Source organism: Camellia sinensis, chromosome 2 (genome assembly GCF_055761805.1).
Source record: "Camellia sinensis isolate YWXY chromosome 2, ASM5576180v1, whole genome shotgun sequence".
In the NCBI taxonomy this organism is placed as follows: domain Eukaryota; kingdom Viridiplantae; phylum Streptophyta; class Magnoliopsida; order Ericales; family Theaceae; genus Camellia; species Camellia sinensis.
The window spans coordinates 14,490,934-14,634,445 of NC_138962.1; the positions used below are offsets into that span (position 1 = coordinate 14,490,934).

Genomic DNA, 143,512 nt, shown 5'->3' on the forward strand with positions numbered 1-143,512 from the left:
AAAACCCAGAATTTTGATGTCCGCTCGAGCGGGAAAATCGTGCTCCCAGCACTTTTGCAGAGTTGGATGTCCGCTCGAGCGGGGTAATTAACGCTCGAGCGTGGGAGCTATTTTGACAGGCCTTCCATTCGAGCGCCCTATTTAACGCTCGAGTGTATTTTTCATGCAACCAGTACTTTCGCAGGCCTTAAGGGTCCGCTCGAGCGGGGACCCTGTTTTCTGAAATTTTGTTCATGCGTCCTGTGTTCCGTTTTCCGTTCTCTTTCACTTGTAAGCACTCTTAGGCATGTGTTAAGCATTGTAAATGAGTTAATGAGATAGGAATAAAGCCTAAAGAGGAATATGTGAATTAAAGAACGGATTGAACTGTTAGTGACCCTCTTGTGTTCATGCAATGTGTAGGGTCAAGCTCCAGGGCAAATCCGCAAGCCGATCACTGTGAGTAATATCAATATTTGAAAGCTTATCAATGTCCAATTGTTATTCCCTTATAAACTTTATGAGTTGTTAATTGGGATTGTGGACAAAAGTCTGACAGGAATCAATGAATGGACCAAAGGTCGTTTTGATGTAAGTGAATGGACCAAAGGTCGTTTTGATGTAAATGAATGGACCAAAGGTCGTTTTGATGTAAGTGAATGGACCGAAGGTCGTTTTGATGTAAATGAATGGACCAAAGGTCGTTTTGATGAAAATGAGCGGACCGAAGGTCGTTTTTGACCTATATGAATGGACCGAAGGTCGTTCTGACATGAATGAGTGGGCCGAAGGCCGTTTTGACGTAAATGAATGGGCTAAAGGCCATTTTGACATAAATGGATGGGCCGAAGGCCGTTTTGACATAAATGAATGGGCTGAAGGCCGTTTTGACAAGAATGGAAACCTGAATGGGCCAAAGGCCAGTATGTTGGAACTACAGTCACTTGATCTAAATTTTGTATAAGTATATATATATGTTAAGTAGAAATGTGAATTGGGCCAAAGGCCGTTTGGAACATGTTGTTCTACATTGTTACGTAATTTCTGCATTTGATATTATTCACTGGGCTATCGCTCACGCTCATTCATGTGTTTGTAGGTGAGCCAAGGGAAGTCCAAACCCAGCCCCAGTGAAGTCTGCTAGGAAAAATCCGAGTTTTGAGGAAGTCAGCCTTGCGTCTCACTCTTGAGACCTACCCTTGCCTTTTTGCTATGTAATTATATTTTGTCTTGCTGGCAAGGACTTTATGTATATCTGTAAATAGTCTGTCATAGGTTGACTCGTTTTGGATGATCCTGTCTGTAATGAATTTTGTGAAACTGTACTTTTGACGTGGGTTATTAACGTAACTGAATATGGTCTGTTGATGTGCATATAAGCACGGCTCTATGGACAAAGTTTTTATTTATTGCTTCCGTTTGGCCCCTTACTCTGACAAGTTATGTCTATTTTGGTCTGAGGCCGTAGGTAATCCCAAGATTACTGGCCGGTTATGTCCTTAACCCATAGGGGCGGGTTCGGGTCATGACATTGTATGTTAGTCGTATTGTGTATGCCATCTCATTTGCATTGTGTTTGGGATTGGAGTTAGCCCAAGCACGGGAAACGAGGGATGTTTCGTACTCCGAGTGACGGATCGTGTCTCAATTCCCGGTCGCCGACACTCTGGATTACCCATGATGGAGTTTAGGTCTTGTTGTGTTTTCATGTGCATTCATTTCACATTGAGTCATGCAATTCGACTCCTCGGTCATCATGCATTAAGATGTGTGATTGGTGGCACGAGGATCGAGGACTACACTCCCTGAAGAGTAGTCATGCATACATATGTGAAAATACTTTGCCATGCCCCTTTGTTGCTCTCTGTTACAGCAAATCAGAAATCAGCAGCCTTCTGGAGCTTTGCACAATATTCCGAGAACAATCGCAAACAGAGGCAAACCGGGGCATCGCAATGGATTTCCGCGCAAGGCAACTCAAGCATGCATCATTCATCATTCAGAACAGAGCTAAGGCGGTCCATGGATTTGCGTGCTAATTTACCTACTTTCCTAGATTAATTTGTTAATTAATTAGGATTTTGTATTTATTCGGACTGTACTATTTGTTCAGACTGTATATTATTTATTCAGACCCTCTGAGCGAGGGCGCAATTGTAATAAGTGTGCGTACGTGTGATGTATGTCTTCCAACCCCACATCTTTCTTCCTTTTATTTACTAGTTTATGATGGTTAGATTAGGGCATGTTTCAATTAGCATACAGTATGATAGCATGTTTGCATTCATTCATCTGCCTTGCATGCACCGGGCTCGGCGCATCATACTAACTGCATTTGTATTTCGATTCAAAGTTGAATACATGTTATCCGTCGCATTTCATATGCCATGTTTAGAATAGCCGAGCCTATTGTAGTAGATTTTTGCATGTGTTGCATTAGGCATTTTTGTATAGTTAGGATCATGCATGGATTTCTAACAGAGCTTTTGTTTTAGCTTGGAGTACTCGGTAAGCGTTTATGCTTTAGCATCCTTGCATGTGTGTAAGTGACTGCCATGATAACATGCTTACCGTGAGGTTATGTGCTCATATGATATAACTGCCTGAATGCCTGTGGGTGAATGTTTGATTATTTGAATTGGAACAATTCATTAATTGTGAGTTTTAAGCCCACTAGATAGTGGCAAAATCATATTTTCTAAGTCCACCTGAGGGTGGCAAATCCACGTCTTAGCCTACTTGCGGGTAGCACCATCAAACCATTTTCAAATAAACAAACATGAAATATTTTGTTCCAATTCAGGCGACCCAGTCTATACTTGTATGCTGTGCGCATCACATAGTAATTCTAGGCTAATAAACCGGAATAAGAACGCATAATGTTTTCAAAACTAGATATCATGGTTAGTAGAGGCCAATCTTTGATCGGGCGAGCGGGGGTGCTCACGAAGTGACCTTCCCCAATCGTACCCAAGTTCCCGAGCCGAGGCAACTTTGGTGATGACGGACACGTGGCCTTAGGTAACGAGTCAGGGTTTTCTAAATTTCCCAAAATAAAATATTTAGGTGGCGACTCTGTATCTGGCAAAGCAGTCCATGTTTGGCACTTCTTTCAAAAAAATCTGTTTTCAAAAACGATTTGCCGGATTTGGACTCTTTGATGATTCATCGGTCTTGCATTGCACTCTGCGAGATTAGATACAGGACCATGACTTTGAGTCCTGAACTGTAGTGAGCCCTAAATGAACAAAACGAGATTCCCTCCCGGAATGTTCGGGGACGTCTACACTGACATAGTTGTTAAGACGTTTGTTTTAGTTATTTTTATTTCATTAGTTATATTTATCTATTGTGCTAGTCATAATTTTTATTAGGGTATTATTAATTTTAATTGTAAAAACTAAATTCACCCTCCTTTTAGGTTGTCTTTTGGGTAACACTAAATATGACAAAACTCACACTCATACAAGTATACTAAAGCGTAAAACTCACCTAATACTACAAGCTAGGAAATAAAACAAAGTTAGAAAAATGCAAGATTCCTAACTATGTTAAATAACTAATGCAACGCATGCAATAATGCAACTAAATAGGCTCAGCTATCTAATCATGGTATTTGCAACAGTTTGATAGCATGTTTTGAAACACGTATTCAAAGAAGTATTAAAACAACAATGCAGTTTGAATGATGCGCCGAGCCTTTGGTGCATGCAAGACAAATGAATAGATGCAAACATGCGAGCATAAGGTATGCTAATTGAAAATGTCCCTAGTCTAACCATCAAAAACAGGTAAATAAAAGGGAGAAATACGCGGGGTTGGAAGACACGCATGCACGCACGCATACTTATTACAACATTGTGCCCTCACGAAGGAGGGTCCGAATGAATAAGAGCTAAGCCGATCTAAGCTAAGCTAATTAAACTGATCTAATTAGACTAATTATTACAAAACAAAATAAAGAAATAGCTAAGCTAAGCTACTTAATTATTACAACAACCAATGCACATTAACTAAGTAATTAACATATTAAACTATGTTGCTACTACTCTGCTTCGGGAAGTAGAAGATGTATGCACGCGATTCTCGCCCCGAAAAGCCATCCGTTTTGCTCTTAAGAGGCTCTGTTTGCAGAGTTTGAACATATTCCATAACCTTTCTGCTCCACCTTACCAAACATTGGCTCAGGGTTGCACCAGTGGCCTACTAGCCATGAATGGCTGTTTTCGGCCCCTTGCCAGCCAAAAGAGTGCCTTGCTGGCCAAAAATGAGGCACTGCTGGCCATGGATAGGGCTTTGTCGGCCATTGATGCTCTTAGTCCCCACACTGCAACAGAACACAAATAGAGCAAAATGAAGGTTTTGCCAAGGGTATGTTTGTATTGTACCCCTCATTGTCATCTCAAAACCTCAAAGGAGTGGCATACTTAGATCTAAAACTACCAATTAAACAATTTCATTACATGATGGCCAAAGATCTAAGTTGTACAATTTCAATAAATGCACAAATATGACTCGAAGGACCACAACCTTATCATGCATGATCAGGGGCAATGGAGACCAAGGAGATTGACTCATTTCATCACTGAGTATGAAATGCTCCAATCTTCCTTGTGTTCAATATAACGTCTGATTGAACACATGTAATACAACACAATATGCTTATCTTGCTCAAGTTTTACTTATCACTTTTGTTTACCTATTTTAAATTACCAACTCATTCTTTAATTGGTTTAGTCCCTTGGTGAGAGTCCTCTAATGAGAGAGGTGTCAACTAAGGGATGACATAAGACAAGAGAGAGGTTATGCATTTGGTTAGTAGAAATCTCCAAAAGAGGATTAAAACCATTAAGCACAAGTCTTAATCTCAAGCTTAAACACAACCCGAAGGTTAGCCAACCCTCAAAGTAAATGAAAAAGTGATGAAATAAGGGAGGTTGCAGAGATTGTATGTGCTGAAATTAAGATGCAAAAAGCACTAAAACATGATTTCAACTCATAAGAATGATGATCAAAGCATTAAACATTAAACTAATGAAGGAAATTACACTACAACCATGCAAGGCAAAGCTCAAGGGACTTAACTAGCTCCAAACAGAGGTAAAACAGGTCAAAACAGTAGCAAAAACATGTTGAGATCAAGTCACAAAATGCTAGAAAAACATGGTCACATGTTAAGTTATCTACGCATGCAAACAAGACACAAGAAGGGGAGGCTAACCCCTCTAATTTTGGACTTCAAAATGAAGTTTTTGTCATTAAAATAATTTTGATTTTCAATGGTTAAGAGGACCAAAAAGTTTGATTTAAAAACTTTGAAAGATGGCACAACAACTTAACAATCAAGCAACAAGAATGGTGGACCACCCCTAACTCTAAATAAACCTCAAACCACCATTTTAAACCATAAAAACAGAGATTTTAGGAGGTCAAAACCAGCATGTAAAGATGGCAAAACAAGTATTTAAATAAAGCTCAAAATACAAGTGTTCTACCTCTTGAAGACAAGATACAATTTAGACACCAAAGTCAAACCAAATCAAGCCAAAATCCACTTCTAGAGCTCAAGAAGGACCTCAAGAGACCTTATCTCCAAGGTGAGAGTGTTTGGTTTAGGGTTGATGTGCAAAAGTGTAGAGAAACTAGACTTAAGACACAAAATGAGAAGAGAGAGAGAGAATTTTTTTGTCTTCAAAATTTTCTAACCCTTCTACATGCAAGAGACGGCTCCTATATACAGAAAATACAAAATCCCCTCACAAAGATCCAGCCACACGCATATTGGAAGATGCTTTAATCTGTGCAAACAGCTGTCACAAAATATCACAAAATATCTGTTGAAACACTATTGGCCGGCAAGGGTTCATTGGTAGGAATGGCAACGGGGCGAGGCGGAGCCGGGGATGACCCTCCCCGTCCCCAATCCCCGACAGTAACAAAATTCCCGGCCCCGTCCCCGATCCCTGGCGGGGAACCCTTCATCTCCCCCGTCCCCGTCCCTTAACGGGGATCGGGTTTCCCCGGCCCCGAAAACTCTCTGAAAAATCTGTTCAACACACATACAACCACAAGAACAAAAATAAAATAAAATAATCTGTATGTATACATTACAGATCTGTTCAGCGCGCGCACACACACACACACAACAGATATATTGTTCATCAATAACAGACAATAACAGATATAATATAAATAATAACTTGGAAGAAAAAATTGTGCATCAATCAACAACAGATATGTATATATATATATGTATGGAGAGAGAAAGAGAGGGGGGACTTCATCACGATCTGTCTTGGTCATGGTCGTGGCTTCAGATCGGTGACAACGGAGGGATCAATGGTGGTGGTTGCTTCAGATCGGTGGTGACGGAGGAGCAGTAACGCCGTTCGTTGTGTGAGAGAGAGAGAGCGGTAGTGAGGGAGGATGATCAATGGCGAGGTACGAGCAGCGGTGACGGAGGAGTGGCGCCGTCGATCGTTGTGTGAGAGAGGGAGAGGCGAAACCCTAGCTCTTGGCAACGACGTGGAGAGAGAGAGAGAGAGAGAGCAGCGTGTTTTGTGTGTGAGGGCACTGAGCAGAGTGTTTCAACACCAAATATATAAGGAAGGGCAAAATAGTAATTTCACATCGGGGTTTATACGGGGCGGGATCTGGATCGAGGTCGGGCCGGGTCCGGGACTGAAACATGTATCCCTATCCCCTGTCCAAACATCACCGGGGATACATTTTTGAATACTGTCCTCGGCCCGTCGGGGGTATTTTTCGGGAAATAACCGCTCATTTCGGGGTCAGGGGGTCGGGTCCCCGTCGGGCCGGGTTTCGATTGCCATCTCTATTCATTGGTAGCCGGCTAGGCATATCAGTGGCCGACAGGCCAAAAGTCATGGCCGGCAGCCCTCAAAACTAGCCGACAGGCCATCACCAATCTCAATCTGAAAGGACTTAAGCATGGTCCAAAGATGAGGCAAAAATGATGCAGGGCTTGGAAAACTCAAACCTGTGACGTTCCGCTGTGGACTTCAAGCACTCAGTGAGCAATCAGCCTCGCCACTAGTTGTACCTGCAAGATTATCCAAGTCTTAAAAGGCCGTAAAAAATGGGGTGTCTACACAAGTCGGGTTACAATATTACATTTGTTAGTGTTGTTTTTTCTCCTCTGCTTTTGTCTTAAATTTTTTTTAATTCATTTAAAAAAAAAAAATTGTTACATTGAGGCACTGCAAGTGGCATGTTGGTTTGTTCTATGTTTAATTATGGATTTACATAAGTTATTAAATTTTGTTTATTATATATTCATCAAAATTTTAGTCTCAACCCTTACTTTGAAGACACAAAGCTCATGAAGGTTTTTACCTTTCTAGACGAAGGAACAACAAAAATTACCGCCACTTCAATTAAGTGGAAAGAGGGTATGGCAAGAGGTCTTTGTTTATGTATTTCCATCCAAAAGCAATTGAAGCACCATGTGAGTTCCAATATACCCAGTACCACCAGTCACAAGTATGTTATGCGCCATAACTACATAAACCCAAGAGAGAGACAAAGGAGGAGATGGCGATTATACGGTAAAGAAGATATAGCAGAGTTGATGGTGGCGCTGGCAATAGCGATGGGCAGTAGCTAGGGTTAAGGTTAAGAAATTAGGATTTTCGTGGAGAAGATAAGAACACTTTAGTAATTTTATTTTAGGACAAAATTATAATAAAAAATAAATCATTAAGTGTGTGCACAGAAGTAAATAAGTGTGTGAAAATAGAATTTCCCTATCATTTACCTTTAGAAAAATTTATTTGAATAAAAATTGAGAACTCTTATTTTGGAGCTCTAAAGAGAGCTCTAGTGATGTGACAAGGAGTAGAACCCACATGTGATGTAATGTGTGTGTCTATATTTTTATTTGAGTGGTGTTATTAGCACCTTATAAATTATTTTGTACCCCCATTTTTTTGGACCCTTACTTATAAATTTTGAAACCCTTAAAATTTCTTTTCTTCCTCCAAATAATACCAAAATTATCTTTGTGAAAACATTCCACCCATTGAATGCACACCCCCACAAAAAAAAAAAAAAAAACCCTAGTTCCAAAGAAAAAGAAGTGATTACTGTCTCTGCTACATCATCTACCATTGTCACAGTTTGCATGCTCTCTTTCTCTCTATCTCTTTCTCTATATATATACACACACACACATAATTTCTTAGTTTTCTCATAATAATTTCTTCTCTTGCAGAAAAAATTATAATAATTGGTTTAGTTTTCTCAGTAAAATAGGTCTGAACCTATGAATAATGTTCGATTACCTGTTTCCGAACAAATAATAAATGTTCGGTTATCGATTCCTGAACAAATAAACAATGTTCGGGACCGTGTTTCCGAATTTCAGTCATATGTTCGAGAGTTCAATCTCGAAAAAATAACGAACAAATTTTATTATTTTTGTCATTTTTTTTCTAGAAACTTATCCTTACAAGGTCAATCTCTTGTACGCTAAGAAGAACATTAAAACTATGAACATCCTCTAAGTTTTTATTGTTGTACTCCTCTCATCTTATGGAGTTGTGGTTGCCAAATAAACTTTCACTCATTTTCATTGTCGAAGAAGTGTAGGTAATCAAATGGTTATCACCGTTACCGCCAGAATATTACTATCAAAGGATTTTCAAGGTTTTGAGGATATATAGGTTTTGAATGTGAGATTTGAAAAAGATGGATGGGTGGTGATAGAAGTGATTGCTCTCATAAATCCTAATTCATGATGTAGTAGGTGTGTAGGTTTAATTGTGAAATGGGATATCTTAAAATTAATGATGTCCTTTGTAATAATTTTATTTGAGATTATTATTGTAATAAAAAAAAGTTAAAAATTAGGAGATCCAAAATAATTTATGAAGTACTAATAGTAATACTTTTTTTTCTTTTTTTTTTTCTTCTTTTCTTTTTAGGGGAAAGCACCAATAAATCCCAAATTTGAAAATGTTAATCTACTTAGTCCCGAATGTTTTTTGTTGGACTAATAGGTCCTATTTCTTTAAAAGCTTACTATAAGCCTTTTTATGTCAAACATTATTCAGCAAACATCAAACATTAGTAACGTCAGAAGTATTTATCAAACATCAAACATTACCAACGACAGAATTATTCGTATAATTTCGGTGAAAACGTTATCAACGTTAGAATTATTCATCCAACATCAAACATTATAATCAAACATCAAACACAACTATTAAACATTAAGATTATTCATCAAGCATCAAACATTATTCATCAAACATTAAAACATCAAATTTATTTTTTAAAAAATTGAAACTAAACATCATAACATTATCATCAAAACAACATCAAAAATAATGATTAAACAATTTTTTTAACAACGATTAAACATCAAAATAACGATTAAAATAACCCTAATGTTTAACGGTGTTCATCCGGTTATCATCAACATCAGACATTATAATCATCAAACAAACATCAGATTATATACCTTTTTTATGATGTTTCAAACACCCACAAACACAGATGCTAAAACATCGAACACCAAAACAAAAAATTTAATCATCAAACATTTTTGATGATGTTAGGACCTATTGGGTGTTCTTGATTTGATGATGTTTTGATAATCTGATCATCGTGAAACACCCACAAACATCATCAAAATATCAGCATTAACATCATCAAACAAACACTAAAAATCATCCGTCAAACTAAACAATTTTTCCTAATCAAACATCACTGTTCTATAAAGAAGAACAAGTCAAGTCACAACATTGTTATCCATTTCCCCTGTCACCCACTACGAACCAAACACCAAATAAGAAAATAGCTTGAAAAAAAAATATGATTTTGGAATGAAAAATATAAACAAAAGAGACGTTTCTGTGAAGTTTCACTATGCCGTAATGCCTCACGCTTCTATCGGGCAAATGACATTCAAAAAACAGAGACTACTCTGCAACTTCAAAAACCCATGAACCCCACAAAAAAGTACGGCTTCACCAATAAACCCAGCAGAGTTTCATAGCCAGCAAGAAACATTATGGACTCTGCAAACGATTCGGACAACAGGGCAACAACAATGTCGATTTCGCGAAACCCTAGGCGGCGATCCATTGTAATATACAAAACCATCACCATCATCCCGATTTGGCAAATCGCTTCACATAACCGTAGGATCGTTTGAGGATTTTGCGAATCCATATTGTTCGATTTCGTTTAGTATATATATATATACATAGGTTCGCTTACTTTTTACGATCCTAAAATATAAAATAATAGGGATTGATTATATATATACATAATGTTGATGGATGGATAAAACAGAGGCGATGGTGTCGATGTTCGATTGATGAATCTGATCGATCTGATGTTGTAATGAATTTGATGATGGATCTCGAGCAATAGTTTCAATTTTTTTTTTTTTTAAACTAAATCTGATGTTTGATGAATAATGTTTGATGTTTGATGAATCATTCTAACGTTTAATGATTGTGTTTGATGTTTGATGAATAATGTTTGATGTTTTATGAATAATCCTAATGTTTAATGGTTGATGTTTGATGAATAATCCTGACGTTAATAATGTTTTATGTTTGATGAATAATTCTAACGTTGTTAATGTTTTCACCCACATTATACGAATAATCCTCGCGTTGCTAATGTTTGATGTTTGATAAATAATTTTGACGTTGCTAATGTTTGATGTTTGATGAATAATGTTTGACATAAAAAGGCCTATAGTAAGCTTTTAGAGAAATAGGACCTATTAGTCCAACAAAAAACCTTCAGAACTAAATGATTTAACATTCTCAAATTTAGGATTTATTGGTAATTTCTCCTTCTTTTTACCACATTACTAGAGTTTTTTTTAAAATTTCAAAATTAGGATCCCCTATTATTATTGTTGTTGATTTTATTCACAGTAACCGCCTCTAGACACTAGTGTAGTGTAGACCGAATGGCAGAGGATTAAAACCCTGGGGGCTTGGGGTTGTGTGCTTGACTCATTTTGTCTGCAACCAACTACTCTATTCAATTCAATTCTACTAATGACCCTATTATGTTCGAGTTCAATCATTATTTTTGGCTTTGTTATCATCAATGATCGGATCGGAAACGCGATGATGGCTTTCTCCTACCGGAAATCGGCGCTCTCTTTCGCTCTTCTCTTTGTTTCTTCAATTCTCTTCTTTCAGGCAAAGCGTTTCATTTTACCAATTTTTTTTTTTACATTCCTGATCGCAATTTCAATCAATTTTTTCCCTAATTTACATACATCCATATCTGGGGTTGAATTGTAATTTGAGGGTTTCATACCCAGCAGCTACTTTCTTCTCTTCAAAATTCTGCTTCACACTTTCTTTTTCTTCTCGTGTAGTAGTTTATTGGAAACCATACGGGTCAATGATGCGATTGAATTAATTAAAAGTGCCTCATTCTTATGTTTTATCTTACTCTTGACTGATTATTTATTATTTTTGTTTTTGTTTTTGTTTTTGTTTTTTTGTTGCAGGTGTCTGTATTCGCTTCTCTACTCCCTCCTCCAGAGAATGGTGATCAGCAATTTCTTTCTATTTTTAGTGGGTATGGTTGGTTGCTTTGGTCCCATCTCCACTCAATCAATGCTTATTAGTGCCCAGTGTGATATAATCATTGTTTTGTTTTCTTGGTTTTCCTTGGGCTCAGTTGTCGCATGATTTGTATACATGATAGCTGAATTTAGTGCAAACATTTTTATATATTCACCCAGTTTTGTTGTTGTATTTGAGGAATCACTACTACGCTTGATCTTCTGATCAGGGAAAGGCATTCTGAAGAATACTGTGCAATGTATGATATTTGTGGAGCACGAACTGATGGGAAAGTTTTGAACTGTCCTTATGCTTCTCCATCTGTGAAGGTAAAACGGGATATGCTTCAATTTCCACTTCCACGACCATTTACTTCTCTGCAGCTTCTTCTGTTTTCTACTTCCTTTTCCTACCCGTAAAATTCAAATTTTAAAACTATGCATACACGATGGGATGGGATGGGACTTATAACATGATTTAATATTCTTTGCAGCCTGATGAATTGTTTTCCGCGAGAATCCAAAGCCTGTGTCCAACAATAAGTGGAAATGTTTGTTGTACAGAGGCCCAATTCGAGACGTTGCGGGCACAAGTTCAACAAGTAAGTACATTCTTTTGCTGCTTGAATCAATTATTATGTGAATAATAAATTAAACACAAATTAATTTATAGAATTTTCATATAGAATGATGTAGCTCATTTTGCTACACTCGCTTCAAAATAACATACGCATCACTACATATCATAATATCATTAATACGGCTGTGTCATTATTCTGGTTGTGATTTTGTATAACAAACTATGTTTCTAAAACATTTTCTTTCTGTATTAGCCACCATTTCAAGCACAATAATTTCTTCTCCCTTTTTCTTTCCGAATATCTGGAATACAACACAAGTGCAGTTGCCCGTAATGTTATCACTATTGTATAAAAAATCTTTCACACACTGGTGTTTGGATGTTTTGAGCCCACTATGTTAGTGATGTTTCCACAACTTCATTCCACACTCTTGAGTCCTTTTCTTTTGTGCCATATCTTTGTAAGCTATCGGATAAACTTAAAATTGTACTGGAGTTAAAATGTCATGTTTATCTAGTTCACTAAAGTTCCAATTTTAAGGATGAGGCAACTATATTTGTTTAGGGGACTGGCGTATGTGTGCATATTGAGGAAGGTGCTATAAACAATCTTGCCATTCATACTCCATGAATTAAATTTTAAACAAATCCACATTTGCTCAATCTATAAAATCTTTTTGTGGTAAAACTTGGTGTAGTTTCAATGTACTTTTTCCTTCAACCAAAGGCCTGGAATTCAATGCAGGTTGAAGCATATGGTTGCCTAGTGGGGTAAATACCCTTGATGAGAGTAGTATTTCACTATTCTTGACTATAGGTCCTGAAAGTTATTGCTCTAGGTTTACATACGACTGCATTGGTTTTGGTAGAAGGTGACTCTGGCACATGTGATACCAAGTTAATGCCATATAAAACAGTTATGTTTTCCTTTGGATGGCCTGGGACAAGGTGGTATATGTGACAGTCTTGCTTGGAATGTGTGGTCCTCTTATTTGCGTGATGCTGCATTTTGTCTGGAATTGCTTTTGGTGGACTGTCATGCCATTTTCAGCTATAATGTGTTATAATGGTTGATTATTTCTGAATGAGACAATTTTGGTTTTTAGCTGTGTAGTTTTAATTCATGGTATGGGGCCATACTCTTTCACTCTCTCTCTTCCCCTCCTTCCTAGAAATGTGTGCCCTATTAGGATCTCACGTGAGTCCTGCTCAGCTGAGAATGTTACATATGTGACTTCTATTTGACTAGTATCTCTCCATCTGATGACATTTGCATATTACTGAATTAGTTCAATTTGTTGCAGGCAATTCCTTTCCTTGTGGGCTGCCCAGCATGCTTAAGGAACTTCTTAAATCTTTTCTGTGAGCTTTCTTGCTCCCCAAATCAGAGTCTATTCATCAATGTGACTTCCATTTCCAAGGTCAGGCATACAAATTACAATTTATGGCAACAAGGTGTAATATTTAGTTCTTACCTTGTGGGGGACGGATGCATTTTTGATATGATTTTCCATCACTCCGATTTGACAATTCAATTAATGATGCAATGTGGGTTTACTTTACTGTCATAATTCACGACCACTTGTGCCATGGTGGCCTTGTGCATTGGTATAAATTCTTGCCTTATTTAAGTTAAGTGGCAATGGAGCTGTGGCATTTCCTGTTTGAATTTAGGTTTTACTGTTCATGACATGACATGGTGCGCATGCCTCCTAATCTCACAACTTTGTGGGTGTGCTTCATTTTATAGTGCCAGAAGGCATTATAATGTCGAATAAGTTATATTGAATTTAAGTTATTACACTTTCATGTATATAGCCTGTTTATCCATGATGAAAGGGTGTACTGCTTGCTGTTTACCTATTCTTCACTTTTTAATGGATTTGTCATTAATGTTCTGCTTTTCAGGTTAAAGGCAACCTCACTGTCGACGGCATTGACTTTTTTGTAACTGATACTTTTGGAGAAGGTTTATATAACTCCTGCAAAGATGTGAAGTTTGGGACTATGAATACACGGGCATTAGAATTTGTTGGTGCAGGTGCTCAGAATTTTAAAGGTGACTTCTGGTTTCAGTTTGCAGCTCTCTGTCTCTCTCTGCCCCCTTTCACTCCCACATACGTATGCAATCACAAGTATCGGTTTTGTTGGTTTAACACTATTAATCAGTAGTTGACATAATTTAACAGTTACAGTGGTTTTTTCCTTTTCTCAATGATGGTCCAATTGAGTTTGAAAATATCTTTTTTCTTAAAACACCAAATTTCACCCCCACAACAAATTTTTATGTAATTTTTTAGATGCATAAGCACTAGGATAGAATGTATGATAGAGAATCTTGTACTTTGATCGTAATCCCAATTTTTAATCCATGTTGTACTTTAAATCACTTGGGCTGGATACTAGTATACTACTGTGTAGATGTTTGGAAAGTTGCTATTTTAGTAGGCAATTTTAGTTTTTGGCTATTTTAGGAGGTTAAAATTTTTGCGTTTGGGAAGATAGTTGGATTTTTTTGTAGTTGGATGTGATATTTGTGAGAGAAAAAGTGAAATGATTATAGGTTTGATGTGACATTTTGTCTTATTAGCTATTTTAGCCTATTTTGTCTTTAGTGCTATTTTAGCCAAAAAAGCTAAAAAGCCTTCTTCCCAAACACCCCCTGTATAACGAGTGGAGAAAATTTGTAGATAAGTCTCAGCATCCTTATCAGCAAAAGCAATAAGGTCTTATGGTGCTCTAGTGTGTGTGTGTTTTTTTCCCTTCTTGTTCGTTCCATTCAGCTTGAGCTAGTTACTTGTAGGCTGTAGCTAGTTGTTTACATTCAAGTACAACATGATGTGAAGCGAAGTCCCACATCGCCTGAGTACCAAAGTAATATTAAAGTATATAAGCGTGAGGGCGCCCTTACCTCTTAAGTTACCTTTTGGGGTTGAGTTCTACCCGAGACTATGTAACATGGTATCAGAGGAGTACTCAAGGATAGGTAGGGTGTGTGTCCCTCGCCTGCACGCCGTAGGTGCTGTCAAATGAGCACGTTGGGCGTGAAGCGAAGTCTCACATCGCCCGAGTACCAAAGTAATATTAAGCATATAAGCGTGAGGGCAACCTCACCTCTTTAGCTAGCTTTTGGGGTTGAGTTCTACCCGAGACTGTGTAATACATGGAATGTTTAATTGCTTGGCATAGTTATTAAATCATGAATGTATCGTGAATCATAAGCTTTACTTTATTTTATATTGTTGGATAGCTTGGTATACATTGTTGGGTCTATTTCTTAACAACTTAAGCTTTTGGAATAATGAGTGACTTTACATGGTATCAGAGCTCAAGTTGAGAGGTCTTGGGTTCAAGTTTCTCCGTTGGCATTTAGTATTTGGTCCCATTTCTGTTGTCTGCTTCTCTTTTTGATTGGTTGTCTACTTCTCTTTCTGTTTGGTTCTCTGTTTGCATCTCCAAATGTAAGACATGGTTGCACGTGAGGGAGGGTGTTGGGTATCTTGATATACATTGTTGGGTCCATTTCCTAACAACTTTAAGCTTTTGGGACAATTGGTGGCTTAACAAATATAATATATAATTGGGTTTTGTTGACGTGTGCCCTTAGGGCACATGTTTTGCAAGCTTAAAAAGATTGTACGTTTTTTATTGCACTCACTTTCATATAGAATATACAATCCTTTTAAGCTTCTTAACGAATCCTATATAATTTATATATATGTATATACATAAAAAAACACACATTCCTTTAAAATGATATAAATATCAATATAACTAATTGATCTATTTTTTTATTTCTTGATAGTGAGGTGACAATGATGCCGTTTCATGCATTATGCAAACAAAACCAAAATCAGAATTGAATTGAAATGTATTGCATTGAATCATAGTGGATCATAGTGAAACACAAATTGAATTGTATGATTCATTGAATTTAAGATTCAACAACAGGATTTGAATCATTTTGGTTGAAACTCGTATAAATTGAAGTGTGAATTGCATGATTCTAACCATATTTAAGTGTATGCATGTCTCCATACTAACATGTCATTTTTTTTTGTGGCCAGAATGGTTTGCATTTATTGGTCAGCAAGCTGATTTTGGTTTGCCTGGTTCACCTTATGCTATTAACTTTCAGTCAAGGATTCCTGAATCATCTGGAATGGAACTCATGAACGTGTCTATTTATTCTTGCGGTGACACTTCACTGGGATGCTCTTGTGGGGATTGCCCTGCCTCTCCTGTGTGCTCAGATTTAGAACCTCCTTCTCCTCCAAAAAAGGATCCATGCTCCATCAGAATAGGGTCTCTTAAGGTTTGAGTTGTGAAGCAGATTTTCCACTTTTTTGTTGGATGTTATAGTGATTCATGAATTTGTCTTGGTTGCAATATGTTAATGACTGACTGGGCATTGTAAAAGTAATTGTCTATTAGTGTGTGAATTTTGTCATGAAATGTATTTCATGAACTTGGGTGTAAGACTGTTGATTGATGTTGGCAGGTCAAATGCATTGATTTTTCATTGGGAATCCTGTACATTATTTTGGTTTCTGCACTTTTTGGATGGGCTTTGTTTAATCGGACGAGAGAAAGGAGAATATCTTCATCTAGCATGAAACCATTGTTGAGTTATACAGATGGTGGTGAAATGAATAATGTTCATGTGCAGAAGGATGAGATGAAGGTGCTTGCTTTTATGTACTATATTTCCGTGGTCTAATATCTCTGAATTGATGTGCATGTATGCTAACACACACACACACACACACACAAACAGAGAGAGTGAGAGAGAGGTACAATGCTCTTTATGTGCTGTGTGATTTTAGTTGAGATACTGTTCTTGTCTATTTTCATTTTATACTAATCTTTTTATAGATTTGCTGATCTCATATGCATCTTTCTTTTCTTTTTGTTTGGTAATTATAAGGTGCATGAAATGGATCCTCAAATGACAAGTGAGGTTCAACTATCCGTTCTTCAAGGTTACATGTCAAGGTTTTTCAGGTCAAGACCTATGCCATTATTTATCATATTTTTTTGGTATTCTTTTATTTGGCTGTAAATGTTGAGAGATTTTGGATACTGTGTTCAGGAAATACGGAACATGGGTTGCTAGGAATCCCACACTCGTGCTGTGCTCATCATTGGCAGTTGTTCTTATACTTTGTTTCGGTCTAATCCGTTTTGAGGTGGAGACAAGGCCTGAGAAGGTATCATAGTATTTCTATTGTATAGAGTTTGTGAAATAGATCATTCCTTGCATGCTTATTCCAACTAATTTGTTGTTAGGACTCCAAATGGTCATGTTTACCTAGGCCTTTAGATACAAATAATTGTATAAATGACATTGCCTGTTATACTGAAACTTGGTCACATTTTTGTCATGGACAATATTGCAGCTGTGGGTAGGTCATGGGAGTAAGGCAGCAGAAGAGAAACACTTTTTTGACAGCCACCTAGCTCCTTTTTACAGAATTGAACAGGTGTTATTATTTTGCTTACTGCTGCTATTTTTTCTTGTTTCGTATCTTGTGCAGTTCTTCTAAAATTTGTTTTGTTAACATTTGTGTTAGCTGGGAAAGATCTGTCTTCCCTTTCCATTATTTATGTACCTTCTTTTACCAGTTTCCTATGATTATCATGTTTGAGCATAGCACTCCAGTTAATGAGGTTGTTAATACCTTACTGTTTATTTTTCATACATTTTATTGAACAAGTCCTGTTCAATTCATTGAGGTTGAATGGAGGGTTCTTGTTTAGTTGGTTTCTCATATCTTTCAATTTTCATTTCAGCCAAAATTGGTCTGTTATGACACTCCACTCCAGTGATATTATTGTTTTTTGTTGTTGTCATTGTGACCATCATCAACTAAGTAGAGATGAAACATCTTTAAGAACTTTGAAAAGCCAGACCAAGGGAAGCAATTGATGCAATTTGTGTCATTATCATCATCATCATTGATATCATCACTATGTATATTCATTAGTGACCCCAAAAACAAATTGTGGGTGGTGTGCCAAGTCTCCTTAACAACCCATAGTTTTGGCCAAGTGCGATTGATGTCTAGGTGCAAGATGCTGGCTACACATTATAAGTGGATGAATAGGTGACCAAGTTAAAATTGATGACTAGGGACAATCAGCTCTTTCCACACTCCCCCAAACTCATTTCTTGGTACCATAAGTTGATAATGTTCATCATCCAAGAAGCAAATACACCTCTAAGAAGGTGATGTGTTTGCGTCGAACACCAACACGCTTCGATCACCAGCAGGTGTCAAACACTCCCTAACACGTAAGGACACAAGCTCGAATGTGTCATATTTATATTACTATTTTAATTATTTTTCAATTTGGACACTTGGGATGCGTGTGCCTATCTGTCTTTGTTTTTATTTATTTTTCTTTTATCCCAACTACTACTAGAATCTTAATTAATTAATTTATTGACTTATTTTTGTTGTTGTCTCTTATGATGGAAAACCTCCCTTCCCAATTAGCCCTTTAAACCTTTTCTCTATAAGCTTTTAATATTCATGGACCTGTATTGAAGCATAGTCTTGTTAAATTATCTATTTGTTTTTATTTTTTTTTTTAAATTTAAAAAAAGCAACATTTAACCTTAATTTCCCAAAGGACTTCCCACACCATGGAAAACTTTTGGCCTTTTTTTCTTAATATTGGTAATTTTTTTAAAAAATAATTTTGTAAAATCTAAATTGGCTCAAACCATATGTATGCACATTTAGAATTCTTTGCATTTTTTATTGATGAGATTAATTTGTTTGACATTAATTTAATTATTCTTGGTTCGCATTGAGCTTATTTTCCCATTTTTTTGGGGGATAAGTATAGCTTACTTTCAGATTATACACTTGTTCCTTTTATGCAAAGAGATTATAAACCTCAATATGTTCAATAATTTAATTATTGAGAATGTATAAACATTTATTTAGGCATTATTTTTTGTTTCCAAACATTTTCATATGTTTCCAAATTGTTTTTCCATTTCCCTTATGTTTCCGAAATGTTTCAGTTGCCAAGCTAACTTAAACAACACACTGAAATGAGATTCTGATCCTTGGTCTGGTTACACTTGTCTAAACCCAAACGCAATAAGTATCTCTAGATTGTTGACCAGGCCTAGAGAAACTTGAGTTTGAAACTAGGTCGGTCTATTTTTCTGTGGTCTTCTGATTATTCAAAATCCATAGAAATTGTTAGTAGCTAAGCATGTCTTAATCAGGAATAGTAACAGACAACTACAAAATCAATCTGAATAGGCTGAAAATATTCTGGGAAATTTGAACAACTGTTTCAATTGTTAAGTGTTATCATTTGTGAAGAGTATTATAATAATGTGCAGGATTGCAATGGTGGCTGGGCTGCTGGATCAGCTTGAAAGAAGCATATGAATTGAAATGCTTCGTGTGTGTATTTGTTGAAATGTTAGATGCCTTAGCTTTGTAAAACATTCACCATTAGACGAAAAAGAACCATGAATTGCCATGAATTCGGTTTCCAGGATTATGGAAAATTTGGGGAAGTGAAGGTTTGCTAACTGAATAGCAGTGCGTAAGGTGTAGTCTTGATGTTGCAGCCGCCTTCCAAATTTAATGCCATTCACCAATCCATAACTTAAATACTTGGCTATGTTGATAAAATCTACTTAGACACTTGGGCCAGGAGAAATTTTGCATTCTGAACATTTTACTCTTCAAAGATTAAATATGATCTTGATTTTCTGGCTACCTAATCTTCTTCTTTAGACAATTTTCTCCTTCTTTTACAATGATGGTGTATGCACTATACAGTAACATGAAATTCTTCATTCTGCTGCACTTGCTATGATAACAAATGACATGCTCATGATCTTCTCTCTCTCTCTCTCTCTCTCTCAGCTCATAATAGCAACCACACCAGATCCAGAGCATGGCAAATCAAATAGTATTATAACAGAGGATAATATGCGGTTGCTCTTCGATATACAAGAGAAGGTTTTGAGTCTTGGCTACTATTTAAATGGAGTTTATATGTGTTACTTGCATTGGGCAATGCTATCTATCTGTTTATTTTCTCATTTTGACAGGTAGATGGAATACGTGCAAATTATTCTGGCACTCTGGTATCTCTGACTGATATTTGCTTGAAGCCTCTTGACGAAGATTGTGCCACTCAAATTGTCTTACAGGTTGGGTTGCCTTGTCTTAAATGAGCATATAGTCCTGATGTCGGAATTGGGAATGTTTTATGTTTGTTGTATCATGTATCAAGTAGAGTTGGTGATGTTTGAACGCCATCTGCTTCATTGAATGGGAAGGAGCTTGGCTCTTGGAGATTATTTACTTTTTACAATTTTTTTGAAACTGGTGATTCTGCTGCAGTGCTAACATTATATCTATCTTTCAAGTGTTAACATGGAATCACTTTTGTAACAGTATTTCAAAATGGATCCGGATAATTTTGATGATTACGGGGGAGTTGAACATGCTGTGTATTGCTTTCAGGTGTGCATTTTGACATCCATCTTGTTTTGAGAATTTAATTAGCTTGATTGAAATTTAAAACTAGTTATATACATTGATTAGTTCTAAATTAATATTAAGAGGATTGTCACCTCAGTAATGATGCTCAAATATTACATTCAAATAGCTCACATTTGTGGCTGCTCATGAAGCAGTTGATCAGTTACGTGCATGTGCATTATTCATGGTTGAAATCATTCTTCTAACAATTACTTAGACCCTTTCTAGAAAAGGTTAGTGTTGAAATTATTAAGGAAAAGAAGATAAGTAAACATAGAAAAAGATAATATCAGAGAGCTAATCACTTATCAAAAAAATAAATAAAATCGGGGAGCTAACTAGTTATCAAATAAGTAAATAAAATCAAAGAGCTATCTCTCTTATGAGTATTCTTTTGTTCTTGTATTCACATTTCTTGTTTGTCCCTCAGCGTATACCTTGTACATTTATATCCTTCTCAACTAAAGCTTTACATTCTGGTTGCCTGGGGTCTAACGATGTTATCCTTTCTTAGAACAAAGTATTAAGATTTATCATAAAATGATGTGCGTGTAAAGTATTCTTTCTGAGTTTAAAGTCATTTAGCTTAAAATGCCTATCAAATGATGTAAGCTGAAGGAGACTTAAATGAGTTGATTTTAGGAAAGAGCTTAAGAATAAAGACAGTAGGCATGGGAAAAGATTTGGATACGTTGATCTTTAGGGACTACCAAAAAAATTGTGTTAGCTGTGCGTATTAATTAACCTATATACGTGGGGACTACATAAGTGCCTTTAGCATCCATTTAACTCTTTAACATCCATTTCCTAGTCTTCTTGATGTATCGTCTGTCTAAGGGTTCTCCATTAAGAACCTAAAATACGTTTATTTTCTTGAATGACCTACAGCTGCAACTAGTTGCTGTATGGAGGCTGGAGAAGTCATGTATTGCTCTTGAGAGCAGACTCTCTCTCTTTTTCCACCCTCATAATAATCCATCTCTTCTATGTTCATGTCTGCGATTCTATTAAGTTATTCTATTAACTTTCCAGCATCCAGTGTATGCATTTATAGGAGTTATAGTGACATGGCATCCTTTATCAAGAAATTTGAAGTAGGTCTATTTATTAGAATTTGCCACCAATAATAGGGGATTTTACTGATAAAATGCAGTTGCCATAAGTTACAGTCCAAGTGCGACAATATAGATACCATTCATATATTCATGAATTAAAGAGTTGACATCTATGAAGCACGGACACGGACACGGACATGGGACACGGTTATTTTCAAAAAATGGGGAAACGAACACAGCGATTTTATTTATTTATAAGATATTTTTATGTGTTATGTACATTCATATTACATTCATCCTTAATCAAAATTAACAAACACTAACATAGTAACATTAATTTAATTTGAACTAGACATTTTTCGTATAAATTATAACCATAATAAATTAACATTAACATACTCTTTCTTTTTCCTACTCCCATCTAGAGATTGACTGAATTGCATTGCATTACTCTAATATTTATCCATTGTTCAATACATTAAGTTTTCATTAACTGGCTTTCCCAAATTTCAGCATTACACTTCTTCAGACACATGTATGAGTGCATTTAAGGCCCCGCTTGATCCAAGCACTGTGCTAGGGGGATTTTCAGGGAACAATTACTCTGAGGTAATAGTTCATTCCTTTGCTTAGGTATACATGAGTACATACTGATCACACACAATAGTTGTTTCTTGAGGCTTCTGCATTTATTCCATCCCTTTCTTTAGCTATTGGACGATACAACAATCATATAATGATCTTCAATTTTCAGGCTTCCGCATTTGTTGTAACCTACCCAGTAAATAATGCAGTTGATGAAACGGGCAATGAAAATGGGATGGCAGTGGCTTGGGAAAAGGCTTTCATACAATTAGTGAAGGTCTTGTGTGGTTCATTTCTTTCATGTCAATAATTGTTGTCTTTCTTGTCTTCAGATATTGTAGATTTTATATTTCTAAGTTTTCATTTCTGTATAATTGGCACATTTTTTTTATTGCATTTTGATCTTAATGCTGAATACACACCTGCCAATGTATTATGATGCATCTCCATATCTTCTTCTTATAAAAATACTTCAGGAAGTCGAAAAATGTTCCAGTATTATATTTAGGATTCTTTTTTTAATTTTTTTTATCAAGTAAAATTTATAAATAAAAGAAGCAAAACCTATGCTAAGGTCTCAAAAGATATGTTTACTCTTTAGATCCACACAACTCCCCAACACACCTGAGCCACGAAATCCAGCTGTACAAAATAGGTATGAATGAACTCTTTATGCAGAGGTTCTTCCATTCCACAAAAAGTCCTCTTATTTCATTCATCCCAAATTATTCACACAAGGCACAAAGGGCCATAATCAATGCTTTTTGCCTATGCTTTTTGTATCCAAGATCCAGAAATAGCCAACCCACTTGTGTGAAGATGATTTGAACAACTGTAACTGAGATAGCTATTTAAAAAATAAAATAAAATAAAATTCATTCCCAACCCTGCATCCATTTAGCTCTGCACTGTAATAAGTATGTTGATTTATTGCAATTATACTTTGTCCGCTTTGTCGTGTTCTGTACAATATAATAGTTCTCTCTCTCTCTCTCTCTCTCTCTCTCTCAGTATGATGTTTTGCTCAATCTGTCACTATGAAATTGTTCAGATACTTAGATGTGCATGCTAATGAACAAACTATGATGACAGGATGAGCTGCTTCCAATGGTGCAGTCCAGCAATCTCACTCTGTCATTTTCATCTGAGAGCTCAATTGAGGAAGAATTGAAGAGAGAAAGTACTGCTGATGTTGTAACTATATTAGTAAGTCATGAAAAAATTGATGTGTATATGTATTACCTGTTGATTGGTTCCTCTTTATGTGTCCTGTACTTGAAACTAATTAAATAAATCCTTGTCAATAATTAAGCACTAAGGGCCCAAATTTGCTTCTGACAATTTGTCTTTACTCTGTTTTCCCAATTCTTATCAGATAAGCTATCTTGTAATGTTTGCTTATATATCAGTGACTTTGGGAGATGCACCGCATTTGTCTACATTCTACATTTCGTCCAAGGTAGAACTTCACTTTTTTCAGGTTTCCCTCTCTATTAATATATGTGTGTGTGTGTGTGTGTATAATCATTACTGAGGATAACTTTTTTTTTTCTCTCTTTGAACGTCAGAATGTTCAGTTTTTCCTTTACTAGACCTTCACATCCTACTGATGTTGTTTCACCACTATTATTTCTATCTTTTTTCCTGACATTTTTGGCTTCATACTCAAAGAATTTAACAATTTCTTTGGCCCAGTAAAAGTACCCGTGCATCAGTTTTTAGAAATTAGTCAGGACTTTATCTGGTCTCTGATATAATGTGCGTTCAAGACATAATTCTAGTTTTCATATCTTTGTCCCTGGATAATGAAGTTTATTAAAATATTTGTCCTTGGGGGCACAAAGCTCAATCAAGGTTGTGTTTCTATTAATTGCTGCCATTTCAATAAACCTTGTGGAAAAATTTGGTGGCCTATTACTAGGCATTATGCATTGCTTGAGTTGAGTGGATCAATGAAGTGAGGTAAATGGCCCCAATTATAGGGAGTTGAATTTAACCATCTGGGAAGCCTAATAGACCCGGTATTATGTCACAAATGTTAACAGCCTGTCAGAGCCTGAAAGAGGCCACCAGACCTCGTCTAAGCTCCACAAGGTTTACCTGTGGCTTAAGCTGTTGTCAAGGGTGCAGGGCTTTGTTGTCCTTTGTTCTGCTCATGAGTTGGCTAGGATGGATTTATGTCTGCAGTGGAATGACGTATGGTGCACCTCTGAAAGCTGAAAAATGTTAGAGAGGATCTCTCCAAATCATAACTCAAGGGTGAAAATCAACTCTATTGAATGGATGTTTTCCCCAAAGATGAAAGTACTGCAAATTCAATATCATTTTTCTACAATGAGGGAAGCTCTATATAAAAAGGGGAGAGGGTCTTGTGTGAAAACAGTCACTACTCTCTCTCTCTCTCTGAGAAGTATATCTCATATGTAAGGTCACTTTATAGAGTACCCACAAAATGATGATGACTTAAGGATAGAGATGGCAATTTGAAACCGGCCCAACGGGGATCCCCGATCCCGACCCCGATTTAAGCGGTTTTTCCCCGAAAAATACCCCCGACGGGGAGGGGATGGTATTCAAAAATTAATCCCCGATTAATTTCAGGCCGGGGACGGGGATAGGCTCATCGGCCCCGGCCCGGAATTTCCCCGATTCATCCCGCCTCTGTATCCGTTTGTATTATATAAATATTAGTTATATTATATTTTGTATTATATAAATATTATATCAATATTAGTTGTACATTTGACCACAACTCTCAGATCTCAACTCTCTCGTCTCTCAACTATCTCACTCTCTCTGACTCTTATCTTCTCTCTTCACTCTCTCGTTCTCAACTCTCTCTCTCTCTCTTAACTCTCCCTCCTCCTCTCTCTCCCCGCCGATCTCCCTCCTCTACTCGCAGATCTCTTGCTGATCTCCCTCTTCCTCTTCCTCAGTGAAGAAACAGATCCAAAACCCAACAAATCTCACAGATGATGATGACGATGATGATGGTGGTGGTATTGTATTGTATTGTCGGTCTCTGTTTCTTCACTGTTGCTTCACCAACCTAAATGCAATGTCAAATGTGTATTATATTTTGAATCTCATGAAACAGAGTTGAGTTTTCTTTAGGTATGTAAGTACAAACCCCCCAATAAACTTAAAGATTTCATTAGGTATGTAATCATCAATTTTGATTTTCTTTTTTATTTAATTTTGTATGATTTTAATCATCTGTGAGATTTGTTGGGTTTTGGATCTGTATTAATTTTTCCGATCTGTGAATGTTGTTGTTGATGATGAAAATCTATATTTCATATCTGTGAATGTTTCAGATCTATGTATGGGTGCGATTTGTGTGAATGTTTCAGATCTATGTTGATATTTTTTTTTTTTTTTTTTTGACCGGGGAATCTTCGGGGTCGGGGATCCCCGATCCCCGTTAGGGGGCGGGGGCGGGGGCGGGGGCAATAATAGGCTCCCCGTCGGGGTCGGGACCGGGGACGGGGGGAGTTTCCACCATCGGGGATCGGGGACGGGGAGGGTGATCCCCGGCCCCGCCCCGCCCCGTTGCCATTCCTACTTAAGGAGTAGTGACAAATCGTGCACAACATTTTCATTTTTTTTTTTCCAGTTCTATTTTCGTATCTTTATTGATAAATTGTCAAAGGCGGTGATGCACCTTTTCAAAGAAGCCAGGAACCAAAATGCTTGGGGAATAGTACCCTCAGTAAAGATCGTTAATCCAATTAGCAAGTGCAATAAGCTGTCTTGTTATGATTGAAAGGGAAGCAGTCCCTCAAATTATACAATTAACTCCATTGTATGGTGCAAAAGTGCACATTCCGTTACTTGGGATGATATTCTGTGATGGAATTTGTATGGGTAAAGTACTTGGGTTTTGTGACTTCAATTATTATTATTATTATTTTATTTCTTCTCCTTTGATTTTGTGAATATCTTTGTATTCTGATGACTCAGGTATTTAGTTGCTAGCATTGTGCATGATTCTTTCTGAATTCTTGTTGGTTACTTGGTTATATTTTGTCGTTTTCGACTATGAGTCAGAATTACTGAGTAAGGACATTCCATAGTTCACCATTATAGTTCAGCATGTAAAATACATTTGATGTTCCCTTTTATGTATTTTTGTTCCGAACTGAGTCTTCTGAAGGACTTCAATAGAATTGATTGTCAGAATCCAAAATGAGTATACATCTAGTTGTTCTAAAACCTGCGAGGAAGGCTGTTTCATATTTTGTTGGTCTAAAATTTTTAGGCTTTTGTGAAGTTTTGTATTGCTTGAATGATTGATTTTCAATTTAAGTACTCAATATTTGATATTTTTATTTTTTGTTTTTTATCCTTTGGTATATAGTACTGTGTTGGTCTCTCACCATTGATGTCCTCAAGCTCCTTGGTGTGTTGCCTAATGTAGAAAACAAGTAGAATACATTATAAGGAAATTAATGTGCAAAATCTAGGAGAGCATATGTCCATCAACGCAGTCAAAGCTGCGATCCGCAAGTGAATAATCACATGGAGAGACTGTTATGACGAGAGGTTATTACCAAATAGGCGGATGACCAATGAGACCAAGCTCAGCCAGAATTCCTACATTTGCCATTCGTAGTGATAAATTAATTACCTGACTTCTGTTGGACTCGAATTTGGGCAGATGCCTCCATGATAATTTAAAATCCACCTGACGTTATGAACTCCCATTTAGTTACCTCTGATGATATATTGTCATAGAAACTTTTATTTTTTTGACATTTGCTCTTGAAATATATATTTGAAACTTCTAATCAACGTTAAAACTTATTTGTACTTTTCTGCATTTCCATGCTTAATGGCTTGAATTGCAGGTGTTACTTGCGCTTTCGGGAATTGTGATAGTTCTGCTTTCTGTCTTTGGAGCTGTTGGATTTTTTAGCGCCATTGGAGTAAAGTCTACACTAATAATTATCGAAGTGATCCCGTTCTTGGTTTTGGCTGTAAGTTATTTATCTAGTTGTTTTTAGTTGTTAAAGAAGTGTTTCTAGTTGTCTTGTTTTGGGGTACATATCCCATAACCATCTACAGGTAGCATGGACTCTGAGCCAACTTTTGTTATTTTTGGGTAGTTGATCAAGCTGCAACATTCCTCATAATTTCAAATTTTTTAAGTTTAAAATTAGAAATATTGATAGAAAGATTGTCGAAGAGAATACACCACTAAAATGAAGCCTTAATGGATTATATGCACATGCAGCACATTTATGATGCTGTGCATAATCTTCTAACTAACAACTTGACATAAACTTCTAGTGTATGCTGTGGTTCTTTCTTAAAGCAAGTGGTGTGCATGGAAAATGCTATGCATCTGAAAGTGAAATAACATTAGAGGTGGAGGTACTCAAATAACTCATATAAAGCATCTGGAACATGAAGCCAAAATTTGGCATTGCAGTAGAATGATTGGTTGTTTGAATTCGAATTTGGTTTTGTATAAAACATCTCCCCTGTGGAATTTAACAATGAGCTTTTTCTACACTTTCCTTGTCCTGATTTTTGTTGTACTCGCTTTCAATTGCCATTAGCATTGCCCATGCTTGAAATCATATCAAATTAACCATTATTATTTTTATTATTTTATCATGGGATGTTAACATCTTGCATAAATGAGTTGACATTTATGAAGTTAAATTTTTGCAGCTAGGTTTTTGGATTGGCTATCATGTTTGTGCTGAATTTGGTAGATAAAAACAATGATTACTTATGATATGTTTTTTAGCTGTATCTTGGTTATTTGTTCAGTTATCTCCTTTTCAGATCTATTGTTAGTTTTCTAGTCTTCTTCTTTAATTGGAGGTCTCTTCTTGACATTTTAAAAACATAATCCGTCTCCCCACCACCCCCTGGCCCCAGAGCGGTGTGCAATAGGGAGAGAGAAAGAGGAAAAAATAAAAAGATTAGTCCATGATGTTGTCAATGACTCAATGGTCATCCATGATAGTTTACTCAGGAACTGATGAAATAATGAATGGATGGACAGTTTCTTGAAGTGTATAACCTTGCCAGTGAGGAGAATTTCTCTCTCTCTCTCTCTCTCTTTCTCTCTCTGTGTTAAACTTTCAAGGGTTTTTTTTGATAAATAATCAGAATTTATTAGAAAGCATCAAGACGATGCAAAGAATACAAAGATGCAACCCAAATAGGGACTGAAACAAAACTAACTAATCAAATCTTCTATAAAATCTATGAAGACCAAAACATTGGAATCAACTGTACCCGTAACCCAACTATGCAACACCAACAACAACCTACGCTCTAGCCAAGAGACCGAGTGACACACATCTTGAAACACTCGTCTATTACGTTCTAACCAGACCAACCAAAGCAAACAATGGGAAGCAAGCACCCAAACCTTCCGGCGCCGCTTCCCCACTCTAGCCCCATCCCAACTCTGTAACACGCCCAAAATAGACCCCGGTTGCGCCCACACTAAGCCAAACAAAGCAACAATGTAATTCCACAATCTAGATGCAACCGGGCAACGAAGAAGCAAATGATCTATCGATTCCGCATTCCTGCAACACATACAACACCAATTCACCAACATATGTCGTCGCCGAATCAAATTATCAAGAGTAAGGATACGACCCTAAGCAGCTGTCCAAACAAAGAAAGCAACCTTACAAGAACCCGTTGCCCATATGGCTTTTGAAGGAAACACACCACCAATACCCCCTACAAGAACCCCATAAAATGAGGATACAGAGAAAACACCGTTGGACCTCTGAACATCCCAAACCAAAGAATCCCTCCCTTTTCCCCCAATCTGCAATACAGAGAAAACACCTTGGATCTCCGAACATCCCAAACCAAAGAATCCCTTCCTTTCCCCCCAATCTGCAACCCATACAAGAAGCCTAGAAAATCCACCAAGTAGTCGATCTCCCAATCTTGAACATCACGTTGTCAACAGACATTTCAAACAACTGAATCCCCTTGCTTCACCCTAATCGAAGCAACTAACTCCTCCTTATCAGCAGCAATAGCAAAAATGAGTGGGAACATGACCGCCAAAGACAAAGTAGCACACCATCGATCTCGCTAAAAGCGAACTCGATCTCCAACCCCCACTTGGAACCGAACCTTTTCCCAAAACACCTCCCTTCCCAACCAAATCCCCTTTTACAAATCACGACCATGAGATTGAACCACCCTCTGCGAACACCAACCCCCTTGGGCCTCCCCATACTTAGCCACCACCACCCTTCTCCATAGCCTCTCCCGTTTTCCTACAAAGTGCCACAACCACTTGCCTAATAAAGCCCGATTAAAAGCCACCAATTTCCGCACACCCAAACCCCCCCTCTTTCAAATTACAAACCCGCTCCTAAGGCACCAAATGATAACGAAAACCCTCCCCAACCCCACTTCACAAAAAATCCCGTTGCAACTTCTTCAACCTCGTAGCCACCCCCACATGGAGCACATGTATAGACATAAAATACGTCGGAATACTAGAAAGAACACTCTTGATCAAAGTAATCCGCCCTCCTTTTGACAAGTATTGGCACTTCCACCCTGTCAGCCGTCGCTGAACTCGATCCACCACCCCATCCCACACTTTAGTCTCCTTAAAAGAAGCCCCCAAAAGAAGTCCCAAATAAGAAACTAGCAACTAGGTCACTTTACAACCCAAGATGGCTGCCAACACCGGTAAACGAGCCACCACACCCAAAGGTATTAATTTTGATTTTGATAAATTAACCCGCAACCCTGACACCGCCTAAAAACATAACAGAACACAACGCAAGTAGCCAATCTGAGTCGCATTCACATCGCAAAAAATCAACGCATCATCCGCATAGAATAGGTGAGAAACCAACAAAGAAACAGGCACCTCCCCCACCACAAAGCCCAATAATAAGCCCCCTTAGACCGCCCTAGACAACAAACGTCTCAACGCTTCCATAACCAATATAAACAGTACTAGGGACAAGAGGTCTCCTTGTCGTAAGCCTCTCCAAGTGGGAAAGAAATCCGCCGGTGTCCCATTAACTAGGATAGACATTCGAACAGTAGAAATTCAAAAATGTATCTACCGCCGCCACCGTGCCCCAAAACCCAACCTCTCCAACATGTACATCAAAAACTCCCAATTTATATTGTCATAAGCTTTCTCAATATTCATGTTACAAATAATTCCCTATTTCCCTTGCCGAAGCTGTGAATCCACACACTCATTTGCCACCAACATAGCATTCAAAATTTGTCGCCCACCCACAAAAGCATTCTGACATTCTGAGACGACCCCCTCCAACACCCCTTGAAGCCTGTTAGCCAACACCTTGGCCAATAATTTGTAAACACTACCCAAAAGACTTATAGGCCGAAAGTCACGAATATCCTTCGCCTCCCCCTTCTTGGGAATCAAAGCCATGAAAGTGGCATTCAAACTCCTCTCAAATTGCCCAGGTTGATGAAACTATGCAAACACATCCAACACCTCCCCTTTGACCACTCCCCAGCACTGTCGAAAGAAAGCAATTGAGAAACTATCCAGGCCCGGTGCCTTATCCCCAGGCATACTGCTCAACGCTCCCAAGATCTCCTCCTCAGTGAAAGGCCTCTCTAACAAGACCCCATCCTCCTTAGAAATAGAATCAAAAGCTACATCATCCAAGCCTTGTCTCCAAATCTGGCCCTCATCACATAACAGATGCTGATAGAATGCCACTGTACCATTCTTGACCTCCTCTTCTGACAAAAGCATCACCCCATTCACCCGCATTCGCCCTATTTGGTTCACCTGCTGATGAGCATTAGCCATATGATGAAAAAACTTCGTATTACCGTCCCCATCTTTTAACCACAAGCATCGCGATTTCTGCTAGAAACTAATCTCCTCCATTCGAGCTACCCACGCATAATCTCGCCGAGCCTCATCCCTAACTACCATATTCTCCTCAGTGAGATCTTCATCCAGTTCCTGCTCATCCAAACCCTGCAAAACTGACAAGATATTTGTCTTTCGAACCTTCAAGCGGCCAAAAACCTCTAAATTCCGCCTCTTCAAACCAAACTTAAGAAATTTCAATTTCTGAGTTAATCGATAGCTGGGTGTAACTCTCCTACCAACCACCCACCTTCTCAGCAAAACCATCTGCCCGTAACCACATGTTCTCAAACCGAAAAGGCGAAGGACCACTCTGAACTCCCCCACTGTCCAACAGAACTGGCCAATGGTCAGAAGTTGGTTGATGCAATCGGCACTATAGCGTCAAACAAAAATGCTCCTCCCAAGCCCTAGACACCAAGAATCTGTCAAGCTGAGAACTAGCTCGGCCATTCGACTTGGTAAGGCCTCCCCCCTGTAGTGGCAGATCTACCAGCTCCGTTTTATCAATAAAAGAAGCAAAATCCCGCATAGACCTCCCCATCTGACTTCCCCCAGTCCTTTCCACCGTGCTCCTTACGACATTAAAATCTCCACCAACACACCACGGCAATCCCCATCTGAAAGCAACATGTTGCAACTCCTCTCAGAAGGCGGCCCATTTTGAACCCTGAACTGGACCATAAACCCTAGTAAACACCCACTAAAAATCATTCTCAAGGCATCTGAACAAACAGGATAGTGAAAAACCCCCTACTTCTTCCTCCACCTTCACCACCACTCTACTATCCCAACACATGAGAATACCTCCAACCACCTCAATACATGAGAATACCTCTAGCCACCCCAATAGTTGGTTGGAACGTCCACTCCACATGCCTCCCACTCCATAACCCCTGCACAAACGCCGGCTCAACAACCTCCATTTTAGTCTCCTGAAGACATACAACATCCGCCCTAGCACTCCTTAAAAAGGACTTAACGACCGTTCGTTTATCCCGATCATTTAGACCCCTCACATTCCAAGTCAAAATTTTCAGACGCATGGCAACAAAAGGGGACCACCCTGCTCTCTTCTAACCCGTTGTTCTTCGCCTCTCGTAGGTCGATCATAATTTATTGAGCACTCAGGTCTCCGCAACTCCCGAACCCCTTTTTCTGTTGGACTAGCGGATTGTCTCTTTATGGCCCCCTCCTTCTATGATGTTTCAATTGAGGCGAATAACTTCAAAGCCTTCACCTCATGCCCAACAAAAGAAACTCCCAGAAATTTACTAACCTCGGCAATACGGGTCAACACCCAATCAGACACCTCATCTGAAGACGGTGGGAGATCAGCTGGAAATGCATCTTGTATGTCAATGTCAAACTCTGGATCTGAGTTTGGCAAACCGAGAACCGCATCATCTGTTGCCAACGGTCAGGCCACTATGGCCATGTCGTCACTGGAGAACCCGCATCTCTCCTCATTTTCCTCCATAAGTCCCTCGCCTTCCACTGCCTATTCCGCTACTGCCACAGGTGGGACATCCCCGAACTGTCCATCAGGTGAGCAATGTGTGGCGTCAACCTCTACCGCTGGCTGACCAAGGCGGAGAATCCTTTCCGACAAGCTGGGCTTCTTCGGCGAGGTCCGCGACACCATTCCGCCTGATGGCCAACTCCCAGCATGGCTGGTTGGCGGTGGCAAGCCAACACCCTCACGCAGAGATTCGAAAACCCGTTCCGGAGATGGGTTTGAGCACACCCTAGTCTCCACTCGTGGGCTAGGTACTCCTTTTTCTATGACACCTAGGCCAAAAATGCTAGGGCCCAGCTTACCCCTCACTTGGCCCAATCCCTCCACCATAGACGTGGGTTGGCCTAAACCCCTACTATGATCCACCCACCTTTTATTTAGGGCCACACGTGACTGCCCCATAGCCCAAACCCTTTGCCTAGAATGCTTCAATCTCCCCTGAAACCGAAACCCTACATTCTCTCCCCTAAATCTGCGAACAAACCCACCATATCCTCTGTTACCCAAAAGACAACCTAAGAGGGGGGCGAATTAGGTTTTTATAATTAAAATTAATAATACCCTAATAAAAATTATGATTAGCACAATAGATAAATATAATTAATGAAATAAAAATAATTAAAACAAGTGTCTTAACAACTATGTTAGTTAATGATTTTAGCACAGTAAAAATGTGAAATATAGATGTGGCAATTTAAAATAAAACAAAGAGATAAGGGAGAGAGAGGCAAACAAATTTATAGTGGTTCGGCTTCAACTCGGCCTACGTCCACTCCTCAAACTTCACTTGAGATTTTCCACTATACTCTAGTTTCACAGGGTGCTAGCAACCTTTTCACAGATGGAGCAATCCTCCACAGATTTTACACTGATTTTCTAAGTCAAGAACACTGAGTGTACTATGCTCTTACAAGGTTGAAAAGAAGGTGTTTTTACTTTCACAGAAAGCTACAAGAATTGTCTCTCAAAGATAGATATAAAAATGAAATTCTAATTTTTCTGTAAACCTCACACAGGAAAGATGGGCTTAAAGCTATAAGGTTCGGTGTATAATTTCTGAGAATAAATGTGAGTAATTATAGATTAAAGAATATTTTCAGGTTTTTGTAACTTGTTTACATTAGAAGTTTTGGTATATATAATGAAAATTATAGTCGTTTATCGCCGTTGTAGTTATTTGAATTTATAGCCGTTGTACTCCATCATTACTAATTTGAATATTTTTCACTCTATTATTATAAATTTGAATATCTTTCACTTGAACCTTTTGAACCTCTTGAACTGCTGCTGTGCTGGGATATCTGTTTTCGGGGCTGTTTGAACTCCTGATTTAATCAAATATTAAATACATTCTAACAACATTTAGGATAAAGGTTTAGGTGAGAAATAATGGGACAAAATAAATTTTGATTTTATTAAAACATAAAATCATCAAAATAAATGTTGATTCTATTTTTCTCTTTCAAATAAATCATCAAAATAAATTTTGATTCTATTTTTCTCTTCCAAATAAATTAAAACATAATTAAATAAAACATAATTAAATAAATCATCAAAATAAATAAGTCTAACATCCTCTATTCCCAAAATTCCGCCTATCATCATGTCGTCGCTACTGACTTTCCTTCACCAGCTACAAAGCCCCACGATCTTCCCCCGCCAGCGAGATCGGGGCAACCGTAGGACCAACTTCCTGCCATAGAGGAATCACGTACAGCCAATCCTCCCATCGTAGCGAAATCTTAGTTGGAATGATGCCATGAAGCCGGACTTGCAGTCGAACCATGCCGAGATCTGCCGAAAGCTCATCGGTCTGCATAAAACCACCACAACGGTCACCGATGGCCCTATACGTAGCCAGCCCTCGGAGATGAATGGGTAGGCCCAACACCCGCACCCACATAGTCGCCTCTGACGGCGTTGGGTTGCCCTTATCATACAAAACTGACAGTGACCACCATCGCAGACGAAGGTCGCGGCCATCGACAACCCACCGGCTTCGCAACACATTTTCAGCATCTCAATGAGAGGGGAACACAAAGAGAAAGTCTTGGCCTCCTACTAGCCGGATCTCGACCTTACGTGACGAGCCCCACCATCGACCAACCCACGTTGTCATCACAGAAAACCCCACACCCTTATCCCCCTCCATACCCACTAAGCCCACCAAAGCCCTATTCAGTATGTCAAACCACCCCTCTTCAGCCATTGCCTGAACTGGTTTGTCCGTAACAACCAGAGGTGCCGTTGCTGCTCTCTTCACCACTGATACCCTCGGCCCAGCGCGAGCCTTCGCATTCCAGCTTTCGCCTCTAGCAAAGCCCTCAATAACCAACACCACACTCTCCCAGCCATCCCCAAACTCTGAGGCGGGGATAAAAACCTGATGCCGACGACCTGGTGACCACAATCTAAAACAACTACCTACCAACCTCCTCATCACGAACCTAGATAGCCACACTTCGACTCTTGCCATCCAAACAACCCAAAAAGGATTGGGGTTGTTCGTTACTTGAGGTCAATCGCAGTTTGGTGAGAACCCAACTCACCTCGAAGTCGACCAAAATAACTTCCCGCCAAAGGCCTAATCCACGCTCTACAATACCCAACCACCGATGCCTCCTCTGATCCATTGCTTCCTCCTGGAACTCGAAGGATCGACCACCGAGGAAGAGGATTCGGCATCGTGGGCCAACCTCATCTCTCACTGGAAACATCCTAGGTAAGTCTAAAGCATTTTACCGGAAATTGGCTCTATTTTTGGAAATATTAGAGAGTTAAAATTTCAAGGTTTTTGACCGTATGCATGGAGATTTGTGTCATCTTGCATACTCTCAGTCCCTCTTTTATCTGTTGAAACTCTCGATTTGGATCTCTAAGTTAGGCAGGCATTGTCTGTAGATGTTTGGATTTTAAACTTGATGGTCATTATGTGATGCTTCTAGATGTTCTAAAGCTTTTGATTTAGACATTGGGATTTTGTTAATACTGGTTACTTTCATGAAGTTAGGGTTTAAAATGCTAATGTGTAAGCAAATCTCAAACGTGTCTACCCTAGTAAGGGAGTTTTTAAAAAAATATATATGCATATATATATGGAGTTCATCAACTACCTGTAATTGTTATCAGTATCATTGTTGGCAACTTGATTGGAATTATAACATTAGCACTTCCTAGAGGAACAGGTTTGAGCTTTGATGCTGAATCGTACCACTTGCCTAAAGATGTACTGTTGAGGATATCACTGTTTAGATTTCTTTACTGAGTTGGTAGCAGAAGTCCTTATTTATTGTCTGTTTCCAGCTGTTGAGTTAATGGAATAGATGGAAATTAAAGAAGTTAAATATTTTTATTTATTTTATTTTTTTTGTTGAGGTGGCATTTTTTTTCCCTTTGTAAAGAAAAAATTGCAAAATGTGCCTATAAATTGTTAGAATTTCCCATCTTTATCTTCACCTACTCCACTACACACTCCACTACACCTACTACCACATTTTCTTCTATATATAGATTGTATAGGAATTGTAATCAATCAATCTTGTAATACATCAATCAATAAATACATCTATTTTTACATGGTATCAGAGCGAGGTTAAGCACTTAATATTTTTCGCTTCACCGGCGGGCGGCAACCTCGCCTTGGCCGCCCGCCGGACCTCAACCTATTCCGCTGACATCTCTATCAATACATAAATATACATACCTAATTGTCAGATCGCTGATCGTCCTCTTTCCAACCACCCTTCAGAATAGATCTGGGAGATCCACAGCCAACAATCTTGACAAACTTCTGATACACAATTGAACCACCCATTCCAAGCTCTTCGTAGCTCACATCTTCGAGGCAATAGCCCTTCACACCAAGCAAACACGTCTGCTCCACTAGTGACTTCATCCAAACCAGTCATACACATTTCCACCGTGTAAACAGGTTCACAGCAGTACACCGAGATCTGATTTTCCTCGCCGATCATTTCACCGTCCTCGTCTTCTTCATCGTCCTCCGATTCGAACGCGTAATTCGCAGCCGACTCACTGTTCTGGAACCGAGTCAGATCGAAGGACTCGCAGAAGGTACAATTTTTCCTTCCTTCTTCATGTTCTGAATCATGGTCCCATTTTCAGAACCAGTTTTTATTTCTGCTCGGAGAAGATCACCAGCACTCAGATGGGTGTACCCAAAGTGTTCTCCAATATTTGTCACTCATGTGCCTTGCAAATATCAGTCCGACCCCGTGCACTCTTTGTGCACTCTGGCACAGCACCCTCCCTATCAAAACGATTTGCCCTCCACCGCGAAGTTACTTGTGTGAGATCGTCCTTAGCAACATCAAGTTCTCCAGAAATCTGCACCATCTCATCATCTTCGGCTGCAACTTTCCTTTGAAAGAATGCGCATATTAGCTTTAGTGATTCTCCTCATCTCAGAAATTATAGCTCCTCCTTTCCCAGTAAGGCAGCCAATCCGAGAGGTTGGCACCAGTAGGCGGGGGACCAAGAGGCGAGGTCGGCAGAAGGGTCCAATCAAAACCATTTTCTCTCTCTCCCTTTACTTTTTCCACTCCCACAAAACATAATCATCACCATTTCCTAACCTTGTTCCCATCTTTTCATATAACCCATCATGCATTCCACTCATTGAAATATTAAAACTATATCACACCACCACCGTTTCTTTATTTATTTATTTTTTCTTTCTTTTTTTTATTTAAAAAAAAAAGAAAAAAAAAAAAAGAAAAAATGGTGATAAATCAATAAATAAATAAATAAAAATACAGATTTGCCCACTACACTCATTTTATTCATATCGGGATCAACCCTGATCCACATTTTACACAAAAAAAAAAAAAACAAACAAACAAACACCAACAACACACCCACATCCCCAGTGGGATTTTTCTTCTCTACTCTGCTGCAGGTCTCTTCTTTTTGCCTCCGTCCTGGGCGGCCCTTGACGGTACTGCCTCCGTGCTTCCTCGACCACCAAGCCAGTTGCCTCCTCCCTGCTCCTCCACTCCCGCATCTGGTGGCCCTCCAAATCGGAACATCACGGTGCCCTTCCGCTTCAGCTCCTTATTTTCTGCCCTTAGCACGCTTATCTCTGCTCGCGCATCCTTATACATGCGTTGGAGCAGAGCCAGTTGGGAGTTTAACTGCTGCACCTCATTTGTCCTACTCTGCAGCCGGTTTGACAGGTTTGTGACCGCCGTCATGCTTTCCACACATACCTTCAAAGTATACTGATTGGCCTCCACATCCGACAGCACTGCCATTCTTTGCTCCACAGACCGCATCGGAAAGTTCAACGGAGTATACCCAGCGGTGTTTGGTTGAGGTTCCAGTGCCACCGCCCCAGTTCTCTCTCTCGTTGACTCGTTGAGGTCGGGAAAGAGGGTGAGCAGTCCACGGGAAGACGAGGACGAGGCCATTTTTCTGGGCAACAGAGTGTTACAGCGTATTACAGAGTTTCTCTCTCAGCACAACAGTGTTACAGCCTCTCTCTCTCAGCACAACGAAGAGTTTTACAGAGGCTTTCGCAGTTTTTTTTTTTGCTTCTGCCTCGGCCTCAGGCTCTGTCATGGTTAAATAGCCGAGGCAGCCACGCGCATCGCGCGCCTCTTGCCGCCCGACACACTGGCACGCCTTTTCATGGCACATCTTTTGATAAAATGGACACGCCTTTTGATGGCACACCTTTTGATGAATTGGGCACGCCTTTTGATGGCACGCCTTTTGACAAAATTGGGCACACCTTTTGAGGGTGCCACTTTTACAAGGGTCCGACAAGACTCTGTAAACTGTCCCGACATTGATTCCGGTTAGTTTCTACAAGGGTCCGACAAGACTCTGTAAACTGTCCCGACATTGATTCCGGTTAGCTCCTTTATGGGTCCGACAAGACTCTGTAAACTGTCCCGACATAGATTCCGGTTAGTTTCTACAAGGGTCCGACAAGACTCTGTAAACTGTCCCGACATTGGTTCCGGTTAGTTTCTACAAGGGTCCAGCAAGACTCCGTAAACTGTCACAACATTGTCTTCTACAACGGTCCGACATGACCCCATAAACTGTCTTCTACAACGGTCCGACATGACCCCATAAACTGTCTTCTACAGCGGTCTGACACCGCCATCCAGTGTCCTCTACACCATTATGACACCACCATACCGTGTCCTCTACAACGTTATGACACCCCCATACAGTGTCCTCTACACCGTTATGACACCCCCATACAGTGTCCTCTACAACGTTATGACACCACCATTCAGTGTCTTCACCAACGGTCTGACACGACCATACAGTGTCTCATATCCTTTTTTATTTTTATGTATTTTCTTGTTTTGTTACTCTCTCCAAACTCAAGTTGGTTAGTTTCTCTCCTCCTTGAGTTTGCGGGGGGCTGTTAGAATTTCCCATCTTTATCTTCACCTACTCCACTACACACTCCACTTCACCTACCTCCACTTCACCACACACTCCACTTCACCTAACCCACTATCACCTCCACTACACCTACTACCACATTTTCTTCTATATATAGATTGTATAGGAATTGTAATCAATCAATCTTGTAATACATCAATCAATAAATACATCTATTTTTACATAAATCTTCTCTTAGCTATTTTGTTAAGTTTAGTAAACACATTTTAATTTCTGCTGGACTAAGAGGATGACAAAATCTAATAGAACCATTTAGATCAACGATTACATGCAAAAAAAAAAAATTGATAAATACTGTGTTTAATGCCTGATTATCTGACATATTATTCTTTGCTATTATTTGCATTTGTTTTCTTCCTTATGTGTGTGTATTACAGAAAAGGAAAAAGAAAAGAGAGGAGGAACATGCATATCTGGTGCATATCAGTCGGGATTACAACTTATAAATCACATTTGCTTGTTGGTATTGATATCCATAATTAGATTAGTGTACTCTTTAGGTTCAACATTCTAGTGAATCTTACAAGTTCTGTCTTCTCTCTTTCTCATTTGCCTCAATATATGTTGATTTATGATCTTTTTTCTTTTTCTCTTTTGACTTAACATATGGTTCTCTCTTTCTCATCATTAAAGATGTTTTCTTCTGTGTACTTGTTCTAGTGTTGCATTCTATGATAATAACTTCATTGTTTCAAATATTTTTCTCTTTTTATAGGTAGGAGTGGATAACATGTGTATATTGGTACATGCTGTGAAACGACAACCACAGGAATTGCCTTTAGAAGGGCGAATAAGCAATGCCCTTGTTGAAGTTGGTCCTTCAATAACACTAGCTAGTTTATCTGAGGTTCTTGCATTTGCAGTTGGAAGTTTCATTTCTATGCCGGCATGCCGTGTTTTTTCAATGTTTGCTGGTGTGAAATTTTTATTTTTTATTTTGATGTCCTGGTTGATTAACTGAAAAATAACTGTTTGATAACCCCTTTGTTTTATGTACCTATAGCTTTGGCTGTTCTATTGGACTTCCTTCTGCAAGTTACTGCTTTTGTTGCCTTGATAGTTTTTGATATCTTGAGAGCTGAGGACAACAGGGTTGACTGTTTTCCATGCTTAAAAGTTCCTTCATCTTCTGTAGAATCTGTTGAAGGTACTTCTATAAGCTTTCACTTGCTTTTCCATTTATTTGCTAAGGATCTTCATATAGGGTTAGATGTGCCGTGTGTTTCACAATGTTACATTTGCACTGTATCTTTTCCATTTTGTAAATTGGTGTGTAAATTCTGATTGAAACATATGAACTAGTTGTAGGCAATCGGAGGAGTCCTGGATTGCTGGCTCGATATATGGAGGTAATTTCGGTGGGCTCTTTTTATTTGCTTTATTTAACAAGGTTAAGTTCAAGAGGATTGGCAAAGTTCAATGGAGACTGGGGACAACTTTATAATGCTACCCTAACAGCGCAAGTGCAACTTTAGCCACCATATAATCTATTGTGGAATATATTTCTGGCACTTTGATGTTCTTAGAAACAAAAAAATTGTCCTGCCATCTCTGCTGTTGCATCAATGAATCAGTGATGATGCTGACAACCAGTTGCATGCTGGCACTCCTTTTGAATTGCATAAAGATAATTTACATGGAAAATGATTGTGAATATGTGTCGAACTATTGATGTTTTACAAATTAACGTGGGTCAAAATACAGAAATGTCCAACATGATGATTGACAGATGGTACTTGGAATTCTTTGTATCTCTTTCTTTTCTTATTCAATAATAAATAATAAAAAAATGGTACTTCAAATGTCTGTTGGGAGGCCTAGTGAACAACTGCATTGCTTCCGAATTTTCTTATATTGATAGCTTTGATCTTTCGAATGGTGGAAAATGGCAGTTGGTGTGTCAAATTTTCGAAGTATGGTGTGGGAGTGGAGGACTAGCATATACTAGTGTTTGTGCCTGGCAGAATGCTGTGAGCTATCATTTTAAAGACTATTCAGTATTATAGTGAAAGTATCTAAAATTCCAAGTGCATTACTGACATTAAAATAATTAGCTAGTTTTACTAGCATTTTATCACCTAATCTCATCTATTGGGTGTGTGGATGGTGGTTTTGGGATACTAGTTTTGAGATTGACCTGGTTTCGAGCTGTTTGGGCCTTGGGATTTTTTATTGTGAAGTCAAAAGTGAAAGGAAAGGAAATTGAAAGAGAACCCACAATTTATATGAGGTTATGTAAAACTAGCATGTTGATACGTACGAGTTTTAAGTACGGGTTTTATTGGGCTAAAATGGCTGAGAAATTTGGTTGCAGTGACACTGAAGTTGGGATGAGGCACTGTGCATTTATTGAATGTAGGATGGTTTTATCTTATGCTCTGAATTTTAATCAGGATAATATCCTTTTGAACGGATGTGTTTGGATAACTATATGTGTATAGTGTTGCCTTTGTTATTGTTATAGTTTTTGCAAATAATTTATCTTGTAGGAAGTTCATGCACGCGTCCTTAGCCTCTGGGGAGTCAAAGTTGTTGTTATTGCTGTCTTTACTGCATTTGCTTTGGCAAGCATTGTAAGTCACTGTTTCTTTTATCCTATTTGTTGTGTTTTGTGTTCTGGTTGTCCAATCCTCCGTGTTATATATACATGTTGTCTATCATTTCATTATTAATTTTTTGCTTGCTTTTCTCATTTTTAGGCATTATGTACGAGGATTGAACCTGGTTTAGAGCAACAGATTGCTCTTCCTCGAGACTCCTATCTTCAGGTTTAGTACATTTGATTCCTCTGTTTCATGAGTTTGCTTTGTATTAAGGATTTTCCCTTTTGCCTGGCCTTCTTGGCAGTAATGGTATATTTGCTACAGGGGTATTTCAATGATGTGTCAGAGTATCTCAGAATAGGACCACCATTATATTTTGTTGTTAAGGACTATAATTACAGGTAAAGTTTCATCATCATTTTATTTCCCAATTTGTTTCCATTGATGTTTTTCTAGTTCAATTACAAGGTGAACTGTGGCATATTCCCCAAAAATAGAAGAAAATAAATTATTTTCATTTGTGCAATCTACTATGAAGGAAAGGTTGGGATATGAACCTCTTACAGAATTTGAAACTCCATATTTTCAGTTGTATTTAATGGTGCGAATGCATCTTCCAGAATGGACTCAAAAAAACAAATGGGTGAATCAGATATTAAAAAGTTAGTATACAATGTCAGATGACTAACAGCTCTAATTTTATTTGATATTGAAATATGACTATTATTATGGACAAGGTTGGGTGCATGGTTGCACCCTTCGTTTTATTTGAATTCTGTCAATGCTAGTGTTGGGGGTTGTAGTGATAAAATGATTTGGCTCAAAAGACTGGGGTCAATGGAAAGGGAAATGAAGGAATGATGACAACTCTTGATTTGATTGAAATGGTAATTAATGTTTTCCTTACTTGAGTTTCAAGTTTAGAAGAGTGGAAACTGGAATGTGATTGATGCTTTTTTTGGGTAATTAAAATGTCATTGATGTACTCTGTTTAAAAAGCTTTACTCTCTGCTCAAAGTCTGAAGCAGAGCTAAAAATAGTTCCACTCTCAAACTTAAAAATATCTCCTTCCTTCCTAACCCGGCCCCTTTAGCTGAAGCTGTCTCTTTCTCTGGGAATAGATTCCTCTCCCTTTCTGCATACATACATAGGCCCATCCCTCAGATGCATATATACTGATTCCAATATTAGAGGGACTATAACTGGGGAATAGCCTTAGTTGTAACGTAAACATTTTGTTCATAATATCTGCCTCTTCTGACTTGTCATGCCATCAATCCTTGTCAGCCTAGGGAACAATCACATTCATTTTAAATTTCATTCAGAATACCAGATTTCCAAGGGATTCCTTGCTCAGATTCATATCGTAAATGGGTAACGTTTTCCTGTTTGTTAGATGATTCAGTCAGATATGATTTTAACTGGACTTTTGGAATACATGCATGTAACACACACAGGCCTCTTTCTGCCTTCACCATTTTTTGAAAGAACAAGGGATAAAGAAAACAAACCAAAGCCTCTTCATGGGACAGAGACACTTCAGAAGGGACGGCAATTAATATGTCAAGGAGGGACTGGAATAGTTTCCACCCATCTTTTAGAGTCCAAAATTATATTTGTTACTTATTAACTGCCCTGCCTTATTAAACAAAGTTGTGTTAACTAATATATAGTCCCATGGTCTACTTATGAGAATATCTAATTCCCAAAAAGCAAAGAGGGCTGAAGATTTGCATCTACAGATGGAAATTTATGGTGAGAATTGCAACCATTTTTTGGTTCCTTTTATTTATAGTTTATTTTCTTTCTCCAGGTAGAACATGATATATGATAGTGTTTAGGCTCAGACCCTGCTTGATGTAATTATCGCAACGATTGGTAGGATCCGTTTAAGTATATTTTATACCTTCCTTTATTGGAGCCATTCCACTTTCTATAATGTGGAGATCTCAGGTTCAATGCATGGATGGTAATTTTATACAGAGACTGGAAGTCGAACTCTATTTCTTCTTGATCGATGCAGTCCAGTATTATTTGAAGTGGGATTCTTCTACTTCAGGCTAATGGAAACATCCATTTTGTTTCACTGGAATGTTATATGGTTTTGCATGAGACACAACCTTAACCATGTGGTGCATAATTGTTTTGTCAAAAAAAGGAAAAAAAGAAAAAGAAAAATAAACATGTCTTGCAAAATGTGATGTAGGAAACACATATTTTAGTAGTTGATAAGGGTTACCCTCTCTTAAGCATTGAGTGAGCCTTAATGCAAAGAAAGTATCAAGCTGATTTTCTGACTGTTACAATTGGTGATGGATATTAAATGTTGTCTCTTTCCTATGCAATCAATACAAGTTGAGGTATCACACAGTTGTCTGATCTACTTGTGAATGACTGTTTTCTATAGTTCGGAATCAAGACATACGAACCAGTTATGTTCTATCAGCCAGTGTGATGCAAATTCTCTTTTGAGTGAGGTAATATAATAGGTCATATTGACATTTTTGCTTCAATATCTCGAGTATTACTTAAACATGCCTAGATGTGCATATGATTTTATCCAACATAGAACATGATTTATGTTGGAAGTGGAATAGCCTGGGTCTTGGAGAAGTTGCAAGACTGAAACAAATTTTGTTGTTCTTTGAACTGTATCTTCTGAATCTGAACCCCATTCTGGAACATGCTTATGTCTGTATCATTATATTTCTTCTATTATTTGCTTCCTTTTTTCCTATGATGCCTTCCAAACTTTTTGTAAAACTCATGGTGTATCAACATTAGATGTAACTTGTTCTTTTCTTGTTAGTTCAACACGTAATTCAATGTAACAAACTTTCGACATAACTATTTGCACGACAAGATAGGCATATCACTTTTTCCTCCCAGAACCATAATTTCTTCATATTCATGCACATTGTTAGTGGCCCTCACTCTTTAAAAGTTGTGGGTTTTCAGATTTTTCAATGGAGAAGAAAGAGTTTGGAGATAGGTGGAGGAAATGGATTAGGGACTTTCTTTCTTCTTCGAATCTTTCAGTAGTAGTTAATGGAAGTGGGGATTTGTTTAGAGCCACTAGGGGCTTAGACAAGGGGATACCTTATCCCTATTTATTTTTACGTTAGTGGTTGATGTTTTGAACTGATTGTTTGATAGGGAAAAGGTGGGTTTGGTGGATGGCTTTTTGATATGTAGGGATAATGTTTCCATGTTCCACTTTTAGTTTTCAGATGATAACATTATCTTTTGGTGAGGAAGTTAAAATGGTTTATTTGCCTTCCTTATTAAGAGTGTTTGAGTTGGTTACGGGGCTTAAGGAGAATTTGGATAAAAGTACCATTGTGAGGATTAATTTCCGTAAAGAAAGTTTATAGCGATTGGTTTGCTGGTATGGTTGTCTCATTGAGTCTTTACCCCTGAAGTATTTAAGGCTTCCTTTGGGGGTAATCTTAGGTCAAATGTTTTTCTGGGCTCTAGTGATGGATAAGATTGGCAAGAGACTGTATGGTTGGGTTGGGAATAAAGAAACATAAACTTGCATTTGAATGCATTTATAAAGTGGAACGCCAAAATGAAGATCATTATGCAGTTTTAAAAAAGTCTCCAAGTACCAGAATTAGTGTTGGCCACTATTGCGCTGGCACCAACATTCAGCATATTTGAAATTCCATGAGGGTTTTTTTTCCTCTTTTATAATATCTCATCGATAGTGCAATGATACAATACTTCAAATTTTTCTTTCTTATTTTGGTGCATATAGTGTTAACTTATGATGTATAAGAGACTTCCTACTATTAACAAGTGTATGGTATGTTTGTTGACGTGACAACATGCATCAGAAAATGGTTTCAATGCGTGCAAAATGCTCACTTTTTTTTCACTTTGCTTGGTTCTCATTTTTTAAAAACAGTTTTTTGAAAATTCTACACTCTTATTTTCCGTATTTTTTTGTTTTTACTGAATTTTTTTAATATTTTATGCAAATTTTTTACTTTTTAAACACACCTAACATAAATACACCTAAAAAGTAAAAAAATTGTAAAAAAAATCTTTTAAAAATTTACTAAATACCAAAAATACAAAAAAAATACAAGAATTTAGTACATTTTTTGTATTTTTATGTATTTCTTAATTTTTTAAAATATTTTTTCACAATTTTTTTACTTTTTAGACACATCTAAGTAAGGTGCATCTAAAAAAGTAAAAAAAATGTTTAAAATTTTAAAAATATTCACTAAAAACAAAAAAACACGAAAATCAAAAAACTCGGTTTTCAAAAAACTTAATCCAGAAAACTCAAACCAAACACAGTGATTGGTTCTGTGTTTCCACTACGAAGTCTGTAGTTTTTTTTACTTTTGTTCTTTTATTTTTATTTTTTTTGTGTGTGGTAAATATCATATAAGAGATTGATGACTGAGAACTTGTGTACACATTATATCTCCTTCTCTAAAGGGTAATTTCCACTAGCCTTTCTTGAGGGTCAGTCAGCAACTGTAAATAGTTTCTTTTACATTCATCTTTCAGCAATACAATCAGTTATTGGGACAATTCATTTTTATTTCTGTCTTCTGCAGATTTCAAGGGCATCTTTAATGCCTGAATCAACCCACATTGCTAAGCCAGCTGCCTCGTGGCTTGATGACTTTCTTGTATGGATGTCACCCGAGGCTTTTGGTTGCTGTCGGAAATTTGTAGATGGCAGTTATTGTCCCCCTGATGACCAGGTTGGTGATATACCATGCTTTTCATGTGGATAATTAGTGGGAATGATTGCTGTCTAGATCGATGTCTGGAAATGCTCACTGTTTTTTCTTTTCTTAGTCGAAGTCCTTTGTTGTTGATTAAAGTTTTTATTAATATGCCCTCTCTCTTTGTCTCTCTCAAGTATCATCAGTATTTATGTATGGTCCAATAGTTTATGGTATCTTGTATTTTTGAAAGGGGGAAAAAAAGAAAAGAAAAAAAAAGCTACAATTCTTAATGATTTTTGAGATGCTCATGTGTTGTATTTCTTAAAGAACCAGCTGGTGTGGCGTTCATTTTGATATTGTGAATCCTTGATTTGATGGTTTTGAATGTTTCCAAATGTAAAATGACCTTTGTTTGTCGTTACTCGAGTATGATGCATCATACGATAACTGACTTGGCCATTTTTCTTTCTTTAGCCTCCTTGTTGTTCACCTGATGAAGATTCTTGCGACTTGGATGGCGTTTGCAAGGATTGTACAACTGTAAGATCCCACTGCTTTATGTATTTGAAAACACATCCCAGTGTACTTCTGTCAGTACTTTGTACTTTGTAGGGCTGAATGTACTTATGGGTGGGCTATCTTGCAATTAATTTACAACTTACAACTTATGAAATGCAAAAGGAGTTATCTAAAACTAACATTGTGCAATTGTTCCAGTGCTTCCTTCACTCGGATCTGGATAATGGTCGTCCATCTACAGCTCAGTTCAAGGAGAAGCTGCCATGGTTCCTCAATGCACTGCCCTCTGCTGACTGTGCAAAGGGTGGCCATGGGGCTTACACAAGCAGTGTGGATCTGAATGGTCTGTTCTGCTGCTTACACATATATATCTTGTCGTAACGTAATCAATCCAAAGAAATGTACTATGATGTAGTGCTTAAATATGTCAGAACTTCCCTTTGGCTTGTATCATCAAATGAGTTATTAACAGCTTTTACCCTGTTGTCAGGTTACGAGAGTGGTGTTATACGAGCCTCTGAGTTTCGTACTTACCACACACCACTAAGGAAACAGGTACAGAAGGATCTTTTTAGTGGATTGATACTTCTGCTAATTTGCTTAACTTCACTCAGAGAATATTCCTCCTGATCTGCTTGTCCTTTTGTACAGGATGATTTTGTTAATTCAATGCGTGCTGCACGAGAGTTTAGCTCAAGGGTTTCTGATTCTTTGAAGGTTCACAAATTTGACTTACAGTTTTGTCCTGGAATATTTTTTAGCTGTTATAGTTGCATATGAATATGGTTTGGGGTATTGGCTTTCAGTGAAAGGACTTATTTGACAAGCGTATAAAGTTATGGGTGTTCTTTTCCTCTATGAGATATAGACCATCTGCAATTATATGTCTACAGAACATAGAAAATGACAAATCTACGCTTGCCAAAGATGTTAATTTGTTTGTTGGACTGTATTGGTTTTTCATATCTGAAGTGCTTCTCATTTCTTTGGTTTTTCTCTTCCCTTGTGTGCAGTCTATCCTTAGTATCAAAAGTATTCTCAGCAAATTATTTGAGACTTTCAATCAATACCTTGACTATGATTAATCTTTAACCAAGTTTCTGGAAATACATGTCAAACAAGATTCTAGACTAGGTGTTTGCTCATGTTATTTATTCGGTTGTGGTTAAAGCTTCATCATTATACACTGCATAGAGACAATTTGTATTATTCTCTTGCAAGTCAGGCTTTGATTGAGATCCATTTTTGAGACAGTAACCAATTAATGTCATAACTCACGTAAAACATTTTTTGAAGAATAATTCCGGCTCACTTATGATGCAACATTAATTGCATTTTCCTGGTCAATTAGTTATGCAAGTGGGCTAATATTCCAAAATGTAACAAAATAAGTTGTTTGTAGGAAATCCTAGTAGCTTCTAATAAAATGTGTAATTTATGAACAATTTCTCTTGTTCATCTCTTGTTGCATTGGCAATTTCGCAGTCTAATAATTTGAGCTCTTCTTATCTTCCGAAATCAATGTTCCGTTCTTTCATTCTTGTTTGGAGTTATCTGCAATGCAAGTACTTTATTTTTCTTTTTATGCTTTAAGGCTCACAATGGTGATGAATTCTTTCCATTTTTATTCAATATATTCACGGAAGTTATTTGGAAGTATACCCTTGCACCATGCATTTGGTTGACCCATTCATGGCCTGATCATTTAGATAATTCTTTATTGCATTTCTATTCATGGCCTAGTTGGTTAGATATTCTTTATGGTATTATTGACACATTCAATTTAAGTGGTAGTGCCAAGGAGAAGAGTAAATAAACAATCAACCCTCAAGATTATAGTAATTTGTTTTTCAAATGACTTGGGGCTGAGGCTCTATGCATGGGGCAATGTCTGTGTCTAAACAATTTTTTTTTTTCTGGTGCGTTGCTTATGCTCACTTTATTGAAGCTCAGTGAGGCCCCTTCCAAACCTTTATCCCCCCAAAAAATTGTCTTTTGCTTTGAGTCTACTCCCTTGAACTCTTATCAATAGTTTTTTCTTCTTTTTTACTTGGGATATGGAATCTGACATAGGCAGACAGTATGTTCAGGTCTTTTACATCTTATTCTAAGCCTATGCTCTTGTCATGAGGTTGTGTCTTTAATGCATTGACTGTACTTACCTGATGCAGATCGAGATCTTTCCGTATTCGGTGTTCTATATTTTCTTTGAACAATATCTGGATATATGGGAGACAGCTGTGATCAACATTGCTATAGCACTTGGTTGGTATTCAAACTCTTACACTATAGTGATGTATATTTGCAGAGCCCTTTCACTCCATCTGACAAAGATTGGAGTTTCCAATTATGTGATGTTATTGTCCCGGTGGTTGCTAGTAAAAACAACACTCAATTAGTACACAATAATGTGTGTTTGGGAGGGGAAAGATTGAGTACACACCTAACCTTTGACATAATACACAAAGTGGTGACCCTAAGACTTGAACCCATAACCTCAAGGTTATTAGGCCAAGTCTTAACCATTGAACTGCTATCTCTGCTTGAATTGTTGTTTCATGCTGCTTTCAAGTTGTTCTGTATGATATGATCAAGTCGTCTTTGTGGTGGTTAGAAGCCTCCATTAGTAAAGGCAGTTTCTTCTGTGAAACATAATTGAAAATTTTGTTTGTTTGTTTGTATGCAAGTCTTAGGACTTAGAATGTGTAACTAGTATTCTGATTGAAGGTGCTATTTTTTGCCAGGATTTTCTGTTCATTTATCTAATTCCAGATGTTAGAGATACACGTGTTTTATTACCTTCTAATTGTGACTAACATCATTTAACATATATTATGTATTTGTATTGTTTCATGCCATTGGATGCATTATTTTGAGCAATTATTGACTATCTAATTTCTTGATTTGACAGGTGCTGTATTTCTTGTTTGCCTAGTTATCACCTCCAGGTTTGCTTTCTCTTCTAGCCTTTAGTTCAGTGTTAAGCCATATTTCTGCCTTCATGAGAGAAAAAAAATTTAATGGGTGTGTTTGGTTTGTGTTTGGAGAGTAGTTTTTGAGATAAAAAGTACGAAAACTTGTTTGGTTTGCCTTTTTTCAGAAATAGTTTTCGAAAATTGTTTTTGAGAGAGAGTTTTAAAAAAAGTGATTGATTTGATGTGTATGTGAGAGAGAATGATTTTGTGAAGTAGGTAACCAAACAAAATTTTGAGATTTTTTTTAGAAAAATTTGTTTGGTTTGATTACTCTTGAAAATTTGTTTGTAGAGAATTTTTCCCAAAAAATTTTCTGAAAAACAAACCAAACAAGGCCGTTGAATTTAATGATCTTTACTTCTATTATTTTTCCTTGCCTATTAAATGCAGTTTATGGAGTTCAGCTATCATTGTTCTTGTCCTGGCCATGATTGTTGTGGATCTTTTGGTAAATCTTCTGCCTTGACAAAACATATATTGTGCTTCTTCTAAAACATTTATAACATTCTTGTTATGTATTTAGTTCATATTAATTGTTCATCGTTTAGTATGACTTATGTTAGAATTTACCATCACCTACCACCACTACCACCTCACCTACTCCACTAAACCTAACCCACTACACCACTATCACCATCCACTACACACCATCCACTACACCTACATCTATATAAGGAACCATTTGTAATAGACAGAAAATAACAACAACATTATATCAATCAATAATACATCAATAGATACAATATTCTCTGTATTTCTCTCTTTATACATTGATTTTTACATGGTATCAGAGCGAGGTTGAAAACTTAGTAATTCCGCTTCACCGGCGGGCGGCAGCCTCGCCTTGGCCGCCCGCCGGACCTCTACACACACACACCCACTGTCTACGTTTAATCGGAGATTCTTGGATTCGAAAACTGAGAAGTCCGATCCGATCGCTGCTTTTCCTGCGAAATTCCCAATCGTCGCTCTCTTTCCTTCCCTGTGGACCTTGGAATTGACTTCATTGACGAGGGTGTTGTGAAGCTTTTGGAGGAGCGATGAGTTAGGTTTTCGAAGGATATGAGCGCCAGTACTGCGAGCTTTCTGCCAATTTATCCAGAAAATGTAACTCTGCTGGTCTTCTTCCTGATGGAGAGGAAAAGATGCAAAAGATTTCTGAAATAAAAACTGGAGTGGATGAAGCTGATGTTTTGATAAGAAAAATGGATCTTGAGGCAAGAAGTTTGCAGCCAAGTTTGAAGGCTGTCCTGCTTGCCAAGCTAAGGGAATACAAGGCTGATCTAAATAAGGTTAAAAGGGAAGTTAAGAAAATCTCATCAAATGATGCTAATCAGGTCCGTGAAGAGTTGTTGAAGTCTGGAATTGCAGATGCGCATGTGATTTCTGTGGATCAAAGAGAAAGATTGGCAATGTCAACCGAGAGACTAAATCAGTCAAGCGACAGGATCAAGGAGAGTAGAAGAACTACGCTGGAGACAGAAGAGCTTGGTGTCTCCATCCTTCAAGATTTGCATAATCAACGTGAAACTCTCCTGCATTCCCATAAGAAGCTTCATGGGATTGACGATGCCAGGGAGAAACCTTTTTGCCGGAATTGTCGAGGAAGAAGACTCGGAAGTCTAGGGTTTGAGGTTGGCCTTCTTCTTTGATGTGAATCTCAGGCTTGTAAAGAGCAGTGCAAGTGAAGGACCTCCTCTTAGGAACCAATCTGCTGTTGTTATTGGTGTTGAAGCAGAGACTTAGGCCGTTGGATCTTCGCAATGGACCTCTGAATAGTAAGGCAATGGTGAGGCTACTGTGGCTATCACTCTAGTGCCCCCTTGGTCTTGGACTCTCTCTCTCTCTCTCCTATCATACACAGATAAACACATTGCTTTTACTTCTTTTTTAAATACCCACTCATCATCTCTCTTCTCTCTCCTCTCTCTCCCGAGTGTGATCTTGGTGCTAAACAGTGTTGTGCAACTTGAGCTGTTCAACACCTCTTTACAGGCTGTTCATGATGTGGGTTGGAAAAGGTAAAAGCTATATAACCTTTATATATAGTTATATATATATTTTGGTTTGATTTCTGCTTTGCCAAATTGCCAGCTTAGTTTGGGACTTGAAAATCTATTAGAAAATTCGTTATCCCATGACCCCAGACGCATTATTCTGCTCTCTACTCTCACCTTCTCTCTCTCCACTTTATCACGTGGGTTTGTCCCTCTCTCTCCTCTGTTTGATTTCAAAATCAATTATTTTTATTTATTTTTTCCAAATCACTTTTAATCTTTTTTTAAATACTCACTCTCCAATAATATATCTTTTGTAGGGGCACTAACCCCAATTTTATTTTGAAACAATCACACTGATGTTTTTCATATAATCCATCTACAAATATTTTTTATCTATTTTCTTTATCCCTTGTTTTCTTTCATTTTATTTTTATTCTTAAACAAAACATCACAAAAAAAAAAAAAAAAAAAAAAAAAAAAAAAAACCAATCCATTCCTACTCGGTTTTCTTTTCACAAACTTATCCTTTCTTCATGCCGGGGATCAACCCCGTTCACAATTTTACACCAAAAAACAAAAAAAAAAAAACAAAAAAAAAAACAAAAACCAACCCACAAACCCACATCCACATGCGGGATTTTTCTTCTCTACTCTGCCGCCGGTCTCTTCTTCTTGCCTCCGTCCTGGGCGGCCCTTGACGGTATTGCCTCCGTGTTTCCCACTCCACTGGGCACGATCACTACTCCCTGCTCCTCCACTGCAGCATATGACGGCTCTCCAAATCGGAACATCACGGTGGCCTTCCGCTTCAGCTCCTTATTTTCTGTCTTTAGCACACTTATCTCTGCTCGCGCATCCTTATACATGCGTTGGAGCAGAGCCAGCTGGGAGTTTAACTGTTGCACCTCATTTGTCCTGCTCTGCAGCCGGTGCGACAAGTTTGTGACCGCAGTCATGGTTTCCACACATGACTTCAGAGTATACTGATTGGCCTCAATATCAGTTTGCACCGCCATTTTTTGCTCCACCGACCGCATCGGAAAGTTCAACGGAGCAAAACCAGAGGTGTTTGGTTGAGATTCACTGGCCACCGCACCAGTTATTTCTCTTGTGGACTCGTTCAGTTCTGGAAAGAGCGTGAGCAGACCACGGGAAGAGGAGGCCATGTTCTGGGTAGCTGGACGGGAAGAAGAGGCCATGTTGCTGAGTGTTTCAGAGACGGGTTGGTTACAGAGTATTACAGAGTTTCTCTCTCAGCAAAGGAAGAGTTGTTTTCAAAGGAGTTTCAGAAGTTTTTTGTCTGCCTCAGCCTCAGCATCAACCTTGGTTAAATAGCGAGGCAGCCACGCGTATCGCGCGCCACTTGACGCCAGACGACAAACGGGCGCGCCAGTCAAGGCACTCACGTGCCTCGCCATCATGTCCGGCACATCTTTTTATGACTTGGGCTCGCCTTTTGATGGCACGCCTTTTGAAAGAATGGGCACACCTTTTGAGGGTGCGACTTTTTATGGGTCCGACAAGACTCTATAAACTGTCCCGACATTGATTCCGGTTAGCTCCTTTATGGGTCCGACAAGACTCTGTAAACTGTCCCGACATTGATTCCGGTTAGCTCCTTTATGGGTCCGACAAGACTCTGTAAACTGTCCCGACATTGATTCCGGTTAGCTCCTTCATGGGTCCGACAAGACTCTGTAAACTGTCCCGACATTGATTCCGGTTAGCTCTTTCATGGGTCCGACAAGACTCTGTAAACTGTCCCGACATTGATTCCGGTTAGTTTCTACAAGGGTCCAGCAAGACTCCGTAAACTGTCACAACATTGTCTGCTACAACGGTCCGACATGACCCCATAAACTGTCTTCTACATCGGTCTGACACCACCCTACAGTGTCCTCTACCACGTTATGACACCCCCATACAGTGTCATCTACAACGTTATGACACCACCATACAGTGTCCTCTACAACGTTATGACACCACCATACAGTGTCTTCACCAACGGTCTGACACGACCATACAGTGTCTCCTACCATTTTTTTTTTTTTATGTATTTTCTTGTTTTGTTCCTCTCTTCAAACTCAAGTTGGTTCGTTTCTATCCTCCTTGAGTTTGCGGGGGGCTGTTAGAATTTACCATCACCTACCACCACTACCACCTCACCTACTCCACTAAACCTAACCCACTACACCACTACCACCTCACCTACTCCACTAAACCTAACCCACTACACCACTATCACCATCCACTACACACCATCCACTACACCTACATCTATATAAGGAACCATTTGTAATAGACAGAAAATAACAACAACATTATATCAATCAATAATACATCAATAGATACAATATTCTCTGTATTTCTCTCTTTATACATTGATTTTTACAACTTATATATTGGCTACACAATTTGTCCAAAGAAAAAAAGGGAAACCAAAATTTTCTTGATAAAAACTCTGCAGGGTGTGATGGCAATTCTGGATATCCAACTGAATGCTGTTTCTGTGGTGAACCTCATAATGTCAATAGGGATTGCTGTTGAGTTCTGTGTGCACATATCACATGCCTTCTCTGTCAGTATTCAAATGCAGTTTTTATTTTGTTTCAAGGATTTGTAGTAGTGATTACTTGTCTTATTGAAGGAGGCAGTAGCTGTTGTTTGGCGTAGAGCCAATTCAACAGGACTTGCTAGGAAAACCAATTGTTCTGTTGACAACATTTCTGCTCTAAACACAGGTAAGCCATGGAGATAGGAGCCAACGGGCAAAGGAGGCTCTGCGTACGATGGGATCTTCTGTCTTCAGGTTATTAACCATTAATTACATTGATATGTGAGAGATGTTCTGTAAGCATGTTGGAATTTCTGAGCAATACTCAGCTGAAAAGTGATAATATGAAAGTCAGATGCGAGTATATCTGACAGAATTGCAGAATGCAGAAGTTAGACTGATAAAATGCATAAATGTGTTGTGTTAGGAATTGATATACCTAACTAGGATCGGTGAGACATAGAATACAAACAGGAATAAAAGCAGGAATCTAATCAAGCACATAAGAACACAAAAATTTACATGGTTCACCCCAAATGAGGGCTACATCCACAGTTGTTTCGGTTTTTACTATGATTAGAAATTTTACAAGATATATATATATATAGAGAGAGAGAGAGAGCTGTTCCCCCTTAACTATAAATACATAAAAATTATGGCAACATGCCACAAGTGCGGAAATACCATCATACCCTTACTCTAAAGTACCCTTGATCCACGGTCAAGTTGTTAGTGTCCTGTACTTCTTAGGATCCCACACTACCCCAACTTGTTCTTCTGAGGTGCTAGAGTTCTCTTACCTGTATTATTCCATTGTCTTTGGGATTAATCCTTGTAAATTTGAAGGACAATCCGTTAAGTGTATTTTAATTTTAACAAATGTGAACTTTTGGCTAAGGATGGCAACATGGCTGCCTATTAACTGCATGTGGTTGATTTTTCTTTCGTTTAGGAAGAGTAAATTCATTCCACCTGATTTAGAAAATATGAGGAAGAAGAACTCCAAAAATATGAGGAAGAAGGAATATATTTCTGTTATATTCAAAACTTCTTATCTTATAAGACCAAATGACACTCCTTATATAGGAGATATTACAAACATCATTATAACCCATTATATGCCACTTACATATTATATATTACCACTATCTACCACTATCATATTATATACATTGCCACCAACACCACTATCATATTATATACATGCCACTATCTACCACCAACACCACTATCATATTATATACATGCCACTATCTTATTATATACATTAACACAAATTTCCAGCACTCCCCCTCAAGCTGGTTTGAAGATATCTTCCATAGCCAGCTTGCTAGTCAACTTATCAAATTGCTTCTTGTGTAGTCCCTTCGTTAGCACATCAGCTAATTGTTCACCTGTTGGAAGGTAGGTCATACAGATTATGCCAGCATTGATTTTCTCCTTGATGAAATGTTTATCCACTTCTATATGTTTTGTGCGATCATGTAGAACTGGATTATGAGCTATAGATATAGCTGCTTTGTTGTCACAATAGACCTTCATAGGTGTCGGGTGAGAAAGCTTTAATTCTTCAAGAATTCTTTTAATCCACATTACTTCACAGATTCCATGGGCAACAGCTCTGAACTCTGCTTCTGCACTACTTCTAGCTACCACATTCTGTTTTTTACTCCGCCATGTAACTAGGTTCCCACCTACAAAGGAGCAGTATCCGGATGTTGATCTCCTGTCTGTAACACTTCCTGCCCAGTCTGCATCTGTGTATACTTCAACTTGAAGATGTCCATGTTTCTTGAACAGTAAGCCTCTCCCTGGAGTTCCTTTCAAATATCTTAAGATCTTATAAACGACCTCAAAGTGCTCTGCCCCTGATGAGTGCATGAACTGACTTACCATGCTGACTGTAAAGGCAATATCAGGCCGCGTATGAGACAAGTAAATCAATTTCCCTACAAGTCGCTGATATTGTTCCCTCTCTTTGACTTCTTCAGCCTTAGCAGCTTGTAACTTCAAGTTAGGCTCGATCGGAGTCTCCACCATCTTACAACCAAGCATACCTGTTTCTCTAAGGAGATCAAGAACATATTTTCTCTGATTAACGAATATACCTTCCTTGGATCTTGCAAATTTCATTCCAAGGAAATACTTGAGGGCTCCCAGATCCTTAATGTGAAATTCTTTTGCGAGTTTCTCTTTGAGGGCTGCTAACTCTGCTTCATCATTACCAGTTAAAATGATGTCATCAACATAAACAATCAAAATTGCAATTTTACTGTTTTTTGAATGTTTATAAAATATTGTGTGATCTGCTTGACTCTGCGAGAAGCCACAACTGATAACTGCCTTCCCAAAGCGTTCAAACCACGCTCTTGGTGATTGTTTGAGTCCGTATAATGACTTGTTCAATCTGCATACTCTGTCGCTTCCAAGTCTCTGCTCAAATCCCGGCGGTAGGCTCATGAACACCTCCTCTTCAAGATCACCATTGAGAAATGCATTTTTAATGTCAAGTTGATGTAGAGGCCAATCTGAATTTACTGCAAGAGATAACAGTACTCTGATGGAATTTATTTTAGCAACAGGAGCAAACGTCTCCTGATAGTCGATCCCATAAGTTTGAGTGAAGCCTTTAGCCACCAGTCTCGCCTTGTATCTCTCAACGCTTCCATCTGCGTTACATTTTATCGTAAACACCCATTTACACCCAACTGTTTTCTTGTCTTTGGGTAGATCAACTATCTCCCAAGTACCACTTCTCCTTAAAGCATTCATCTCCTCCATGACTGCTAATTTCCAATTCGGATCATCCAATGCTTCCTGTATATTCCTTGGAACAAACAAGTGTGAAATCCTAGATGTGAAAGCTCTATGGTTTTTAGACAGTCTTTGATAGGAGAGGTAATTTGCAATAGGATGTTTAATGCAATTTCGGACACCTTTCCTAATTGCTATAGGAACATCAAGGTCGGAAATAGAAGGAATAGGATTACCTAAAATTTCGATGCCAGAACTCGGGTGGACATTCGGGTCATTAGGATGGACATTTGGGTCATTATTCCTCAGATGAAATCGCTTCCTAGTATAAACCTGAAGCTCAGGATTTAGATCATTTTGTAGTACTTCTCCCCCTAAACAAGAATCTTCTTGACTAGGCACCATAGAACTTGGTTCTCCTAAGTGATCATTATCAGATAGATGTGGTTTTTGTGTAGGATAAATGACATTGGGGAGCGGGATAGAAATATCCCAAAAACGATCTTCTACTCCACTTTGGGGAAATAGGATTTTGTTTCCACAAATGACACATCCATACTCACATGAAATTTCTTGGTTTGAGGATCGAAACACTTATACCCCTTTTTGTTTGAGGAATAACCCAAAAAAACACATTTTATAGCACGGGGGTCAAGTTTTGAACGAAATTGACTGGGAACATGAACATAGACAGTACATCCAAAAACTTTGGCGGGTAAATCAGAAAACAACCTCGTGTCAGGAAAAAAAGTTTTGAGACAATCAAAAGGTGTTTTGTATGTTAACACCTTTGTAGGCATCCTGTTTATCAAATAAGAGGCTGTTAAAATTGCTTCACCCCATAAATATTTAGGAACATGCATGTAAAACATTATAGCACGTGCTACTTCAAGTAGATGTTTATTTTTTCGTTCTACAATGCCATTTTGTTGAGGGGTATCCCGACATGTAGATTGATGAAAAATCCCCTTTTTTTCCAAAAACTCACCCAACTGCTCATTGAAATATTCTGTTCCATTATCAGAATGTAAAATACCAATTTTGGTTTGAAATTGGTTTTCAATCATATTGTAAAAATTTGTGAATAAATTTTTCACGTCAGATTTTTTATTCATCAAATAAATCCAACATAAGCGGGTATGGTCATCAATAAATGTAACAAACCATCTTTTACCAGAAAGAGTAGTGATTTTAGAAGGGCCCCAAACATCACTATGAATCAAATAAAAAGGTTTGGAAGCCTGGTAAGGTTTTGGCAAATAAGTAGAGCGATGAAATTTTGCAAAAATGCAACTTTCACAATGAAAAGAAGAACAATCAATCCCTTTAAATAATTCTGGAAATAAATGTTTCAGATAAAGAAAACTAGGATGTCCTAGCCTATAGTGCCATAGCATTATTTTTTCTCGAACAGAGATTGAACTAGTACTATTAAAGTTCTGAGCTTTTTTATTACTAACAGGTACTTCATCAAAGTAATAAAGACCTTCAAGCATCCTAGCACGCCCAATCATCATTCCCGAGTTCTGGTCCTGAAATTCACAATGGGATTCAAAAAATGTAACACGACAATTAGAATCCTTAGATAGTTTACTGACAGACAAAAGGTTACAGGCTAAGTTGGGGACGTAAAGAACAGCATTGAGATTAATTTTCTCAGTTAGTTTAATAAATCCTTTTCCTGCAATAGGTGAAAAACTACCATCGGCTATTCTGATTTTGTCATGACCAGAACAAGGGAAATAGGTACTAAATAAATGGGAAAAACTAGTCATGTGATCGGAGGCACCGGAATCTATGATCCACGGAGAGAAGTTTAGGCAAGAGAAGGCTTTAGGATTTCTACCTGTTTGTGCCAACAAAACACTAGGAGTACCGGATGAGGAGTTAGATTTTATCAGCTTTAAGAGTTGATCAATCTGCTCTTTGTTGAAGGGACCTGAATCGGCTTCATTAGCGGTAGGAAAGCCACGATTCTTCTCTCCTTGTTTGCTGCTTTTCCAGTTGACAGGTTTGCCATGGATCTTCCAACACGTTTCGCGTGTATGGCGAGGCTTGTTGCAAAAATCACACCAGACCCGTGGCTTATCATCAAACTTGCGCTGGTAATTTGCAGCCTTGTTGGCCGCAGCATCGCTAATTAAAGCAGAAATTTCAATTGATTCACCAGTACCTTTTTTTTTAAGCATGACGCTCCTTCGGCTCTCTTCCCGTCTGACTTCGGCAAATACTTCGCCAATGGATGGGAGAGGAGGTCTGCCAATAATTCTTCCTCGCACTTCATCGAACTCAATGTTGAGGCCGGCAAGAAACTTGTAAATACAGCTGTCTTCCACAGTTTTCTTGTGGTGGTTGCAGTCGTCAACCGATTTCCATTCGTATGTGTTGAAGATGTCAAGATCCTGCCACAACCTTTTCAACGAATTGAAATATTTGGTGACGGAATCATCTCCTTGATGAATCTCTCCCAACTTCAAAGTTAATTCGAAAACTTGAGATTGATTTCCTAGGTCAGAATACATCTGACTAACATTATCCCACAATTCTTGTGCAGTAGTATAGCACATGTAATTAGAGCTTATATCCTCCTCCATGGAATTGACCAACCATGTCATAACCATGGAGTTTTCAGCGTCCCAACTGTCGAACAGCGGATCATTAATAGCAGGAGCCTTCTTGTCACCAGTGATGTAACCGATCTTTCCTTGCCCACGGATATACATCCGGACAGATTGTGACCAGCGGAGAAAATTATCACCATTTAGGCGGATGGTGGTGATTTGGACAGAGTGAGAGTTGGACGTTTTCACCGGAATGGCAGCGGCAGGGGTTGAAGTGGTTTCGGACGTGACTTCCGACATGGCTATGACGGTTTTAGGGCTGCTGTGTTTTTTGTTGCTCTGATACCAACTTAGAAAATATGAGGAAGAAGGAATATATTTCTGTTATATTCAAAACTTCTTATCTTACAAGACCAAATGACACTCCTTATATAGGAGATATTACAAACATCATTATAACCCATTATATACCACTTACATATTATATATTACTACTATCTACCACTATCATATTATATACATTGCCACCAACACTACTATCATATTTTATACATGCCACTATCTACCACCAACACCACTATCATATTATATACATGCCACTATCTACTACCAACACCACTATCATATTATATACATGCCACTATCTTTTTATATACTGTAGAAATTTAATGTATAAAGAGAAATGATTGTATTATTGATTGTTGAATTGATGATATATGTTATATTTATTACAATGAGAAATTTAATGTATAAAGAGAAATGATTGTATTATTGATTGTTGAATTGATGATATATGTTATATTTATTACAATGATTCATGATTCCTATATATAGAAGAGGGTGAGTGTGTAGTAGGTAAGGAGTAGGTGAAGTGGAGGTGGTAGTGGTGTAGTGGGTTAGGTTTAGTGGAGTAGGTGAGGTGGTAGTGGTGTAGTGGGTTAGGTTTAGTGGATGGTGTAGTGGGTTAGGTTTAGTGGATGAAGTAGGTGATAGGTTTTAACAGCCCCCCGCAAACTCAAGGGGGATAGGAACTAGCCAACTTGAGTTTGAAGAGAGTAACAAAACAAGAAAATAGACGAATACATAAAAGAAAAGAGGAGAGGAGACACGGTATGGTCGTGTCAGACCGATGGTGAAGACACTGTATGGTGGTGTCATAACGTTGTAGAGGACATTGTATGGGGGTGTCATAACGTTGTAGAGGACACTGTATGGTGGTGTCATAACGGTGTGGAGGACACTGGATGGCGGTGTCAGACCGATGTAGAAGACAGTTTATGGGGTCATGTCGGACCGTTGTAGAAGACAGTTTATGGGGTCATGTCGGACCGTTGTAGCAGACAATGTGGTGACAGTTGGTGTGACAGTTTACGGAGTCTTGCTGGACCCTTGTAGAAACTAACCGGAATCAATGTCGGGACAGTTTACAAAGTCTTGTCGGACCCATGAAGGAGCTAACCGGAATCAATGTCGGGACAGTTTACAGAGTCTTGTCGGACCCTTGTAGAAACTAACCGGAATCAATGTCGGGACAGTTTACAGAGTCTTGTCGGACCCTTGTAGAAACTAACCGGGATCTATGTCGGGACAGTTTACAGAGTCTTGTCGGACCCTTAAAAAGTCGCACCCTCAAAAGGTGTGCCCAATCTTTCAAAAGGCGTGCCCAATTCATAAAAAGGCGTGCCATCAAAAGGCGAGCCCAAGTCATAAAAAGATGTGCCGGACATGATGGCGAGGCACGTGAGTGCCTTGGCTGGCGCGCCCGTTTTATCAAAGGATGTGCCATGAAAAGGCGTGCCAGTTTGTCGGGCGTCAAGAGGCGCGCGATGCGCGTGGCTGCCTCGGCTATTTAACCAAGACGAAGGCAGAGGCTGAGGCAGAGAAAAACTGAGAGAAACCTCTGAAAAATCCTTCGTGTTGCTGAGAAAGATAGTTCCGTTTGCGGGGAGAGATAGTCTGTAATACTCTGTTGCCCAGAAAATAGTCTGTAACACTTGGTTGCCCAGAAAATGGCTTCGTCTTCCCGCGGTCTGCTCACCCTCTTTCCCGACCTCAACGAGTCAACAAGAGAGATTACTGGAGCGGTGGCACTGGAACCTCAACCAAGTGCCCCGGAGTTTGCTCCGTTGAACTTTCCGATGCGGTCTGTGGAGCAAAGAATGGCAGTGCTGTCGGATGTGGAGGCCAATCAGTATACGTTGAAGGCATGTGTGGAAAGCATGACGGCGGTCACAAACTTGTCGAACCGGCTGCAGAGTAGGGCAAATGAGGTGCAGCAGTTAAACTCCCAGCTGGCTCTGCTCCAACGCATGTATAAGGATGCGCGAGCAGAGATAAGCGTGCTAAGGGCAGAAAACAAGGAGCTGAAGCGGAAGGCCACCGTTATGTTCCGATTTGGAGGTCCTCCATATGCTGCAGTAGAGGAGTATGGGGGCATGAACGTGCTCGGTGGACAAGGAAACACGGAGACCGGACTGGCACGGGACGCCCAAGATAAAAGTAAGAAGAAGAGACCTGCAGTAGAATAGAGAAGGAAAAGAAAAATCCCACTGTGGGTGTGGTTGTTTTGTTTGTATTTTTTTTTTTTTTTTTTTTTTTTTTTTTTTTTTTTTTTTTTGTAAAATGGTGATCGGGGTGAGGCCCGATATGAATAAAATGAGTTTGCAGTTCGTCTTCTTCCTCCGTGTTTTTTTTTTTTTTTTTTTTTTTTTTTTTTTAATAATAAAATAAATAAATAAATAAATAAAATAAAAGAAAAGAAAGAAAGTGGAGCAACGGGTGAGGTGCAAAAGGTGATGATAATGTTTTGTGAGTGGAGAATAAAGAAAAGAAAAGAAAGGGATGGTGTGGTGTGGGTGGTGGAAAAAGAAAAGTGGGAGAGAGAAAAAAACATGTTCTTGTGAAAGCCCTGTGTTTCTCTCTGAAAAAACCAAACATGCTGCCTTGTTTGTTTTCATGCACCACCGAGAAGAGAGAGCCCAGGTGCAGAGAGAGAGAGAGAGATTGGTGGCCATCATCTTGATCATCCATCTCCTCAAGAATAACATATTTTGCAGCTGGATTGGTTGTCGATGACCTTGCCACATTCTCTTCACCTATTTCACCCTTTTGTAGCTTTTGGTATTTGTACCAATTGAATAAGCTCACGCCAAACAGGATTGTAATAAGGCCAGCCCCTTTCAACCAAGTAAACTGATCATGGAAGTAAAAGACAGCAACCAAGATGGTGACAGCCTCCTTGACAACTCCTGCTATTGTCACAGTTACTGCACTAGTTACTGAAACAAGAATGTATTTTGTCAATACCATAAAAAAGGCGAGAGTTCCACCAAGAAACATGAGAAGGCAACTCCGAGTGATATGCCATGAACTATTGAAGTAATTGCTTGTTCTGAATTCATCCCAAGGATCCATTATCAGAGAGAGCATAGCAGTTGCCACTGCCATCACTGGAGTTACATAGCTCATCAGGGTAAGTGGATTTTTCAGACCATATACTTCTTTCTGAAGAAGAATCTGAGTCATGGTCCAACGAAATCCAGACATAACAGCAGCAGGCATAACAAAAATGAATCCCCAAAATTCAAATTCAGTTTCCTTCGCAACTGTTAACATTATTCCAATGGATATAATAAAAATGATACCGAACTCAGGGGCGCTTGGTTGACGAAGATGCAATCTGTATCTGCAGTAGGCCGAAATGAAACACTGGTTGCGAGAAGAGTTGGCGTCAATTCGAGCTAGCAGTGGTTTGAGTTGCTGCAGTGGTTATTGGCGGTGATTGGAGAGAAGGTATGTGTTGGAGGTTTCAATTGGTTGAGGTCTGGCGGGCGGTTAAGGCAAAGTTGCCGCCCGCCAGAAGGCGAAGAGCACCAAGAGCTTAACCTATAGCTCTGATACCATGTAGAAATTTAATGTATAAAGAGAAATGATTGTATTATTGATTGTTGAATTGATGATATATGTTATATTTATTACAATGATTCATGATTCCTATATATAGAAGAGGGTGAGTGTGTAGTAGGTAAGGAGTAGGTGAAGTGGAGGTGGTAGTGGTGTAGTGGGTTAGGTTTAGTGGAGTAGGTGAGGTGGTAGTGGTGTAGTGGGTTAGGTTTAGTGGATGGTGTAGTGGGTTAGGTTTAGTGGATGAAGTAGGTGATAGGTTTTAACATATACATTAACACAAATTTCCAGCAACCTGCATCGAGGTTCATACTTAATGCTAAAATTCATCATCCTGGGTCTTACTTTGCGGAAACAAAAACTGGTTTCCCTAACATAGCTGATACCTAATGGTCACCATGCCTAGAGAAATTAAACTATTCGTCTTTAGCATTGTTGGAGAATCTTCTTGCTAACTATTTGTCCCGGAATCATTTTTGTTCTTGTTTCCTGTCCACACAACTGTTTCTGAACATTGCCCTCTGTAACTTGGTTGCAACTTGCAAATTTATGAGTTTGGTATGGACAGACACTGCCTAATTCTCCACGTTACAGAAAATAGACAAAAGCTACAGCAGTCAAATTTCCTTTTTTTTCCCCTCACTAGTATTGGGAATTACATTTGGAACCTTTCTCTAGCTTCTGTCGTGGTGTGCTTGTGTATGGTGGGTGGGCTTGGAGTTGATTTATCACGACATTGTTATTTGACTACTACTTTTTCTTCATTTTTCTTTGCTGTTTTATGTCTTGCAGTGGAATTACACTCACAAAGCTAGTTGGAGTCATTGTCCTTTATTTCGCAAAATCAGAGATTTTTGTGGTATAATGATCCATCCCTGACTTTCAGTTTTGTTTGTTTGTCAGTTTAGAGAATTTTAAATGATGCTTTTGCATTTTCAGGTTTATTACTTTCAAATGTACCTGGCATTGGTTATTATTGGATTCTTACATGGGCTTGTGTTTTTGCCGGTAAGTCAATTAAATTCTCCTACTGCCCACACAAATGATGTCACCTGCTTGTATTGTATTAGTACATTTAATATCACTTAGAACAATACGGCAATGTGTCATAGCTTCTTCCCCAAGGCGGCTGTCCAATCATCTATTGGCTTCATTTGGCATTCAATATCTTGCTGTGAGCACATGATGTAGTTGTTTTTCAAAACATGGACAGTTGCCCCCCAAAAAATTAAAGTACGTGATCACATGGGGCTTCAAGTGGCATTTTTCACCACATATGTGCCCTGTCATGTAAATGACCATACTGTAATGCAAAATATTGGACTACTAACCATATATAGGTTTGTGTTTGTGGATTGCAGGTGGTATTGAGTATGTTTGGTCCACCATCGAGAAGTGTGCCCATTGAAAGAGAGCAAGAACTTGAGACTTCCACTTTGTCACACTTGACTGATTGACCAAATGCATTTGAAAGTTGGGTGGTTTTATGATGTAAAATTATGCCAGCAAGAAATGAAAACAAAATGACGGCAAGACGGAAAACAAACAAATAAGGAGAAACAGGGAAAGGAAGAAAGGACATGCATGTACAACGAGTTAAGGACATGTAATTGCTTTCTACCCAAATTAACAGTGCATATATTTTGGTCGATGCTTATGGTGTCAGTTTCTGTTATCTTCACATTTGTTGTCAGGATCTCACCATTTCTTTCCTTGTCATTAAGCTATGTTGTCAATAGTTGACCCAAACATTAGTAGGTTGGTTTTGGGTTTGGATCTATATCTAAATTTGTATAATAATGTATTATTATGTCATGTGATACCATGTAGCTACCAAAGTAGCAATTTTGATGGGCGTAGGTTTTTCGGAGCAAACTAGGAAAAATAAAAACACTGGAGACCAAGTGGTGAAAAAAAAAAATTAAATAAATAAATAATGATGGCCAAAGAGAAAATATTTGAACTTAACGGGTACGAAGTAAAATTTATCCAACAAATAATTCTGACAAACTTTCGTCATACTATTATGTTAAAGCATTTTCAACCAAACTTTCCAATTTAGAGATGTGGATGTTGGTATTTTTATCCCCCAATTCTTTCACATCAAATGCATTATTCATCCATACAAATGCATGCAATATAAGGCACAAAACATGCCTCTTTACAAAATACCAAGATGAGAAGAGATTCAACTACTTCCAGAACCCTAACCGCCCCTTGTATATTGTTTTGTTGAGCTTTGAGCTTTACATAAATCTTCTGTCTTTTTTTTTGATTTTTGATGATGAAAGTATAACCTGTTATGAAAATAGGATGGTTGCCCCTTAATAAATCTTTACACCTGACGAGACGAGAGATGAAATGAAAATTCAATCCACCGGTGCATGTTAGGACTACTGTTGATAGTAATCTGAATTCAATCCACCGGGGCATGTTAGGACTACTGTTGATAGTAATCTGAACTCCAAACAAAAACCATGAACTTCCCAAAACAAATGCTGTTCAACTAAATATCAAAATGGAACAGGGCAAGAATTGCATCACAACATCCTTCAATATCCATAAAATCTGAAAATATTTCACAGAAGAATTACTTAAATGTGTATGTACATCAGCGCACTGGCAGAGAGAGCGAGGGAGGGAGGGAGAGAGAGAGAGGGCATGTAACTGCCTGGTAAAGAAAAAGCCTTTGTCCACCAAGTTCACCTCTTACCATGGAAGTGTGTACTTTCTTATTCACACAGCCCAAAATGGAATTGAAAGTGCCAACACATCTTGTCTTTTATGAGACACTGGTCCAAATCGATAACTTTTACATGCCCAACTGAATCTTTGATTAAATTTCAAAATAGGTGTACTGACTACGGGCCAGGGTTCCCTAAAAGTCGCTCCACAGCAGCATGAACATTTCCTGAGGTGGCCCGTAATGCCCTAATATTCTCTTGGGTATCAAAGAAACCCATTTCTTGAAGCTGTGACAGTTGAGTAGCATAAAGCTCTTCTGGAGGCACTATAAAAAACAAAGGCATATTTGCTTTCAGCAAAAGGCTAAAAGGCAAGCTTATCAGAAAAACTTTACATAGAAATGCGATGAAATTCTTACCATCAGGTGTATTTGGAAGATTTAAGCCCCCAGCTCCGAGTCCACCAAACACATTCATCAACAACTCCAGTCCCATATTGTTTTGTGCTCCTGAAATTTGCAGCAATATTAATGGAAGCTTGCATTGAAAGGAAATATGGACAGATATATCAAAAGAAATCAATTTTCAATAAGTTGCTCAGATACCAGGAGTCCCACCAGTCTGAGCTGTTTCTCTGCAAAAAAAAAGCACAGGATAAGCAACACGGATAACAGAAGATGTCAAAGATTGCAGGAATACCATGCATCACTAGCATTAATGCCAACAAGAACCAGAGTTAATCACAGGACATGTTTGATACAAACTAATCAATCCATTGTTTTTACCTAGTGCTACCCTTTTCATTTAAATCTAAATATTCTCCTGTTTTAAATTAAGCTCAAAGTGGTAAAAAGGTCAAAACAAATGCATGCAAGCGAACACAAAAACAAAAACACAGATATGAACAGATATTGAAATAAAAACGGGATTAGACCTCCTAATAGTTTGTATGTTCATTGCACACCCTGCATATTTAATGCACTTGTAACCCAGCTATGAGAAACCCCGAAGGAAAATAACTGCTCTAGAAACCACCTACATGTGTTGCTAAAAAAAAAATATCATATCCAACACTCCATTGTTCATCTTGAACTGTGGTTTCTGAAGAAATAAACAAAAATCTTCAGTCAAGAGTAGTTAACATTGAACACATGTCATGATCACCCCATAACAACAAAACAATGTGCAGTAAGTATATGCACTCAATGATCCAATAAGGGTTGGTCAGTTGAGTCATTAACACATGATATTTTGCTAAAAATTAAAAAGAAAAAGATAAAGAAAAAAGAACAGAGAAGTGGAAAAAAGAAAAATATGCTACCAACTGAAAGTTGCAAGCCATGATCAATGCCTATATCCATAAATTGTTCTTTATGATGCTTCCTGGGATACCCTACCCTAGTGAGAAACCAATATCTAGCCAGCCAAACTCCCACCATCTGGAGGTATTGACATCAACTTAAATAATCAAAATGTCTAAAACGACCCCATTGGAAGGTCAATCCCTTGTCTTTTCCCCCCCAAGAATCAGGTTCTCAAATCTTCAACTACAATATACAGTCAACGCATGAAATCAGTTACAGAAAAGACCAATCCTTTGATGTGTGTATACATGTTTGTGAATATATATATATATATATATATTTGCTACTTTCAATTATATACACACCACAAAAAAAAAAAAACATCACTCAAACAAGCTTGGAGCCGATGGTTTCATTCAACATATATAAGTATGGTAGAACTACCAACCATGAAGCACATATACAGATACGTGATACAAATATGATACGAATATGGCAATGCAACCAAACATGTGGCACAATGCTTTTTAATCAACACCGTGGCACCTAAAACATGTTTTGTAAAATATCATTGACTTTTATGCTATTTTCAAGGCTAAAAATACAAAAATTTCATTTAGTAAGCAATTATTACAAACATAATTAGAACTGGCACCCTCACTTCTTATCCTAATCACAAACACACCTACACCCACATGATTGTAATTTGTAAATCTATACATATATAATATAAATAATCTACAAAATTACAAATAAAACTACTCAACTACAATTGTTCATATCTTATATATGAATATGAATATGATATATAACATAAAACAACAAAAACACCTAAGCCAAGCATCAATGAGGAAAAAGAAAGAGAGCAACAAACAATGCGTATCAGTACATAAAGGCCAATTTATCAGGAGTACAGTCAATACTTATGTACATCATTACCGATAAAAAAAAATACTTATGTACATCATTTTTATGGAACTTTTGTCTTCTCCTTACTTTGACAAAGGCTTCTACTAATCCAAATAAGTTTGTATGTCCGACTGCATAAACATATAGAAGTGTTTGACTATACATAAGTATCTCTGGCCTATCAGCTGATTACAGAAATGATACTCAATACATAACGTTATATCAGATGATACTTATGTACAGTATCAGACAATACATATTGAGTATCATTTCTGTATCGGCACATACTTATGTACAGTACACTTCTATATATACATAAAAACATATTTAGATAAAAAGAAGCCTTTGTCCAAGTAAAGGAAAGACAAAAAAGTCCCAAAAAAGTTATGTACAAAAAAACCATAAACCACTTCATTTTCAATTGCCATACAAGAGCACCATGAACATCAAGTGTCATGCACAATGGCTTGGTTCTGATCTCATGGAACATTCACACACTCATTGTTCCCTTGAACTAAGATTTAAATGATTTGCCTAGTTTCAGCCAAACAAGAATAATCATAATTCAAGTTTCAGCCACAAGTTAACTGAGTGATGTATCCTCACTTACGGAGTTGATTGTTGCCTATTAAGCTGAGATGAAAGAGCCTGCTGTACAGCCAACATTTGCTGCAAAAATAAAATTTTAGGTTAAAGAAAAGGAACAAGTATAGATCATCACTCTACTACCATCTAAAGCAACTTACCTGCATCGTCTCAGGTGATGTTAACTGCCTAAGAACTTCTGGGTTTTGCAACATTTCTCTTAGCTGAGGGTTCAAGTCGAGCATACTCCGGAGTTGCGGATTCAGGCCAAGAAACTACAGTTCGAGAAATGACATTCAAAATACATCTGACCACCTCTTCAACTAATGTGATCTTTGCTCGTACCTGATTCATGTACTGGGGGTTGGATAGTAGGCTTTGCATCATTTGGGACACAGCTGGATTCTGCAAGAGCTGATTCATTGCAGAGGGGTCTGGCACGCCAAGCATGCGCTCCAAATCTGGAAGACCAAGCCCTCCTAACCCACCAATCCCTGGTGGCCTGGCATCCGCAGTAGGATTTGACCTTGCAGTAGTGTTTGCTTGGGGACCTCCTTAGAATTCACAATTATAGAAGAACAATCACCGAGAAAAGTTTGAAGTAACATTCACAGATAAATTGATGGTAAGGAAAATAGTATAAAAGGGAAGGGAAAAAAAAAAAATCACTACTTCTTCTAAACAAATTACTCACGTGGATTAAAAGAGGAAACTTCAAATGCAATTTTGATTTGACAAATTGCTATGTCAAACTGTACTTCAGAGACTTATTTCCTCAAGTACTTGTTCTTTATGGACTATTGCAATCATGAGTAAAACTCTCGAAGCACATAAAATATTTCAGTCAAAGGCATGAAAGACAAATACAACATTGTAGCACTTGGTTTCCCCGTGTTTGCCAGTGGGTGGGTGTGTATGGGGTTGGGCAACTTCTTTTTATTTATTTTATACTGTACAACAAGCAATACATTTATCAGTTTCAGTATCTACCAAGCTGAACCCATGGAAATGATATTCCAGATCCATTTTTCAAGTATGCATCAACAAAGACTGATAATGTACAGGCACTGTGCATCCTATTGTTGAAATATCGTACGCATTCATTGCCACAAAAAATTCAGTATTTCCCAAGCTAAATCTAATGGGCCTGATATTCGATCTATTTTTCCTAGGTTTGCATGGCCACAAACTGCTAATGTATGGGAATGCCTATAGTTAAAATATCTCAAGAATAATAAGCATATGGTCCTTACTCTCTTTTTTTTCCAAAAAAAAAAAAAAAAATGGAACTGTTACATAATAAAATTACAAAGAGAGAAGAAAAAAACAGTAGAAGCTTACCACCAGTACCACTCCAAGGGTTAGGAAGTGGATTGGCATTTGGAACAGCAGACCCTGTAGTTGCTTCAGACCCAGTGGTTGAAGTATTGTTTGATCCATCTCTGGTTTGGGCTCCAGCACCTTGATTACCCAAAAGAGCCGCAAATGGGTTTGACCCCACATCATTTCCAGTGCTTCCAGCCATTGTTGTAGCATTGAGGAACGGTTCCTGAACATTTTCATACATTCGTCTGAGCATGTTGAATCCCTCAGGAGAAGATTCAATGTTACTCATTGCCCTGTCAGTATTTCGCATCATCTCCCGCATAAGCTCAGGGTTCCTTGCCGCTTCTAATGTCTGCCGAAGGATGCCAGGATCATTGAGAACATGAGCAAGTTCAGGATTTCGGTCAATGATCTCGCGCATTTGAGGGTTGCTCATGATCATGTTGCGCATCAGGTCAGGGTTATTCATTAGGCTCTGAATGGCTGGCATGTTCATTATTTCTCTCATCATGTTGGGATTCTGAGTCAATTGTTGCTGCACTTGTTCAAACTCAGGAAGCCCAGCTCCAAGTACACCAGATGCTCCAGAGCCTCCTAGAGCATTGAAACCAAGCCCAGGAAATAGAGATGGCCCAAGACCAGCAGCTCCAAAGCCACCACCTTCGTTTGAACTAACAGCCTGTGCAACACCTGGAGTGGGATTGGGATTGCCAACATTGGCAGCAGCAGCAGGTGTTGATGCAGCTGGAGCAAAACCACGCACCATATGAACAGTGTGATCTGCCTGTAAACCTTCAGGGCCACAAAAAAATAGAAAAGAAAAGATCAACTTCAGAAAGAAAAAATCACAAAAAGAAAACGATTTAAGCATATTGACATCCAAGATGAGGGCGCTGATATGATTGAACACAGAGATCACACACGGAACCTTTATGAATAGGGTAAATAAGTAACTTAGTAATGATATGTTACAATCATTTTATTAGCTACGTAATTCAGCAATGAAGCATCACAACCATGACAAACTAAGAGTACCCAACCATCAGCTTTAGCATAGTTAACATTTCCGAACAAAAGAGAAAACTCAAACCATTTTCAGGAAGGTTGGTTTTTTACAATCTCTAGAATATGAAGACTGTACAAGGTGGAAAAAGGTTTGAAAGCAAAAAATAATATTCTTAGCCATTTAAAAGCAATTGATTCCAATATAAAATCACCTCAATTACAAAACACAATGTAAGTGGTAATTCACACAACCGAATGTCATCAAAAGTTGTACTTCAACACAACAATGCACAACAATGATTCTATCTTAGTTTATGCCCTTAGTTCAAATGCCTCTCCACCATGTCGTACCCCTTTGTGTGAGGCCCCGTGGATGCATTCATAGGATTCATTTAGGACTCCTTTCCATATTCAGGACACTGTAATGCTCCATTCACTAAACGGAAGCTATTTGTAGTAATTTTTCTATCAAATATATTTCTCTTCTCTTATTTAATGTTTTTGTTTTCTTAGTTACCTAGTGAATTTTAAGTCCTCTTAATTGAGGCATTACAATTGCCAACGCAATTATCTGATGTATGTTTGACATCCTTATTGGCGCGCCTTCTCTCTTCGTTCCCAAGGAATTATTTTTTGTCAAAAGTGACAAATGAATAGTGTATAATGACGAGTAAAAATACACAAACAATTATACGTTGTTCTGTCCGTGCCTTTATTTTTTTAAGATTGCTATACATTGGCATTTTCCTTGTATTTATGTCCCTTGTCCATATCCGACCCATGACTTTATTATGGCTATCCTTTGATTCTGCACTACTTTATTGTTCGATTAAAAAAAATATTGGCCTAGAAATCACATTTGCAGTGTTATTACGTTTAGGAGAATATCAGTTACCTACCATTGGATTTATTTATTGACAAACAACAGGTGTTTCAAATTTAATAATTTCATGTCTCCTGGTTGTTTGGTAACAACATAATGATAAAATTGGTGAAGGAAGAATCCACATTAAATTCACGTGAAACCCTCCAACACATTCAGGAAACATATGACAGCGCAACAGTAACAGTAGGAAGACTTTCATATGCTATGACAAAACTAGCACTTCAAAACATGACAAGCACAGAGTTTTCACTCCTGAAATCTCCTCAACTAAATTGCTATGGATAAGTGACTATAAATTGCCAATCTTAATCAGTAACAAAACCAAGATCAAAATCAAAATATTTCACAACACGACAATTATCACAACCTAAACCCAAAACGACGTAAAAATAAAATTCACCCAAAAAGAAAATCACCATGATAGTCCATAAAAAAATAAAATAAAATAAAAAAACAGAGAGAGAGAGAGAGAGAGAGAAGATAACGAACCATAGCTAGCTAGGATTTGATCGTCCTTCAAGATCCGACCTTTGTAAATCAACCTCTGCTGATCAGCCGGAACGTCGCAGTTCTGAACAAGAAGAGCTTTGAACGCCTCAACAGTCGCCTGGAGGCTTGTCCGAACAGAGAATTTGGATCCATTGGAGCATCGAATGTTAAGAGTGACTACTTCTTCACCACTACCAACGCCCAAGCTCGACTCGGCTGTCTCGCTTTCCGCACCCATTTCCCAGATCAATCAAACAAGCAAAGAAACAGATCTATGAAAAAAGGGATGCAAAAACCCTAACCCTAGAAAGAATCAGAGTCTCTCCTCCTCTTCAATGCTCCTCCTCTTCAATGCACGATTTATCTACTAATATTTCTCCTTCTATTCAAATGAAATTAAAAACCTGTAGAGCGAGAGAGACATATATTAAGCCCATAAAAATTACATTATTATAATAAATATTTCGTCCGTCTTTAAATATTAATTTTTTTATTATTTTAAAATATTAATTTTTTTTAAAAAAAATAAAGACTAAAATAATATAAATTTTTATTTTATTCTTATTTTAAATTTATTAACAATATAAAAAGTATAATTATGATAATTAATATTTTTAAAAAAATATATTATAAAAGAATAATTTTTAAAAATTAATATTTTTAAAATATAATAATTATATTATTAAAAAAAATTACAAAAAAAACTATTATTTTAAGACAAAGGAAATAGATAATTTTTGGAAGAAATGAGCTCAAACTAATGCTAATGATCGTTCAACACTGTTGTCATTAATTTTTATTTTTAAATTTATTATTCATTAAATTTTACTAATAAATTTATTAAGTGATAAATTTATGGGTAAATTATATTTACCTTTCTTGATATTTCTGACAAATATAGGGACTTCTCTTATAGTTTGAATAATTACAGTAATTTCTCTTACTTTACTTGATAATGCCAAGATTTCTCCAAAATTTGATAGCCATTTATAAACCTAACAGACCCTCTTGATGTCATCAAATATAAACACTAAAATGCCCATAATGCCCTCAAGTGCCCAATTCAAGAATTTCTCAGACTGTTCTTTTGTTGTAAAGAAGAAATTATCAAGGGATCTATTTTTCATGAACTCATATACTAGAAAATGTTTTTAAAAAAAATATTTCTTTAGTTTGAATATATAACTTTTATTTAAATATTTTATTTCATTTTGTAAATATTTTAATATTTTAATTTTAATATTTTAAACTCAAATCACAACTTCACACTCAAATCGTAACCAAACGCATAACTCAAAACTCAATTCAAAAATTATTTTCAAACCTCATAACCAAACACATAACTCGAAACTCCACACTATTTTCAAAACTCTACACTCAAATAATAGCAAAACACATAACAGAAAATTTTAAATATTTAAAATATATTTATAAAATAAAATAAAATATTTAAAATTAAAACTATATATTTAAAATAAAAAATAATTTTTTTAATATTTAAAAAATATATTTAACATAAGTTTGTATTTTTTTTTTTTAAGTTTGTGCTTGGTTATGAATTTTAAAAATAATTTTTGAATTGAGTTTTGAGTTGTATATTTGGTTAAGACTGAGTTTTGAAAAGATTTTTGAAAATTTCTAATTGGAATTGTGATTCTAAAAGAGAACCAAACATGTTTCTGAAAAAAAATATTTTTTCGGAACATGTTTGTACTCAAAACTCAATTCAAAAATTACTTTCAAAAACTCATAACTAAACACAAACTCAAAACTCAATTCAAATATTTTTATTTATTTTAATGTGTATTATATTTCATACATTTATGTGTTGTATTTTTTAATATTTTAAATATTAAAAATTTTATTTTTTATTTTAAATGTATAATTTTTATTATAAATATTTTATTTTATTTTATGGTTGTGTTGGTCAGTCACGCGCAGCGATGTTAGCTTCAACAAAGGGCTTTTTCATCTTTTTGCAAGCAAAACACAAAGGGTAATATGGTCATTTCCTATAAGATAATAACGTCGTTTGTGCAAAATAGACAGAATGGGAGAATCTTGTCATTGTCAAGTAAAGTAGGGGAGGTTACTGTAATTATTCAAACCACAAGGGAGGTCCCTGTATTTGTCAAAAACCTCATGGGAGGTAAATGTAATTTACCCTAAATTTATTAGTCTTTTTTATTTTTATGAATAATTTATAATAATAAATTTATCAATACGACATGTAGATAAATAAACCTAATTAATATAACTGATTGGTGAGTGTCTCATACTTTTTTTTTTTATTATTCTGTATATATATACAAAAGAAACTTATAAAAATATCAAATAAAAACTATAGTAAGTAGAAATAAGGGAAAATTATAGTACAATGGAATAGAAAAAAAAATTATAAAAACATGTAAGGTGTAAGTAATTCTATGACAGGGTACAAGTGAAGAGTTGTGGGAGCATTGTACCCCTTCATGTTTGTGTACAAAATAATTTTCTATCCCACTAACATGTAATTCCCCCAAAAAATAATTAAAAATAGGTAAAAGATCAAAACTAATTATTGTAAGATTTAGAGCATCCCCTAGATTACTTATATTTTATCCTAAAATATTATTAAAAAATTCATTCCATATTTTAAGAATCACTTTTTCATTTATTTCTCCCAACAAACTTCCTATTATTTCTCTATTCTATTAACAAATTCTATATTTTTTCTCTATTATATTAAAATATAATTTTTTATTATAAATTAAAAAAATCATAAATGTGTACTACAATTCCTAAACAAAACAAAACAAATAAATAAATAAATATATATATATATATATAAATATATAAGGGTGCTACAGTGACTCCCTAAATTTTATCTTAAAATATTATTAAAAAATTCATTCCCTATTTTTAAGAATTACTTTTTCATTTACTTCTCCCAACAAACTCCTTATTTTTTCTCTATTCTATTAAAATAATATTTTTTATTACTTTTAAATTTAAATATTTTTTTGATAATAAAATAATAAAAACAAAAGCAAGAGCACAACATGCAAGATAGCCTCTCTGCAGTGAAAGGCGACCGGATGACCAGGTGGTCGACCGAGTGGATGTCTGGGGGACGTCCAGGCGTGCCTTCAAAACGAAATAAAATAAGAATTTGCCCTAAAATATTATTAAAATTTTCATTTCCTATTTTAGGAATCATTTTTTCATCTATTTCCCCCAACAAATTTCTTATTCTTTCTCTATTCTAATAAAATATTATTTTTTAATTATTTTATATTTTATATTTTTGGGGATTGAGATACTCAAGGTTGAATAAAAAATAATTTTATATTTTTGGGGGTGAACAATTGCCCCCTACATTTGGGGAGCAATTGTAGCAACACTTTTATTTGAGGGGTGGGTTAAGGGATCTTATGGGGGTGTTTTTTGACAGCAAAATCCCTTATTTTGAGTAAGGAGGTGATATAAGACATCTGTTGAGAATGCTCTTAGGGATGTTCTTAAACGAATTTGATAAATATAAATATTAAAAAGAATGTTTTTTTTTGGTCAAAAAAAGGTAATCATATGAAATAATGAGTGCATTGTATTTATTTTTAACCAAATATATTATTTGAGGAAAAAAAAATGCATTTCAAAAATTCAAACAGATAATTGCAACAAGTCCCTTCTCACCTTCCTCTATTGCCCAACCCCCATATATTTTCTCAAGCACCAAAAAAAATTTAAAAAAAAAAAAATTGAGAGGGAATGATAGAATGAGTGGAGAGTATTTGAGGGTAGCATTGAGGAGTTGGAAATGATTGGAGAGCGTCGCAAGGGATTGGTGATGGTAGTTGGTTATGGTAGGCAAGGTTGAGGTGGGATTATAGTTTAAGAGATTGAGAATAATTTTTATTGTTAGAAAGGTGTCCAAAGAAATTTCTTAAAATTTAATTTTTGACATTGGAATAGGGAGCTAAAGAAAAATGGTGAAAGCTATTAGCAGAACCTAAAAAATAATTATAAAACATTATATATATATATATATATACATATATATTTTGTCCTTCATCTTCTCTCTCTCTCTCTTTTCTCTCTCTCTTTCTCTCTCTTCCGCACTCCTATCTCTTTTTCTTCGCTCACCCACCCTCTCCAAGGTTGTCCCTCTTTCCACAGCCAACTAGTCCACCCTTACCTTATGTAGTCCACCCTTACCTTATGTTGGTATTTTTTTCATAACAAAACATGAAAAATATATAAAATAAATTAAATATAAATGACAAAATATTTTTTTTTTTATTTTTAAAGAATGAAATACAAAATAAAATACACGACTAAAAATATAGAAATAAATTAGATTACATTACTAATAGAACAAATTATTACACATAGATAACTAAGGATTAGAACTCATCTTTGTAAACTAAATTTTTGAAAAAATAAGAACAAATGATAAGAAAAGAATCAAACTGAAACTTGCACTAGACAATTTTTTTAAAACAAATTCACCGCCTTCTAATGGATACTGAAGGTACGTCAACGTTTGTTTCTCAAGATACGACGGTCGAAACCAATTAATACAGAAACACCTTCTGAATAGTTTCGATGAACTTAACAATAGTTGCACTCTCTGTAACAAGAACCAAAAAAGGGGCTAGCAAAAGAAGATAGAAAAATTTTATTTGGTAAAAAAAAAACATCTCTAACTGTTTATCTCAAAACACTATCTCCATTTTTTATTAAAATCTCTCCAAAATTATCCGACTAAGTTGGAGAGAAAAAGTCTCCATTTATACAAGTAAGGGAATCCCTAGCCATGAAGGTTATACATTAATAGATCCATCAAATGCTATTAACCAAGGTTATCAACTCTTAACCATTAGGGCTAGACTTACAAAGATTGAAAACCTATGGTCACTAATATGGCCATCAACTCCATCATCAAAAAATGAGAGTTACAAAAGTCTAAACTTTTCATGTTCTTAAAATATACAAATAAATATGTATATAATGATAGTTGAACAAACCAACTAGATGGGTTACAAAATGAATACTAATGTTAAATCACAACCTGATTTATGCCCAATTCTTAAACACATGTTCATGCTAAGCCCAACACAATATAACTTATCTCAAACTCAAAAGTAAGTCCAAATCTAGGTCCAAATTCACAAGCGTAGGTCCAGTCCAATCCAAGATTACATCCAAATTTAAGCCCAATTTTATTGATATTTACTTTATGAGACAATTTTCATTTACAATCCAATAGTTTCGACTCATTATTTTTATATTACAATCTTCTCACTTAAAAAAATACAAAATCACTAAAACCCACCTCAACCGATAGTTAGATCTTACTTTAATTTTGAATTAATTGTTTTCCAACACCTTCCTCTACCCTCTCTAATCCCCTCCTCCTGCTTACCTCCAGTCGCTTTCACTACCAACTACAACTTTTAACACATTACTAAACATGATTTTATTTTATTTTTATGTGTTTTAAAATATAAAATACACACCGCAAACATGTTTCTATTTTTCATTTTATAAAAATATAATATAAAATAAGAAATTCAGTTTGTTATCAAACAACACCTAAACGAACAGGTTTAGATAGGATAGATTGAACTGCCTTATTTGACCAATTTTGTGATGATGCTAGTGTGGGGTGACTGGTTAGTTTGCCATGACAGCTCAAAACATGATCTTCTTGGTCGGGCAATGTGATCTTCTGTCATCAATGCCCCCCCACGTTATGCCAACTGATGATTATGAAATCGGTGACAAATTTGAGAGGTCCACTTTCGCATCATCCATTGAAGACCCTCCACTTCTTAGGACCACTACCAGCTATCCACCAACTGACTAATCAATATCTTGATTTAAGAGAACATTATTATTGTTACTATCGTTATTTTATTTTTTGGGCAAAGGAGAAGGTGGAGGGGATAGGAAAAGAGTTCGGACTGCAAAAGGAAACAAACTAGTCGAGTTTGCCTCTTATTTTGCTCGTTAAAATCTTGTTTAAGATAGACTTTGTTATGTAAACAAATTAAGTTTGAGTCTATTTTGAAACTCATTAAGTTTTGCCAACGAAGCTTGAACAACATACTACATGACTCATTTATAGCCCTAGAAAGAGGATCCCGAGGCTCAAATGTGAGTGTTGCCCTTGACTGACCCCTTGCCCCTACAAGTTTGGTGCTAATGAAGATTCCAATATAAGAAGTGTCACTACTACAACTGATGAATCAAAATATGACACAACCCACATACCAATAGTTTCTCTACAATTTCAGAACATGTACATGAAGAAAATTCAACAATCCAATACTCAAAGCTCCATTGGGCAGTATCTGCACTTCTAGAACTGTACTGAACATTGATGTGAAATTTTGCTAAATGGATTATAATGACTTATTTATTTATTATTTTTTGTTTGCAAACCTGGGAATATGTTCACACTTACTCATGTGTTGTAACAAGGAGTTCGCTTTCCTCTGGGCTCTACTTGTCCCACATCTTGCAATCTCCGCCAAATGGTCATACACACCATACTGAAGCGCAGCCAACACGAAAGATGAATTCTTCAATCCCAACTCAAGAAGAACCGCCGTAGCACATTCCTTGTTCTTGGGGGTCCCAACTCTTATAATTTCAACTAGAGTTTCAATAAGCGCTAGCTTTCCAATTTCATTTCGTCCTTCAGGATGCGATGCCAGGAGTAGCAAAATCGAGAGTGCTTCATCCACCATACCCAAGTTCTTATCTTCAAGTAAATGAAGTAATGGTGGTACGATACCCGCCTTAATGGCTCTGGACTTGTTAAGCATGTTGAGTGACAAGTTAAAAAGTGCAGTAGCAGCGTCCTTTTTACCTCTGATTGTCCCAGTCCTCAAGAGATCCACTAGAGGAGGAATCCCATTTAAGCAACCGATCATCACCTTGTTCTCATCGAGCATTGACAGGCTAAAGAGTGTCGCAGCAGAGTTCTCCCTAGCCTCATCTGTCCCGTTCTGCAAGATTTCAATGATAGTGGGAATGGCTCCTTCTCTGGCTATGAGTCTTTTGTTCACCTCATCAAGCGACAAGTTTAACAAAGTTGTTACTGTGTGTTCCTGGATCTTGGAATCTGGGTACAACAGGAATTTAATCAAAGGCGGTATTGCTCCCATGTTGGCTAGCAAAATTCTATTATCGGGATTTTCCTTGGAGAGCATGCGGATCTTCACAATGGCTTCTCTCTGGATGTCTAGCTCACGCGAGGATAGATTTTGGACCAAGGACGATATTTCCTCTGTGAGTGCAATCGATGAGTTGTCACAACCATCATAAATATCCTTTCTGGGCAGTTCAAAGTTGTTATTTTCACACCATTGCAGAATAAGGTTGCGGAGAGCGAAGTTTGGTGCTAGAGACATGTGTGCTAAGCTTTGTCCGGTCTTTGGGCAGGTCCGGTGATTTGAATTTAGCCACTTCTGTATGCTCTCTCTTTCGTATGTCTACGAAATTGGCAGCAAAAGTGTATTAGCTCCACACCACAAACATAAACAACAATGTCCTAAATATACTTAAAATATTAAAAGAAGTTTAATATTTTTGGTCAACTTAGTTCCTTGAAGAAATTTTCTTCATTTAATCATTTTGATTGTTGGGTTTTTATGATGACCATGATAAGAAATGAAATTGATACTCAGAACCAAAATTTTAGATCAACGAAGTGCCAAATTTAAAGAAAAATAAATCAATTTTTACCTGTCCAGTTGCAACAATAACAGGATCTGTCATTATCTCCAGAGTTATTGGACAGAGAAATTCATTTGGGATTAACAAGGACCGACACTTTTCTAAACTTCTTGACACAGGATTATCAAGCACAGATATTTCCTCTATCCCAGCAATGTGTATGAATTTTTCCAAAAGATCTACAATTTTCTTGGTGCTATCTACAGTATGGGCACCCTTCTTGTTAACTAATTTTCTAACAGCTATGGTTTCTGTCTTTAAGTCTGTGTAAAAATTTATGTATTATTGATTGTTGTGTTGATACATATTCTGTCTATTACAAATGGTTCCTTATATAGATGTAGGTGTAGTGGATGGTGTGTAGTGGATGGTGATAGTGGTGTAGTGGGTTAGGTTTAGTGGAGTAGGTGAAGTGGTAGTGTTGTAGTGGGTTAGGTTTAGTGGAGTAGGTGAGGTGGTAGTGGTGGTAGGTGATGGTAAATTCTAACAGCCCCCCGCAAACTCAAGGAGGATAGAAACTAACCAACTTGAGTTTGAAGAGAGGAACAAAACAAGAAAATACAGAAAAAAAAGGATAGGAGACACTGTATGGTGGTGTCATAACGTTGTAGAGGACACTGTATGGTGGTGTCATAACGTTGTAGAGGACACTGTATGGGGGTGTCATAACGTGGTAGAGGACACTGGATGGTGGTGTCAGACCGATGTAGAAGACAGTTTATGGGGTCATGTCGGACCGTTGTAGAAGACAGTTTACGGGGTCATGTCGGACCGTTGTAGAAACAGTTTATGGGGTCATGTCGGACCGTTGTAGCAGACAATGTTGTGACAGTTTACGGAGTCTTGTTGGACCCTTGTAGAAACTAACCGGAATCAATGTCGGGACAGTTTACAGAGTCTTGTCGGACCCTTGAAGGAGCTAACCGGAATCAATGTCGGGACAGTTTACAGAGTCTTGTCGGACCCTTGTAGAAACTAACCGGAATCTATGTCGGGACAGTTTACAGAGTCTTGTCGGACCCTTGTAGAAACTAACCGGAATTAATGTCGGGACAGTTTACAGAGTCTTGTCGGACCCATAAAAAATCGCACCCATAAAAAATCGCACCCTCAAAAGGTGTGCCCAATTTTTCAAAAAGGCGTGCCATCAAAAGGCGTGCCCAATCCATAAAAAGGCGTTCCATCAAAAGGCGCGCCCACTTCATCAAAAGACGTGCCGGACATGATGGCGAGGCACGTGAGTGTCTTGGTTGGCGTGCCCGTTTGTCGTCTGGCGTCAAGTGGCGCGCGATACGCGTGGCTGCCTTGGCTATTTAACCAAGACGAAGGCTGAGGCTGAGGCATACCATTCTGAAACCTCTGAAACCAACCCTTCTCTGAAAAACTCTGCCTCTTCGGAGAGAGAAACTGTGGAACACTTTGTAGCCCAGAAAAATGGCTTCGTCTTCCCGCGGGCTGCTCACCCTCTTTCCCGACCTCAACGAGTCAACGAGAGAGAGAACTGGTGCGGTGGCACTGGAACCTCAACCAAGCGCTCCGGAGTTTGCTCCGTTGAACTTTCCGATGCGGTCTGTGGAGCAAAGAATGGCAGTGCAGTCGGATGTGGAAGCCAATCAGTATACATTGAAGTCATGTGTGGAAACCATGACTGCGGTGACAAACTTGTCGAACCGGCTGCAGAGTAGGGCAAATGAGGTGCAGCATTTAAACGCCCAACTGGCTCTGCTCCAACGCATGTATAAGGATGCGCGAGCAGAGATAAGTGTGCTGAAGGCGGAAAATAAGGAGCTGAAGCGGAAGGCCACCGTGATGTTCCGATTTGGAGGGCCGCCATATGCTGCAGTGGAGGAGCAGGCAGGAGGCAACTTGCTGGGTGGCCGAGGAAGCACGGAGGCAGCACCGTCAAGGACCGCCCAGGACGGAGGCAAGAAGAAAAGACCGGCGGAATAGGCGTAGAAGTGAGGTCGGTTGGTGGCCGGCTGCAGAAAAGAAAACAAAGCTGTTGTGGTTGTGATGTTTTGTGTATTTTTTTTTTTTTTTTTTTTTTTTTTTTTTGTGTAAAATGTGGATCGAGGTTGATCCCGATATGAATAAAATGAGTGTATTGTGCTTTGTTGTTTTATGGTATTTTATTTTATTTATTTATTTATTTATTTAATTTTTTTTGTTTGGGGAAGTGAAAACCGTGTGAATGGTTCACATGGGGCTGTCTCCCTTGTGTGATAAAATAATAAAAAGAAAGGTGGGTGTGTGACATATAGGCCTCTGTGGGAGTTCTGTGGAAGAATTATTTTATTGGAGAAGGGAAGGAATTAAAAATTAAAAGAAATAGATAAAAGAAAATCACATGGGTGCAAGTGTGAAAGCTGGTTTGGTGAGGAAAGGAAAAGGAAGTGGAGTGTCAGATCCACTCACACTTGTTTTTGTGTTTTTTGCTTTTAAACAAACATGGCTCTCATAGAGAGAGAGAGAAATCGGTCAAGTGAGATTTGAGATTCACCAACTTGATCAAAGAATGTGAAGAGCGCATTGCAGGGGAAAATGGTGAGGTACCCAGTCAATCGCTGGATCAAACTTCAACTAGTGCTACAGCCGGTGAAGCCGGGTGTTGGCGGAGATGTGATTGTGTCGGAGGCGTCGCTGGCGGCCTCCGCCTCTGTTGGTGGTTCTTTTGGCGGTGGCCGTGGAGTTCCGGCGACGGCATTGTTGGTTGTTCAGACCGAGAGAGAGAGAGAGAGAAAAGAGAGAGAGAGCAGCCTGTGGGTTGGAAATAATGGAGGTAGCATGCTTTCCTTGTCATGGAACATTTTTGCAGAGAGGTGCCTGTTGAGGAAATCCAACTCAAGAACAAAGTTGCCATTGCGAGGTCCTTCAACAAGTTCTTCTTTGAAATGAAGATACTCCGGGACGCTCAACTCCTCAACAACAAGGGCATTAATATTCACTCGGATGTATTCCCAGACACCGGGCCTCAACCGAATAGCAAGAGCAACCCATGGAGGCAAAACTATTGCTTCCTGGGCAGATTTCAGAACCTCTCCGAAGGGTCCATCATGCAGTTTTTGTTGGGCATTGAGAAATTCAAGGAGTGGGTGAGGCTGAAGGTGATGATTGAAACTGGCAAGGTTGATCTGAACAGGGCTTGTGCCTTCACTGTGATGGAAGTCATGCAGAAAGAGTTGGAAGATGAGAGGTCCGGCGGGCGGCCAAGGCGAGGCTGCCGCCCGCCGGTGAAGTGAAAATACCAGGTTCTTAACCTTGCTCTGATACCATGTAAAAATTTATGTATTATTGATTGTTGTGTTGATACATATTCTGTCTATTACAAATGGTTCCTTATATAGATGTAGGTGTAGTGGATGGTGTGTAGTGGATGGTGATAGTGGTGTAGTGGGTTAGGTTTAGTGGAGTAGGTGAAGTGGTAGTGTTGTAGTGGGTTAGGTTTAGTGGAGTAGGTGAGGTGGTAGTGGTGGTAGGTGATGGTAAATTCTAACAGTCTGCAATAGTATGAAGCTCCAATTTTATAGCACGCCTTTCTAGTATTGCATTGTCTGCATTCCGGTCATCGTTTTCAGAAAATACAACCATCATATCCATTGCTAGTTCTATGTCCTGGGTATCAGTCCTCCTCTTTGCTCTTTTGAGTTGCATGCACATTAGCTCAACCTGAGAAAATGGGCAATATAGAATCAAGAAAGTATTTTAGAACTTTTTATGACAAACATCTAGAATAAGAAGAACCAACAACCTTCTACAGGAAACACCCAATTCTTTGAAAAGCTTTTGCCTGAAGAAAACCATCTTCATTTAACTGTTTGAAGTTCCAAAAAACAGATAAGTTGTGTCTGGTAATTTTCTAAGATTATTGTACGGGTGAAAAATAAAAATGAAAACCATCTCAAACAAAGCAAATATTTTGGGTTAATTACACAACATTCCAGTGTATACCATCTGTCACACTTTAATTCTCAATCTTTAATTTACTATTATTTTTTTTTATCATTTTAATCTCCAAAGTGTGCGATCCGTTATACTCTAATCGTTGACGTTAGCAAGGAGGGCATTTTTCCTCCACCCTGATTAGCATTTCTGTGTGAACCCTTATGCTTGGTTGAGGATTTGAGAAAGGATTTGAAAAGGAAAATAGAAAAGGTTGGTGAAATGTGAAAAAAATATACACACATCTCACATAGTTTCACACACTTTTTTCCTTTCCCTTTTTAAATCCCCCAAATTCCACAACCAAACACAAACATAATGATTATCTTTCAAGGCCAAGTTAATTCCATGAAGTTGAGCACATAATATGAAAACTAACAATAGTGGAATAAAATTGAAATTGGTGGTTATGAACTCACAAAGACAAAAGAAACTACTTTACTATCTGTGAAGGTGCAAATCCCAATAACTATGAAATACAGATACAATTAAGAACAAAAGGAGAAAACATTACTTGCTCTTTCACTTCTTCTGAGATCCCAAGCTTCTCATAAGGCATGTCATCCAATGCCTGGTTTAATTTGTCATAAACACCATGAAATCTACTCATCACTGCCTCACTCTCAAATGTCTACAACATGCATTTCATAATTGAAAAAAAAAAACAAAAGATGGGTATTATGAGATCTCAATGAAAACCAACACACACACACACATATATATATATATATATAGAGAGAGAGAGAGAGAGAAGATAACGAACCATGGCTAGCTAGGATTTGATCGTCCTTCAAGATCCGACCTTTGCAAATCAACCTCTGCTGATCAGTCGGAACGTCGCAATTCTGAACGAGAAGAGCTTTGAACGCCTCAACAGTCGCCTGGAGGCTTGTCCGAACAGAGAATTTGGATCCATTGGAGCATCGAATGTTAAGAGTGACTACCTCTTCACCACTACCAACGCCCAAACTCGACTCGGTTGTCTCGCTTTCCGCACCCATTTCCCAGATCAATCAAACAAGCAAAGAAACAGATCTATGAAAAAAGGGACGCAAAAACCCTAACCCTAGAAAGAATCAGAGTCTCTCCTCCTCTTCAATGCTCCTCCTCTTCAATGTACGATTTATCTACTAATATTTCTCCTTCTATTCAAATGAAATTAAAAACCTGTAGAGCGAGAGAGACATATATTAAGCCCGATTAAAAATTACATTATTATAATAAATATTTCGTCCGTCTTTAAATGTTAATTTTTTATTTTATTTTTTATTATTTTAAAAAATATATTTTTTTTAAATAAGGACTAAAATAATATAAATTTTTATTATATTCTTATTTTAAATTTATTACCAACACAAAAGTATAATTATGACAATTAATATTTTTAAAAATATATATTATCAAAGAATAATTTTTAAAAATTATATTTTTAAAATACAACAATTATGTTATTAAAAAAAATAAAATTTACAAAAAAAAACTATTATTTTAAAAGAAAGGAAATAGATAATTTTTGTAAGAAATGAGCTCAAACTAATGCTAATGATCGCTCAACACGGTTGTCATTAATTTTTATTTTTAAATTTATTATTCATTAAATTTTATTAATAAATTTATTAAGTGATAAATTTATGGGTAAATCACATTTACCTCTCCTGAGATTTCTGACAAATATATGATCTCTCTTGTGGTTTGAATAATTACAGTAATCTCCCCTACTTCACCTGACAATATCAAGATTCTCCCAAAATTTGATAGCCGTTTATACACCTAACAAACTCCGCTGATGTCATCAAATATAAGCACTAAAATGCCTATAATGCCCTCAAGGGCCCAGTTCAAGAATTTCCCAGACTGTTGTTCTGTTGTAGAGAGGAAATTATCGAGGGATCCATTTTTCATTAACTCACATACCAGAAAATATTTAAAAAAATATATTTTTTACTTTAAAAATATAATTTTTATTTAAATATTTTATTTCATTTTGTAAATATTTTAATTTTTTAATTTTAATATTTTAAACTCAAAACACAACTTCAAACTCAAATCGTAACTAAACGCATAACTCAAAACTCAATTAAAAAATTATTTTCAAACCTTATAACCAAACACATAACTCGAAACTCCACACTATTTTCAAAACTCTACACTCAAATCATAACAAAACACATAACAGAAAAATTAAAATATTTAAAAATATATTTATAAAATAAAATAAAATATTTAAAATAAAACTATATATTTAAAATAAAAATTATATATTTAAAATTAAAATAATTTTTTAATATTTAAAAAATATATTTAACATAAGTTTGTATTTTTTTTAAAGTTTGTGTTTAGTTATGAGTTTTAAAAATAATTTTTGAATTGAGTTTTGAGTTGTATATTTGGTTAAGACTATGAATTTTGAAAAGATTTTTGAAAATTTCTAATTAGAATTGTGATTCTAAAAGAGAACCAAACATGTTTCTAAAAAAATATATTTTTTCGGAACATGTTTTTACTCAAAACTCAATTTAAAAATTATTTTCAAAAACTCATAACCAAACACAAACTCAAAACTCAATTCAAAATTCTTTTCAAAACTCAAAACCAAATTTTTTCCAAAACTCTATTTTAAAAGAAAAAATTTAAAAAAAAAATTATTTTTTAAAATTATTTTTAGAATCACGTTTGAGTGTGGAGTCGTATTTTGAGTTATGAGTTTTGAAAAGAAAAAGTTTGATTAGTTATAAATTTTGAAATTTTTTGAATTAATTTTTTTAGGGTAAATATTAATATTTTAAATAGTTTTATTTATTTTAATGTGGATTATATATTATACATTTATGTGTTGTATTTTTTATTATTTTTAATATTAAAATTTTTTAAAAAAATTATTTTATTTTAAATATATAGTTTTTATTATAAATATTTTAAAATATTTTATTTTATTTTATGGTTGTGTTGGTCAGTCATGGGCAGCGATGTTAGCTTCAACAAAGGGCTTTTTCTTCTTTTTGCAGGCAAAAACAAAGGTAATATGGTCATTTCTTATAGGATACTAACATCGTTAGTGCAAAATAGACAGAACAGGAGAATCTTGTCATTGTCAGGTAAAGTAGGGGAGGCTACTATAATTATTTAAAACACAAGGGAGGTCCCTGTATTTGTCAGAAATCTCAGGGGAGGTAAATGTAATTTACCCTAAATTTATTAGTCTTTTTTATTTTTATGAATAATTTATAATAATAAATTTATCAATACAACATGTAGATAAATAAACCTAATTAATATGACTGATTGGTGAGTGTCTCATACTTTATTATTATTATTATTATGTATATATATACAAAAGAAACTTATAAAAATATCAAATAAAAACTATAGTAAGTAGAAGAAATAAGGGAAAATTATAGTACAATAGAATAGAAATTTTTTTTTTATAAAAACATGTAAGATGTAAGTAATTCTATGATAGGGTACAAGCGAAAAGTTGTAGAAGCATTGCACCCCTTCATGTTTGTGTACAAAATAATTTTCTGTCCCACTAACATGTAATTCCCCCAAAATATAATTAAAAATAGATGAAAGATCAAAACTAATTACTGTAAGATTTAGAGCATCCCCACTAGATTACTTATATTTTACCCTAAAATATTATTAAAAAATTTATTTCCTATTTTAAGAATCACTTTTTCATCTACTTCTCTCAACAGACTCCCTATTATTTCTTTATTCTATTAACAAATTTTATATTTTTCTCTATTATATTAAAATATAATTTTTCATTATAAATTTTAAAAAAAAATAAAAATCATAAATGTGTACTACAATCCCTAAACAAAGCAAAGCAAAATATATATATATATATATATATGGGTGCTACAGTGAATCCTTGCAAATAGGGAGGCACTGCAGCAATTCCTATTTTAGAGGAGTGTTTAAGGGAGCTACTGCAAGTGTATAAGGGCCATCAAACCCCTTAAAATAGATAAGAATGAGATATAAGGGTTCTATTAGGGATGCTCTTAAACGAATTTGATAAATATAAATATTAAAAAGAATGTTTTTTTTGGTCAAAAAAAAGGTAATCATATGAAATAATGAGTGCATTTTATTTATTTTTAACCAAATATATCATTTGAGGAAAAAAAAATGCATTTCAAAAATTCAAACAGATAATTGCAACAAGTCCCTTCTCACCTTCCTCTATTGCCCAACCCCAATATATTTTCTCAAGCGCCAAAAAAAATAAAAATTAAAAATTAAAAATTGAGAGGGAATGATAGAATGAGTGGAGAGTATTTGAGGGTAGCATTGATTGGAGAGCGTCGCAAGGGATTGGTGATGGTAGTCGGTTATGGTAGGTAAGGTAGAGGTGGGATTATAGTTTAGGCCCCGTTTGTTTGAGATTATAGAGAGGGGATTGAGACTACTAATACCTTGGTATTATTAATACCTTATGGTCATGTTTGTTTGGGTGGACATGAGCTTGGGATTGGACTAATAGTCCAATAAAATTATTAATCCGATATTTGGTTAAACAATTGAACTACGGACTAATTATTTTAAACTTAACTATTAGTTAAGATAGGATATATAATCCAATGGATTTGTAGTCCTAGGACTATTAGTCATGGGAATGCTAATCCAGTCCGCCCAAACAAACATGGCCTATTTGTTTTTGAGAGATGGTCTTGGGACTACTAATACCTTGGTATTACTAATCCCTTGGAAGAGGGATTCATAGTGAGGAGGTAGAGATGGTATTAGAAAAATAGAGAGGGGATTATATATTTTTTTATTTTTTATATATTGGGATTTTTTTTAAATATTAATATTTAATTTTTATATTTTTTTATTTGTTTTATTATTTTATATAAAAATAATTTAACAATTTCTCACTATTAATCCCCTCACTATCAATCCCCTCACTAACAATCTCCTCACTATTAATCTCATCACTATCACTTCGCTCCATTCTATCTCTGAAAGCAAACAGAGCCTTAAGAGATTGAGAATAATTTTTATTGTTAGAAAGGTGTCCAAAGAAATTTCTTAAAATTTAATTTTTGAGATTGGAATAGGGAGCTAAAGAAAAATGGTGAAAGCTATTAGCAGAACCTAAAAATAATTATAAAAACATTATATATATATATATATATATATATTTTTCTTTCATTTTCTCTCTTTCTCTTCCGCGCTCCTATCTCTTTTTCTTCCCTCACCCAGCCTCTCTAAGGTTGTCCCTCTTTCTACAACCAACTAGTCCACCCTTACCTTATGTTGGTATTTTTTAATAATAAAACATGAAAAATATATAAAATAACTTAAATATAAATGACAAAATATATTTTTTTATATTTAAAGAATGAAATACAAAATAAAATACACGACTAAAAATACAGAAATAAATTAGATATCATTACTAATAGAACAAAATATTACACATAGATAACTAAATATTAGAACTCATCTTTGTAAATTAAATTTTTGAAAAAATAAGAACAAATGATAAGAAAAGAATCAAATTGAAATCTACACTAAATAATTTTTTTAAAACAAATTTACCGCCTCCTGATAGATATTGGAGGTACGCCAACGTTTGTTTCTCAGGATACGACGGTCGAAACCAACTAATATAGAAACACTTTCTGAATAGTTTCGACAAACTTGATAATAGTTGCATTCTCTCTAACAAGAACCAAAGAAATGACTAGCAAAAGAAGATAGGAAAAATTTTATTTGGTAAAAAAAAAACATCTCTAACTGTTTATCTCGAAACACTATCTCCATTTTTTATTAAAATCTCTCCAAAATTATCCGATTAAGTTGGAGAGGAAAAGTATCTATTTATACAAGTAGGATAATCCTTAACCATGAAGGCTGTACATCAATAGAGCCATCAAATGCTATTAACCAATGTTATCGACTCTTAGCCATTAGGACTAGAGTTACAAAGATTGAAAACCTATAGTCACTAATATGGTCATCAACTCCATTATCAAAAAATGAAAGTTACAAAAGTCTAAACCTCTCTTGTGCTTAAAATATACAAATAAATATGTATATAATGATGGTTGAATAAACCAACTAAATGGATTACAAAATGAATACTAATGTTAAGTCACAACTTGATCTAAGCTCAATTCTCAAACACATGTTCATGCTAAGCCCAACACAATATAACTTAGCTCAAACTCAAGAGTAAGTCTAAGTCCAAGTCTAAGTTCAAGTCCAAACTCAGCATATGCACAAGTACAAGTGTAGGTCCAGTCCAAACCAAGATTACATCTAAATTTAAACCCAATTTGATATTTATTTTATGAGACAATTCTCATTTACCTAATAGTTTCGGCTCATTATTTTTATATTACAACCTTCTCACTTAAGAGAATACAAAACCACTTCGACTCACCTCAACCGACAGTTAGATCCTACTTTAATTTTGAATTAATTGTTTTCCAACACCTTCCTCTACCCTCTCTAATCCCCTCCTCCCCCTACTCCTGCTTACCTCCAGTCGCTTTCACTGCCAACTATAACTTTTAACAAATTACTAAACATGATTTTATTTTATTTTTATATGTTTTAAAATATAAAATACACATAGCAAACATGTTTTTATTTTTTATTTTATAAAAATATAATATAAAATAAGAAATTCAGTTTGTTATCAAACAACACCTAAACGAATAGGTTTAGATAGGATAGATTGAATTGCCTTATTCGACCAATTTTGTGATGATGCTAGTGTGGGGTGACTGGTTAGTTTGCCATGACAGCACAAAACATGATCTTCTTGGTCGGGCAATGTGATCTTCTGTCATCAATTCCCCCCCACGTTATGCCAGCTGATGATTGAAATCGGTGACAAATTTGAGAGGTCCACTTTCGCATCATCCATTGAAGACCCTCCACTTCTTAGGACCACTACCAGCTATCCACCAACTGACTAATCAATATCCTGATTTAAGAGAACATTATTATTATTACTATCGTTATTTTATTTTTTGGGCAAAGGAGAAGGGGGAGGGGATAGGAAAAGAGTTTGGACTGCAAAAGGAAACAAACTAGTCGAGTTTGCCTCTTGTTTTGCTCGTTAAAATCTTGTTTGAGATGAACTTTATTATGTAAACAAATTAAGTTTGAGTCTATTTTGAAACTCATTAAGTTTTGCCAACGAAGCTTGAACAACTTACTACTTGACTCATTTACAGCCCTAGAAAGAGGATCCTGAGCCTCAAATGTGAGTGTTGCGCTTGGCTGACCCCTTGCCCCTACAAGTTTGGTGCTAATGAAGATTCCAATATAAGAAGTGTCACTACCACAACTGATGAATCAAAATATGACACAACCCACATACCAGTAGTTTCTCTACAATTTCAGAACATGTACATGAAGAAAATTCAACAATACAATACTCAAAGCTCCATTGGGCAGTATCTGCACTTCTAGAACTGTACTGAACTTTGATGTGAAATTTTACTAAATGGATTATAGTGACTTATTTGTTTATTATTTTTTGTTTGCAAACCTGGGAATATGTTCACAGTTACTCATATGTTGTAACAAGGAGTTTGCTTTCCTCTGGGCTCTACTTGTCCCACATCTTGCAATCTCTGCCAAATGGTCATACACACCATACTGAAGCGCAGCCAACACGAAAGATGAATTCTTCAATCCCAACTCAAGAAGAACCGCCGTAGCACATTCCTTGTTCTTGGGGGTCCCAACTCTTATAATTTCAACTAGAGTTTCAATAAGCGCTAGCTTTCCAATTTCATTTCGTCCTTCAGGATGCGATGCCAGGAGTAGCAAAATCGAGAGTGCTTCATCCACCATACCCAAGTTCTTATCTTCAAGTAAATGAAGTAATGGTGGTACGATACCCGCCTTAATGGCTCTGGACTTGTTAAGCATGTTGAGTGACAAGTTAAAAAGTGCAGTAGCAGCGTCCTTTTTACCTCTGATTGTCCCAGTCCTCAAGAGATCCACTAGAGGAGGAATCCCATTTAAGCAACCGATCATCACCTTGTTCTCATCGAGCATTGACAGGCTAAAGAGTGTCGCAGCAGAGTTCTCCCTAGCCTCATCTGTCCCGTTCTGCAAGATTTCAATGATAGTGGGAATGGCTCCTTCTCTGGCTATGAGTCTTTTGTTCACCTCATCAAGCGACAAGTTTAACAAAGTTGTGACTGTGTGTTCCTGGATCTTGGAATCTGGGTACAACAGGAATTTAATCAAAGGCGGTATTGCTCCCATGTTGGCTAGCAAAATTCTATTATCGGGATTTTCCTTGGAGAGCATGCGGATCTTCACAATGGCTTCTCTCTGGATGTCTAGCTCACGCGAGGATAGATTTTGGACCAAGGACGATATTTCCTCTGTGAGTGCAATCGATGAGTTGTCACAACCATCATAAATATCCTTTCTGGGCAGTTCAAAGTTGTTATTTTCACACCATTGCAGAATAAGGTTGCGGAGAGCGAAGTTTGGTGCTAGAGACATGTGTGCTAAGCTTTGTCCGGTCTTTGGGCAGGTCCGGTGATTTGAATTTAGCCACTTCTGTATGCTCTCTCTTTCGTATGTCTACGAAATTGGCAGCAAAAGTGTATTAGCTCCACACCACAAACACAAACAACAATGTCCTAAATATACTTAAAATATTAAAAGAAGTTTAATATTTTTGGTCAACTTAGTTCCTTGAAGAAATTTTCTTCATTTAATCATTTTGATTGTTGGGTTTTTATGATGACCATGATAAGAAATGAAATTGATACTCAGAACCAAAATTTTAGATCAATGAAGTGCCAAATTTAAAGAAAAATAAATCAATTTTTACCTGTCCAGTTGCGACAATAACAGGATCTGTCATTATCTCCAGAGTTATTGGACAGAGAAATTCATTTGGGATTAACAAGGACCGACACTTTTCTAAACTTCTTGACACAGGATTATCAAGCACAGATATTTCCTCTATCCCAGCAATGTGTATGAATTTTTCCAAAAGATCTACAATTTTCTTGTTGCTTTCTACAGTATGGGCTCCCTTCTTGTTAACTAATTTTCTAACAGCTATGGTTTCTGTCTTTAAGTCTGCAATAGTATGAAGCTCCAATTTTATAGCAAGCCTTTCTAGTATTGCATTGTCTGCATTCCGGTCATCGTTTTCAGAAAATACAACCATCATATCCATTGCTAGTTCTATGTCCTGGGTATCAGTCCTCCTCTTTGCTCTTTTGAGTTGCATGCACATTAGCTCAACCTGAGAAAATGGGCAATATAGAATCAAGAAAGTATTTTAGAACTTTTTATGACAAACATCTAGAATAAGAAGAACCAACAACCTTCTACAGGAAACACCCCATTCTTTGAAAAGCTTTTGCCTGAAGAAAACCATCTTCATTTAACTGTTTGAAGTTCCAAAAAACAGATAAGTTGTGTCTGGTAATTTTCTAAGATTATTGTACGGGTGAAAAATAAAAATGAAAACCGTCTCAAACAAAGCAAATGTTTTGGGTTAATTACACAACATTCCAGTGTATACCATCTGTCACACTTTAATTCTCAATTTTTAATTTACTATTATTTTTTTTTATCATTTTAATCTCCAAAGTGTGCGATCCGTTATACTCTAATAGTTGACGTTAGCAAGGAGGGCATTTTTCCCTGATTAGCATTTCTGTGTGAACCCTTATGCTTGGTTGATGATTTGAGAAAGGATTTGGAAAGGAAAATAGAAAAAGTTGGTGAAATGTGAAAAAAATATACACACATCTCACGTAGTTTCACACACTTTTTTCCTTTCCCTTTTTAAATCCCCCAAATTCCACAACCAAACAACCAAACACAAACATAATGATTATCTTTCAAGGCCAAATTAATTCCATGAAGTTGAGCACATAATATGAAAACTAACAATAGTGGAATAAAATTGAAATTGGTGGTTATGAACTCACAAAGACAAAAGAAACTACTTTACTATCTGTGAAGGTGCAAAATCCCAATAACTATGAAATACAGATACAATTAAGAACAAAAGGAGAAAACATTACTTGCTCTTTCACTTCTTCTGAGATCCCAAGCTTCTCATAAGGCATGTCATCCAATGCCTGGTTTAATTTGTCATAAACACCATGAAATCTACTCATCACTGCCTCACTCTCAAATGCCTACAACATGCATTTCATAATTGAATAAAAAAAACAAAAGATGGGTATTATGAGATCTCAATGAAAACCAACACACACACATATATATATATATATACATATAGAGAGAGAGAGAGAGTTGACCAGATAAATCTTGCTTCCATGGATACAAGTACTCAACAGTTTCTTTGCATAACGGAGTGCCTTCTTCAAATTAGCCAAACAATTCAGTGCCTCATCAGAAATTGGTGTATGGAGCTGCTGGTCTCTAAGCTCTTCTAAAAGAGGCACCAACAGTTTTAACCTCCTCACAAGATTCAAACACTCTTTTCGCTGAGTCCTTCGATAGCTCACAAAGGATCCCAATGTCTCAATCACTTCCATCAATTCCTTCACCACATCACTCTCACTCTCCATTCACTTCAAATTCCGGGGAATAAAAATATGGGATTTTCTTGGCAGATGGGATTCTGAGTGTCAAACAAGCAGAGAGAGAGAGAGAGCAAAGGGAGAAGATTAAGCGGAAATTTCGGGTAAGATTCGATCATAAAGGAAAGTGTTTTTGAGAAGCAGTTAGTCAGTAGTACTAAGGTGTGTTACAACGGGCGATTACGCGGTTTTTTTTGCATTGGGATTTGCACAATGCACACTACTGCAAACGCGTATTCACATGGACTGTTTGCCGTTGATTGATTCCGTTGGTCACTGCTGGGTCCCATTTATTTTATTTTTTTCTCGGATTTTTCCGGCCTAGAAAATTTAGCGGTGGATCCAGCCCTGTTTTAGGTTAAGTCCAAACAGATGATGAAAATTTGTTATTAAAAAAAAAAAAAAAAAAAAAAAAAAGTGATGGAAGTTGCAAAGTATCAGCATCGGCTCCGGGCATACTTTGAAAATGGTGCCTAAGCTTGCTTATGGGCCAAGTACGTTGGGAATTTTTTTGGGTTGTCAAAACTTTAAAGTCAGACTTTGTTAAGACTTAGCCCAGACAAGTTGGCAGGCTCGATGATGGGTCATTTTTTCATGGAAGTTGTCAAACTTTAAAAAGTATTCTTTTTGGTGTTTATTTCATGTCAGGCAGTTGGGCCAATGGGCTATCGCTCACAAGCCAATGTATGGCCTCTTATGGTCCAATAGACCAAGTCGAATTTCAAACCTTTAGGCTTTGGCTAACCCAAGCCTCATTCAAGTTGGACCATTCCACAAGATACATGCTTACTTGGACTAGGTACAAGCCCGCTGGACCATGAGCCTTTGAACCAAATGTTATGACTTTTAAGTGCACTAGTCTTGAGATGTTGTGTGGAACTCAATTCTACATTTATGTCTATTAAATGTGTGCATTTATGTGCATTAACTTTTGTTAAGATGACATCATTTTGTTTTTGTGGTGGTACTATCTGTATCAATTAGTGTATTAACTAGTGTACCAACATATGTTATGACATTATTATTGAACACACTCATTATACAAATTACAAATACTCAAAATCTCTTAAATTATGTCATATTATCAATTGATACACTAGTTAGTATACTAATTGATGCATATAGCATTATTCTTTTGCTTTTAAACTTGTAGAATATTTTTTGATAGATGTTGAGAATTATAGTATAATTTAGAAAAAAATAACAAATTAGTGATATTTTTAAAAAATAATTATAGATTTATGGTAAACTTTAATAATTAAAGTTATAAATTTTTCTATGAATTTGTCATTTTTTTAGAAAAATATCACTGTCTTCTAATTTTTTATATAATTTACAAAATTTGTGTTCTTATAGAATTTGATAAAAACTGCTGAAAATGATAAGTTGTTATGAATTTTTCTAAACACATTGGAAAAGTGTTATTAGTGATAACAACATATCTGACTAATATCATAATTTTGACGAGAATAGTACGTTTAGTGATATAAGAGTTATTTCTTTTAATGTATGTTTGTTTATTGTATTTTTAGCGATATAAGGTTTATTTCTTTTAATGTATGTTTGTTTATTTCACTTTTATTTAGAGTCGATAATAACACTCATCTACTTAAGATTTCTATTTCTTTAGATAGTCATACACCTAAATTGCTTCCCTTTTTATGTAAAGATTTTTACAAAATAAAATACAAATGTGAGGGAGTAATATAATGGCTAAACATATAATATAATTTACCCAAAACTATAAGAAAGGAAGAGAAAATAGGAAAGCGAAGCTAGTCCTGAGTGGCTAAGAGCGTCCACGGTTCGATGCTCCTCCAATAGTCCAACCCCCAAACCTTCCAAAAAGTGGTAATTTTGAAAGCAAAACTCACGCGCTTATGCAAAATTAACCGTTAAACAGACCAACGCAACTTTTCGTATTCATTTAGATCGACGGCCACACTCACATAAAACTTAGATCAGACGGCCACTGCTCACTAGCCGTTAATTTCAAAACTCACGTACCCCTTTTCTACGTCTTTTATTCGCTGTTCATTTCTTTTCCATTTATTTATGATTCTCATAATTCGATAGCGCCTGCTAGATTATTAAAAACCCAAATATTAAATATATATTTATATATATATATAGAGAGAGAGAGAGAGAGAGGGACTCGAAGATATATATGATTCGATATATTTTCTGGGTTTCTTCGGAGTTCGAAGTTTAGAGATTGAAGTTTGGGCTCTTCAGCTTGAATCTATTTGATTGAAAGTGATACAGAGGTCTTCTATTTTTGGAGAATTCTTTTTTTTCTTTGAATGAATGATCTTGGTTTTGTTGTTCATCATCAGATCCTCTTCATCTTCTTTTTCTTTGAATGAATGATCTTGGTTCTTCAAACGTTCCTAGAATTGGGCTTTGTTTTTTGTAGGTTGGTCTTGAAGCAAATCAAAGATGGGTGGATCAAATGAGAACAATGGACCTGCTGCCATTAAACCCTCAGACTCTCAAGGTAAGATTCAGTACGAACATGAAATTTCCTCACTCTTCTTTCCAATCTCTGATCAAGTAGTCTAGATCGAACACAATCCATTCAGCTGTAATTTTGTAAGAATTTTCTTGTTCTTTCTCTCTGAATTCAAAAGAAGGTTCAAGAATGGTGGGATTTCAGAGGTTTCAGCAGCAGAAGTTAAATAACCGCAGAAGGGCTCTCAGCAATATAAATCAGAATATTTTAGGACCTACCAACTACCCTTATGTGGTCAACAAAAGAGGATCCTTGGAGTAATTTCCACAATCTTAATCTGAATTATGCCAATACTAATTTTTTCAACAATTTCTTCTTCTTTTGTAAACTAAATTGGTTGTTAAATGTTTAGGAAGGATGTAAAGGGGGAGAAGAAAACTGTGGTGCCACCACCCGGACCAATTACAAGGTGGGGAATTCAATCTTTTAGTGTTTTCTCTTCTATTTGGATTTTGTTCCTCAGTTCTCTTCTTCTTTTTAAATTAAGATCGATATTCTTTGATGTTTCCTTAGGAAGTCTGCAGAACATAAGGAACTAACCGCGACATCATTGAATCCAAATGGGCTGGAAGATTGTGCAATCACAGATATGGGACAGTGTGAGGAAGCTACTTATGATCTGGTCCCAATTTTTGTGAGGCACACAGAGGCCATGATGGATGAAATTGATCGGATGGTATGTGCATCTGAAAATTATAATTTTACTGTTACTGAGTTGGGTTTCTATAAATAATGATGTGTGTGACAGAATATCACATCATGAATTCTGTAGGTGGAGGTTGAAATGGAAGATGTTGATGACGATGATGACACAATTCTAGATATCGACAGCAGTGATATCAAAAATCCTCTTGCAGTTGTTGAGTACGTTGAAGACATATATGCTCACTACAGAGAAACTGAGGTGAGTTAACACTAACCATTGGCAACATACTTTCTTTTGGGAGGAACTTGAACCCATGAATTTATGCTAGGAATGTAGTTTGATATGTTTAAATTGTTAAACCACATTATACAAACACTGCAAACTAGACCTTTAAATCAAATCATACTTCTTCGACTATGCAGTTGCTTTGTTAGGCAATCAAACATATAAATTTGTCCCAACTATGTATATGATTTTAGCATATTAAGAGTACATTATACTCTCCAATTGAGTTGATAAATTGATATCTCATACCTCTTTTGATCTAAATCAAACACACACATAACCCTCTCTTGGTTGCCACCTCAAGTGAGTAGAAGAAAGATCAAAGAAGGAAAACAAGCATTCAAGTCCTGTCGCTAGCATATTTAGTGTGAACTAAAGATGTAGAAGTCAAGTCACCACGACAAAACACCGAAAGCACATTCTCGAGCCTCCTCCAGCTTATAGATTTTGACTTCATCTTCTCTCTCTCTCTCTCTCCTTTGTCTTATCCCATTGTAAATGTGTATATACATAGTTATGTCACCACCATTGTTGTAATATAGAATCATATAATTATGTAATCAAGTATTCAGTAATCTTCTCTCTTTTCTTCTCCCTTTATATATTTATCCAACATGGTATCAGAGTTATAAGATTTAGGCCAGTGTCTTCTACAGTGGTCCGATACGACAGTGTCTTCTACAACGTTCTAACATGACCATATAGTGTCTTCTACAATGGTCTGAAACGACCATACAGTGTCTTACGACATTAGCTCCAGCTTCTATCTCAAGCGTACTGACACGGCCATTACGGCATTAGCTTTGGCCTCTATCTCAAGTGGTCTGACATGACTATATAGTGTCTACGGTGTCTTCTGCCATTAGCTCCAGCCTCTGTTCTATCTCAAGCGCCCCTGCGCTCCCATTCGGACTTTGCAATCTATTTGCTTCAGATCTATCCTATTTTATTTTAATTTTAGTTTATTTTCACGTTTTGATACTTATCCTACTTGAGTTTTGGGGGGGGGGGGGGTGTTAGCATATTTAGTGTGAACTGAAGATGTAGAAGTCAAGCCACACGACAAACCACCGAAAGCACCTTCTCGAGCCTCCTCCCGCTTACATATTTTGACTTCATCTTCTCCCTCTCTCCTTTGTCTTATCCCACTGTAATGTGTATATATATATAGTTGTGTCACCACCATTGTTGTAATATAGAATCATATAACCATGTAATCAAGTATTCAGTCATTAATACAATCTTATCTCTTTCTTCTCCCTCTATAGATTTATCTAACACCTGTGACGTAATTTCCAGTACATGGAAAACTCACCTCAAGTATATGCCACATTGGCAATTTTTGTTTTCAGCATAATGAAAAGTGAGAACTGAAGATTTTGACATTTAGTCTTGGTTTCTTTGCCTTTTCAACCATTTTATTCTTTTCAAAGGAGAGCAGTAAATGAGATACAGTACTTGTTTTTGATGCGCTAAAAAAAGTTATCTAAATAAATAGCCAGCCAGGATGGGTTGGTTAAGGAAACAAATTTCACCATCAGTTACAGTTAGTATTGGATAATGAGATGATCTAGATAGGGTTGGAAGGAGTAAGAAAAAAAAAATGACCTCTAAAATTTATTTGTGCCATGAATGATTGACCAAACAAGTCATCTTATGGCAGGACTCTGCTCGTGTCTCTCGAAATTATATGATGCGTCAATTTGACATCAATGAGAAGATGAGAGCCATACTCATTGATTGGCTTATTGAGGTATGTGATTTTGGACTTGATTACCCTTTATTTGTAGGCACAAATATATATTACCATTGTGCTAGGCATTACAGATTCATATTTTTCTAGTGCGCAAATGGCTAACTGGACTTGATCATATTAACAGGTGCACTACAAGTTTGAGCTCATGGAGGAGACATTGTTCCTCACTGTCAATCTTATTGACAGGTTTTTAGAGCATGAAACTGTGGTCAGAAAGAAGCTTCAGTTAATTGGCGTGACAGCTTTGCTTTTGGCATGCAAATATGAGGAGATTTCTGTACCACTTGTGGAGGATCTAGTTATCATATCAGATCAGGCTTATACGAGGAAGGAAGTTCTGCATATGGTATTTTGATATTTGAAAAAATACTCACTTGTTTCTTCCTTGAAAAACCTCTCTACAGTTGCAATATTTATTCAGATCTTTTGTGTGCCCCCCACAGGAGAAGCAAATGGTGAATGCACTGCAATTCAACATGTCAGTTCCAACCCCTTACGTTTTCATGAGAAGATTTCTCAAGGCTGCTCAATCTGACGAAAAGGTTAGTACTAGCTAGGACTATGGGAATTACCAAATTTAGGTAGAAGAGGAAAATTTATAGGCTTGTTTGGTTCTGTTTTCATTTTTTTTTTGGTTATTGTTGTTTTGTTTCCCCAAAAGGGGTTGTTTTTAGAAAATTTTCAAACAAGTTTTATGTGTCTTGGAACAATGCTGATGATGGTATTGTAATGAAATGAATTCAGCTTGAGCTTCTGTCCTTCTTCATTGTTGAACTCTGCCTTGTGGAGTACGAAATGCTCAAGTTCCCACCTTCTTTGCTGGCTGCAGCAGCCATTTTCACTGCTCAGTGTAGTCTTCACAGGTCTAAGCAGTGGACTAAATCTGTTGAGTGGCACACCAACTACTCAGAGGACCAGCTTATGTGAGTTTTTTCATTTTTATCCCCAAATTACACAGATTATAACGGGTACTACAGGATAATAAATGCCGTGTTTGTTATATATGTTTTCTGACAGGGATTGCTCGCGACTGATGGTTACTTACCATCAGAAAGCTGGAACAGGGAAACTCACTGGCGTATACAAGAAATACAATTTGTGCAAGTTTGGGTGCATGGCTAAAGCTGAACCAGCTCAATTCCTCTTGGATCTTTAGTTTGTCAAGCATGACGGTTGACATTAAATGTAACTGGGGCAACTGAGAAATTTGTGTGTGCAACTGAGCAGCACAAGTTGCCGTGGGGATTTTATTGAAGCTTTCGAGTCTTGTAACTCTACTAACTTAGTGGGGTTTCTCAATTTCCGTATGTTTTCTATGTTGAACTTAGTTTCAAACAGCTTTTATGGCCTTTTTGTGTGATATTTCTTTCCGGGGTAATATGAATGTGGTATGATTTGCATGAAATGATACAGACTTTGGCCAAGTTTGGCATCCTCCAAAAAAGTCAAAAAGTCACTATCCTATTTAAGTCATATTATCTTATTTAAGTCACATCACCTCTCTAACACATCACTTCAAACCCAACCCAAATCCAACCCATATGAAATCAAGTACCTTGATCTAACCAAAAAAAAAAAAAAGCACCAAAAGAACACAAGCTGCACTTTAAGCTGATAAATATCAACCAATGTTACTAAGGAGTGAATAATTCCCAAAGGAGAGGGTCCTCTTTTTAAATTTCTTTATTAAACATTCACAATCATGAAAAAAATATCATGAAGATGATCATGAAAGATTCTTCACCTTTGAATTACATATATAATAAAACACGACACACTAATTAAGGGATGAAAAATTTTCAGGATGCATTTCATGATATATTTTTCATGATCCATAACATTATTCTTCACGATTATTGAAAGAGTGCATATATTTTTTTTCCAAAATTTTCACGTTGTTCAACAATTATGAATAATTTTAGCCAAGAAACAAAAAAACTTTTGAAACAAAAGACGGCAGTGTTATTATTATTGGTAAAGGCCTCGTTTGTTTTGGGAGATAGAAGAAGATTGTGAATGAGATGGAAGTGGGACCTACTAATGTTGTGTTTGTTTTGGGAGATGGAGAGGGGATTCATAGTCCCCTTCGGATTAGGATGGGTCTTGGGGAGGGAATTGAACATTAATGTGTAGTTTTTTGTTAAGTAAAAATCATTATTTTATTTATTTTTACTTTATTTATTTTTTATTTTTTACATGTTAGGCATTTTTTTTAAATAATATTTAATGTTTTTGTATTTTTTTATTATTTTATATTTATTTATATAAAAATAATTTAACAATTCCTACACTAATAACTATCAGAAAAACAAACACAATTTTATTTAATTTCTCACAACAATCGTCTCCATTCTACCTAATCGAGCCCTAATAAGAAAATTTAGCTAGCAAAAATGGATGGTTACATCGGTGAAAACCGAACGCAATAAACAAGTCAAAACGACGTCGGATGAATGCCAATAGATAAAACAGAGACAGAGACAGAGAGAGAGAGAGCAGACCAGCAAAAAAGAAGAGAGGAGGGGAGTCGAGTCGTCTGAGAAATGGAGAACAAGGCGATTCTGAGAGAATGGTTCGACCGAGTTGACTCGGACAAAACTGGAAGCATCACCGCTGCTCAGCTCAAGGTTCGTCCCTCTCTTCCAACTCACTTCAATACCCTAACACAATTATGCGTTTCTCTCTCTCTCTCTCTCTCTCTCTCTCTCTCTCTCTCTCTATTGGATTTTAAGAAAACGAAGATGTTTGTGGATGATCAGAGTGCTCTTGCCGTCGGAAACCTAGAATTCCCTATCTCTGTTGTTCAACAGATGATCAGGTTCTCGTACTTGGTATTTGTATTGTGTTCTTGTCTTTACTCACACACACAGAGACACAGACACATTTTTGTGGGTTGTTTTTAGCTAATTGAGGTTTTGGGGGATATTTTGCAGGATGTATGACTTTGATAGGAATGGAACTATGAGCTTCGAAGGTAATCCAATCCACGATTTTGTCGACACTTGATGCCCATTTTTATCTGTCTACATTTTAATTTAGGTCGGAGTTTGATTTCAGTTTTAAGCTGTTCTATCAAGTTTATGAATTCGCCTAAATTAGTGAATTTTGTTGGGCTTTTCATGCATAATATTACTTTTCCGTTTGTTTGGGCTTGGCTTGGCTTGATATAGCATATATTATAGTATATATTTTAGTATATATTGTATAGCTGTGATAGAACATAATTAGTGTGATATATTGTGTCCTTATTTTCTATTTCCTATTTTAGCTTGTAATTGATGTATAAATAGGCTTCCTGCTTATGAGATGAATACAGTGAACAAATCTTCTTTTCCTTACCAACTCTCTCGACAGATTGGATTGGCAGCTCGTGAATTTCTTTTGTAAATGAAAAAAAAGTTTATTTGGGTTTTCCATATAGTTTCTGCATATTGAACTAGGTGTTAGAAAAATTAAACACGATTTACTATTAGAATAACAATACCAAACTAATAATAAACCAAAAGCAACAAATAAATTTTATCATTAGAGAGAAAGTTTAAAGAAGCTTGAATGGTGGTCGAGGCATGCGCTCTCCTTAGGAACGATACACTATTTTTTGCACCGAGTTGAATGGTGTTCCTCCCCCAAGATACAACCACCTTTGAATTCGTGAACCTTAAATTGCCCAACACGCACTTGTAAACTCAATACAGTAAATTCACAAAATAAATAACAGAGCAGAAGAAAAGGAGAAGAAACACTTTTTATTTTTTATTTTTAGAAAACAACGTTGAAGTCTTATTATATACACAATTAAATAATCATAATTTAGATATTTAGGAGATATTGTAGGATAATCTAAAAGACTAGGAAGCTAATATAACGTTATAAACTAATTCCTAAAAAGATGCAAATATCAAATAAAATAAAATAAATAAAATATAATTTTAAAATTATAAAATAACAATCCTCCACATAATTTAAAATTGAAAAGAGTGTTTTTACAGCACATTGGGTGTAGGTGTCTTCCAGACTTGAACCTCCACTTAGTGATAATAAGTTTCAGTTTGAAGAAACCATAGTAAACAAAGTTTTGAACTAGGCCCTTGTGATCAAACATAGGCTTACCACACGCACAATATGGGCAATTATCATGGTTCTAGAACGGTTGTTAAATGGTCATGTGCATATATCTTGTTTCTACAAGTGTCTTTAGGGAGCAACCCAATTTTCCACAACAGTCACCCCACTGTCACACTTATATAGGTGTATCCTTTAAGGGTGATTTGTGACCAACACCCCATAGAAATCCTACCTTGGATACATTTAGAACTAAGCTCTTCCTAAAACCCGTCGCAATAGTGAGCACTATCACCATAGGAATAGGACTAAGGAATTTTCCTCTAATATTTTTAGTGCTCTTCCAAGTCACCCATCAACTTCGTTATTACCTATTGAACCTTATTCATGGGATCTCCAATCACAAAGGTTAGGTATCCATTGTGATGACTAATTTATGGGTTTCAGTCCCATTCCCCTCGATGATTCAACAACTAGCTCGCGCGCTAATCCTTTGGTAAAAGGTCTGCTATATTCTTTTCAGACCTCACAAAATCAAGTGCTACAACACCTTGAGATAATAACTGTTTAATAGAATTATGTCTTATTCTAATGTCTTTTTTTTTCTCATTTAAATTTGCATTTTTTGCTTTAGCAATTGTAGTTTAATTATCGCAATGAATAAAGACAGCAAATATAAGACTATCAGATAATGGTAAATCAGATAATAAATTCCTTAGCCATTTGGCCTCGGTATAAGTCAAATTTAAGGCAATGAGTTCTGCTTCCATGGTAGATCTAGATATAACAGTTTGTTTAGAAGATTTAAAAGCTATTGCACCACCACCTAAAGTAAACACATAACTACTAGTTGCTTTAGTTTCATCAGATTCAGTTATCCAATTAGCATTACTAAATCCTTCTAGCACAACAAGAAATCCACAAAAATGAATTCCATAATTTATTGTACTTTTAATGTATTTAAAAATTCTTTCAATTGCATTCCAATGTTCTAAATTAGGATTAATAGTGTAATGACTTAGTTTACAAACAACAAAAGAAATATCAAGACTTGTGCAATTAGATACACCAAAGATCTTATTATTTGAGCATATTTATGTTGAGATATACTTTCACTCATATTTTTCTTTAAGCGAATATTAGGATCAAATGGAGTAGAGACAACTTTCGTATCACAATAATTAAATTTCTTTAGCAATTGGTCAACATAATGTTCTTGTGACAAAACAATTCCTTTATCACTTTTAATTATTTTAATACCCAATATAACATTAGCTGGGCCTAAATCTTTTATATCAAAATTGTTAGATAAGAAATTCTTAGTATCATTAATAACAACCAGTTTACTATCAAAAATAAGAATATCATCAACATATAAACAAAGAATAACACAAGCACGATCAAATTTTTTGATATACAGACATCTATCAGAATCATTGATATTAAACCCATTAGAAAGAATTGCTTTATCAAACTTTTCATGCCATTATTTTGGATCTTGTTTTAATCCATAAAGAGATTTTACAAGTTTACATACCTTTCTTTCTTGTCTAGGAGCTACAAAACCTTCGGGTTGATCTATATAAATTTCTTCATTTAATTCTCCGTTTAAAAACGCCGTTTTGACATCCATTTGGTATACATCTAATTTATAAATTGAGGTAATAGCTATTAAGACCCTTATAGTGGTTATATGAGTTACCAAAGAATATGTATCAAAGAAATCTATTCCTTCTTTTCGTTTAAATCCCTTAGCTACAAGTCTAGCTTTAAATATCCATTTACAGTCCATTGAATTACAACCTAGTGGAAGATCAGTTAAGTACCAAGTATTATTAGTCATAATAGAATCCATTTCACTATTTATAGCATCTTTTCAAAAAGAAGTATCTACTGATGTCATAGCTTCGTTATATGTTCTAGGATCATTTTCAACTAAATAGGTAAGAAAGTCATTATCAATATTCTTTTTTATTTTTCTTTTTTTACTTCTTCTTAGTTCAGTTCCTAGTTGATTTTCTATACTACTATTAGACATAAAATTTTCACCAATTGATTCAGATAACTTATATTTCATAGGAAATACATTTTCAAAAAATACAGCTTTTCTTGACTCCATTATAGTATTATTAGAAATTTTAGAATTTTCAGAATTAATTACTAAGAATCTATAACTAACACTATCTAAGGCATACCCAATAAATACACAATCAACAATTTTCGGTCCTAATTTTTTTTTTCTTAGTAATTGGTATTAAAACTTTAGCCAAGCACCCCCACACTTTGAAATATTTTAAACTAGGCTTTTGATTTTTTCAAATTTCATAAGGTGTTTTTTTTTGAATTTTTGTAAGGCACTTTATTTAATATATGATAAGCAGAATATAAAGCTTCACCCCACAAATTATTAGGTAAACCAAAACTAGCTAACATAGCATTTATCATATCTAACAATGTTCAATTTTTACGTTCTGTTACTTCATTAGATTGTGGTGAATAAGGTGGAGACCGTTGGTAAATAATTCCATGTTGTTCACAAAACTTTTCCATTTCTATTGGTGCATACTCGCCTCCTCTATCAAACCTTAAGATTTTAATTTTCTTTTCTAATTGATTTTCTACATGAGCTTTATATATTTTAAATTTATCAAATAATTCACTTTTGTGACTTAATAAATATACATAGCAATATTTAGAAAAATCATCAATAAACGTAATAAAATATCATTTTCCACCATGAGTTAACACATTGTTAAGGTCACATGTATCACTATGTATAAGTTGTAACAAAGATGTATCTCTTTCAACGGATTTAAAAGGTTTTTTAGTTTGTTTAGCTTGTACACATACTTGACATCTTTCCTTTAAATTAACTATAGATTTTGGAATTAATTCTAAACTCATCATTCTTTTAATAGTGTTCAAATTTACATGCCCAAGTCTACCATGCCAAGTATTAGAACACTCTAGATTAACAATAGAAGAAGTAGAGAAAGAATAACATGCAATTTTATTTAAATCAAAATCCATAACATGAAGGCTAAACAAACCATCACGAAGATAACCTTTACTAATAAAGTTACCATTCTTAGTTATTACAACTTTATTTGATTCAAAAACAACTTTAAAAACATGCTGAACTAACAAAGATGTACTAATTAAAATTTTCCTAATATCAGGAACATGAAAAACTCCATCTAAGGTGATTATATTGCCAGATGTCAATTTCAACCTAACTTGTCCTTCACCTAGTACCCTGGCCAAGCTCCCATTTCCTATGCTTACAGTTCTTGTGCATGATTCTTGATAATAAGGTGAAAAAATATTTTTATCAGCGCACACATGAACATTAGCACCCGAGTCTATAAACCAATCATTTGAGTTAAAAACAATATTTAACTTGGGATCGCCAACAAAATACCTGCTAGCAAGGTTAAAGGAGTTGGCCCCACAGTCACAACATTAGCTTGTGGTTTAGGGGTTACTGGAGGACCACGGGCTTTGTGGGGTTGACCTTTTCGATGATAACAATCTCTAGCAGTGTGATTAGTCTTCCCACACACCCAACAAGGCACTATTTTTCTCTGAATAATATTTTTGCCTTTTGATTTATTATTAAGATTGTTATTCCCATTCTTGTGTGCACCATTTTTCTTGAAATTAAAAGGTTTGGGTTTAAAATTTTCTACAAAATGTGCCTTGACTCGAAAATCAGAATTTAAAACTCGGCTTGTTTTTTATATTTAGGGATACTAGCAATTCGCGAAAGGTATAATCATCATGTTTTTGTTTTAACGTTCTACCAAATTCTAACCAAGATGGAGGTAATTTTTTAATCAGTGAAGCAACGAAAAAAATATCAGATAAATCCATTACTTTTCTTTTCATATCATACACGATATTTTGAAATTCATGCACTTGTTCCATAACCGATTTACCATCAATCATATGAAAGTCTAAATTTTTTTTCAGCATAGTAATGTTTAAGACCAGCATCTTCAGACCCATATTCAAAATCAAATGCTTCCCGTAATTCAATAGAAGTTTTTGTATTGCAAAAAATATTATAGATAGAAGGAGATAAAACACTTAAAATCCTACCATGACAAAGATAATATTTTTCATCAAAATCATCATCATCAGATTTTTTGTACGAAGTTGAATCCTTACCTGTCTCAACAATTTCTATAGCCTTAGAAGTTTCACTTTTTTCAGAATCCTTTTCTTTTTCAAAAACCTTTTATTTTCCTTTTGGAACAGTAGCTTTATGAATCACAAAATAAAGACCCAAAGTGGTTAACCAAAATTTCATCTGTTGTTGCCAATATATAAAATTTTGACCATTAAACTTCTCAGGCTTGCTGGAATTGGTTTCATCAAATCCCTTATTTTTTCCAAAATAAAATTATAATCAACGCAACAACTTCTAACATAAAATCCTAATTATCATTCCTAAGATTGTTAGAAAAATTAAACAGGATTTATTAATAGAATAAAAATACCAAAATACTTATAAACCAAAAACAACAAATAAATATTATTATTAGAGAGAAAGTTTAGAGAAGCCTGAATGGTGGTCAAGGCATGCAAATTGTGTTCTCCTTAGAAACGATACACCCTCTTCTGTACCAAGTTGAATGGTGTTCCTCCCCCAAGATACAACGACCTTCGAAATTACTTGTGTATAACAAAGTGAATTCACGAACCTTAAATTGCCCTTCGAAATTACTTGTGTATAACAAAGTGAATTCACGAACCTTAAATTGCCCAACACTCACTTGTAAACTCAAGACAGTAAATTCACAAAATAAATAACAGAGAAAAAGAAGGGGAGAAGAAAGACTTCTTTTTTTGTTTAGAAAACAACGTTGAAGTCTTATTATATACACAATTAAATAACTATAATTTAGATATTTAGGAGATATTGGAGGATAACCCAAAAGACTAAGAACTAATATAACGCTATAAATTTATTCCTAAAAAGATGCAAATATGAAATAAAATAAATTAAATAATTTAAAATTATAAAATAACACTAGGAAGCTCAAATGCTAATATATATATAATTATGTTTATGTTTAGTTGATTCTGCTATAGTTCTTTAGTTTATGAATTCGACTAAATTAGTGATTTTTGGTGTGTGTTTTATGTATATTGCTTTGCCATTTGGGCTAGCAGCTCCATCACACAAGATATGATTTTCTTCTGTCAGAAAAGAAAAGAAAAAATGAAAAAAGATCCATGCAGTTTCCAAATATTGAACTGGGAGGCTCAAATTCTCAATGCCACTTGATCTTGTATTCTTCATTCCAGAGATTTGTGCTCTGGAAGTGGTAACATAATTTCTCTTACTAAAATCTAATTTTTATTTTTATTTTTTTACAGAATTTATTGCACTCAACAAGTTTCTTCTTAAGGTTAGTATCTTCATTTATATCTGAAATTGAAGCTGTAAAGTGATGTAGCCTTTTTTTGTTTTTGGGCTTTATGTGAAAAATTCTAATTTATGATTTGCGATTTACGAACTCATGAATGCTAGGATAACATAATAATTGTAAAATTCTCTGAGGCTATGATGCCATTAAGTCTGCTCATTTTTGTTAATATAAGAAATGCCATTTCTTTGCCAAATTTTCTTCCATATGTAACATTAATCTCACTTTGATTCTATTGAAAAATCAAGGATAGACTCTCAATTTTGTGGGGAACTAATTCAGGAGCTGGTAACAAAACCACCATGCACTTCTTTATGTTGGGCTTATCAATGTCCCATATTACATATAACCTCTGATCAAGAATGCAAAAACTGGCCATCACGTTTGCTCTGTTGCTGAAGATAATGTATAAATTATATATATACATATATATATATTTCAGAAACTACCATTGATATCATTGGGTGTGTATTTGGAGGTTTTGTTCTTTGCTTGCAGTTTTAGGGTATGATCATATTCTTCAAGTTTTTTCCATCTAAATTTTTTGTCTTAAATTCTTTTGCAGGTTCAACATGCCTTCTCAGACTCGGAGAGGTGATTTTCTTCTAACAATATCTCATGTGTCCAGTGTTATTAACATCTCTAAATGACGTTCCTCAGTAACAACTGAATGTTGTTCATACCTTATAGTTATTTTCTTTCATTTGCCTTTTTTTTTTTTTTTTTTTTTTAATTTTTAATTTTTAAAAAATAAAAATAAAAAATTTCACTGTCAAGCTATCTCATTAAAATTATTGTAGTGTTTATTCATTGATAGTGCAAAATCCATGTACCTTGTATTCAGTTAGGGTAGCAACTATTTCAGACTAGAATGTTTGATATATGTATAATTACATCTTGACAACATCTTGATATCTTTGATCATTGTCATAGGGATCGTGGATATCTTGTTCCTGATGATGTTTATGAGGTATTATTTAACATCTTGAATTGCCTATGATTTTTGGATGGTTCAGTGAAGTTTTGCTTATTGTGTGGCATGCTTGCTAAGGCTGAACATACAGTCCTATCTTTTTGGGTGTATTTTCCCCTATTTACTTCAGAAGTGAATTTGTCAAACCTTTAAAAACCTTCTCTAGATTCTTCTGGATGCTCTTTGATAATGCTATTAATGGATACCCACGTTTCTCTTTTGATCTCTCTAACTTCTTCACCTCCTCCCTCCCTTTAACTGTTGTCTGTTGCTACATGGTTACAGGCGTTGGTAAAAATTGGATTCTCCCTCGACTCTCCTGCATTTTACACAGTCTGTGAGGTAAAGCTTGTAGAAAATTTTTCATTGTAGTAAGCGTGTAGAATTTTTTTTCATTGTAGTATGCACGTACCACATATTTGCAAAGTAATTTTTCATTTTCAAACCAATTTTACTTTTTTTAATCTAGGCACCTTGGATGGTTACTTGCATGTTTAACCTTTTTTATCTTCCTAGCAAAAATCAATCTTCTCAAGATGAGCGATAAACTACTTATGCAAGATTTGGACCAATAATTTATTGTCCCCCCATTAATTGTTCAGAGTTTCGATCAAAAGAAGAATGGAAGATTCCGGCTTGATGACTTCATAGCTCTTTGTATCTTTGTGCAGTCTGCAAGGTTTGTGACTATTGATATATATATATATATATATATTTTCTTCTTCTTCTTCTTCTTCTTCTTCTTCTTCTTCTTCTTCTTCTTCTTCTTCTTTTTTATTTTTTTTATTTTTAAAAATTTAGTGTGCATCTCAAATTGAACCTTTTACCATGAATTAAATACTGCTTGGGGCACTTGGACATGAATATTTGTGCACCCAACTTTGATGGGTTCCATCAATCTTCTAGGTTCCATCAATCTTCTAGCTTAGTTCAACTGGATGACCCATGCAGACACCTGCAGACTCAATTCAGGGTGTCTGACCCAAATGGGAACCAATGAACCATCAATTAATGGACATATTAGTCCATCTTATAATATATTAAAACTTTGGATTATTGAGGTCAGGATTCCCAACTTTTTACCTTAAATTCGACCTATCTTTATGTTGAAAATATTTTGGTTGAGACATAGTTGCATCATGTACAAATTTGCTTTATGTTGTTGGATTTACAGTCTCTGTATGTATTATGTACATCAATCCATTGATATTAAACAATTATTAGATTAACGTTGTGTCGATGAGTGATGGCTGCAAGTTGTCAATGTTGTTAATGTATTCTTCTCCACTGTTGGATTCATTATTCTATTGGTAGACTGGTTACATTCATGTTTTTTATTTTGCAGGAATATGTTTAATTCATTTGATACAAGTAAGCAAGGCAGGGTCAGTCTCGATCTCAATCAATTTATATACTGCAGTGAGTATACCGACTTCATGCCATTTTGTTGTCTACTGTCACGTTCAAAGGCTCCTGTGTTGTCATTTGAGCTTTCCTAAACTGAGGAATACCAAACACTATCAAGTCTTTACACACACACACACACACATATTATTCTTAGTTACGTGAGTAACCAACCACCTTTTAGTTACCATCTGCATTACACAAACTTCTTGAACCAAAGCTGATGCAGGGTAGAGAACTTGAACCCCTTTGTTTTCGTTATATTCATCAAGTACTAACATGTTTCACCTTGTGGTGTCCTTTCTTCTTCTATGCAGCTGCCAATTGTAGAATATGATGCCAATTTCTCAACAACCGGTGAAGATAAGCACATGCTGTAAATTGACAGAATTATGTTGATTTTGATTTATGGAAAGGACCTTATGTATTTGTTGTAACATGTATTGTCAGGCATAGAATATTTGAGAAATTCTTTGAGATGCAGTCTTATTGGTCAAATGGCTTGTGTAATTGATCTTAGTGTGATACTTGATATTCGGTTCTGATGTGTTTTGTTTTGGTTGAATTTTTGCTGTGGTATAATACAATCTCGGTGCTTTTTTATTTTTTCTTTATGGGAGTGTTATCTTAGTTAGGACTTTTAGCAAGTATATTGTGAGCCTTTTTACTCACCTCAGCCAGCAGCTTGAGCCTGTAGGGAAACAACAATGAGAGAGATGTCAACAACATAACTTGATTTTCAAAACATACTTGAAAATACCATTAGAATGGAAGTGGAATCGAGATGAATATTAAAATGACGAGAGAGCTTACTCTTGCTCCCATTGCTACAGCACAACCATGGCCAACTCCAAGAATAGAGCCCTTACCCTTCAAAATATCACAAAATTCTTATTTGTCTGTAATGAAAACACTGATTTAAAAAAATAAAAGAGAAGCATATGCATTGATATGTACCTTGATTCAAGATTCCAGGTGTTTAAACATTGGGGCATTCTTCAGCATATCCAGTAGACCATAAACCTGATGTTGTTTGGTATTCCTTATAAATTATGGGTTTCTTAATGCCCTACTTATAAATACATTGTTTAACAAATTTTAACATAATAACACACATACTTTTATTTTACAAAAAATGATGTACACTCATATCAAACTTATTAACAAATACTTTATATTTATTCATAAATATTAATAGAACTATTAATATATAGAAATACACAAGCAAATCATAACTATTGTTCTCAAATTATTAATACAATTTATTTTATTAGTGGTAGAGAAGGCAATAGAACCATGGTTGAAGAAGCAAAATAGAATTAATAAAGCACCACCTTTCGTAAGTGGAGGTTTTGGATGGAGAAAAAAAAAAAAAAAAAAACCCCTTAGGCATATTCATACATAATGTGATCTTTAGTACCGAAATGGGGAAATTTTTTTAATTTAATTTTTTTTATTATTATTTTTTTTCTAGAGATGGAATGAATACAGGCAAAACCAAGCTTCTGTAAACGTGGAAATGAACATAAAAAGGTAATGAGGTTTTGAGGCTACAATAATCTTAGTTGCGAGGCTTGGGACTTGCTAGTCACTGCAATAACAATTATGGTGACCCAGCTGCAAATTGCCCGCAGAAATTTTGGAACAAGTTGGTTATTACAAGAATATATAGTCATAGAAGAAGATAAATTTCAACAGCTAATAAGCCTTCCCGAAGGCTATGTCTATGTCCATAGAAGCTGCAATTTATATAACTGCCCGGAGTTCTCCAGTAAGAAGGCTGAACTTCCGGTGCAGTGACAGGACGGAAGGAACTTTAACAGCCTGTATTCTTGATGCTAAGTCATCAACATTGGGTCCGGTATGTTCTTTAGCTGCATTGAGTATCGTCTGCAAGATTTGAAGGGGATCACCATGGCTGACAACCAAGATTGTGCAGCTGCAACACAAAAGCACTATTATTTCACATATCAAATTATCTTAAAACATGGCAAAATTTGAAATGCTATTTCAAGCAAAGAATTACAAGACAGAAGTGGTAAACAGTGTAGTTAAAATTGGCATAATTATGACTGGGAGCTAGTTTACTAGTCCAAGAGTAGCACAAGTTAACAAATAACAACTCTCCCAAGCTACATGATCCAGTTTTTTAACCAAACCATGCAATTTTAAATCATGTTTCCAAAATCCAAGAAATTTTTAACTTATTTCCCAAACCCATGCTGTTTTGTGAAGTACTGTTTTCAAAACATGATTAAGCTTGACGTTGTGTTTTGAAAGCACATCCATGAGTAGCACCAGACTTGCCATTTTGCTGCTAGTCCTTTACATGTCAGAAATCTCCCATATATCGCCCATCAGATCTCATTTAAGATGTAGAAAAAGATGCCCACCATTTGACCCTTGAAACACAGACCTAAAGACAAAAGAAGAAAGAATTTTTACCCTTGAAACTCTGACTCAATGGTTATCAAAGCACTTGTCAGTCTAGAAACAACATCTGAAACACTTTCTCCACCTTCCGGCTTCATGAATGGATCTTTTGCATCAAGAGCCCATATCTCTGAATACTGTTCATGAAAGAGCACAAATTCAGACTCAAATGTTAACAGTATAGTAGCATGGTACTTATAATGAGTGCTAGACCCAGAATCAAATCAACTCTGCATCAATTAACTCCAATAAACAAATGCATACAAGAAGTTCAAGAATTGAAAGCCCATCAATCTGCTTCTTTCACTTCACGTAAAATCTATATTTAGTCCCTCAAAGAAACTACGTACTTTATCATGAGATGTAAGTTCAAACGAAGGACCAAAGAAACGCTCCCGGAGATCTTCTATCATCTGGCCAGAAAATTTAATTGAAAAGTCAACCAGAGAGAAAATAACAAAAGCTCTTTTTTGGGTACAAGATAGCAAAAGCACAGCACAATTTCAAAACTAAATAAATTGTTCACATTACGCTACAGCAGAAAGTTCCAGAGAATTGAGGCAACGACAAGGGCAACACGTGTGAAATAACAAAACAACAGCTACACATGCATTTCAATATTAAAATTTACTTCATGAAATAAATCTGTCAAGATTCGATACCTTACCTTACATTGAGGACCTTCAAAGGGGATATTCAAAACTGATGCAACAACTTTAGCAGTGTGTCTAGTTCTTGAAAAGGGGGAATAGCAAATTCGAACATTTTCAAGTGGTATTTTATTTTCCTCCAGTTCCTGCACATAATTTGTTTCTCCTGTAAAACTCAATATATATGTAGAGAAACATATTAGTAAAAGAGAGGTACCAAGGGAATGCATACTTCCATCCACATGGACAAGTCTTTCCTTCAGGCTCATTAAAAGATAATAACAGAACTAATCACGATCAAAATCAGAAATTCATTCAAGAGGAGCAAAAATCTAAAAAAACCTTTCTTGAGGTTTCTCACAATCAAAAGGACTTTCTCTACGGTCCACAATGGCCAAGTATAATGAAGATGAACTGTTTTGAGAAATAAAGTTTAGCAAAAATTTATGATCCAAACTGAGGAAAGGAATTAATTGCCACAATGTTGCAGCCTTGCAGGTGGATGATGTGATTGGGTGATATCATATGTGGCACATAATAGATCCACTGGGAAACTTGTGGGAGATATCCCACATGAATACCTTACAAATAAGGCAAACCTTGGTGTAGATCTGTGTTATTTTCCACCTTTATCTGTTACTGCCACATCTTCAATTAACACTGCCTTTTCTAGCTTTTCACCCACTTACAAGGTAGAAAATGTAAACTAAATTGGTAAGAAGGTAGAAAATAACACATCAATTGGTAACCTTTAAAACTAGGATTATGTACTTGACTGACTATACAATTTGGCTTGATCAATTTTACGGGCTTTTGGTTCAAGTAGTATTATAGTTAGTAATCCGTAAGACCCAACCAGAACCTAATCCGGAAGATTCTCAAGCATAAGAATCAGCCCGGCTATAGAAGTTTTAGCAAATTTAGAAAACACATAGAATACAAGTAAAAACAGTGAGAGAGTGAGAGAGAGTAAATAAAATGGTCAAAAGTTACTTGTCAGAGAAAAAAAAAGGACTAAGCTACACCAGTAGAAAGGCAACATCTTCACCTAACAAGTACTCATATTATAGATCATCTCCAATCCTTCATCTTTCTTTCTTTTTTTTTTTTTTTTCCCCATCAAATTTGGCTAAAAAATTGATTGGATATGGGATATGTTCCAATGGCTTTTCATCAAATTTAACTAAAAGTTTGATTTGGTGAAAAAACTGACTGCTCCAATCCTCACTTTAAAATTTCATCAAATCATTTAAAAAAATTTCAAGCTCATCCTCAATAGCTTCTTTCATCCAATTTGGTGAAAAACTTGTTTTTTTCCTTGATTTGATGAAAAATTTGGTAAAAACTTGATTTGATACAAGTTTGGTGAAATGATTGGACGCCATTTTCACCAAAAATTTCATCAAATTTAAATTTCATACAAGATTTAGTGAAGGATTGGAGATGCTCTTACATCAGCTATACATTCTAGATCACTTTTCAGCAATGTTAAATTGAGAAAGCCGTGTTGGCCCTGGAGAACCACAGCAAGTATTTGTAGGAACACCTACCTTTTGGAATAATTCTCCTGCCAAAAGTGCTTGATTAACACCTTCAGGAGCTAATTTATATTCCTCCAGTGTGCCATTTTCCTGTTAAGATACCAGTCACTATTTAACAAAATTGATGGCTGCTGTAATAATAGAAACTTGAGTCATGTTGAACCATGTAACTACATAAATCACGTGAAAATTGATTAAACCCAAACAAAAAGAATCTTCAATGTAAATCTTCCACATTATTAAAATTAATCTTGTGTGCATTATTAAAATTTTCACTTCATAATATATTTGGAAGTTGAAGACATAACCTGAGAGCACTCCTCATCTCCAAGTTAGATCTATAAAGACAGGAGTCGAACAAGACATGCAAGGATAAAGTTTTATTGTAATGCTTATAAAGTTATAAACTGAATGAGCATTAGGCAGCCGTTCTATATGCAGATAAAGGCTCGCATTTTTCATGTTCAAAATAGGGAAAGGACATTCCATTATTCAGTCAAAATTTGATAATTCATTAGTCAATCAGGGAAATTTTTTTTTTAAAAAAAAAGAAGAAGAAGAAGAAGAAGAAAAAGAAAAAGATAAAGAAAGGAACCTGGAAAAAATGTATATCTTTTAGAAGTAAAGAAAATTTCAGAAAACAAAAGGTATACAAATATATGATGTATGAAAACTTTAAAAAAAAAAAAAAAAAAAATGATGTATGAAAGCAGCAATCCTCTGACAAAGCGTATGTTCCCCCAAACTATTCCACACACACAAATACACATTCATACTCGCAACATGAATCCATAAAGCTAGTAAGTTAATCATTCAACAATTCAACATAAAAAATAAAATAAAAAAAAGTAATCAGATAACAGTAAAAATCAACCATTTGTAAAACCCAAAAAAGTATTTCCAATGCAATTGAAAAAACCAACCCAGCACAACACAACGAGCACATAACCATCTAAAACAGACATATATGTAAAGGAATCATTTTCGAATAGTAGCAAATTAAGACATTGAAAGGAAGAAGACGAACCATAGACGAAACAATTAGACCCTTCTCATTTGGAATGCTTTTACCATGTCTCAGCACCCAGTACTTGTTTCCAAGAAACGATGGCCTTGCCATCACCCCCAAATCAACTCTCTCTCTCTCTCTCTCTCTCTCTCTGAGTGTATTAGTCTGATTTTGACGAATATCCACATTCCAGATGCTTACATATTCATTGTGAACAAAATGAACACAAAAACGGCGTCGTTATAGTCTGGCAAAAGTAAAACTTGTTTAGAAACTTCTGTAACCAAACAGTGGGTGTTACCATACGGCATTCAGAAGGAAGGTTGGTATAAGGTCGCGAACCACCGTTAGTTGGCATCCAAACGGAGCCTTACCAGAAACAACAACGCCAACGTCGTCTCCGTCTTCGTCTTCGTCTTCGTTCTCCTGCGAAGCTTTCTACAGCACTCAACCATGGCACTCAATCTCCGACAAAGACAGACCGGTAGATCTCTCTCCATCTCTCTCTCTCTCTCTCTCTAGATCTATCGATCTAATTTGTTGATATTCATTCATGACTTTGATTTGCAGAATGCATAACTCGAATGCTGAATCTGAACCAACCTGTGAATTCAAGTGGAACAGCGAATGAAGAAGTTTACAAGATCTTAATCTACGACAAGTTCTGCCAAGACATTCTCTCCCCTCTCATCCACGTCAAGGACCTCCGCAAGCACGGCGTAACCCTATACTTCCTCATCGACAAGGACCGCAAGCCTGTCCACGATGTCCCCGCCGTCTACTTCGTTCAACCCACTCACCTCAACGTTCAGCGAATCGTCTCCGATGCCTCTCGATCTCTCTACGATTCCTTCCAGCTCAATTTCTCATCCTCGATTCCTCGCGCTCTCCTTGAAGATCTCGCATCGGGGACTCTCAATTCCGACTCCATCAATCGAATTTCCAAGGTACACGATCAGTACTTGGAGTTTGTAACCCTAGAGGATAATTTGTTTTCTCTTGCGGATAAGTCTTGTTATGTTCAATTGAATGATCCTTCTGCCGGAGACCGCGAAATTGAGGAAATTATTGAGAAAATTGTGAATGGTTTGTTCTGTGTTTTGGCTACACTTGCTGTTGTCCCTATAATCAGGTGCCCGCGCGGTGGGCCTGCTGAAATGGTTGCGTCTTTGCTGGATCAGCGTTTGCGCGACCATTTGTTGGCAAAGAACAATTTGTTCTCTGAAGGTGGGAATTTTGCTACTTCATTTCAGAGGCCCATTTTGTGTATATTTGATCGGAATTTCGAGCTGTCTGTTGCTATACAGCATGATTTTAGGTATAGGGCACTTGTTCATGATGTTTTGGGTTTGAGGCTGAATAGATTGAGTGTGCCAGGAGAGAAGGGTGGGATGAAATCTTATGAATTGGATAGGATGGACCCGTTTTGGGTGGCAAATGGGTTGTTGGAATTTCCAGAAGTGGCTGTGGAGATTGAGACCCAATTGAATAAGTATAAGAAGGATGTTGATGAGGTGAACAGGAGGACTGGTGGAAACGAGGGGGCTGAATTTGATGGGACAGACTTGATTGGCAACACAAAGCATTTGATGAATGCTGTGAATTCCCTGCCAGAGTTGACTGAAAGGAAGCAGGTGATTGATAAGCACACCAATATTGCTACTGTTTTGCTGGGTGAGATCAAGGAGAGGTCACTCGATTCATTTGCCAAAAAAGAGAGTGACATGATGGTTCGAGGTGGTATCGATAGGACTGAACTGCTCAGTGTACTTAAAGGGAAAGGAACCAAGTTGGATAAGCTGCGTTTTGCAATCATGTACCTTATTTCTTCTGAAAGCATGCCTCATTCAGAAGTGGAAATGGTTGAAGAAGCACTCAGGGAGTCTGAAGTTGATACTAGTGCATTTCAGTATGTCAAAAAGATCAAGTCGTTAAATGTTTCATTGGCTAATGCAAATTCTGCTAGTAGAAGTCACATTGTGGATTGGGCTGAGAAGCTCTACGGGCAGTCACTTAGTGCTGTCACTGCTGGTGTGAAGAATCTATTGTCTAGTGATCATCAACTTGCATTGTCAAGGACAGTTGAAGCCTTGATGGAGGGGAAACCAAATCCTGAAATTGAATCTTATCTTGTATTTGATCCTCGTGCTCCCAAGTCAAGCTCTGGGACAAGTAGTAGCCATCTGAAAGGACCATTTAAAGAAGCTATTGTGTTTATGATAGGTGGTGGCAATTATGTGGAGTATGGGAGCTTGCAAGAGCTTGCACAATGTCAACAGCCAGTCAAACATGTAATATATGGAACGACTGAAATTCTCACCGGTAGTGAGTTTGCAGAGCAGCTTGCGGTTTTGGGGAAGAAGATGGGATTAGGAAGCAGTGGTGCTACTTCAGCCCAGTAAGACAGGCACGTCAGTTTTTAGCTTGAAGCATATTATTTGGTGGTTCATGACTTCATGCATTGAAAGGAAAAAAGTGCTTTCTAAAGACACCGTGTAAAACAGTCAATTATATACTTGAAGCTGTTGAATTGGAAGTGATTGGGAAGGAGTTTGGGTATACATTTGTATTTGTGTTGAGTCCCAAATGATAGTTTTCTATATTGATGCACACTGTCCTTTAGGGGTATAGAAGAAAGCCTTTTTTTAATCTTCAGTGTTGAAGTGAGTAGATTTCTGCCCTTGTGTTTTCTATTTTATTTTATTTTATTTTATTTTTTTTGGTGTTTGAAATTCTTAGAATCATTGAAATGTCTACTACCTACTTCTTGTTTCAGTCTTTTGCAGTGGATGCTTATTGGAAATTGTTTTGACAGTTACAAATTGGATCATGTTTTTTGTTTTGTTTTGTTTGTTCGTTTGTTTTTTTTTTTTTTTTTTTTTTTACAAACTTGAGATCTTAAACCATTTAACCTTAGGAATTCTTAAATCACAACCACCTAAATTGTTTGCGAGGTGCCACTTTCACTATCATATGTTAATAATTTGAAACCTGTTGTATAGTTTTTGAGTCTTTGCAACTCAACTCAACCCAATAAAGAATTGAATTTGAATTGACACACATCCATTTTTGTAGTTTAGACATAATTAATTAATTCATCATTGTTCCTGCTTGAGATCTTACACAACTGAACTCCACAGAGGAAATATTTGAATTCCAATTACTTGGGGCTTGGGAGTGGCTACAAGTCTTTTTGACATGTTGTTTGGGGACAAACTATTTTAGTAACTTTTTGACTTTTTGGCTAAAATATGAGGTAAAATAAACTAGTACGTTTGGGATGACTTTTTAATTTTTTACGCAAAGATGTGCAAAAAGTAAAGAGAAAATGAAATCTTTTACTTTTTGATATAGGTTATTGGTTTTTTGATTTTTTTAGTGACTTTTTGACTTTTAGACTAAAAAATGATGTTGCCAAGTTCATTCTTATTCAAATTTGAGACCTTGTACAACTCCATTTAATCCAAACCAACACAACAATGCCCAAGATACCAACTACAAGGGGTTGGTTTCAAGAACACCTCTTCAGCTGTCCCTAACAAAAAAAAGGGGCTTTACATACGTAGTGTCCAATCATTGGTAAATGGAGCGTCAGAAGGAAGAGTTCTAGAGTTGAAAGAGCTTTTACATGAAGTAACACAGATTTAGGATTAACTTTCATGAAGCTTTAGATTCGGGATAAATGCTTTCTGCTGGCTATACAAGATGCACAGAGCTCTTCTGTTTTTTGTACTAGGGAGATGCTTTGTATAAGATAGAGAACATCAGAAGAAGATACAGGTGTATCTGCAGACCATGAATTTGCACATGGATTCGCATTTCATTATGGTTTCCTTTTTTTCCTTTTTTAATTTTGCCCTGCTAAGTTGTGCACTATTTTTAAGAATTGGAATGATAAATGTTGCTCAATACAATTTTCTTTATTGTTGATCGTGCATCAAACTAGTCAACATGGATAGAGCCTCCACCAGCTTCCAGAGTGGTCTAATATTCTCCATCAGCAACTGATAGCCGTAGTTCCTGCAACACAACCTTGAGGATAACTGACTGTCACTACAAGAAAAGGGGGTATATAACAAAAGTATTTGCGACGGCACCACTTATCGTAAAAAAAAATCGTCACAAAAAGTGAGTTTTTGCGACGGCACCACTTGCCGTCTCCAATAAATCGGGTTTCAGTGACGGTACTACTTCCTGTCACAAAAAAGCAAGTTTTTGCGATGGCAACTACTGCAGTCACAAATAATTCGGGTTTTTGGCAATGGCAACCCATGCTTTCACAAATAAATCCATTGTTTGCGATGACAATCCCCCCGTCGCAAATAAAAAATTAGTTAAATGACGTCGTTTAATTATTTAAACTTTCATTTGTGACGGTGAAACTTGACGTTGCAAAAAAAAAATTGAAAATTTGAGAACTCATCTTTTTTTTTTTTATCCTTCGCGCTTGTTTTTCCCCCTTCAACCAAAAATCCCCAATCTCAAAAATCCCTAACCCTTTGAACCAAAAACCTTATCTCTCTCTTCTCACGACTCTCTCTCTCTCGACTGTGAGCAGCGGCAGACGACAACGAGCCTTGAATCGGCGACGGCAGCGAGCAGCGTGCGACGGCGGTGAGTAAGCGGCGACAGTCAGGCATTTTTTTCATCTTCGTCTTCACATCTCAGTCAGTCTCAATCTCTGAACCAGGTTAGCTCTTTTTCTTCTTCGTCTTCACGTTTCTCTCGTTTGTTCGGATTGCAATTTCACATTTCTTCTTCTTCTTGTTCTTCTCTCTCTCTCTCTCTCTCTCTCTCTCTCATTTTCCTTGTAATCTCTCTCATGAATTTGCTTTCAGGCACTGACAGCTTCACCTGAACTCTGAACAATCTACCAATTCGTCGAAATTTCAGTTCCTTCGCTGACCTCGTTCTCTCTTTCTGCCACTAAGTTTTGCCTAGGTATGTATATTTATATTTTTTTTGCTCACTTTCTTTTTTACTCCCTTGAATTTTCATTTATTTCTCGCTTAAATCCATTTGACTGGCAGAAAATTGAGTTAAAGAAGAAGAAAATTAAAAAGAAAGCATGGGTTTTTGTTACTTTTTGTGCTTTTGCAGACACCTGTTCGAAGAAAGTTTAGGATAAAATACAACCAACAACTAACAAAAACATACAGTCAATGAAACAAAAATGATTCAACAAAGTCAAATTGAGTGAAAGATTAGTACCTGAGTGTAAAAAATTTATGTATTATTGATTGATTGATTGATATTGTATTGTTTTTTGATTTATTACAATGATTCATGATTCCTATATATAGAAGAGGGTGAGTGTGTAGTAGGTAAGGAGTAGGTGAAGTGGAGGTGGTAGTGGTGTAGTGGGTTAGGTTTAGTGGAGTAGGTGAGGTGGTAGTGGTGTAGTGGGTTAGGTTTAGTGGAGTAAGTTTAAGTGGGTGAAGTAGGTGATAGGTTTTAACAGCCCCCCGCAAACTCAAGGAGGATAGAAACTAACCAACTTGAGTTTGAAGTGAGGAACAAAACAAGAAAATACATAAAAAAAAGGAGAGGAGACACTGTATGGTCGTGTCAGACCGTTGGTGAAGACACTGTATGGTGGTGTCATAACGTTGTAGAGGACACTGGATGGCGGTGTCAGACCGATGTAGAAGACAGTTTATGGGGTCATGTCGGACCGTTGTAGCAGACAATGTTGTGACAGTTTACGGAGTCTTGCTGGACCCTTGTAGAAACTAACCGGAATCAATGTCGGGACAGTTTACAGAGTCTTGTCGGACCCTTGTAGAAACTAACCGGAATCAATGTCGGGACAGTTTACAGAGTCTTGTCGGACCCTTGTAGAAACTAACCGGAATCTATGTCGGGACAGTTTACAGAGTCTTGTCGGACCCTTAAAAAGTCGCACCCTCAAAAGGTGTGCCCAATTTTTCAAAAGGCGTGCCATCAAAAGGCGTGCCCAATCCATAAAAAGGCGTGCCAGATATGATGGCGAGGCACGTGAGTGCCTTGGCTGGCGTGCCCGTTTGTCGTCTGGCGTCAAGTGGCGTGCGATACGCGTGGCTGCCTCGGCTATTTAACCAAGACAGAGGCTGAGGCTGAGGCTGAAGCTGAGACAGAAAAACTGAGAGAAACCTCTGAAAAATTCTTCCTCTGCTGAGAGAGAAACTCTGTAATACGCTGTATTCTGAGAGAGATTTCTGAGAGAGACACTCTGTAACGAACCCTGCTCTGAAAAAACTCAACAACCCATAACATGGCCTCTTCTTCCCGTCCAGCTAACTAGAACATGGCCTCCTCTTCCCGTGGGCTGCTTACGCTCTTTCCAGAACTGAATGAGTCCACAAGAGAAATAACTGGTGTGGTGGCCAGTGAACCTCAACCAAACACCTCTGGTTTTGCTCCGTTGAACTTTCCGATGCGGTCGGTGGAGCAAAAAATGGCGGTGCAAACTGATATTGAGGCCAATCAATATACTCTGAAGTCATGCGTGGAAACCATGACTGCGGTCACAAATTTGTCGCACCGGCTGCAGAGCAGGACAAATGAGGTGCAACAGTTAAACTCCCAGCTGGCTCTGCTCCAACGCATGTATAAGGATGCGCGAGCAGAGATAAGTGTGCTAAAGTCAGAAAATAAGGAGCTGAAGCGGAAGGCCACCGTGATGTTCCGATTTGGAGGGCCACCATATGCTGCAGTGGAGGAGCAGGGAGTAGTGATCGTGCCCAGTGGAGGGGGAAACACGGAGGCAGCACCGTCAAGGGCCGCCCAGGACGGAGGCAAAAAGAAAAGACCGGCGGCAGAGTAGAGAAGAAAAATCCCACTGTGGGTGTGGTGGTCTTGTTTGTGTGTTTTTTTTTTTTTTGATGTAAAATGGTGAACGGGGGAGCCCCGACATGAATAAAAGGAGTGTGGTGTGCAAGTTCGTCTTTTGCCTGGTTGTTTTTTTTTTGTTTTTTTTTTTTTTTGTGGTTGTGCAAAAATTAAAAAAGAAACAAAAAAATAATAATAATAATAATAATAATACTAATAAGAATGGTCTGTGCAATAGATGAAAAGAAACATAGATATAGAGATATAGAGATAGATTAAAATAAGAGAAAGTGGAGTGGGGTTGATTAAATAAAAAAAGAAAAGGGGCTCTTTATGCAGGTGTATGTCGGCTGAGAATGCATTACGGAATTCAAAGAGAATAAAAAAATAAAAAAATAAATAAAGGGTTTGAAAGTGGAAAATAAAGAAAAGAAAAGAAATGGGGAACATGTGGGTTGATTATTAGAGAGAGAGAATGGGGTACATCATGATGATGATGATAAAATGAATAAACAAAAAAAAATGAGTTGTGTAATGGTGTGGCTTTATTCAAAAAGTGAACTTTGTCCCTGAGTTTGAGGTTGTGCTAGGAGAATATTGTATTTCCTCATGCGCAACTGATGCAGAGCATTGGAGAAGTCTCGATCACCAGAAATTAACAAATAATTATCGGGCGCAGAATTGTCCACCGCCCAGAATAACATGTCCAACAGAATCTTCTTGTCGCTCGCATCTTGAACACCTGCAGGGACGTTATTTAAGGAGATGCCGGTGCTGTTGAGGGCTTGCTTGGACAGAGGAGGGAATACCAGTGGTGTCGCCGTAGGCGGAGATGGAGACGGGGCCACAGTAGTTCATCTTAATGAGTGCGGAGCTTATGTTCTGAGCGATCGCGTGTGGATCGCAGCCTTTCGGGACTTGGCAGTTCTCTATGTCCGACAAGCGGGGGGCTGTTCTTCTTGCACTGTGCTCCAAGACTTTCACATCCAGAGTGATAATTTGCAGTGGAACAAAGCAGGCTGCACATAGGCCAAGCCCAGCGTCTTGATGCTTTGGAACTTTTCAGGAAGCAGGCAAGTAGATTTTCTTATTGCAACTGATGTTGCTGCTCGTGGACTTGACATCATTGGTGAAGAGCCGGATTGTTGCAGAGCAATCAACAACTAAATGGTCTCAGATCATTGACCGAATGGAGGATCAAGTGGCTGCAATTCTCCAAGAAGAGAGGGAAGAGATGGAGTGAAGACATGTATAGAGGTCCGTCGGGCGGCCAAGGCGAGGCTGCCGCCCGCCGGTGAAGCAAAATTATTAGCTTCTTAACTTGGCTCTGATACCATGTAAAAAATTTATGTATTATTGATTGATTGATTGATATTGTATTGTTTTTTGATTTATTACAATGATTCATGATTCCTATATATAGAAGAGGGTGAGTGTGTAGTAGGTAAGGAGTAGGTGAAGTGGAGGTGGTAGTGGTGTAGTGGGTTAGGTTTAGTGGAGTAGGTGAGGTGGTAGTGGTGTAGTGGGTTAGGTTTAGTGGAGTAAGTTTAAGTGGGTGAAGTAGGTGATAGGTTTTAACACTGAGTAAACTGATAACAGGTTGTAAAGCTCCAGCAAGCAGAACTTCTCTCTTAATATTTGGGGATGAATGCACCAGATTCCCAATCACACCAACCTGACAAAAAATTCAGAGGTCAATTAGTGATTCTGGGTTCCGGCAATATGAAGTAATAAAAAAATGTCCCAAATGTATGTAAAGTTCAAGATTGAATAATATAGATTAAAATTAGAGCCAACCGCTTCATAATGTATGGCAGCATCCTCAGACCGAAGCAATAGAATAAGAGTATGTAGAGCATTGCATTCCACAATCTGCAGATTTATAATTTCAAAACACAAACTGCATAATAAATTAAAATTTTATTTAGATCCTCAAATGAGTTCGGTGAATCAGAGAAAGTAGTCAACCTAATTTTTGTTCTCATCATTTTTAAAGGCAAGGGTTCGTAGGGCTCCTGCTTCTGCTCTCTGGACTTTTGAGTCAATAAACTCTAGCAATTCAACTGGGGGCAGGATTCCACCTTCAATCCTGGATGTGCAACCAAAAATGTCACAAAGACAGTATAATACTAGATATTTAACTGAAAATCATGCAAATAAACAAACCTAACACAGGTTTTAATGCTGCTGTTCTCATGAGCAAGGTTGGTGATTGCATCGGCTGCTCTTCGAATAACACCATTGACCGCCTTAGAGTTTTTACCATTATTTTTATTTTTTTGTAATTGGGATTGTGAATACTGTTTTCCATTTGATTGCAAATTTAGGGTTCCAATATTTTAAGTACCAAAGTCTAATTACTGACAGAGTGGAAGAAAGAAAAGAAAGAGGAAATTTTTATTATCATGAGCTGTTAGATTGATTGGCTTGCCTAAAATTTAAATTTACTTTGAAGTTGTAAAGAAATAACCACACCATCAATTATGAATTGGATAATTGTGTTTGTTTGCGTGTGTTTGTGTGGAAGAGAACCTTTTAGTTTTTGTCAAATAGCGAGTTTGGGTAAGAGTGAATTGTATGAAACTTTTTAAATTTAATTTAATTTTTTTTTTTTTTTGTATTCTCTGGGTATCCTAGAAGAAATCAGCAATCACCATATATATATACATTTATTTTATTTTTTTGACTTTCGAATCCAACTTCTTGTGTGTTGTTACTATGTTGTTGTATACATTCACACATACATTCATATATACATGTGTGGTTATGCATAGTCAAAATACGAATAACTGAGATTGGAGAGTTTCCATAATTAAAATAAATAAAAAAAACTGATTTCTAGGGTTGACTATTTAGACCTTTTTTTTTTTGGTGTGAAACATTAGGCCTTGTAAATCTCTGTAGAATTATTGGATCTTGGGCTGCTCATTAGTTATAGTAAATAGAGTACAACTTCAATCCAATCCAAGTCGTGGAAATTTGTAAATCTCCGTTGAATTATCACATCAAGATCATTTCAGAGAGATCCATGACAGAATTATCATCATGATGAGCATGAAGGCTTTCATTACTTGCAGGAACTTTAAAATTTCAATGGATGGATCTTATCTGTGATAGGCAAAAGTCGAGTGTGTTGTGTACTTATACATAACCTTGACAAACAAAATTAGCTAAACAGAGAGAAGCGCTAATTTAGTAAAAGCATACATGCCACACCTAATATTCTTTTGCCCATTTATACATTCAGTAGATGATTTCTAAATTTTCCAGAGCAGAACTTCTGTTTCCTTATAGTACCTTAGATAGTGATTGATTACTAATTGTCCCCCAAATCTGTCTCTGTCTGTAATGTATTGATTTGAATTTTGTGAGGAATAAAATGCCTTCCTTTTGTTTATACTTGGTGAAATCTCTCTTTTGGATTTGTTGCAAAGGTTTTCTTTGATTGTCTCATCAATCTTTGAATTATTGTAGTTCTTGTTTTGGGCATTTGTTTTGATATTAATTTCCTTCTATACAAGAAACTGGATTTAACTCTAATAAACAAATATACTCATTGAAAGTGCTGGACATGAGCTAAACTAATTGCAATTATCATACTGCAATCATTTGCTGATATAATAAAAAGTAAGAGCTTTATTACATTTCAGTTGACAAGCCAAATGATTATAATAAAACTTAATTGGTAGAAGGCGGAAAAAGAGAAGAAAAATACCGTTAACAGATGGGCATGATCCTTGGGAGTAAGAATGAATAGTTGAGAACCATGATGCTGCTTCTTTCTGGTTGCTGTTGCCTTTGTTCTTCTTCTGCTCTCTGCTGGCCCTATTTTCCTCTATGTTCTGTTTTCTTTTAAAATCCTAGAATTTCCCTTTTCATAACCTTAATGTTTTTTATGCTTAATACCAGGAACTTTTGTGAGTATGCATTATATGTGGTTTCGAAATTACTATTGTGCATGTGATATGACCCCTTGGGCTGACTAGTAAGTAGATTGGGAAGCATGTGGGAAATGTATATGGATATTATTATATCATCCTACTTCCTACTTCATTGTAATCTGTTGGTCCTTGTAGGATAAAGTATAGCAATGCAGAATTAAGAAAGAGACAGATTATTTGATGATTAAATTAGAAAAAAAGAAAAAGAAAAGGAAGAAGTTAAACAAACTAGAAACATAAATTGTATTAATCAAAATTATGAATCCTTGTTGCAAAGATAGTTATTGGGATGCCTAAAATAGCAAAATATCTGTAAGTTTGGCACCAAGAAGTAAATTCTGTGGTTAGGATGGAAATGTAATGCAGCCTTAGGTTTATTAAATGTGTGCAGAGAAACATATGTGAAATTCTAAGCACTTATGAAACTGTGCCTAGAGGGATGCCCAAATTCCAACGTACTATCATTTTTTTCTCTAATAAAGTTCTTGTCTCTAAGAGTAAAAGAAAGGGGAAAAGAAGAGGGTGGAAGCAAACAGAGAGTATAGAACTGTTTATTATTATGTTGCTCCATGCAGCTTAAGAACTTATAACATTAATATGGCAGGAAAATGGAGCATTTGTTAGGATGGGAAAGTTCCTTGCTTTGGTTCACTTGTTGAGGTTAATGCTCAAACTCAATGCAAGAATTGGATTTGTCAATGTTCAATACCGTCTTTAACTGCTAAAAAAGGTTTGTTTGGTTAAGATTTTTTATTCATCATGGTGCAGCTGGACAGGAAAGATTCAGAACACTAACTAGTTCATATTATAGAGGTAAAGGAATAATAATGGGTAAATTCTCTAGTTCTTCATTGTTTATCTAACTTCAGTCCCTTTCTGTATCGATTTAATTTTGACTTATGTGCCTTCAGTGTTACTTTTTGTATGACAAAATCCTCAAGTTATGCACATGGAGCTTGATATTTTGTGACTGATTGTAGTGCCCCTCTCCTCCTCCCCCATTTTTTCCTTTTGCAGTGTTCCTCATCATGTATATTGGTTATTCAGTCACAACCTTCTGAGTTATTAAAGTTGAGATGGAATCATTTGGCAAGAACTTCTGCATATGGGTGATTTTTTAAAACTATGACCCAAATGAACTAAATAGTCTATTCATTGTGCAGTGGATATAGTTAAGCATGAGAGTTTGGGCACCGAATTGTTGTCTTTGTATTTATTTTAGTTTGTCAAAATGTGCAGCTGTTTATGTGTGCCACTTCAGGTCTGATTTACATATGGTATGTAAGCTATCCATAATTGATTCGTACACAATCTGCACACTTTTCTGGCTGCTAACTTGTCTAAGATTCCTGTTGGCCTGACAATGTCCTGTGTTGCATTGCTGCTTAACTATTTTTTTTTTCTGTTTATTAATTTCTTATGAGAGTTATGGCCCAGGACAGACAACTGGCGAAAGAAATAGTTGGGAGCAGATTTTGTTGAGTTGAGTTTTATGTATTTATTTCGAAGATTAGATACTTGCACATCTCAGAGTTTTAACATTTGAGTTAACCTTATTAGGAGAGATCAAGAAGCCCCCTGTTTCTTGCATACCTCGTGTAGGCCTCAGTCTCCTGATGTTTAAATCCCAATCAATTGGTTCTCTTAAAACTTTTGGGGCATCACACACTACATCATGATGTTAGAATTAAAACACTGATCATGTTGGCTGTGTAAGAACAAAGGAGTTGCATTCTATTTCAGCATTTGAGATAAGACAGTACAGTATCTCTGATAACTAAAGGAGGAAATTGAGTTTTCTTTGTGTAGTTGTGGTGATTCTTTATCCATGTGCTCTGATAAATCTCCTCTCTGGTACTTGTCAGTTTCTTAAGGGACTTTTATTTGTCGGAATGTGTGTGGGTTGAAGTTTGGTAAAGTTCTTTTGTATTTTAGTTTAATATTATAAGCATTTTTATTGGTAATTGTTATTTTTTTGTTTACTAATTAACTGTATAAGATTTACATTACCTGATCACTGCAAGCAGTTTTTCTGAATTCTTTCACAGAGTCTCCTTATCTCAAAGATTTTGAACCCTTCACATATTCAGTGAACCTAATTGAGTTTGGAATTGAACAGTTTATGCTGTAACACGGCAAGAAACATTTACAAATCTATCTGATGTGTGGGCAAAAGAAATGACCTGTACTCAACAAATTCATCATACAAAAGTTTTATTTAGAATTCTTTCAACTTACCAGGTGCTAGGAGAATCAAATAAAATTACTTAGTTTCTAAGAAATTGTGTTAAATTTTGCTTTGTCTCCCAAATTTATGATCCAATGTTGCATTATTGGATACTGGATAGTATGATGAAGTTTGCACAAAATACAGGTGTACTCAGCCTCTCAACTATTCCTTTGCCAGGAAAGTGAAAAGGTTGTCACAAAAAAAGAGGGAATTGACTTTGCTAGGGAGTATGGATGTCTTTTCATTGAATGTAGTGCAAAAATGCAGGTGAATGTGGAGCAATGCTTTGAGGAACTTGTTTTGAAGGTATGCAAAATTTTGGTAACTTTTTCCCCATGTTTAGTTAGAATTTTTGTGAAGAACACCCAAAAATCATTATATATTTAATCACACAGCAAACTGATCTGTTGTTTATGTAAGCTGTATCTACTTGGATCCGATCATACCCATGTAATTTCCTGTCATCTTACCTCTCCAGATTGGTTTTCTGTTTGATGACATAGGGCTTTTTGGCTTAGTTGCACGAAGCGGGAGCGGGAGCGTGGAATCGTAGACACTTCAAGAATCGTTAGTTGGGAGCGTTTGTATATATTTTAAATAATATATAAAAATATATTGTAAGATTATATTTTTTTATGGGACTATACATGTTATAAATAAATAAGAATTATAAAAAATTATATGTTAAAATATTCTAATTATATACTTTTATTAGAATTTTTTAAATTTATTTTAAAATATTTTTATTACTTTTTTATCTATTTATTCTAAAATATTTTTGTTAAAAATTATTTGTTTTATGTTATTTTCTTAAAAAAATAGCATAATAATATTAAGTCGATAAATATAATATATAAATAAATACACATAAATTTATAAAGATAATATATAATATATAAATTAAAACAGATATATATATATATATATAAGATAAATAAAAACATATATTTATAAAAACAAATATATATACATAATACGTATTATATATATATATATCTTTAATCTGAGAAGAGAAGATCAGAGAGAGAGAGACGTCGCGTGAAGACTAGCGAAGACGAGAGAGAAGTCGTGTGATGGCCTGTGTGTGACTCGCGAAGACCAGCGAAGAGGGAGACGTCGCGATGACCAGCGAAGAGGAGAGAGAAGTCGTGATGGCCTGTGTGCGACTCGCAAAGACCAGCGAGTAGGAAGGGAGAAGTCTGCGATGGCTAGCGATGGACCTTCGACTGAGAAGAAGATAGATTCATGATCAGATTCGCGTTTCTTTTGCATCAAAATCGCGATTCTTCAACGAATTTGAGTCATAAGCGTAGAATCGCGCTTCTGAGGAAGAATCGTGAGCAGCATGGACGATTCCTGCTACTAAGCTTTTTGGCAAGGGTAATGATAAAAACTGAATGCACATCTTTGGGTATAAGATATGATTGTGTTTATTCTGAACACATTCCCAAATGTTTTCATGAATGTTCACTTCCAGCACCTTATTATACTACTTGGGGTGTCAATTCCAAGTTTCCTGTTCATGGGTGTCTTAAGTATGAGAAGTTATTAGTTGGTCCAGGGGCAATGCTACGTAGCACTCCACATGTATTGTGATTAGTGGAGGGGTGGGACTTGCGATTTTGTATTAGGTGATTAGGAAACATGAGGGGGCATGGAGGTTTGTGATTGGCTTGGGACACGAAACTTGGCACACACGACCTCCTAGGCATGAGAGACTTGTGGGAGAAGATGGGACTCAAATCAGGTTCTCGGTTTGAGAGTTAGAGCCGGATTTTGGTCTAAGCAAACTAGTTACTTAAGAAACTTAGAATTACGCCCCAAAACCACCAAACGGCGTCGGATTAGCACGAAACTTGGCACATAGGCACGAGAGACTTGTGGGAGAAGACAGGATTTGAATCGGGTTCCCGGCTTGGGAGTTAGAGCCGGATTTCGGTCTAAGCAAACTAGTTCCTTAAGAAACTTAGAATTCGAGGTGTTGACGCCCTAAAATCACCAAACGGCGTCGGATTAGCACGAAACTTGGCACACACGACTGCCTAGGCATGAGAAACTTGTGGGAGAAGACATGACTCAAATCGGGTTTCCAGTTTGGGAGTCAGAGCCAAATTTCGGTTTAAGTAAACTAGTTTCTTAAGAAACTTAAAATTCGAGGTGTTAACGCCCCAACATCACCAAACGGCGTCGAATTAGCACGAAACTTGGCACACATGACCGCCTAGGCATAAGAGACTTGTGGGAGAAGACAAGACTCAAATCGGATTCCCGGTTTGCGAGTTAGAGTCGGATTTCTATCTAGGCAAACTAGTTCCTTAAGAAACTTAGAATTCGAGGTGTTGACGCCCCAAAATCACCAAACGACGTTGCATTAGCACGAAACTTGGCACACACAACCACCTAGGCACGAGAGACTTGTGGGAGAAGACGGAACTCAAATTGAGTTCCCGGTTTGGGAGTTAGAGCCGGATTTCGGTCTAGGCAAATTAGTTCCTTAAGAAACTTAGAATTCGAGGTGTTGGTGCCCCAAAATCACCAAACGGTGTCGGATTAGCATGAAACTTGGCACACACGACCGCCTAAGAATGAGAGACTTGTGGGAGAAGACGGTACTCGAATCGGGTTCCCGATTTGATAGTCAGAGCCGCATTTTGGTTTAGGCAAACTAGTTCCTTAAGAAACTTAGAATTCGAGGTGTTGACACCCCAAAATCACCAAACGGCGTTGGATTAGCACGAAACTTGACACACACGACTGCCTAGGCACGAGAGACTTGTGGGAGAAGACGAGACTTGAATCGGGTTCTCGGTTTGGGAGTTAGAGCTCGATTTCGGTCTAGGCAAATTAGTTCATTAAGAAACTTAGAATTCGAGATGTTGACACCCCGAAATCACGCAACGGCGTTAGATTAGCACGAAACTTGGCACATACGACTGTCTAGGCACGAGAGACTTGTGGGAGAATACAAGACTCGAATTGGGTTCCCGATTTGGGAGTTAGAGCTGGATTTTGGTTTAGGCAAACTAGTTCCTTAGGAAACTTAGAACTCGAAGTATTGACGCCCCAAAATCACCAAATGGCGTCGGATTAGCACGAAACTTGGCACACACGACCGCCTAGGCACGAGAGACTTGTAGGAGAAGATGTAACTCGAATCGGGTTCCCGGTTTGGGAGTTAGAGTCGGATTTCGGTTTAGGCAAAGTAGTTCATTAAGAAACTTAGAATTCGAGGTGTTGACGCTCCAACATCACCACACAGTGTCGGATTAGCATGAAACTTGACACACACGACTGCCTTGGCACAAGAGACTTGTGGGAGAAGACGGTACTCGAATCAGTTTTCCGGTTTGGGAGTTAGAGCCAAATTTCGGTCTGGGCAAAATTATTTACTTAATTATCTTTATAATTATCTTTGTAATTGTATAGTAGTTAAATTTTTATGTTTTTTTGTAATTAACATATCAACACATAATTATATTGTCATTAATTATTTTTGTTTTTTGTTTTCAGATATTTCCCAAGTAGGAGTTTCCTTCTTGTGGAATGAATGCTTGTGAAGAATGCGACTAACTTTTGTTTTTGTTACATACGGAGAATGATGAGGAAAATTCTTTTTTTTTTTTGTTTATGTTATTTTGAATTGTGAACAACATTATGTATTTAAACATTATATATGTATTATGCAACATTATGTAATGGAATAATTTTGATGATGTCTAGTTATGAATGCAAGAATATTTTTATTATGGAGAAATTGTTATTTCTATACAGGAATTTTTATATTATTATGCAATTATTGGTTTCTTTTTCAATTTTTTTTTCCCATTTAATATAGGTAATTTGAATATTTTTAATATATATATATATATATATATATATTTTTTTTTTTTTTTTTGCGACGGCACCACATTGTCGCAAAAAACATTAGAGCTAAAATGGAGTATTTTTTTGGCAACACAGGCAATGTCGTCGCAAAAGAATTTTAGCGATAGAGGTCATGATGTCGCAAAAAAAAAAAAATATCATGGCAGCATTTTTTTGCTGTCTCAAATAACAATTTTAGCAACGGTATAACATTGCCGTCATAAAATGTCTCAATTTTTACATATTATAGGTGATAGTAAAACGCCGTCGCAAAAACCAACATTTGCCATCGTAAAAAAAATACCACGTTTTAGCAACACCTTCTGTTGTGGCCCCTCTTTTGCTATCGCTAAAATTCATTTGCTGTCACGAAAAATTGAAATTTTTGTAGTGTGTATCTAAGGCTCCTGCATATGAACCATATCCTACTTGGTGTGTTGGATTGGATGTCAGGAATAGAGGAGTGACCAACTCCTCCATTGTTGGACAAAACCTCCTCTAGCAGACTCTAATAAAGAGTCCAGCGCCCAGAGAAGATGACCAGATATGTAAGTACCTCTCTAGTAAATATGATTTTTCTGTTCATGCAACAACTCTGATATCTTCAATCAATTCAGGGGTTCTCAACTTTGCTGTTTGAGAATGAGCATGAGTCACCAGTGCGTTCCATCTTCCACTTTGTTATGTACCTGCCAATGCAAAGTTTTGGGCTTTGTTTGGTAAAGTTTTGGGCTTTGTTTGGTAGAATTTTGAAATTTAATTCTACCCATTAGTTTGAGTGTGTTGTTTGGTTATAGCTTTAGAAAATTAATTCCACACCCACTTTTTAAAACACTTTTCAAAATATCTACTTTTCAATATTATATGTCACATCACTCAATTCAAACTCTTTTTAAAACTCATAACCAAATAAATTTTCTACACTCAAATCATAATTTTAAAACTCACAAACTCAAAATACAACTTTATTCTCAAATCAAAATTCTAAAACTCTACCAAATGCAACCTTGGTCTTTTGGTAGTATTTCGGTTAAATTTTAAAGTGGTGTTTGGTGAACTTATAGATATGGGATTCGGTTAAATATCACATGAATCTTCTAATCACCTTTCTTATACTGGTGGGGCAAACGTGGTGTATTTTTTACATTTGAATTTTTAGATGATTTGATGGTTGAAGATGATTTGATGAATGAGAAAAATTATTTAACAATTTTTGAAGAATTTAATGAATGAAAAAAATGGTCAAGGAAAAAAAACAATAAGCAACAGAGATTTGTATGCTTCATATAATTTATAAAATGATACCACATGCATTTTTTAATTACTTTTCTTGCCTTCTTTCTCTGAAATACATCTTTTTTATTATTTTTAAGAAGGTAGTGGGCTCGTGAATTTTTATTTACATGTCTTTTTTACAACTAAATGGCTGTGTTGTTCCAATAATTTTTTTAATTAAGTAGAAAAATATTATTTATCATCAATTTTATTTTATTTATTTATTTCATCTCCTAATAATATTGATGTAGTAAAAATAATATATATGTAGAACCCTTAAAAAAGAAGTAAAGAATTTCAATGAATTATAACTTAAATAAAAAAAAAAGAAAAGAAACATGTGAAAATGCAAAATTTGGAAACCCGTTAAGGGCAAAGAAATGGGAAGAAAATGAAAAACTCAATTCAGCCGAAAAGGACAAAAACAGTGAGAGCTTAAAATGGAGTAAGTCCAAACTAACAGTGTTGCGCTGCAAATAAAAAACTAGGTTTCGTCTGATAAGACTTTCTAACTATGATTTGAGAATATGAGTTATATTTTGAGTTTGTGTATTTTAAAATTATAATTTAAGTATAAAAAATTTGTTTGGTTATGATTTTTTAATAGAGTGTTGAATTTAGTTTTGAATTGAGTGTAGAATTGAATTTTGAAAATTTGATTTGACATGTGAAGTAAGAAAATTTGTTTGGTTATGAGTTTTGAAAAGAGTTTTCAAAACTTAATTCAAATTGTTATAATTGTTAGGAAAAATATGTGATTCCCACAAGTAAATCAATCAATGAGAATAAAAACTAATGCAGAAAAATTAAATCAAAAGCAACACAAGAATTTTACGTGGTTCCCTCAATGTGAGGTACATCCACAGGATCGAAATTTGATTTCACTATCAACCAAAAAGTTTCCAAACAATTACAAACGTCCACGGGATCGAAATCCGATTTCGCTATCAATCAAAAAGTTTCCAAATAATTACAAACGAGACACGAATGATCTCACAAAATCACCCTTGGGTGAATTTCAAATAATCACAAATAAACAAAAAGAAAGACCTCACTAAATAGATAAACAAAAATCTTTAGAAACCAAAGTTGTAGAAAACCTAAAATAATACTCCAAATCAACCCACACAAAGCAGCCGAATATTCACACCAAAAGTAGTCGAAAATCAAGAATTGATTCCACCAAATTTCACTTAAGCACTATCTCACCAATCAATTAATCAAAAAAGTGCTGCTATTGCTTCACTCAACTTCGGGAAAAACAAATATAATTAGGCCACTGTTAACTCTCTCTGAAAACAAAGCCATATATATATATAGTTGGGTCTTGAGTTTGTTTTATCAAACTCTAATTGTATCCAAATTGAATTGGATCTTTAAATTATATATAATATATTAAAATATATTATACCAAAACCAAAACAAATTAAAATTATTTTTCCAAAAGCAATTGGGTCTCAAGCTCCAATAAGGAGATATACCCCAACAATTCTCCCCCTATCGACTTAGGTGGAGATATCAACCATACCCGCCAAAGTTCGACACTTCAAATGTTTGTTCCTCGACAAAGTCTTAGTCTACATATCCGAAATATTATTATCCGTGTGAACCTTTTCGAGTTACAACAATTTCGAATCTAACACATCACGATTCCAATGGTGTCTTACATCAATGTGTTTCGATCTCGAATGAAAAGTAAAATTTTTACTCAAGTGAATAGCACTTTGACTATCACAATAAAGCACATACTTTTCTTGCTTCAAACCAAACTCTTGCAAAAATTTCTTCAACCATAACTCTTCTTTGCAAGCTTCTGTAATGGCAATAAATTCAGCTTTGGTAGGTGAGAGAGCAACACATTTTTGTAATTTAGATTGCCATGACACAGCTCCCCCTGCAAAAGTCATCAAATACCCCGAAGTAGATTTTCTAGAATCAGCATCACCAGCCATGTCAGAATCTGTGAACCCATCAAGCATCGGCTTACCATCTCTAAAACACAAACATACCTTCGAAGTCCCTCGAAGATATCTTAAAATCCATTTTACCGCTGTCCAATGTTCTTTACCCGGATTAGAGAGAAACCAACTCACCACACCAACGGCGTGAGCAATATTCGGCCTTGTACAAACCATGACGTACATCAAAGAACCAACTGCTGAAGCGTAAGGAATTTTCAACATCTCTTCTTTGTCTTTCTCACTTGTAGGACATTGATTCGAACTAACTCTGAAGTGACCCGCAAGTGGACAACCAACCGGCTTTGCTTTATCCATGTTAAATCTCTCAAAAACCTTCTCCATGTAGTTTTCTTGAGACAACCAAATCAGCCCCTCTTTGCGATCACGAACAATTTTCATACCTAGTATTTGCTTTGTCGGTCCCAAATCTTTCATAGCAAAAGACTTGCTCAACCCCAATTTCAACCTGTTAATCATGGTAGAATATTGACCTACAATTAACATGTCATCAACATAAAGCAAAAGAATAATAAATTTGCCATCTGAGAAATTTTTCACAAACACACAATGGTCTGAAGTGGTTTTAGAAAAACCATTATTCATCATGAGAGAGTCAAATTTTTTGTACCATTGTCGCGGGGCTTGCTTGAGACCATATAAACTTTTCTTCAATTTGCAAACAAATTTCTTTTTCCCTTTTTTCACAAAACCTTCCGGTTGTTCCATATAAATTTCTTCTTCAAGATCACCATAAAGAAATGCGGTCTTCACATCAAGTTGCTCAACTTCAAGGTTCATACTTGCAGCCATGCCAAGTATAACCCGAATAGAAGACATCTTTATAATCGGTGAGAAAATCTCGTCAAAGTCAATGCCTTTCTTTTGTGCAAAGCCTTTCACAACAAGGCGTGCTTTGTACCTCAGATTCTTGCTATCATTCTTCAATTTGAATACCCACTTATTTTTCAAAATTTTCCTCCCCTTAGGCAACTTCACTAAATCATAGGTGTGATTTTCAAGTAAAGAATTCATCTCCTCTTCCATGGCCTTTTTCCAATCACCTTTCTTTGCATGCTCAATTGCTTCTTGGTAGCTCTCGGGCTCCCCTTGATCAAATATCAATACAAATTCATTGGGAGGATACTTTCTTAAAGGTTGCCAGTCCCTTGTAGATTTTCTTAACTCAAGTTGTGGCGGCGGTTCTTGAGTTGGATGCTCTTCTTCAATTTCTGGCTCAACTTCATTAGGATTAGCAGCATCCTCCATATATTCAATAGGTGGCTGTATATCTCCCCCATTTTCATCATCAACTGAAGATGAAGAAGATGAATCCATGTCAATGAGATCACTAGTTTTTGGCTCCGGTTGATCACCTTTGCCAAAGTCTTCAATTATTTGGTCTTCAAGAAACACAACATCACAGCTTTGAATGACTTTCTTGTCGACCGGATCCCACAATCTATACCCGAATTCATCACGCTCATAACCAAAGAAAAATACATTGTCTTGACTTACTATCAAGTTTGGACCTTTCATCCTTTGGAATGTGAACAAAAGCTCGGCAACCAAAGACTCTCAAGTGCTCATAAGATACATCTTTACTGGTCCAAACTCTTTCTGGAACATCACCATTCAAAGGATAGGAAGGAGACAAATTGATCACGTTAACCACTGTCTTCATTGCCTCACCATAAAAGGATCTTAGCAATTTAGCTTGTGAAAGCAAACATTTTGTTCTTTCCACAATTGTGCGGTTCATCCTCTCGGCAACGCCATTTTGTTGAGGAGTCTTCTTAATTGTCTTTTGGTGCCGAATACCTTGGCTGCGACAATACTCATCAAATGGCCCAATGTATTCACCACCATTGTCAGATCGGATGCACTTCAATTTCTGCCCTGTTTCTCTTTCAACCATGGCCTGAAAATGCTTAAATACTTCTAGAACTTGATCTTTAGTTTTTAGTAAAAAAGCCCAAACTTTCCTTGAATAATCATCAATGAAAGTAACGAAATAAAGTGCACCACTATGTGTTCTAACTTTTAAAGGACCACAAACATCCGAATGAATCAACTCCAAAACATTTTCTTTTTTAGAAGCAACATTTTTCTGAAAAGAAACTCTATGTTGTTTACCCGCCAAACAATGAACACAAGTTTTAAGATGTGTACCTTTCAAACCGGGTAGAAGCTCTTTCTTGAACAAAACTTGCAGCCCTTTTTCACTCATATGCCCAAGCTGCTTGTGCCACAATTCGGTAGAAGTATCATCTTCAAGTGCATTGACAACACCTTTACAAATTTTTCCTTACATCGAATAAAGTGTATGATACACTTCTACCATCAAAGAACCCTTTGTGAGCTTCCATATTCCATCACCAAATTTGTTGTTGTAGCCTTCATCATCTAGCTTTCCAGTAGAGATCAAATTGATGCGAATGTCGGGAACATGCCTCACATCTTTAAGCAACAACTTGCAGCCCAAATTTGTTTTCAAGCAAACATCACCCATGCCGATAATCTTGGACAAACCTTCATTACCCATTCGAACAGAACCATAATCTCCTTTGGTGTAGGTAGTGAAGAAATCAACTCGAGAAGTCACATGAAAAGAAGCATCGGAATCAATCACCCAATTGCTCTCTTGGCCCACAAAATTGATACAATCATTTTCACAAACGACCATGAGATCATCGGTAGTAACTACCATTGTGTCTTCTTACTTTTTATCCACACTTTTGTCACGCATTTTCTCCTTGTTCTTGAGCTTTCAGCATTCTTACTTTATGTGCCCTTTCTCATGGCAATAATAACACTCAATGTCTTTCTTTGAAAAAGAATCCATTGTGACAACTCCATCGGGCGTCGAATTACTAACGGTCACAACCAAAATCTCTCAACTTTTGGGCAAAGAACTAAGTAGCATCAAAGCCTATAACTCATCATCAAAAATAATTTTCATAGAAACAAGTTTGTTAACAATACTTTTTATTTCATTCAAATGTTCTGGAATGGGGTTGCCATATTTATATTTTAAATTAACCAACTTACGAAACAGAAAGACTTTATTTGTGGCTGATTTTTTATCATAAAGACTTTCTAATTTTTTTCATAAATCATGTACCGAAGTTTCAGTAGCAACATGATGAAACACACTATCATCAATCCATTGACGGATAACACCAACGGCTTTTCGATTAAGCCTCTTCCATTCATCATTTTTCATACCCTCGGGTTTGCCAGAATCACCCTCAATGGGTCCATATAAATCTTTACAAAATAATAGGTCCTCCATTTTAGTTTTCCAAGTTACTCAATTGCTTCCATTGAAGCTAGACATACGACCCACATTCCCCTCCATTGATTTACACAAATAAATAAACTCAAATAAACCGTAAGCTTTGATACCAGTTGTTAGGAAAAATATGTAATTCTCACAAGTAAATCAATCAATAGGAATAAAAACTAATGCGAAAAAATTAAATAAAAAGCAACACAAGAATTTTACGTGGTTTCCTCAATGTGAGGTACGTCCACGGGATCGAAATTCGATTCCACTATCAACCAAAAAATTTCCAAACAATTACAAATGAGACACGAATGGTCTGACAAAACCACCCTTATGTGAATTCCAAATAATCACAAATAAATAAGAGGAAAAACCTCACCAAATAGATAAACAAAAATCTTCAGAAACCAAAATTGTAAAAGACCCAAAATAATACTCCAAATCAACCCACACAAAGCAGCTGAATATTCACACCAACAGTAGCCAAAAATCAAGAATTGATTCCACCAAATTTCACCTAAGCACTATCTCACCAATCAATTGATCAAAAAAGTGTTGCTGCTGCTTCACTCAACTTCGGGAAAAACAAATATAATTAGGCCACTGTTAACTCTCTCCGAAAACAAAGCCATATATATATATAGTTGGGTCTTGAGTTTGTTTTATCAAACTCTAATTGTATTAAAATTGAATTGGGTCTTTAAATTAAATATAATATATTAAAATATATTATATCCAAACCAAAACAAATTAAAATTCTTTTTCCAAAATCAATTGGGTCTTAAACTCCAATAAGGATAACAAAACATACTACTTTCACACTATTGAAAATTCTGATCAACACTCATAACCAAACTCTTTTTAAAATTCAATTAATTTTTTTTATTATTAACAGAAAATAACATTAATCAATTTTTTAATTGAAAATACTACAAAGGAAATAATTTTTTTTTTCAAAATAAATATTCAAAAAATTTAAATCATAAATATTTAAATAATTTAAATAATCTAAAAAATTTAATAAGTAAAAAATTTAAAAAATTTAAAATTTAAAATTTAAAAACAACTCTACACTCAAATCGTAACAAAACGCATAAAAAAAAACTCAATTAAAAAATTATTTTTAAAATTCATAGCCAAACACATAACTCGAAACTCCATACTACTTTCACAACTCTACACTCAAATTGTAACCAAATATATAACAAAAAAAAAAAAATATTTAAAAATATTTTTATAAAATAGAGTTTGAATTTATTTTTATAAAATATTTTAAAATTTAAAAAATTAAAATCGTAATATTTAAAAATTAAAATATTTTAAAATATTCATAAAATTAAAAAAATTGTAGCATATTTAAATATTAAAATATTTAAAATCTTAACAAAATTAAAATATTTTTTAAATATTAAAATATTTAAAATATTAATTTGAATTAAATTTTAAAAATAATTTTAAATTATATGTTTAGTTATGAATTTTGAAGAATAATAATTATATTTTAAATTAAGTTTTAAGGATTAAATATAAAATTATGATTTAAAAATTTAAAATAAACACCACTTTCAAATCAATGATTGAAACTATAATTTGAGTGAGACCAAACGTAGCTTTTTCATGGCTTGTGATGTGTTGTGTGTGTGTGTGTGAGTGTGAGTGTGAGTGTGACTATTCTCTCAGATACTGTTGGCTTTTTGGCTTTCGAAGGTTACTTTTGTAATTATGAGCGTGCCAGCAAGGATCAATCAGTCATTACAGAATTATAATCGCCAAACAATTATTCAGACGATTGTGTTATGGTTCTTTTGGCCTCAATAAAGAGGACTTTTACTGGTGGCTTACTGGTAATTTGACTTCAGAGAACTTGAGCATAAGAACAGTTAAATAAACTGAAGCATTTCATTAGTATGAAAAACTTACAATGATCTTAGTTCCGTAGAGAATTACAGCGGCAATATACTCGAAAACTACTCCTACAAATGAAGTGCAGCGCAGGAACTTAAAGTACAGAAATATAAAGGACAGGAAATAACACTGGAATATGTAAAGTAATTCTTTAGATCTTTTTCTCCTCCTTTTCTCTGAAGTCCTTCCTGCTATTTATACTTTCCGAAGATAACCATCGAATTGTACTTTAAACCGTCGAACTGCTCCTCCGTAATCGCTGATCATGCTATCTTATAAGTAGTTCCACTACGCCTTCACTTGCAGTTAGGCTTCCCCCTATATTCGAATTTGAATGTGAGCAACCGTTGAAGCCATGTCACCGTACGTCTCTTTATTGATCCGCTACTACTCAGATCTTATAACAACCAATATTAATTGCCACGTGTATAATCAGGGTCGAAGACCTACCTGATCTCCCCATATTACTCTTACTTTGCCACGCAT

The 143,512-nt window shown here is 36.4% G+C and overlaps 8 protein-coding genes, 2 long non-coding RNA genes and 2 pseudogenes across 17 annotated transcripts; 6 read left to right on the forward strand and 6 right to left on the reverse strand.

The window, feature by feature from the left end:
* The first annotated feature begins 10,904 nt into the window (after window positions 1–10,904).
* LOC114293354 (uncharacterized) lies at window positions 10,905–65,443 on the forward strand. 3 transcript variants are annotated; one of them, XM_082913753.1, is made up of 39 exons: window positions 10,905–11,171; window positions 11,489–11,559; window positions 11,776–11,875; window positions 12,040–12,147; window positions 13,430–13,546; window positions 14,034–14,184; window positions 16,193–16,440; window positions 16,627–16,809; window positions 17,053–17,129; window positions 17,218–17,335; window positions 17,525–17,608; window positions 20,027–20,122; window positions 20,215–20,316; window positions 20,564–20,632; window positions 22,219–22,314; window positions 22,460–22,567; window positions 23,383–23,496; window positions 23,666–23,749; window positions 27,141–27,269; window positions 39,841–40,039; window positions 40,129–40,272; window positions 40,428–40,474; window positions 41,615–41,698; window positions 41,825–41,893; window positions 41,993–42,069; window positions 44,076–44,145; window positions 46,246–46,395; window positions 46,837–46,902; window positions 47,080–47,224; window positions 47,372–47,436; window positions 47,533–47,598; window positions 49,053–49,146; window positions 49,793–49,829; window positions 50,247–50,304; window positions 54,324–54,434; window positions 54,598–54,665; window positions 64,421–64,487; window positions 64,568–64,636; window positions 64,990–65,443. In XM_082913753.1, the coding sequence occupies exons 1-39, from the start codon at window positions 11,025–11,027 to the stop codon at window positions 65,083–65,085; spliced, it is 3,984 nt and encodes a 1,327-aa protein (XP_082769879.1). In that variant the 5' UTR covers window positions 10,905–11,024; the 3' UTR covers window positions 65,086–65,443. The 3 variants fall into 3 exon arrangements, with proteins under 3 accessions (XP_082769879.1, XP_082769880.1, XP_082769881.1); XM_082913754.1 differs by having other exon boundaries at window positions 40,434–40,474; XM_082913755.1 differs by lacking the exons at window positions 54,324–54,434; window positions 54,598–54,665.
* LOC145819846 (vesicle transport v-SNARE 12 pseudogene) lies at window positions 50,897–51,642 on the forward strand (annotated as a pseudogene).
* LOC145820711 (putative sugar phosphate/phosphate translocator At1g06470 pseudogene) lies at window positions 62,287–63,929 on the reverse strand (annotated as a pseudogene). Its single transcript, XR_014362809.1, has 2 exons — window positions 63,924–63,929; window positions 62,287–63,484 (listed from the first exon to the last, which is right to left on the reverse strand). The product of XR_014362809.1 is annotated as a putative sugar phosphate/phosphate translocator At1g06470 pseudogene (transcript).
* Window positions 65,444–66,163: 720 nt separating the features above from the next.
* LOC114300992 (ubiquitin domain-containing protein DSK2b) lies at window positions 66,164–73,265 on the reverse strand. Of its 4 annotated transcripts, none has more exons than XM_082913758.1 (8): window positions 72,817–73,265; window positions 70,452–71,228; window positions 69,456–69,664; window positions 69,272–69,385; window positions 69,136–69,194; window positions 66,930–66,946; window positions 66,732–66,821; window positions 66,164–66,638 (listed from the first exon to the last, which is right to left on the reverse strand). In XM_082913758.1, exons 1-8 carry the CDS (start codon window positions 73,052–73,054, stop codon window positions 66,490–66,492), a joined length of 1,653 nt encoding a protein of 550 aa, XP_082769884.1. In that variant the 5' UTR covers window positions 73,055–73,265; the 3' UTR covers window positions 66,164–66,489. The 4 variants fall into 4 exon arrangements, with proteins under 4 accessions (XP_082769884.1, XP_082769882.1, XP_082769885.1 ...); XM_082913756.1 differs by having other exon boundaries at window positions 66,918–66,946; XM_082913759.1 differs by having other exon boundaries at window positions 69,456–69,661; window positions 72,817–73,240.
* Window positions 73,266–78,995: 5,730 nt separating this feature from the next.
* On the reverse strand, window positions 78,996–85,670 carry LOC145819847 (U-box domain-containing protein 15-like). The gene is made up of 5 exons (XM_082913760.1): window positions 85,247–85,670; window positions 84,998–85,114; window positions 84,039–84,210; window positions 80,554–80,807; window positions 78,996–80,300 (listed from the first exon to the last, which is right to left on the reverse strand). Exons 1-5 carry the CDS (start codon window positions 85,247–85,249, stop codon window positions 79,227–79,229), a joined length of 1,620 nt encoding a protein of 539 aa, XP_082769886.1. The 5' UTR covers window positions 85,250–85,670; the 3' UTR covers window positions 78,996–79,226.
* A 6,144-nt stretch (window positions 85,671–91,814) lies between these two features.
* LOC114293351 (U-box domain-containing protein 15) lies at window positions 91,815–95,283 on the reverse strand. The gene is made up of 4 exons (XM_082913761.1): window positions 94,764–95,283; window positions 94,524–94,640; window positions 93,311–93,733; window positions 91,815–93,057 (listed from the first exon to the last, which is right to left on the reverse strand). Exons 1-4 carry the CDS (start codon window positions 95,034–95,036, stop codon window positions 91,984–91,986), a joined length of 1,887 nt encoding a protein of 628 aa, XP_082769887.1. The 5' UTR covers window positions 95,037–95,283; the 3' UTR covers window positions 91,815–91,983.
* A 1,805-nt stretch (window positions 95,284–97,088) lies between these two features.
* Window positions 97,089–101,652, forward strand: LOC114293350 (G2/mitotic-specific cyclin-2). 2 transcript variants are annotated; one of them, XM_082913752.1, is made up of 11 exons: window positions 97,089–97,315; window positions 97,465–97,545; window positions 97,682–97,817; window positions 97,913–97,969; window positions 98,074–98,236; window positions 98,333–98,464; window positions 100,155–100,244; window positions 100,372–100,593; window positions 100,691–100,789; window positions 100,992–101,170; window positions 101,265–101,652. In XM_082913752.1, the coding sequence occupies exons 2-11, from the start codon at window positions 97,488–97,490 to the stop codon at window positions 101,401–101,403; spliced, it is 1,275 nt and encodes a 424-aa protein (XP_082769878.1). In that variant the 5' UTR covers window positions 97,089–97,315; window positions 97,465–97,487; the 3' UTR covers window positions 101,404–101,652. The 2 variants fall into 2 exon arrangements, with proteins under 2 accessions (XP_082769878.1, XP_028093193.2); XM_028237392.2 differs by having other exon boundaries at window positions 97,133–97,315; window positions 97,679–97,817.
* Window positions 101,653–102,651: 999 nt separating this feature from the next.
* LOC145819848 (uncharacterized) lies at window positions 102,652–112,729 on the forward strand. Its single transcript, XM_082913763.1, has 10 exons — window positions 102,652–102,874; window positions 103,007–103,065; window positions 103,181–103,221; window positions 109,695–109,726; window positions 110,310–110,338; window positions 110,678–110,714; window positions 111,003–111,059; window positions 111,320–111,396; window positions 112,063–112,136; window positions 112,439–112,729. Exons 1-10 carry the CDS (start codon window positions 102,791–102,793, stop codon window positions 112,456–112,458), a joined length of 510 nt encoding a protein of 169 aa, XP_082769889.1. The 5' UTR covers window positions 102,652–102,790; the 3' UTR covers window positions 112,459–112,729.
* Window positions 112,730–113,624: 895 nt separating this feature from the next.
* Window positions 113,625–117,904, reverse strand: LOC114293346 (uncharacterized). The gene is made up of 6 exons (XM_028237390.2): window positions 117,773–117,904; window positions 116,755–116,835; window positions 115,222–115,350; window positions 114,905–114,967; window positions 114,567–114,691; window positions 113,625–114,060 (listed from the first exon to the last, which is right to left on the reverse strand). The coding sequence occupies exons 1-6, from the start codon at window positions 117,863–117,865 to the stop codon at window positions 113,868–113,870; spliced, it is 684 nt and encodes a 227-aa protein (XP_028093191.1). The 5' UTR covers window positions 117,866–117,904; the 3' UTR covers window positions 113,625–113,867.
* An 89-nt stretch (window positions 117,905–117,993) lies between these two features.
* Window positions 117,994–120,576, forward strand: LOC114293345 (SEC1 family transport protein SLY1). Its single transcript, XM_082913762.1, has 2 exons — window positions 117,994–118,238; window positions 118,325–120,576. The coding sequence occupies exons 1-2, from the start codon at window positions 118,208–118,210 to the stop codon at window positions 120,154–120,156; spliced, it is 1,863 nt and encodes a 620-aa protein (XP_082769888.1). The 5' UTR covers window positions 117,994–118,207; the 3' UTR covers window positions 120,157–120,576.
* A 44-nt stretch (window positions 120,577–120,620) lies between these two features.
* On the forward strand, window positions 120,621–134,481 carry LOC114293348 (uncharacterized). Its single transcript, XR_014360616.1, has 6 exons — window positions 120,621–122,444; window positions 122,593–122,695; window positions 129,110–129,165; window positions 129,274–129,318; window positions 130,880–131,041; window positions 134,246–134,481. It is a non-coding gene; the product is annotated as an uncharacterized LOC114293348 (long non-coding RNA).
* Window positions 126,144–126,657, reverse strand: LOC145819849 (uncharacterized). The gene is made up of 3 exons (XR_014360617.1): window positions 126,533–126,657; window positions 126,362–126,436; window positions 126,144–126,239 (listed from the first exon to the last, which is right to left on the reverse strand). It is a non-coding gene; the product is annotated as an uncharacterized LOC145819849 (long non-coding RNA).
* Window positions 134,482–143,512: the final 9,031 nt, after the last annotated feature.

Excerpts from the sequence above, each read along its gene's own strand:
- LOC114293354 (XM_082913753.1), top strand. The coding sequence starts at position 11,025 with ATGACCCTATTATGTTCGAGTTCAATCATTATTTTTGGCTTTGTTATC. Across the intron at positions 40,040-40,128 it reads TGTTTTTTCAATGTTTGCTG|CTTTGGCTGTTCTATTGGAC; the intron begins GTGTGAAATTTT and ends ATGTACCTATAG. Across the intron at positions 50,305-54,323 it reads TGATTGTTGTGGATCTTTTG|GGTGTGATGGCAATTCTGGA; the intron begins GTAAATCTTCTG and ends AAAACTCTGCAG.
- LOC114300992 (XM_082913756.1), bottom strand. The coding sequence starts at position 73,054 with ATGGGTGCGGAAAGCGAGACAGCCGAGTCGAGCTTGGGCGTTGGTAGT. Across the intron at positions 71,229-72,816 it reads TCAAATCCTAGCTAGCTATG|GTTTACAGGCAGATCACACT; the intron begins GTTCGTTATCTT and ends GTGGCCCTGAAG. Across the intron at positions 69,386-69,455 it reads ACCCCCAGTACATGAATCAG|TTTCTTGGCCTGAATCCGCA; the intron begins GTACGAGCAAAG and ends CTCGAACTGTAG.
- LOC145819847 (XM_082913760.1), bottom strand. Across the intron at positions 84,211-84,997 it reads CAGAAGAAGTGAAAGAGCAA|GTTGAGCTAATGTGCATGCA; the intron begins GTAATGTTTTCT and ends CCATTTTCTCAG. Across the intron at positions 80,301-80,553 it reads TTATTGTTGCAACTGGACAG|ACATACGAAAGAGAGAGCAT; the intron begins GTAAAAATTGAT and ends CCAATTTCGTAG.
- LOC114293351 (XM_082913761.1), bottom strand. The coding sequence starts at position 95,036 with ATGGAGAGTGAGAGTGATGTGGTGAAGGAATTGATGGAAGTGATTGAG. Across the intron at positions 94,641-94,763 it reads ATGGAAGCAAGATTTATCTG|GCATTTGAGAGTGAGGCAGT; the intron begins GTCAACTCTCTC and ends TGCATGTTGTAG. Across the intron at positions 93,734-94,523 it reads CAGAAGAAGTGAAAGAGCAA|GTTGAGCTAATGTGCATGCA; the intron begins GTAATGTTTTCT and ends CCATTTTCTCAG.
- LOC114293350 (XM_028237392.2), top strand. The coding sequence starts at position 97,488 with ATGGGTGGATCAAATGAGAACAATGGACCTGCTGCCATTAAACCCTCA. Across the intron at positions 97,970-98,073 it reads CCACCCGGACCAATTACAAG|GAAGTCTGCAGAACATAAGG; the intron begins GTGGGGAATTCA and ends ATGTTTCCTTAG. Across the intron at positions 100,790-100,991 it reads CTGCTCAATCTGACGAAAAG|CTTGAGCTTCTGTCCTTCTT; the intron begins GTTAGTACTAGC and ends AAATGAATTCAG.
- LOC145819848 (XM_082913763.1), top strand. The coding sequence starts at position 102,791 with ATGGAGAACAAGGCGATTCTGAGAGAATGGTTCGACCGAGTTGACTCG. Across the intron at positions 103,066-103,180 it reads GTTGTTCAACAGATGATCAG|GATGTATGACTTTGATAGGA; the intron begins GTTCTCGTACTT and ends GATATTTTGCAG. Across the intron at positions 111,060-111,319 it reads CATTTTACACAGTCTGTGAG|AGTTTCGATCAAAAGAAGAA; the intron begins GTAAAGCTTGTA and ends TTAATTGTTCAG.
- LOC114293346 (XM_028237390.2), bottom strand. The coding sequence starts at position 117,865 with ATGGCAAGGCCATCGTTTCTTGGAAACAAGTACTGGGTGCTGAGACAT. Across the intron at positions 116,836-117,772 it reads GTCTAATTGTTTCGTCTATG|GAAAATGGCACACTGGAGGA; the intron begins GTTCGTCTTCTT and ends GTATCTTAACAG. Across the intron at positions 115,351-116,754 it reads CAGGAGAATTATTCCAAAAG|GAACTGGAGGAAAATAAAAT; the intron begins GTAGGTGTTCCT and ends AATTATGTGCAG.
- LOC114293345 (XM_082913762.1), top strand. The coding sequence starts at position 118,208 with ATGGCACTCAATCTCCGACAAAGACAGACCG. Across the intron at positions 118,239-118,324 it reads TCTCCGACAAAGACAGACCG|AATGCATAACTCGAATGCTG; the intron begins GTAGATCTCTCT and ends TTTGATTTGCAG.